The sequence below is a fragment of the Peromyscus leucopus genome, unplaced genomic scaffold (genome assembly GCF_004664715.2).
Source record: "Peromyscus leucopus breed LL Stock unplaced genomic scaffold, UCI_PerLeu_2.1 scaffold_1272, whole genome shotgun sequence".
NCBI lineage: Eukaryota > Metazoa > Chordata > Mammalia > Rodentia > Cricetidae > Peromyscus > Peromyscus leucopus.
Window position 1 is genome coordinate 1,610 of NW_023504416.1, and position 144,179 is coordinate 145,788.

At 40.1% G+C, this 144,179-nt stretch overlaps 2 protein-coding genes across 2 annotated transcripts in view; both read left to right on the forward strand.

Annotated features, from left to right (window-relative positions):
- The first annotated feature begins 50,717 nt into the window (after nt 1-50,717).
- Nucleotides 50,718-95,286, forward strand: LOC114687726 (cytochrome P450 3A11-like). Its single transcript, XM_028862361.2, has 13 exons — nt 50,718-50,895; nt 55,131-55,224; nt 57,137-57,189; nt 74,026-74,125; nt 84,199-84,312; nt 84,398-84,486; nt 84,779-84,927; nt 86,576-86,703; nt 87,592-87,661; nt 89,629-89,789; nt 90,549-90,775; nt 92,174-92,336; nt 95,084-95,286. The coding sequence occupies exons 1-13, from the start codon at nt 50,822-50,824 to the stop codon at nt 95,177-95,179; spliced, it is 1,518 nt and encodes a 505-aa protein (XP_028718194.1). The 5' UTR covers nt 50,718-50,821; the 3' UTR covers nt 95,180-95,286.
- Nucleotides 95,287-128,841: 33,555 nt separating this feature from the next.
- The window catches only part of LOC119087101 (cytochrome P450 3A11-like), a gene marked incomplete at its 5' end in the record, with an annotated part of 18,412 nt that continues 3,074 nt past the window's right edge, over nt 128,842-144,179 (forward strand). Inside the window, 5 exons of the mRNA XM_037201736.1 lie at nt 128,842-128,900; nt 140,922-141,021; nt 143,545-143,658; nt 143,744-143,832; nt 144,125-144,179. The exon at nt 144,125-144,179 is cut by the window's right edge and continues 94 nt beyond it. Of these exons, the coding sequence (XP_037057631.1) occupies nt 128,842-128,900; nt 140,922-141,021; nt 143,545-143,658; nt 143,744-143,832; nt 144,125-144,179 (417 nt within the window). The remainder of the gene's footprint in view (nt 128,901-140,921; nt 141,022-143,544; nt 143,659-143,743; nt 143,833-144,124) is intronic.

A 144,179-nucleotide genomic window follows, 5' to 3' on the forward strand; every position in this document is an offset into this window, starting at 1 on the left:
CAATGCCCATCATTTTCTCTGAAGTTGATTGGTACTGCCAGGAGTAGACAAGTCTCATAGTCATTAAAAAAAAAAAAGAAAAATCTATGTCATTAAAACATCTTAAGTGCCATATTCTGAAGATATCTGAAGGGTTTGAAGATGACCTGCCTATCTAAACTATATCTCTTCTTGACCTTCAAAACATACCTAATATGACTACAAGTTCAATTGTAATGACTAGCCATTAATTTTCTTTTTTTCATTTTTCTTTATTAAGAAATTTTCTACTCACTCTACATACCACCAAAGATCCTACTGCCTACCTCCTCCCACCCCCAGTGCTCTCTCCCAAGCCACCCCACATCCCTACATCCCCCAAATTAAGGTTTCCCATGGGAAGTCAGTCGAGGCCGGCATACTGAGCCTAGGCATGTCGGAGCCCCTTCCCACTGCACCAAGGCTGCACAAGGCATCAAACCACAGGCACCAGATTCCCAAAAGCCTGCCTATGAACCAGGTATGGATCCTTATCTCCCTGCCTGGGTGCCCCCCAAACTGTTCGAGCCAAACAACCATCTTCCGTATCCAGAGGGCCTAGTTCACTACAATCAGGGCTTCACAGTCACTAGTCTACAGTTCATGGGCTTCCACTAAGTTGCCTGGTCATCTCTGTATGTCTTCCCATCATGATCTCAATGTCCCCCACGTGTAGAATCCCTCCTCTCTCTCAACGATTGGATTCCTGGAGCTCAGCCTAGTGCCTGCCTGTGGATGTCTGCATCTGCCTCCATTAGTCACTGGACAAAGGCTCTATGATGACAGGTTATTCGTTAGACCAGTCACCAGAGTAGACCTTTCCAGGCACCCTCTGGACCACTGCCAGCAGTCCAAGGTGGGGTCATCCTTGTGAATTCCTGAGAATATCCCCAGCACCCTGCCTCTTCCTATTCCCGTGATGTCCTCATCTATCATGGTATCTCCCTCCCTACCCTCCCACTCTGTGCCTTTTCCAGCTTGACCATCCCATTTCCCTGTGTTCTCATCCCCTGCTCCTCGCCCTCTGCCACCTCCCCCATACCCAGTCTGTTCGTGTAGATCGCATCCATTTCCCTTTGCTGGGTCATCCATGTGTCCCTTCTAGGGTCTTTTCTTGTTATCTAGCCTCTCTGAAGATGTGGGTTGCAGTCTGGCCATCCCTTCCATCACATTTAGTATTCACTTATGAGTGTGTACATACTATGTCCTTCTGAGATTGGGTTACCTCACTCAGGTTGATATTTTCTAGTTCCATCCATTTGCCTGCAAATTTCATGATATCATTGTTTTTTACTGCTGAGTAGTACTCCATTGTGTGTATGTGCCCCATTTCTTTTATCCATTCTTCAGTTGAGGGGCATCTAGGTTGTTTCCAGGTTCTTGCTATTTATGAATAATGCTGATATGAACTTGAGCATGAGTCCTTGTGGTAAGTTTGAGCATTCCTTGGGTATATGCCCAAGAGTGCTAACCACTAATTTTCATTTCTTTATATCCTACTTAGTTAGTAACAATAACTTTCAAGGACTAGCAAATGGCATTACATTGTTAAATGAACTCTATAGGTACAATACCTTGAACAAGATTGGAAATATATGTACAATATATTCTAGCAAAATCAATCTCAAACTGGTATCAATATACATAATTTCTATACAATATACAAAAATTCAATCCAATGTAAAATATTTAAAACTATTAGATGCCTTTTAAAAGTAGATTTTATAATCTACCTTTTTATCTTTATCATATTTACATCCTCCCTTTTTGCTTTTCAGAGTAGATTCAATAGTCTACCTCTTATCTATATCCTCTTTTTTCTTTTTCTTTTTTTTTCAAACAAGAACCTTAAATCTATCTCCTTTGTTTAGCCTTTTCCCTGACCATTAATAATAACAACTTGTAACCAACCATCCTAAATAATGACAGTTATCCAAAACCCACAGAATGACCAAAAGCCACCAGCCCCAACTCTTGGGAATGTGGGCTGCATGTTCTTAATTACTTACTGATGTTTGGAGTTGAAGGCATCTTTAGGGGATGCTGGGAAGAAAATTTTTGGGTTAATTGTCAAGTCCTGGGAGAGGTAGCTGTATCATTTGATGTCCAATCTCTGCATATGCAAAAGTGCAGGGATTATCTCAAGTCCTCACTCGAATAGTCTGTGGGGCTAGATCATCTCAGCTAGCCATCTCAAAATTGGCAATAGAATACATCCTTAATTCTGTCCCATATCAGATGGCTCTTCTGACATTATACAGAGATTTTGGATTTTCATTTAACAAACGTGCTTGGGTTTACAGAAGGAGTAAGCCATTCTCCAACTCCAAAGCCAGCTTTAATTTTTAATTGAACTCAGACTACATAAAGACCATTTGTGTCAAGTGGCTGTAGAGAAGAGCAGAAACAAACATTTAGATTTTTATATGTCATATACCAATATACTAATTTATTCTTTCTTGGAACATATTTTCTTAATGATTTGTCTTTTTTCTTCAGATGTCTTATTTGTGTAGTATTCTTCAGATTCCTTAACCTTCATTCCCTGAAAGACAAAAACCCTTCCCTGTTGGGAACCAAAAAATGGATGACTGCGCCTTGACCTTTCTTGCTTGGATGATCTGGCATAACTACACACTTGACAACTGTTACTAACTTACAAAAACACCTGTTCCCGGGGAAAAAACCCACAAAATGTGCTTTTAGAATAACTTCCTTGAACATGTTCAGGTTGGTCGGTTGCACAAGTTTTGGACCAAAGAGACCTTGCCCTGATCCTATTCTTCAGAAGAGACCTCACCCTGATCCTATTCTTCTATTCTTCAGAAACTTTCCATCCCCCTCCCTTCCCCTATACACTTCTCCTATACATCAGTGTATATAAGCCTACTTCCCCTTGCAATAAACGATACCTTGATGTGACTCAGTTTGACTCTGTTTTTCTTTATGTACCTGGTCTCCTTTCTCTCCTGCCCCCATTGGTTTTTCAGGAGGTGCCGCCTCGGGTCCTACCTAATAACCTGGCCTGCTGGATGGGTCAAGTGGCTCCTGAATGTGGGGCTTGAGGCATGGTGACCTACCGAACGATGAATAACGACGGAGCTCCAGATCACACAGGGTAGAGATGCCCGGACCGCATCACTCGTGCAACACGGGAAGTCTTGAGGTAAGTACAGTCGTCCCATAAAACCATGGGCAAGAATTTGTCTAAAGAGGCTCTTTTTGTTAAAGAGATGAAAAGCAACCTTAGGGAGAGAGGAATAAGAGTTAAGAAAAAGGATCTGATAAAATTCTTCCAATTTGTGGAGGAGAAATGCCCCTGGTTGGTGATTAACGGCCCAGGGATTCACCCTCTGACTTGGAGCAAGTTTGGAAAAGATATTATAATGAGTCTGGAGCTGTGGCGGCCGCTCCACCAAAAAATGTAAGTAAAACAAGAACGGCCGCTTCTCCCCTGATGGTGACTCTTGTTCTTGGGAGCAGAGGAGCCCTTCTGTACAGAAGTTTAATAAATCCTCCTGCTATTGCATCAACTGGACTGGAGTCTGGGTTCTTTGGGCGCCCACTTGAGACCCTAAATTTTGGGGTCCAACATTGGAGGTTCCACCAAGATTGGGGTGCCCTCTGGACCCCCACTCTGCCAGTTGGAGGTAAACACGAGCTCGATCTATGTTTTATGTTATTGTGTCTTGTCTTTTGTCTGGTTGATTTGGCATTTGTATTTGGTGCCTGCAGAAGTGTGTAGGACTTGTGTCTGGACTTGTGTGGGAGAGCAGATGTGCTCAAGAGTCCCCGGGTCCCCCACTCTGGAGGTCTCCTCCGGAGTGATCTGAAGAATGAGATGAGTCTCTCCTTCCCTGGGGGAGCGAGGCTGTTTGCAGCCACTCCCATTTGAATTTGTGCTTTTGATTTTGTGTTTTTGTTTTGTAGCTGAATCAACTACCACGTGGACTGTGTCTGTCCTTGTCCTCTTTGTTTTTTTTTTTTTTTGGAGTCTGTCTTTTGCCTCTACCTTTCTTTCTCCATATGGGGCAACAACTAACTACCCCCCTAAGTTTGACTTTAGATAACCGGAAGGATGTGCTCAGTCGGGCTCACAATGCCTCTCTGGAAGTCAAGAAAAAAAAATGGATCACCATCTGTTCCTCTGAACGGCCAGCCTTTGAGGTTGGCTGGCTGGGGGACAGGACTTTTAATGTTGATTGATGTGATTTCACAGGTGCCTGGGTGAAGCTCTTCCTTACCACTTTGCTTGCCCAGCAACACTGGGGCTTGGACCCCCACCTCTTCTTTCTCAAACTCCTTTTACTCCCCTTGCCCCTTCAGCCCCGGCTGCCCTCTGACCATTTCCTCCCTTTATCCTCTTAAGGAAATCAAGTGTGAAAACCCCCTGTCCTTGCAGAGGACCCTAGAGACTAATGATGGAATCACCCCCCTTATGCAGATCCGCCCACTGGTGCAGGAAAAAAAATCCTCCAAAATGGCTCCAGAGGCCAACTCTCCCCACAGACAGAGACCACTCTCCCTGCTGGGATCCCTCCCTTCCCCCAAACAGCCACCTCAGCTCCTGACATGATGGGGCGGGTGAGGGAAGAGACTGGCTAGGCAGCCTGTGAGCACTGGAGCAGAGCGGAGCTGGCAGGAGCCAGCTGGAGCCTTGAGGAGCTCAGAATGTGGGGGCTGGTGGAGAACTAACTGCCCTTCCAGGATCACAGCTGACAGGTCTGTGGGCCCAGCCAGGACATGGAGTTACTTTTAGTCTGCCGCTCTCATATACATAAAAATCTATATTAATAGCAATCTTTTGCCCCCCCCCATGATGCTTGCCTGCGCAGTCTTCTTCTTCTTCATCTCCCATGCTGTTGGGTGGGACTCCCAAGACCTGCCCCAGGAGCTAAAACCTGATCAGGATCTGGCTCCAAGAATGGAAAGTCACTGCCTATAAGGCTGACCAACAGTTTCTTTTCTGAGGTACAGTACTGATGCAAATTTAGATTTCTAGATTACTGAGGGAAATCACAAGAAAGACTTTGATATAAAAGGTTGTAAAAGGTCAGTAAACTGTTATGGTTTCTTATACCTGCAAATACTGAGTTTAAAAGTTAATTCTGGTTTGTTTTCATCTTAAAAATGGCTAATGATTAAACAGGTATATGACTTGAAAATGTAAGCAAGCTTTAACTGTATGTATATATGTAACTTGGATCCAACTGTGTATATGTATGCAAGTAATTATTGCTTTTAAAAAATATATGTAACACCTATGTACTTGTGTCTTTACCAAATGTTCAACAAGTTTCTAGAAAATTTAAATAGATAACAACATATGTTTAATAAATAAGATATTTGATAAATATTAAAACTACACATCAATGCTTTTATACACAGAAATATACCTTGCTCTGGTAGCTAAACTTTGTAATTTAAGATTTACCTATGTAAAATAATAGTGATTTTAAAGACATAAAAGGATCATAAAAAACAGCTGAGGTTTACAAATATATGACAGGACTAAAGTTTCAAAAAGAGTCTGATGGACCTTGGCAGTTTTAAAAATTGCCAATGTCAGGTGATGATCACCAAAAGTACCCGCCATAATAAAATAGAACAGACAGGTTACGTATGTGCTGCCAAAGGTAGGGTCAAAGAAATCATCCAAGAATGAAGAACAAAAAAGATTATAAATGAGTCCCAGATATTATACTTTGAGATTGTTTATACTCTGGAGCTTGGTTTTACTTTATACAGATTATGCTCCCCTTTTAAGTAAAAAAAAGGTACTTTATTGTTATTACAAAAGACATTTGAGAAATCTTAATCCTTTAAGAACAGTTTTTATAGTTAAAAACCAATGACTTAAAAATGTTTCTCCTTACCCAAGGTACATTCAGGCTTAAGAATGTTGTCTAGCCTCCTTGTATTTGCTAAGTTTGTTAAACTTAAGTTATTTAGATAAGCTGATACATATACTGATATTTTGTTTTGGTTTCTTTACTGAACCTGTATTTGATGCTAAAAGAGCTTCAACTTAAAAGCATTGTTCTTAATAGTCAGTCATGAGTAATCAAGTTTCTTTTTAATTATAGTCAGGGTAAATAAGTAGTGATGTAATATTATAGGAATAAGTTTACTCATTTATTCAGTCCCTTGCATATGTTTTCAGGGTTGAGCTTAAAACAAGTAATTAGAAACAAAGTTTGTCTATTCAGACACCTAGACGGCCCTCATACTTCAGAGATCTGCAGAATATGGCATTTAAATGTTGATCTAAAAGTTTATTATATCAGACAGGCTTCCAGATCCTAGCAGTGACCCAAGGTCTCTGAAGAAGATTATGTGTGAGGCACCACAACATCTCTGCCTGGATTATGACAACGCTGACCACAGGGCAAGATGCCCCAGTGCAACGCCCGCCACCAGGACCCAGACCAGACTGTGGACAAGCAGTAGGACACTGAAATTGATTACACTCTTTTGCTTGGTTAAGGTCGGTCTCTCGTGTCCCTATTCCAGAGGAAAAATACTCTGCCTTATGAGCCTGATGGCAGAAGAAGATTGATGCTGTTCTGACTTGTGCCTCCAACGGTATGGAGACCTGGGTAGGGATTGATCCCTGTAATTTATAGGATTGGATGCTTCTTGGTCTGCACTCAGATATAGTTTATCCTTCTCGGATCTCTGACAGTACTGATGGCCAGGCTAGCTCTAACTTTGTCAGCGTGGCACCATCAGACAACCAGATCCTTCTGCAAGGCCATAGCTAGCTTGTCAGCTCACTTTAAAAAAATGTTCTAAGATATAAAAGTTTAAGTAAGTCATAAAGGTTCAGATATGAATCTAAAATAAGATATGTTTCAGATTACTCTCCTGTTCTATGGTTCAGAGCTTAACATTTAGGAGTCCTGATAAACTGGTAGAGTAATGACCACTTACTGTTCAGTCACAAGCTCAACATTTTAGATTTGTTTTAGATGTCATCTAGATATGTCTAAATATAAACCAGGCCAAAAATCTCTGTCCAATTTATACCTGGTTTTCTGGACAGAAGAAAAATGCCCAAATCTGTAGTTCTTGTTGGGACTCAAAGGTATGAGTCCACTTCTGCTGTTTTACAGACACCCATTACCTGCTTTGTCTACAATATGGATTTCAGTACAGATTGATAATACTAATGTATCTAAAACTTTTATGTCATTTTGTAAGTAGGCCTCAAATGATCAAAAGAGTCATAAAAACCTAGACCCACTTCACAGAGGTCAAAAGGACCTCAGATAAGTATTCCTAAAGATAGTATTTTTCCTCTCTCCTGGTCTTGGGACTACTGCTTTTCCTATTACTAAGGGTATGGACATAAGGTTCCAAATAAGTTCATAAATTTTAACTTCTGTTCCTAGTTTAAATTTGTCTCAACAGATTTCTACTTGGCTGGCAGACACCTCCAAGTTTCAGTTGCTGACTCCACCGCTCCAGACAACTGTGGGCTCCGGACGTGCTAAAGGCTAATGTGGACCAGCCCAGCTAACATGGTTCTTCTCTGTCCCTAGGGGGTCAGGCAGCTACACGCTACTGACAAATGCCCCCCTGCCCAGTCTTTGACCAGCTTTTCAGCCTTTTGGGGAGGGACCCTAACAACGGCGTCCCAGTGCCAGCTTGAAGCAGTTCCAGAAGAGAATATGTCGTCCCATATCCCTTGTTCAGAAGGCTGAAATGCTGGGTCAAAAGAAAACTCCCTGGCATAGAGACAAGATGGCTAACTATACATGGACTGTGTATGGCCATTACAGGCCATGAGTTACTAAAATAGGCCATGAGTTACTAAATATAATACCATAATTTTAAGATTAAAATTTGCCAAAAAGAAAATGGGGGAATGAAAGAGCCTAGCCCTTCACGCTTACACCCCCAAGCCTCAGGAAAGGAGAAACTTCAGGCACCAGGCAATGAGAAACTAAAAATCTAGTTGCAAGGACAACCTGACTTAGACATTTTTCAATCTGCCCTGCAACCATATAACAATGTAAAAAGATTTCTGTTAAGAGATGTGCTCAACTGTGACTGGAATAGTTGCAGGTGTTCCAGGAAGGCCCACTGTGACCTGTGTGTAAACTCCACTCCCGCCTTCATACCCCCTCTTGAGGTTTCAGGAAAAATGTACCTGTTGATGTAACTGTACCCCTCTGTGATCACTCTGTACCCAGACCATGATCTTGTGAAATGAAATTGTATGGGAATTGTAATCTTGTGAGTTTTGTGGGTTTTTCCTTTATAAGCCTTTATGGGGCTGCAGTAAGATGTAGCTCTTGCTCTTAGGAGCAGGGTTTGCCCTTCTATATATAAGCTTTAATAAATCCCCTTGGCTTTCTACCCTGATCCCCACCCTCCTACCCCCCTGATTATTTTCCTTCTGCTCCTCACCTTTCATCCTTGGGCTTTTCAACAACTAACACAATTCATAAAAAATCAGATCGATTCGATTTTATCAAAAACCGTTTCAGTACACTACCATCGGTTAGAAACTCGAGATCAAACTATTGAAACAAGTGAAAGGTTAAGGTTCAGCGTCCTATGAACCTAAAAACCCCTTACATCTAAAGGCTAGAGGGTACTCAATGATGTGATTAGTATGGGGCCTGTGCTGGGAGCACAACATACAGAGGTCGTCAGAGACAGGTTCAACATGGCATGTTGCCAGACACAGGATGCCCCCCATATAGCCTAAGACAGGGGCCCTTTCGATTTATGACCAAAGTCTGCTTTGGCCATTTTAAAGAAAGAAGGGGGGGATTGTTGGGAACCAAAAAATGGATGACTGTGCCTTGACCTTTCTTGCTTGGATGATCTGGCATAACAACTGTTACTAACTTACAAAAACACCTGTTCCTGGGAAAAAACCCACAAAATGTGCTTTTAGAATAACTTCCTTGAACATGTTCAGGTTGGTCGGTTGCACAAGCTTTGGACCAAAGAGACCTTGCCCTGATCCTATTCTTCAGAAGAGACCTCACCCTGATCCTATTCTTCTATTCTTCAGAAACTTTCCATCCCCCTCCCTTCCCCTATACACTTCTCCTATACATCAGTGTATACAAGCCTACTTCCCCTTGCAATAAACAAGACCTTGACACAACTCAGACTGACTCTGTTTTTCTTTACGTGCTCGGTCTCCTTTCTCTCTTGCCCCCATTGGTTTTTCAGGAGGTGCCTCCTCGGGTCCTACTTAATAACCTGGCCTGCTGGACGGGTCACTTCCCCAAGACTAACTTTAAGGAGGTTCTCTTTTGGCAAGTTATATCTGACAAATTGAAAAACATTTGTTAATGGTATGTTAGTTTAAATTGGTCTCTCTTGCTCAAATAGAACCTGTATCAATTTTGATGGTATTCATAGCTTTTCTTCTCCCATAGAAACAAAAACAAAACCTCATCCCAATGTAAGACATATATTGGTTTCCATTCTGAGGTTAGCACATCTTTAAAGTATATAGGCTGATTTAATTCTGTAGTTTTTTTCTATTATCCAATGTCTCTCTGAAGCTGCTGTTCCTTTTTCATTGGCATTGAGAAAATTCAAAGTTAATAAAGTATTAAGTAATCTGTTGTCTTGGGGTCTTGGATAGTTGTCAGTTTTAATTTGTACATGTATATCCATGATGCCATAACTTCTAGCAAACACATGGTGACTGAATCAGATTTCAAGAACTCAAAGCAGTTGCCCATTGAAATATTGAATAAGTATCAATACTGTGGTGTACATATTCAATTTTCCAAATTCTGCAAAGTGAAACACATCCATCTGCCAGATTTCATTCCTCTGAGTACCCTTTGGGTTATATCCTGCTGGTAGTGGAGTCTGATTATAAAAAGAACAAGTAGGACATTACTTTACAATTTCCTTGGCTTGTTGCCAGATTATGGAAAAATCCTTTTTTAAACCCTTACTATTGACATGATGTTTGTATGGAATTCTGAGGCCTCCAGCAAATTTCCTATGAATACTTTATCAGTCTTATCATTACCTTGTGCTTGAGGACCTGGAAGACCCATATGGGATCGGATGTGAGTTATGTATAAGAGATGCTTCCTATTCCTGATTATATCTTGTAACTGAATAAATAACAAAATTAATTCTGATTCATCAAGGATAAATATGTAAGTCTCAATATGTAAGACCATTCTTTCAGAATATGTGAGTCAGTAACTATGTTGAGAGGTTCTGAAACAGAATAGCTTATAATTCCAATTTTTGATAAAATTATAAGGACTGTGAACCACTTTACTTAAATTTTCTGATTTGTAACTTACCTTTCCTTGTTTTTTTGAACCTGTATAAAATGTACAGACTCCAGATATAGGTGTTTCCCTTACAATGACAGGCAGAATCCAATCAGCTCTCTTTATAAGTTCAATTCTATCACTTTTGGGATATTTGCAGTTAATCTCTCCCCAAAAATTACTGCAAGCTCTTTGCCAAAGTTTACTTTCTGCCCATAATTTGTCAATGTCCTCCTTAGTTAAAAGTACTATGATTTCTGCTGGGTCTATTCCTGCTAATTGATGACGTCTCAATTTTTCTTTAAAATCAAATCAGAGATCTTTTCCACATGAGTTTTTAATTTTACTGCATTTATTTGGCAGAAATATCCATTCCAATATAATATCTTCCCTCTGCATTAAAATTCCTGTGGGAGAATGCATAGAGTGTAAAATAACCAAAAACCAATCAAGCTCTGGATCCACACAATCCACATGTGCATCGTGTACTCTATTTTCCACCAAGGCCAATTCTCTCTCAACTTCAGCTGATAATTCTCTTGCACTCTTTAAGTCCTTGTCACCTTCTAAGGTTTTGAAAAAATTACTCAGTTCATCATTTTTTACCTCAACAACAGTCCATAGAATGGAAATGTCTCTGAATATTCTTTGAAAGTCATTAAGAGTTCATAATTGCCGGGCGGTGGTGGCGCACGCCTTTAATCCCAGCACACGGGAGGCAGAGGCAGGCGGATCTCTGTGAGTTAGAGGACAGCCTGGGCTACCAAGTGAGTTCCAGGAAAGGCGCAAAGCTACACAGAGAAACCCTGTCTCGAAAAACCAAAAAAAAAATAAAAAATAAAAGAGTTCATAATCAATCTCTCCTAATTTGCACCTTTGGGCATCTAACTTTTTTAAGACCTATTTTGTCTCCTAAATAATAAATAAAATCTCCTCTTTCTATCTTTTCAGGAGCAATTTGTAATCCCAACAAGGCAAAATTTGCCTTACTTCTTCAAACATTCTTTCTACATTCTCTGCATTTGAATCAGCTAGTAAAATATCATCCATGTAATATAAATTATAGATTTAGGAAATTGTTTGTGTATTGCTTCCAATGGCTGTTGTAAAAAATATTGGCACAGTGTTGGGTTATTTAACATTCCCTGTGGGAGAACCCTCCATTGATATGTCTTAACTGGTTGAGAATTATTATAAGTAGGCACCATGAAGGTAAATCTTTGTCTGTCTTTTTCTTGTAAGGGTATTGAGAAGAAACAGTCGTTTAAATTGATAACTATAAGAGGCCATCCTTTAGGTAAGAGTAGGCAAAGGAATTCCAGATTTTAGAGAGCCCATTAACTGCATTACTTTGTTAATTGCTCTTAGGTCTGTTAAGAACTCCATTTACTAAATTTCTTTTTAATAACAAATACAAGTTGATTCTTAAATATGGTGAGCATTTAACTGCTCTTGTACCAGCTCTTCTAAAGCCTGCAGTTTCTTTGTTGTTAAAGGCCATTGCTGAACCCATACAGGCTTGTCTGTTAACCATTTTAAAGGTAGAGCTGTTGGTGTCTTTGAAAGATCAGCAGTTGTTGTGCCCTATCCTTGTACAATCTGGGTGGGCAGTAACTGTTCTTTATAATTATATCTCATAATATTTCTCTCAGAAACATGTGTTAGTTTATGGTTTGTCTCTGAGGTTGGAGGGATGTTAATCTGAGTATTCTGTTGTTATAATAAATTATGGCACCACAAATTCATAGCTATATTAGCCACACATGGTATTAATTTTCCTCTCTGTCTGTCTGGCCCTATATATTCAACACATCTTGCACTCTGTTTCACTTGAGATAATGTTCCATTTCCTAACAGCTGTGAACATTTACCTCCTGAAGAGACCAATTTGGATGCCAAAATTCTGGTGCAATTATTGTAACATCCACACATGTGTCTACCAGACCTTCCAAGAGAACATCATTTATTCGTATTTTTAATTTTGGTCTTTGTTCATTTATAGAAGTTTGAAAAAATTTGCTTTATGGTTTCTCCTGCATTTCCTTTTCTCTGTGCTACAGCTGTTCTATTACCCTGAGCAGTATGTTTTTTTTTTTACAATAGGCATTTGATTATTTAATTGCCCTGAGAAAGGGTTTCTTCTATGATGGTAGGAAACAACTGAACTGAATTTGCCATGCAGGCCTGGGTTAGGTCCCTCGGGGAGTTTCCCAATAGTAAAGCCAAAGGATTATTTTGTCTGTCCCTTGTTGATCTACATTTATTAGTCCAATGCTTTACCTTTACCACACTTTCTGCATAATTCTGAAGGTAGGGGCATTCTGTTGCCATTGTTCCTTGAATAAACATTGTTTCTAGGAATACCCTGTTCACAGTCCCTCTTCAGATGACCTTGTTTACTGCAATGAATATATCTGACATTATTATTTTTCCTCAAAGCTTTTGATATCAACTCTCCTATCCACATATCATCATGGTCACAAGACTCAATATTAGTTGTATCCCTGATCCAATCCTCCAGGGGTGCTGATATGGTGTTTAATGGCCTGATCACTCTCTCTGGCATGCTACATTAGCATACTGAAAAGCCAAAGATTCAATTATTATCTGTCTAGCTTCTGAATTTGGTATCATTCTATGTACTGCTGAAGATGGTGTTTTTTTTTTAACAAATCCATAAAAACTTCTCTTGGTCTTCATATAACTTTTGTAAATGATTCAATTTTCTTCCCTGCTTCCTCAATTCTCTCCCATGCATTCAAGGCTGCCACATGGCATAGAGTTAGAGTTTGGTTATTATATAAAAATTGTCTTTATAAATCAACATAATAGCCTTCTCCAAGAAGTTGATCTTGGGTAACTTCCATACCTTATTATTATATAATTTAATTTTACATATCAGCCATGGATTCCCATGTCCTCCCCCTTCCTGCCACCCCCACTGCCTTCCCCCGACACCATCCCCATGCTCATCTCCTCCAGGTCAAAGACTCCCCTGGGAATTCAGTTCAACCTGGTAGATTCAGTCCAGGCAGATCCAGTCCCCTCCTCCCAGTCTGAGCGAAGTGTCCCTTCATAAGCCCCAGGTTCCAAACAGCCAGCTTATGCACTAAAGACAGGTCCCAGTCCAACTACCTGGATACCTCCCAAACAGTTCAAGCTAATCAACTATCTCATTTATCCAGGGTACCTAAGCCAGTTGGGGGCTCCTCAGCTAATGGTTCATAGTTCATGTGTTTCCATTAATTTGGCTATTTGTCCCTGTGCTTTTTCCAATCTTGGTCTCAACAATTCTCAATCATACAATCCCTCCTCTTTCTCACCAAGTGGACTCCTGGAGCTCGATCTGGGGCCTCACCATGGATCTCTGCAACTGGTTCCCTCAGTCACTGGATGAGGTTTCTAGCATGACAGTTAGGGTGTTTGACCATCCTATCACCAGAGTAAGTCAGTTTGGCCACTCTCTCAACCATTGCCAGTAGTCTATTGTGGAGACATCTTTGTGGATTTCTGTGGACCTCTCTATCACTTTTCTTCTTCCTATTCCCATGTGGTCTTCATTTATCGTGGTCTCTTATTCCTTGTTCTTTCTCTCTGTTCTTGATCCAGCTATGATCTCCCACTCCCATAAGCTCTCTTTCCCTTGAACCTTGCCCTTTATTACCCCCACTCACATCCACGTTGTTTATGTAGATCTCCTCCATTTCTCTGTCATTGGGCATTCCCGGTGTCTTTCTTAGGGTCCTGATTTCTAGGTAGCATCCCTGGAGTTGTAAGTAGCAGTCTAGTCATCTTTGTTTTACATCTAGCATTCTCCTATGAGAATACATACCATGTTTGTCTTTCTGAGTCTGGGTTACCTCATTCAGGATGATTTTTTCTAGATCCATCCATTTGCCTGCAAACCTCATGATGTCATTGTTTTTCTCTGCTCAGTAGTACTCCATTGTGTATATTTACCACATTTTATTTATCCATTCTTCAGCTGAGAGGCATCTTGGTTCTGGCTATTACAAACAATGCTGCTATGAACATAGCTGAGCAAGTGCCCTTGTGGTATGATTGAGCATTCCTTGTATATATGCCCAAGAGTGGCATAGCTGAGTCTTGAGGGAGATTGATTATCAATTTTCTAAGAAAGCACCATATTGATTTCCAAAGTGGATGTACAAGCTTGCATTCACACCAGCAGTAGGGAGAGTTCCCCTTGCTCCACGTTCTCTCCAGCATAAAGTGTCCTCAGTGTTTTTTATCTTAGCCATACTGACATGTGTAAGGTAGTATCTCAGAGTTGTTTTTATTTGCATTTCCCTGATGACTAAGGATGTTGAGCAATTCCTTAAGTGTCTTTTAGCTATTTGAGCTTCCTCTGTTGAGAATTCTCTGTTTAGTTCTATAGCCCATTTCTTAACTGGACTCTTGGGCATTTTGATGTCTAATTTCTTGAGTTCTTTATATATTCTGGATATCAGCCCTCTGTCAGATGTGGGGTTGGTGAAAATCTTTTCCCATTCTGTAGGCTGTCACTTTGTCTTGTTGACCATGACCTTTGCTCTACAAAAGCTTCTCAGTTTCACAAGGTCCCACTGATTGAATGTTTCTCTTAGTGTCTGTGTTACTGGTGTTATATTTAGGAAGTGATCTCCTATGCCAATGCATTCAAGGCTACTTCCTACTTTCTCTTCTATCAGGTTCAGTGTACCTGGATTTATGTAGAGGTCTTTGATTCACTTGGACTTAAGTTTTGTGCACAGTGACAGATATGGATCTATTTGCAGCCTTCTACACGTTGACATCCAGTTATGCTAGCACCATTTGTTGACGATGCTTTCTTTTTTCCATTTTACAGTTTTGGCTTCTTTGTCGAAAATTGTATGTTCATAGGTGTGTGGATTAATATAAGGGTCTTCAATTTGATTCCTTTGGACCATATGTTGGTTTTTATGCCAGTACCAAGCTGTTTTAATTACTGTAGCTCTATAGTAGTGCTTTAGGTCAGGGATCATGATGCTTCCAGAGGTTGTTTTATTGTACAGGATTTTTTGGCTAGACTGGGTTTTTTTTTTCTACATGAAGTTGAGTATTATTCTTTCCAGGTCTGTGATGAATTGTGTAGGTATTTCAATGGGGATTGCATTGAATCTGTAGATAGCTTTTTGTAAGATTGCCATTTTTACTATGTTAATCCTGCCTACCCATGAGCATGGGAGATCTTTCCATTTTCTGACATCTTCTTCAATTTCTTTTTTAGGGACTTAAAGTCCTTATCATATAGGTCCTTCACTTGCTTGGTTAGTGTTACCCCAAGGTATTTATATCATTTGTGGCTATTGTAAAGGGTGATGTATCTCTGATTTCCTTCTCAGCCTGTTTGTCAATTGTATATAGAAGGGCTACTGATTTTTTTAGTTTATCTTGTAACCTGCTATGTTGCTGAAAGTGTTTATAAGCTTTATCAGTACCTGGGGTCACTCAAGTATACTATCATTTCTTCTGCAAATAGGGTATCTTGACTTCTTCCTTTCCAATTTGCATCTCCTTAAACTCCTTTTGTTGTCTTATTGCTCTGGCTAGAACTTGAAGTACTATGTTGAGTAAGTATGTGGAGAGTGGACAGCCTTGCCTGTTCCTGATTTTAGTGGAATCACTTTGAGTTTCTCTCCATTTACTTTGATGTTGGCTGTTGGCTTGCTATAAATTGCCTTTATTATATTTAGGTATGTTCCCTGTATTCCTGATCACTCCAAGACCTTTATCATGAAGGGGTGTTGGATTTTGTTAAATGCCTTTTCTGCATCTAGTGAGATGATAATATGGTTTTTTTCTTTGAATTTGTTTATATGCTGTATTACATTGATGGACTTTCATATTTTGAACCACCCTTACATCCCTGGGATGAAGCCTACTTGCTCATGGTAGATAATTGTTTTGATGTGATCTTGGAGTCTGTTTGCCAGTATTTCATTTTTTGCATCAATGTTCATGAGGGAGATCAGTCTGTAGTTCTCTTTCTTTTTTGCATCTTTGTTTGGTTTAGGAATCAGGGTAATTGTGGCCCCATGTAGGAGTTTTGTAATGTTCCTTCTGCTTCTATTGTGTGGAACAATTTATGGAGTGTTGTTTTAGTTCTTTGAAGATCTGGTAGAATTCTGTGCTGAAACCATGTGGTCCTGGGCTTTTTTTGGTTGTGAAACTTTTAGTGACTGATTCTATTTCCTTAGGGGTTATTGGACTATTTAAATAGTTTATCTGGTCTTGATTTAACTTAGGTATGTGGTACCTATCCAGAAAATTGTCCATTTCTTTTAGATTTCCCAGTTTTGTGGAGTACAGGTTTTTGAAGTATAATTTCTAGACCTGATGATTCTCTGGATTTCTTCATTGTCAGTTGTCATGCCTCCCTTTTCATTTCTGCTTTTGTGAACTTGGATGCTCTCTCTCTGCCTTTTGGTTAGTCTGGATAAGGCTTGTCTATCTTGTTGATTTTCTCAAAGAACCAACTCTTGTTTCATTGATTCTTTGTAATGTTCTCTTTGTTTATATAATGTTGATTTCAGCTATCAATTTGATATTTTCCTGGCATCTATTCTTCCTGGGAGACTTTGCTTCTTCTTGTTCTAGAGCTTTCAGGTGTGCTGTTAAGTCAATAGTGTGAGATTTCTCCAAATTCTTTATCTGGGCATTTAGTGCTATGAATTTCCCTCTTAGCACTGCTTTCATAGTGTCCCATAAGTTTGGGTATGTGGTGTCTTCATTTTCATTGATCCCTAGGAAGTCTTTAATTCCTTTCTTTATTTCTTCCTTAACCCTTTGGTGATTCAGTTGAGCATTATTCAATTTCCATGAGATTGTAGGCTTTCTGTAGTTTTTGTTGTTGTTGAAATCTAACTTTAAACCATGGTGGTCTGATAGAAAACAGGACGTTATTTCAATTGTTTTTATATCTGTTGAGATTTGCTTTGTGGCCAAGTATGTGGTCAGTTTTAGAGGAGGTTCCATGGAGTGCTGAAAAGAAGGTATATTCTTTTTTGTTAGGATGAGTGTTCTGTAGATATTAAGTCCATTTGAGTCATAACATCAGTTAAGTCCTTTATTTCTCTGTTAAGTTTTGATTTGGCTGATCTGTCCAGTGGTAAAAGTGGGGTGTTGAAGTCTCCCACTATTAATGTGTGGGGTTTTATATGTGATTTAAGCTTTAGTAATGTTTCTTTTACATACGTGGGTGCCCTTGTGTTTGGGGCATAAATGTTCAGAATTGAAACTTCATCTTGGTGGATTTTTCCTCTGATGAGTATGTAATGCCCTTCCTGATCTCTTTTGATTGATTTTAGTTTGAAGTCTATTTTGTTGAATATTAGGATGGCTACACCAGCTTGCTTCTTAAGACCATTTGATTGGAAACTCTTTTCCCAGCCTTTTATTTTTAGGTTGTGTCTCTCTTTGAATTTGAGGTGTGTTTCTTGTATGCAGCAGAAAGATGGGTGCTGCTTTCATATCCATTCTGTTAGCCTGTGTCTTTTTATAGGTGAATTAAGTCCATTGATATTAAGGGATATTAATGACCAGTATTGTTAGTTCCTGTTATTTTTTGGTGGTAGTGTATGTGTACTTATCTTCTTTGGGGTTTACTGCTGTGATGTTATCTATTGCTTGTGTTTTCGAGGGTGTATCTGACTTCCTTAGGTTGGAATTTTCCTTCTAGTTCTTTCTTTAGGACTGGATTTGTGGATAGGTATTGTTTAAATCTGGCTTTGTCTCTGAATGTCTTGTTCACTCATCTGTGGTAATTAAAATTTTGCTGTGTATATTAGTCTATTCTGGCATCCGTGGTCTCTTAGTGTCTGCATTACATCTGTCCAGGTCCTTCTTGCTTTCAAAGTCTCCATTGAGAACTGGCTGTTATTCCGATGGGTTTGCCTTTATAAGTCATTTGGCCTTTTTCATTTGCTGCTCTTAATATTCTTTCTTTATTCTGTAGGTTTAGTGGTTTATTTTTATGTGGGGACGGGACTTTTTTGAAGTGTCTAGTCTTTTTGGTGTTCTATAGGCTTCTTGTATCTTCATAGGCATTTCATTCTTCAAGTTGGGAAAGTTTTCTTCTATGATCTTGTTGAATATATTTTCTGTGCCTTTGAGTTGGTATTCTTCTCCTTTCTCTATCCCTATTATTTGTAGGTTTGGTCTTTTTATGGTGTCCCAAATTTCTTGGACATTTTGAGTCATGACTTTGTTAGCTTTGTGTTTTCTTTGACAGATGAATCTATTTCTTCTACCGTATCTTCAATGCTAGAGATCCTCTCTTCCATCTCTTGCATTCTGTTGGTTATACTTGCATCTGAAGTTCCTGTTTGTTTACTCAGATTTTCTATTTCCAGCATTCCCTCTGTTTGTGTCTTCTTCATTTTTTCTATTTCCCCTTTCAGGTCTTGGACTGTTTCCCTCATCTGTTTCATTGCTTTTGCATGATTTTCTTTTGGGGATTTAATGTTTTCTTCTGCTTTGTCCTTTCCTCTAGTTTTTTTATAGCATTCTTCCCATTTTTTGTTTGTCTGTTGCTTAATTTCATTTTTGGTTTCTTCTTTATAAGCCTCTAGCCTCTTTATGATGTTATTCATAAGGTTGCTTTCTTCTGCTTCTTCCATTTTGTGAACTTCAGGTCTGGCTGTTGAAGGAAGGCTAGGTTCTGGTGATGCTGTATTGCTCTTTATTTTGTTGTATGTACTTCTGCCTTGACATCTGCCTATCTCCTCATAGATTTTTTTCTTCGTCTTATCAGTGTTCTTGGTCCAGACATCGTTGACAGATTCAGGAAGCCTCCCTCTGGTCCAGATGGAAGCTCTTGGCCAGATGGGAGCTGGGAGCTGGAAGCTGGTCTCTGAGTCTCAGGCAGTTACTGGGGTCTCCAGCAGATGGTTGTGGGTGCAGGGTATGGAGATTGCAGGGTCTGCATGGGGGGGCTTGGAGAAGAGAAACCTTGGGGGTTTCCCAATGGCCAGAACCTGGGGTGAGATTGGGAAGGTCTTTCCAGGAGTGGCTGGTGCCCAGGGATGGGACCTAGGGGTAGGCCTCTCAGGGTATGACCCTAGGCACTCACCTCTGGTCCAGATGGGAGTTCTGGGCAGGAAGGGAGCTGGGGGCTGGTCTCTAAGTCTCAGGAAGTGGCTGGGGTCTCTCTGTTCCAGATGAGAGTTCAGGACTCTGGTTCAGATGGGGACTCTGGGCAGGATGGGAGCTGGGCTCTGGTCTCTAAGTCTCAGGAAGTGGCTGGGGTCTCAAACAGATGGGTGTGCGGGCATGGTGTGGATATTTCAGGGTCTCCTGGGGGTCTTGGAAAAGGGGAACCTTCCCACAGGTCCTGCCTGATGGCCAGAATCTGGGGCCAAGTTGGGCAGGTCTTTCCAGGAATGGCTGGTGCCCAGGGATGGGACCTAGGGGCAGGCCTCCCAGGGTATAACCACAGGCACTCACCTTATAGATATGACATGGACATGACATGAAATCTCAACCATGAGGCTACCATAACAAGACCACAATATTGATAACATCAGCTAGCAGCCACTGTGAATGGGAGAAATTTTACAAAAGCTCACCCCTAGGTGAAGAGCTACAGGCAATCAATGGTGCTAAGAATCAGTCTTCTTCAGGTTGATAGGTCATACAATCTAAATTGGTCAGCCCTGAACACATATACAAACCAGCTACTCTCAATGGAATTAGGATGTGTGTGTGTGTGTGTGTGTGTGTGTGTGTGTGTGTGTGTGTGTGTGTATGGGTAAAACAATAATTATAGAGGAGTAGTTCATGAATGTTAGAGGGAGTGTTGGGGACATAGAGTTGCAAGTTAGAAGAGGGAGTGGAAATGATGTGAATACAGTACTCATGTATTAAAAATAAAAAATTAAGTGAAAAACACATGCATGTATAAATGTTAAATCAAATAAAATATTTTAAAAGTATCTATCCATACTTTATTCTTTGATAATTTCATTCATGGATATAATGAATTTTGGTCATCTCTCTCTCCAATTAATTACTTTCACCCTCTCCTACTAAAATTCTTCTTCCTCACTAGCTAATTCCCACTTTCATGGCTGTTTCTCTGAGTTTATTTAGAGATTCTTGCCTGAGTGTGGGTGGAATGCTATATGCTGGAGCATGGACAACTTAGTAGTCACTACAGTACTGAAGAAAAATCCTCCTCCTCCCTCAGCTATCTTTAGCCTTAGGGAATGGTGGACCCTCTGAAACCCACCCTCCATGATGAGATGTGGATGGGCACAGAAAGGGTTTCTTCAGGTATCGAGAGTTGCTGTGAGTTTGTGAATGCAACAGCTATGTCATGTCTGGAATATAGGGTCCATAGAATTCCTCTCCATTCTCTGGCTTTACATTCTTTGTACCCATTCTCTTTGATGTTCCTGAGTCTTAGAGGAGGTTGATGCAGATTTCCAATTGAGAGTCAGATAGGTTCTGTCTCTTAATGATCTCACTCCTTCTTAACATTGGGAAACTGGGAGCCAAGCTTAACACACTTAGGCTCATGGAAGAGGAAATGACAACCAAACCATGGAATCCTGTCCTTGGCCCTTATATTCATGTCGATAATTCATGAGTACATTTCATTTCATGCCAATTGGCCAAATTCTTGTCTTATTCAAACATTACTCAAAAGCCTAAGTTCAAATTCTACTCTGAGGGTCAGGGCAAATGGCCTGGCTGTCAGTCTGAAAACTGAAAAACAAGTTGTTACATACTTTAAGGTACAAGGAGAGGGCGGCAGGTAAAACCTACCAAGGCAAGCATTAAATCCTAAATCTCCCAGAATGATGTTCTGTGCACATTGCAGCAGGGTCACAAGGCCTTGGACAGCTCTTCCTTGGTGATGTTGCTTGTCAGAGGCTCTGCTGTTGCTGACTTGATTGAGCTGGCTTCCTACACCAGCTGCAGCTTTCCTAGGTGGGTACGCCACATTACAGGTTGCTCTGCCTCTCCTTGTGTACCACTTTCATCTTCATTTGGATGCCTCTATCAGGCATCACCCTTTTGGGGGACTTCTTTATTGTCTCCAATTCTGCAGCAAACAATTGGCTCACCTCCCAGACTTGAAATGTTGGTGGAGACCCCCATGACTCCACCATTGGTGAAATTATTAAGGCCACTGTACATAGTTAAAAGGATATTTATTTAATGGTGTAACTTACAAATTAAGGGATAGGTAGGTCGCGGGTTCTGGGGAAGGTGTATCGCAATCCAGCAGTGTTCTCTGGAGCTCTGCTTGGTCCACCTCCACCGATCAGGGTCCCAGAACAGAGAAAGCACTGGCCCCTCCAGATCTCAGGTCTCCAGGCACCTCCCCTGGCCCCGCCTCATTGGCGTGACTGTGCCAGAGTCTCAAAGGGGGTTGGAACTTCCAGATCAAAGCTGGAATGGCTACCCACTCCACTCCACTACACTTTTGTTTTTCACAAAGTTTATTAATAATTTTTAAAATTTATTTTATATACCAGCCACAGATTCCCCTCCTCTGTCTCCTCCCATGTCCTTCAAGCATTCCCCCACCCATTCCCCATTATTTTCTCTGATAAGATAAGGCCTCCTATGGGGAGTCAGTAGAGCCTGGTATTTTCATTTAAGGCAGGTTCAAGCCCCTACTCCTGCATCAAGACTTTGCTAGGTGTAACACCATAGGTAGTGGGTAACAAAAAGCCAGCTCATGAACCAGGGATAGGTCCTGATCCTACTGCCAGGGGGTCCCTTAAGCAGATCAAGCTGTACAACTGTCTTACTTATCCAGAGGGCCTAATCCAGGCCAATGGAGGCTCCACAGCTGCTGGTCTAAAGTTCAGGAGTTCTCACTAGCTTAGTTTGGTTGTATCTGTAGGTTTCCCAATCATGATCTTGATGACCCTTGCTCATAGAATCCCTCTTCTTTCTCTTCAACTGGACTCCTGGAGCTCAGCTTGGTGCTTGGCTGTGGATCTCTGCATCTGCTTCCATCAGTTACTGGATGAAGGATCTATGATGACAGTTAGGATATTCACCAATCTGATTACTAGGGTAAGTCAGTTCAGGCACCCTTTCCACTATTGCTAGTAGTCTAAGCTGTGGTCATCCTTGTAGATTCCTAGGAACTCATCTTGCACCAGGTTTTTCACTATACCCATGATGTCTCCCTCTATCATGGTATCTCTTTCATTGCTCTCCCACTCTATCCCTGTTCCATCATGACCATTCCACTCTCATATTCCATGACCTACTGTCTATTGCCTCCACTCACTCCCAATTTACTCATGGAGATCTCATTTATTTTTCCTTTCCAGGGAGATCCATGTGTCCTTCTTAGGGTCCTCCTTGTTAGCTAGTTCTCTGCTGGAACTCTGGGTTGTAGTCTGGTTATTCTTTGCTTTATATCTAGTATCCACTTATGAGTGAGTCCCTACCATATTTATCTTTTTGAGTCTGGGTAACCTCATTCAGGATATTTTTACTTCCATCCATTGCCTGCAAACCTCATGATGTCATTGTTTTCCACTGCTGAGTAATACTGCATTGTGTATATGTACCACATTTTTTTTAAATTTGTTCTTTGGTTGAAGGGCAACTAGGGTGTTTCCAGGTTCTGACTATTACAAATAATGCTGCTGTGAACATAGGTGAGCATGTGTCTTTGTGGTATGATTGAAAATTGTTGGGTATATGCCCAAGAGTGATATAGCTGGGTCTTGAGGAAGATTGATTCCCAATTTTCTGAGAAACCACCATATTGATTTCCAATGTGGCTGTACAGTTTGCACTTCTACCAACAGTGGAGGAATATTCCCTTTCTACACATCCTCTCCAACATAAGCTGTCTTCAGTGTTTTTGATCTTAGCCATTCTGACAGGTATAAGATGATATCTCAGAGTTGTTTTGATTTGCATTTCCCTGATATGTAAGGATGTTGAGCAATTCCTGAAATGTTTTTCAACCATTTGAGATTCTTCTGTTGAGAATTCTCTGTAGCCCATTTTTGATTGGATTGTTTGGTATTTTGATGTCTAGTTTCTTGAGTTCTTTGTATTTTTTGGATATTAGCCCTCTGCCAGATGTGGGGTTGGCAAATAAGACAAAAAGACAGCCTACAGAATGGGAAATGATCTTCACTGGATCTATTGAACTTGCATTGTATGATTCTGAAAGACCAAACAGCATGGAGATGGCTCCATCTCCCACCAAAATCAGCTATGCTTAAACCTATATGAACAATATTTACAGCTAAGCCTTGATCATTTGGGAAGCAGGGAGTTGAATTTCAAGGTCCCTTGGATAAGATAGGAAGCCAGACCTCAGTGATGCTCAGGAATGGTGTCTCCTTAGTCTCTACAACTTTCAAGGTCCCACTCTGTCTTAATATCATCAGACTTGTGTAGTAGGTAACTGTTCCAGCTTTGACTTGGAAGTACTACACCCAATGAGGCTTTGGTAACTGTCACACATACAAGGCAGGGCTGAGACAGGAGCCCTTAAGACCTGAGATTCCCGATGTGCTGGCTCTCTTGGTTCCTGGATCCTGGACTTTGGAGGTAGACTGAGCAGAGCTTTCCAGAGAATGCTGCTGTATTGTCTACACCTTTCCTAGACCATGTAACCTATCCCTTTACTTGTACGTTACCCCACAAAATAAACCTTCCTTTTAACTATGTGAAGTTGTCTTAATTCTACAACCAATAGACTTGGCACTGGAAATGGATGGCTCATATCTGAAACCTCTGTACTTAAGAGGCAGGAGAATTAAGAGTTCAAGCTCACCTTAAGCTACATAGCAAATTTGAGGGCAGGCTGGACTTCATGAGAACTTGTTCAAAACCAAAAACTAACAACCAAGAATTGGTACTCTGGTGGGTATAGTGTCCACTGATGTGTTGAGGGCCTTATCCAGACTCAAGCCTCCTGCTGACTATTCAGGGTCAGATTTTTAACATCAACAGCACAGAACCCATAGACTGGGATCTGGGGGAAGTGCATGTGGTAAAGTGCTTGCCTTGCATGTGTGAGTTAGATAACTCAAGTCCAGCAGAAAAATAATGGGCATGGTGGCTGACTTAGTCAGGGTTTTTACTGCTGTGATAAAACACTATAAACAAAAAGCAAGTTGTTGAGGAAAGGACTGAACTGGCTTACACTTCTGCTTTGTAGTCCATCACTGAACGAAGCCAGAGAAGGAACTCAAACAGGCAGGAGTCCTGAGGCAGGTTCTGATTTAGAGACCATGGAGGGGTGCTACTGCTGGATTGCTCCCCATGACTTGCTCACCTGCTTTCTTAAAGAACTCAGGACCAACAGCCCAGAGAGAGCATAATCCAGTTTTCCTCCATCAATGGCTAGTTCTGAAAATGCCTTACAGACTTGTCTACAACTCATTCTCATGGAGGTATTTTCTTAATTGAGGTTCCCTTCTTCAGATGGCTAACTTGTGTCAAGCTGACATAAAAGTATGCAGCACAGTGACATTTGCTTGTAATCTCAGATCGAGGAGATGGGACAGGAGATCTCTGGGACTCACTGGCTACCCGGTTCCACCTGCTTGTCCAGGTCAGTGAGAGACGTTATTGAAAAAATATCTGACATTGTCCTTTGGCCTTTGTACACACACTCTCTCATGTGCACATTCACCTGAATATGTTTGTTACATGTGTGCACTCACACACATAAGCTCTCTCTCTCTCTCTCTCTTCTCTCTCTCTCTCTCTCTCTCTCACACACACACACACACTACACATTGCCTATACACTAAAACATGGCTTGTTGTAATTAGGATATTGTCTTAAAATTAATAACTAAAATTAATGTTCAGAGACTGAAGCTTTCAACCATAAACTGACACGCATAATGAGAAATTGGAATTGCTGTGGTTTGTGTGTATCCCCCAAACTCAACTCTTAGAAAACGTAACTTTCTAGGGAAGATGGTGGAAACATTGAGAAGGTATGGTCCGTGTGGATTCTGTCCTCTGGAGTGAGATCTTGAAGCAGGAGAGATGAAGCAGAAAGTGGATAGGACTAAGATGCACTATATAAAAATTTTAAAAATTAATATTATTTCAAAAGCAGGAAACTGCAAGAAAATACTTGATGAAGTGCCTGGTGTTAGAACCTTGGCAAATGAAAAACAAACAAAGCCCCCAACACACCCATCCAGCCAAAAAGTGAATTAGTGTCACTGGATAAAATTAGATGTCACTTATGTGCAAACTTAAGGTCCAAAATTCAGGTTGCCAGAATCCCCCTAAAAAGGGTGTAGACATGACAACCTTTTGGTAGAGCCAGACAAGATTCCTAAGCCAAGCTTGGCTAATCAGACTAGTGAGCTCTGGGTTCATCCAGATACCCCAGATGGAGTGGGAAGCTGTGGAGAAAGACACCTGATAGCAACTCTGAACTCCACAGGCATGCAACTACACATATGTGACCATGTGAGGGTGTACCCCACATCTACATATGCAAAAACAAGATACCCCAATAATACAGTGGAACATAAAAAAACCAACAGAATATTTCCCCCAAACAAACCAAGTACAGAAATAAAATGGAGGGAACCAGCTTCTGCACCCATGGTGATGTTTTTCTTCATGACTGATGTTGAACTGTTCTCAAAATATTGGGGGATCCTTTATTTTCACTACAGAGGATTTCCTGTCTTCTCTTCTTCCTCCGTCAATCTCAAGAGGAACAGACAGCATTTTCTCCCATTAGCCACAGCGCGTACGCCCTTGTGTCATTATGCACAGATGTCTCCTTCCTTCTCCTTTCTCAGTCCCTCTTCTCCAGCGGAGGTTCAGCTATTTTCCCCAGGAGTGGCGACTTGAAAGTCCTTCCTTCATTTCCCACAGGTGTCCCTCTCCTTCTCCCTTTGTGGTCTGTCCCCTCCCTCTGTGCTCCACTGAGTGCCTGACCCTGTGTCAGCATCACATCTTGGTGACAGTCACCAATCCTGTCAGCTCCTTATAAATAAGTCACCAGTCTCAAATAACTTGTGACATCAACACAAAATGAACCAAGACAACAGTTGTCATTAAACTGGGCTGTTCTCATAGCCTTGGAGGCCATCTGTTTATCTTCTGGACTATTCCACAGCAGAGCATGTGGAGGGGCATATTGGTGACCCCTGACACTCTCAGGCCACTTCAGATACTCTGGTCTGTGCCTTCCCTAAGCTCCTGGTTCCTCTGAAGACATCTTGCAGTGAGTAACATATCCAGTGTCTCCCACCATGCCCCCTTTTGAGACAGGGTCTCGCTATGCAGTTCTGGTTGTCCTGGAACTCACTCTGTAGACAAGGCTGACCTCAAACTCAGAGAGATTCACTTGCTTCTGCCTTCTGAGTGCTGGAATTTAAATGTGTGCCATCATACCTGGCCCATTGTCTCTCTTTGTGCTGTTCTTGTTCACATGTCATCTTACTGTTTATCTCCCACAGATGCAACCAAGTTCAGGGCAAGTGAAGACTCAATTTGGAGAAACAGAAGAGGCTCAAGATTCTAGAGAGCACCACCTGATGAGACTAGAGTTCCAGGGTTTGATCTAGGCTAGGAAGAACCCCTGGAAAAATCACTTTGGATGGCAGGTACAATAGCCACTTGTTTCATTTGGTACCTTTCCAACTGAATGCAAAAGTGGATGTAAGCTGGGTGAGGTGACTATAGGCTATTATGCCATCACAGGAGAGGATGAGGGAAGAGGACCACAAGTTTGAGATTAGCCTGGACAACATAGTGAGTTGCTGTGGGATGTTCTGTATGTCCTGTGGGAGCCTGGTCTTGGGTTCCTCGTGGCTTTACCCAGCAAGTCTGCATAGAGAGTGATTAGGACCACAGGACTGAGTGCAGGTGTCTGAGATGGTCTGCACCTGGCTGTGCTGTGGGATGGTCTATATGTCAAGTTGCTCTGATTGGTCAATAAACAAAACCTGATTGGCCAGTGGCTAGGCAGGATGTATAGGCGGGACTAACAGAGGAGAAATAAAAGAACAGGAAGGCAGAAGGAGTCACTGTCAGCTGCCACCAGGACAAGAAGCAGGTGAAAATGCCGGTAAGCCACGAGCCACATGGCAAGGTATAGATTTGTTGAAATGGATTAATTTAAGCTATAAGAACAGTTAGCAAGAAGCCTGCCACAGCCATACAGTTTGTAACCAATATAAGCGTCTGTGTTTACTTGGTTGGGTCTGAGCGGCTGTGGGACTGGTGGGTGACAAAGATTTGTCCTGACTGAGGGCCAGGCAGAAAAACTCTAGCTTCAGTGAGTTTCATGCTATTCTGGGCTATCATCCTGGTTTCCTTTCTATTACTGTGATAAAACACAAAAGCCACTTCAGGAAGAAATGGTTTTTATTCTGTTTATAGTTTGTAACCTACCACTGAAAGAAGTCAGGCCAGGAACTTCAGGCAGAAACTATGGAGAAATGCTGCTTGCTGGAGTGCTCACACTCATGCTCATGGATAGGCAGGGTTAACATAGTAAAAATGGCAATCTTACCAAAAGCAATCTACAGATTCAATGCAATCCCCATCAAAATACCAACACAATTCTTCACAGACCTGGAAAGAATAATACTCAACTTCATATGGAAAAACAAAAAACCCAGAATAGCTAAAAGAAACCTGTACAATAAAACAACTTCTGGAGGTATCACAATCCCTAACTTCAAGCTCTACTATAGAGCTACAGTAATAAAAACAGCTTGGTATTGGCATAAAAACCGACATGTGGACCAATGGAATCGAACTGAAGACCCTGACATTAACCCACACACCTATGGACATATAATTTTTGACAAAGAAGCCAAAAGTGTACAATGGAAAAAAGAAAGCATCTTCAACAAATGGTGCTGGCATAACTGGATATCAACGTGTAAAAGGCTGCAAATAGATCCATATCTGTCACCGTGCACAAAACTTAAGTCCAAGTGGATCAAAGACCTCAACATAAATCCAGCTACTCTAAACCTGCTAGAAGAGAAAGTAGGAAGTAGTCTTGAACGCATTGGCATAGGAGATCACTTCCTAAATATAACACCAGTAGCGCAGACACTGAGACAAACAATCAATCAATGGGACCTCATGAAACTGACAAGCTTTTGTAGAGCAAAGGATATGGCGAACAAGGCAAAGCGACAGCCTACAGAATGGGAAAAGATCTTCACCAACCCCACAGGTGACAGAGGACTGATATCCAGAATATATAAGGAACTCAAGAAATTAGACATCAAAACGACCAACAGTCCAATTGAGAAATGGGCTTTAGAATTAAACAGAGAATTCTCAACAGAGGAAACTCAAATGGCTGAAAGACATTTAAGGAATTGCTCAACATCCCTAATCATCAGGGAAATGCAAATCAAAACAACTCTGAGATACCACCTTACTCCTGTCAGAATGGCTAAGATCAAAAACACTGAAGACACTTTATGCTGGAGAGGTTGTGGAAATAGAGGAACTCTCCTCCACTGCTGGTGGGAATGCAAGCTTGTACAACCACTTTGGAAATCAATATGGCGCTTTCTTAGAAAATTGGGAATCAATCTCCCCCAAGATCCAGCTATACCACTTTTGGGCATATACCCAAGAAATGCTCAATCATACCACAAGAGCACTTGCTCAGCTATGTTCATATCAGCATTGTTTGTAATAGCCAAATCCTGGAAACAACCTAGATGCCCTTCAACTGAAGAATGGATAAATAAATTGTGGCACATATACACAATGGAATACTACTCAGCAGAGAAAAACAATGACATCATACGGTTTGCAGACAAATGGATCGATCTAGAAAAAATCATCCTGAGTGAGGTGACCCAGACTCAGAAAGACAAATATGGTATGTACTCACTCATAGGAAGATGCTAGATGTGGAACAAGGATGACTGGACTGCTACTCACATCACCAGTGAGGCTACCTGGAAAACGGGACCCCAAAAGAGACACGGAGAAATGGATGAGATCTATATGAACAGCCTGGTCATGAGTGGGAACAATGAAGAGCGAAGGTCGAGGGAAAGAGAGTGGGAGATCCTAGCTGGATCAAGAAAAGAGAGGGAGAACAACGAATAGGAGACCATGGTAAATGAAGACCACATGAGAAGGGGAGGAAGCAGAGAGCTAGGGAGGCCCACGGAGATCCACAAAGATACCCCCACAAAAGACTGCTGGCAATGGTCGAGAGACGGCAGGAACTGACCTACTCTGGTGATGAGATGGCCAGACATACTGATAGTTGTGCCATAAACCCCATCCAAGGACTGAGGAATCTGGATGCAGACATCCACGGCTGGGCCCCTGGTGGAGCACTGGGAGTCTAATTAGTGAGAAAGAAGAGGGTTTATATGAGCGAGAATTGTTGAAGCCAGGGTTGGATAAAGCACAGGGACAAATAACCAAATGAATGGAAGCACAGGATCTATGAACCAAAGGCTGAGGGGCCCCCAACTGGATCAGGCCCCCTGAACGGGTGAGACAGTCATTTGGCTTGATCTGTTTGGGAGGCAGCTGTGTGTTGGTGCCGGGTCCTGGGCTTGTTGCATGAATTGGCTGTTTGAATCCTGGGACCTATGCAGGGACGCTTGGCTGGGTCTGGGAGGTGGGGACTGGACCTGGCTGGACTGAGTCTACCAGGTCGATCCTGGTCCTCGGGGGAGACCTTGATCTGGAGGAGGTGGAATGGGGGGTAGGGTGGGGGAGGGGGAGGGGGGCGAGGGTGGGAGAACAGGGGAATCTGTGGCTATTATGTTGAACTAAATGATGTTGTAAAATAAATTTACTAAAAAAAAAGAAAAAAAAAAGAATATAGGAAACCACCAAAAAAAAAAAAAAAAAGAAAAAGGATCTTAATTTTTTTTTTTTTTTTACTATACTGGGGACATTTGTCCTTGGTTTCCTCAAGAGGGAACTACAGATGAAAAAAGATGGAAACTAATAGGAGATTGTTTAAGAGATTATTATCAAACTTTTGGCCTTGAGAAGGTGCCTGTTTAGGCCTTTTCTTATTGGAACTTGATAAATGATATCCTAAAGATTTATTTTAAAAAAGTAAGGAAAGATATAGGAGACGCCTAAAAACAGCCAACCTTATGAAATTTATTTACTGTCAGACTATGTTAAGTGGCAGAGATTCTAACCCCTCCCTTCAGGGAGAAATCTGCTGTTACTTCATTCAGGGTCTTACAAGGAGGTAACACTATTATCACACTACAAGACCTCCTGAGAGTGTAAACTAGAACTAATGAAGTTCACTATGTTCTCCATAGTAGTAGCAGCGTCCTGCTACAAAGTCTTTTTTGCTAAAACTATTGGAATCTAAGGGCTAACTTGAGCCCTAAACTTGCCCTGCAGCTAACTAGGAGCTCTGCTCCAGCAGCCTTCATTTAAATTAATGCAAGCCTCACAAACAGTGCCGATTTAAAAACTAATGGCAACTCCCAGCTCTCCTAAAAAAAGTGTCCTTTTCTCTCTTTCCTCTTTTTGGGTTGACTTTTAACTTCTTGATAATTTACAAAAATCTTGGCCAAGTACAAGAACTTCAGTTAACCCATTCAAAAAAACAGGTACTGGTTAGGGGACGCCCTGTACAGATTCATCAGACCCTGAAGACATTTGGGGGTTGGAATCCTAAACCTCTGCCTTCTTCTCTCTGAACCTAACTATCTGCTATCTGCATCTCAGCTCACTTCCACCCTTCTCTCCCGGTGGCTGGCTGGCTTGATACAGACTGGGCAAATGGGCTGCAGCTGCTACAACAACAACAAATCCTCCTCTGTCTTAATATAAAACCTAAGTTCTAAGTTTACAGAGACAACTAACTTATAAATTGTTAAATAAGTTTACTTTAGTTAAAGATAATTAAGAAATAAAATTTATTGATTGATTGGCCAACGTAAATTGTAAACTGTTAAGGATAAGTTGTACTTAAGCTATAAGTTATTAGAGATAAGTATTAGGATACAAATTAAAGCTTGATTGTTTTATGATCAAATTCTCTACTGTATACAAAATCATATTTATATACATGCTAAGTATGCTAAATTTCATATAATCAATTTATTACTTAACCCCCTAGCATTTAAAATGTTTGAGCTTTGGACAAAACTGCCATACCCCTTATTGCCAGGGTTTTGTCCAAACTATGCTTTGAGATCATTTAGATTATATCCCCATTTACAAGGCCTAAAAGATAATTTGCCTTGCTATCCAAATTCATAGAAAAGATAGCTCATCAAACAGATTTCAAAATAATCTCTGTTCCTTTGTTTAAAGGAATTCACCACATTGGCTGCTCTCAGTAATCAATCACCTATATCTCCTGATGAATTAAATACAAAAATGCTTTTAGATATAAAGTTTTTATAGGATATGAAGGATTAGATATAAAAAATGTTTAAGAACATTAAAAAATAATTTATTATATATGTAATGCAAGTCATTGGGATAAAGAAATATAACATATAAACATCTAGATATGTTATAAATGATACATAAATCTCAATAAATAACCTAAAAATATTAAATATGTATGCCTAAGTTAGATCTATGAATAAAGTTTTTATTGAGGTCTGAGATGGATATATAGGCTTTAAAAGTAAAGTTATGTATACCTTAATACTAGAGTCTATGGACCTCCTCAGAAGGGACATTGGGGCTAATTATAGGCTGTAGCTCCTTGGCTGTACAAGGTTGCCCAGGGATGTACGATTCTGACTTTACTGGAGAGATTAAGATTATTGTGCAATCGGGGTGGTGGTGGCACACACCTTTAATCCCAGCACTCGGGAGGCAGAGCCAGGTGGATCTCTGTGAGTTCAAGGCCAGCCTGGGCAACCAAGTGAGTTCCAGAAAAGGCGCAAAGCTACACAGAGAAACCCTGTCTCAAAAAACCAAAAAAAAAAAAAAAGAAAAGAAAAGAAAAGAAAAAGATCACTGATCATTGTGCAATTCAGATTCATACAGGGCAGTGCCTAAGGGAGTTGCTGGTGTGGATTCTAGTGATATGGTCTTCTGGGTTCAAGAAATTAAATATTCCAAACCAACTAAACACTTAAAATACAGGGAAAACAGATAATTGGCTTACTAGTCATAAGCATGGATGTTTCTTATATTTCAGGAAAAGATTGGCCAAATATTTAAGATGACTATTACTCTTTCATCTCTTACAGGCCTAGGTCAAGCTAATAATGTATTCAAAAGGTCAGGAAAATCTAAAGCTCCTATCTAGATCAAACAATGGCTTTTAAATACTGAGAGAATTGTAACTGTAACCTGTCTGGTGGAGGAGAAACTTTAAAATAGGGCATATAAAGCCTCCCACCAGCCCTCAAATCACCCCAATATCTTTTTATTTAGGAAAATCAAGCTTATTCACTGTTACAACATTTTAAGAAATTAAAGCCAAGGAGAATCTCATAGCCTGGCTTGCCATCTCTTGTGTCATCCCTAGAAATCAAGATAACAATTGTTGTAAATTTTACAAGATTGCTTCTTTGCCATACCTTTTCACCCTAAAGATTGTCAGCATTTCACTTTTAGCTTGCCACTCACCCTGCCATGATGGAAGCCAAAGCTGCCATACAGAGCAGGAAATGCAAGTTCTGTTTATCCAGGACTCATTCATTGAACAGAGTTTCTCCTTTTATATATATAGATTAACTATCAGAAATAACTGTCAATTATAGCTTCCTCACAGCCCCCCAACCTATACATATGTATATATGTATATGTATATACATATATCTTACAATTCGTTTATTGTACAGATGATATTATATTTATATCAAACTATGAAACTTATGAGTCTATAGAATGGCAAATAGCTCTACAGGATATACTGGCACCTTTTCATATGTCTGTCCAACAATTATAAACTCTCTCCCTATGGAAGCTTACCCACAAGGCTTACATCCTTATGATTTATGGTTATGAAATAAAAAGTAATACACCATATCTTTCACTGCTTTTTAATTTTAGGAATGCCTTGAGCTCATATATAGACAACAGCCTTGTACTTCAAGAGCTCTTAAAAATTGGTGCTAAATTTTTCATATCCCCCATTACAGGTATTCCTCATCACCACCAGGTCAAGCCACAAAGTTACACCTAAGCCTCTATGATCCCCTCACTGGTATTTAAAAAGGTCCCGATGTTTTCATAATGTCAGGAGGAGGATACATGTCTTTATAGGACATTGACTTGCCTTTATAAATCCTGGATTGCCTGGTCACACCATATACTAGGCAGCTCCAAGACAAAGGCGCTCTAAAGCTGCCAGTCTAAATACAGGCTGATATTTACTTGTAGATTCTTAAATATTGAGCCTTGAATATGAATAAATTGATACAATTCCAGACCCTCTTGAAGAACTGTCATCAATGATATCAAAACTTATAGAAATATGATGAGAACTAATAATTCTTTTCTAAATGTATTTTATTAATTTTTGTCAAAAGACTTGAGAGATATATAAATGACACATTTCAGATTTCATTCTCTGGCTATCCTGATGTTTTGTTGAGGCTCCAAGGATTCATAATTTTGCTCTGATAAAGTTCACCACTGTTATACTGCTAACGTGCCTAAGATTTTGTCTATTAACAAGGTTCTTATAAGCTTCAGGAAATCATGCCAGTGGTGGTGGTGCGTGATCAAAATTTGCCAACACCCACAAGCTAAGAAGGACGGGAGGAATACAACCTGACTGCAGTTTATATCTCCCACTTACAAATTTTCTTTTTCTTCTCTGGGGGTGGGGTCAGACTGCCCACAATTGCAAAATTTATTGGAGGGAAGAAAGTGTAGGATGCCCCTATTCTTACTGCAAAATTCATGATGCCATTCCTCCTGCTAAGGGACAGGTAATTGGGAGAGAATGGAACAGCCCAAACAAAAAAGAGCTGTTTTCTTGCCCCTTGTGGCCAGGAATTTCCCTGGCCACCTCCCTGGTCTCTGCAGGCCTGGCGGGAGGCGCTGGGTCACTCCCTCATAAGAATGGCTCACCTATCCCAACAATTTCAGGTAGCAATTGAGGCTTTTGCAGCGTCCTTGTCCTTCCTTCAGAGGCAGTTAACTTCCCTTGCACAGGTTGCCCTACAAAACCAATGGGCCTTGGACCTGCTGACAGCAGAAAAGGGTGGGACGTGCCTTTTTCTGAGGGAAGAATGTTGTTATTATATTAATGAGTCTGGAATGGTAGAAACCAGATAAATAAGCTACATAAACTAAGCCCAGAGCTACACAAGCAGCAATTCTCTGCCGCGGCAGATGACTGGTGGAGATCATCCATGTTCTCCCTTTTGATTCCTCTCGTAGGACCATTAGTCAGCATCTTGTTATTTGTAACATTGAGTCCTTTTGTAATTGGCAGGCTAACCCGATTCATCGAAAAACAAATAGACTCCCTGGCATCCAAACCTATACAGGTCCATTATCATCGTCTTGATCTTTCCGATCAAGGCCACTCAGAGCCTTTGGGTGATGACTGTCCTTCGGGAACTGCATGAAAATCCAGAAACATGCAAGCTTGCCCCACTTGGGAAGAGCTTGGGTACCAATGAAGGTGTGAGGCCAAATGGCACTTCAGTGGGAGGACCAAGCTTTCTAACTCTGGGTCCCCTGAGGAATATCCCTGATTGCATAGGGGTTGGTGTCTAAGGATGAAAATACATCCAGGGCCCCTCCTCCAGCAAAAGACACCTATAATAAACTGGGAGGATCAGGGCAATGTTTCCCCTCCTTGGTTAAAGCCCATTGCCACCAGGTGAATTTGTACCGCCACCTTGGACCTTCATAAATAATTAAAAGGGAGGAGATGATGGGAGCCATAAGCCTAAGTGACCCTTGACACACATGCTGCCATATTTGGGCTTCTCTCCTCTTTTCTTAGATCTAGGCCTTGCTTAAGTCTCCATATCACCAGAACCTCTTCTCAGCTATCAGGTGAATGAGCTGCAGTTAAGCAATTAGGCAGTTAGACAAGGGTAGATAGATACCCTTCAGAGCAACATTTCCTGCTGGCCGAACAGCCCATAATTAAGTCCCTTCCTGCTTGCAACCCCCATTACTAAGTTCTTATCTGCTTGCAGCCCCCATAATTAAGTCCCTTCCTGCTCTCAACCCCCTTTGCCTACCTATATATGCCTTGAGAGTAAAATAAAATTTTGGAGCTTGATCAGACATCCTGTCTTGCTCTCATTCTTTGTGTCTCTTGTCCCTTTTATTTGCTGGCCCTCCCTTTAGGTCCCGGTTGAAGACCCTGCTGGTCGGGGCAAGCTCCTACTCCCTGCACCAAGGCTGAGCAAAAGTGTCTCAGCATAGGCTCTAGGTTCCAAAAAGCAAGCTCATGCACCAAGGACAGGTCCTGGTCCCATTGTCTGTTGGCCTCCTAAACAGTTCAATCTAAACAACTGTCTCACTTCTCAAGAGGGCCTGGTCCAGTTCCATGGGGGCTCCTCAGCTATTGGTTCATAGTTCATGTATTTCTGCTAGTTTGGCTATTTGTCCCTGTGCTCTTTAAAATCATGGTCTTGATATCTCATGCTCATATAATGCTTCCTCTCTCTCACTGATTGGACTCCTGGAGCTCCAACTGGGGTTTGGCTGTGGATCTGTGCATGTGCTTCTATCAGTCATTGGATGAGAGTTCTATCATGACAGTTAGGGTATTTGGTCCTCCAATCACCAGAGTAGGTCAGCTCAGGCACTCTCTCGACCATTGCCAGTAGTCTATAGTGGAGGTATCTTTGTGGATTTCTGGGGACCTCTCTAGCACCCTGCTTCTTCCTATTTCCATGGAGTTTTCATTTATTATGTTATCTCTTTCCTTGTTCTCCCACTCTTTTCCTGATCCAGCTGGGACCTCCCACTACCCTAAGCTCTCCTTTCCCCAACCATTGCCCACCATTACCCCACCTCACCCCAGTGCTCATGTAGATCTCATCCATTTCTCTGTCACTGGGTGGTCCCTATGTCTTTCTTAGGGTCCTCTTTATTAGGTAGCCTCCCTGGAGTAGTGTGGTGCAGTCTGGTTATCCTTTGCTTTACATGCAGTATCCACTTATGAGTGAGTACATACCATGTTGTCTTTCTGAGTCTGGGTTACCTCACTCAGGATATTTTCTAGTTCCATCCATTTGCCTGCAAACCTCATGATGTCATTGTTTTTCTCTGCTGAGTAGTTCTCCATTGTGTATATGTACTACATTTTATTCACCCATTCTTCAGTTGAAGGGCATGTAGGTTGTTTCCCAGTTCTGAGTATTACAAATTAATGCTGCTATGAACAGAGTTGGGCATGTGTCCTTGTGGTATAATTGAGCATTCCTTGGGTATATGCCCAAGAGTGGTATAGGTGGGCCTTGAGGGAGGTGGATTCCCAATTTTCTAAGAAAGTGCCATATTGATTTCCAAAGTGGCTGTACAAGTTTGCATTTCCACCAACAGTGGAGGAGTGTTTCCCTTGCTCCACATCCTCTCCAACATAAGTTGTCTTAAGTGTTTTTGATCTTAGCCATTCTGACAGGTGTAAGATGGTATCTCAGAGTTGTTTTGATTAGCATTTCCCTGATAACTAAGGATGTTGAGCAATTCCTTAAATGTTTTTCAGCCATTTGAGCTTCTTCTGTTGAGAATTCTCTATTTAGCTCTATAGCCCATTTTTTTTAAATTGGACTGTTGGTTATTTTGATGTCTCATTTCTTGAGTTCTTTAAATACTCTGGATATCAGCCCTCTGTCAGATGTGGGGTTGGTGAAGATTCTTTCCCATTCTGTAGGTTGTCATTTTGTCTTATTGACTATGTCCTTTGCCCTACAAAAGCTTCTGAGTTTCAAGAGGTCCCATTTATTAATTATTGCTCTCAGCGTTTGTGCTACTGGTATTATATTTATTAAGTGATTTCTGGTGTCAATGCATCCAAGACTACTTCCTACTTTCTCTTCTATCAGGTTCATAGCAACTGGATTTATGTATTTGAATCACTTGGTGTAGTGGGTACCCATTCCAGCTTGGATCTGGAAATTCCAACTCCCATTGAGACTCTGGCAACTGACACACCTATGAGGCGGGGCCAAGGGAGGCCTCTGGAGACCAGAGACCTGGATGGGCGAGCTTTCTCTTTGTTCCTGGACCCTAGATGGTCGAGGTTGACTGAGCAGAGCTCCAGAGAACACCGCTGGACTGCGATACACCTACCCCAGACCCCCACAATCTACCTATTCCTTTATTTGTAAGTCACTCACTAAATAAATCTTCCTTTTAACTACGTGGAGTGGCTTTAATAATTTCACCAGTATCTGGCACCCAACGTAGGGCTCAAACCCATGACCCTGAGATTAAGAGTCTCATGCTCTACTGACTGAGCTTGCTATGGATACTAACAAAATTAATAAAAATTTGATTCGAACAGGAAAAACCCATTGATAAAGAGAAGTAAAAGATCATCCACCAATGTGACATCTCTACAAGTTGTAAGAAAAATTTAACAATCAAAGGTTGGGGTAGGGTTCTGTTTTTGTCTTTGCAGGATAATGGAAATACCCATCTTCCAGAAATCATAAGGCCTTGGATATCTGGATGTTTACAGCAGAAAAAAAAATCTATTGGTACCAGTCTACACACAGAAAAATCTCACTGCCTAACATCTACATCTCTTTCAATCTAGTAAAGTTGTGGTTCCAATTCAATTATATGCCAAGCTGGCTTTAGATATGGAATTGGCTCACTCCTTCTCTAAACCCAAACATATTGCTAAAAGAAAAGTTTGAGAGATTCTTCAGTCCCATATCAAAAGAGCGCTCTGGTGTGGGACAGAAGGAAACCAATAAAAAGAATTCTAAATTCTAATTCTCTCCATGCTTACTCTTGATTTCTCAGAATCCTTTCTTACATGCTATGTCCTCTTTAAATCCAAACCTTCCATTTTTGATAACAAATAAGTTTTTCCAATAGCAATCTCAGAAGTCTCCAGAAGGAAGATGGGGCCCCAACAACAACTCTACCCAATCCAGAATGATGCCATGGTAATCATCATCATACTACACTTCTTGCCAGAATTTCAGACAATCATACCCATTACTCCAAGACTTGCTGCAGAACCTACAGTTGTTTAACTGAGATTTAACTATCTGAGCTTTCTCACACTACCCAACAGAGATAACATCACCCCCTAAACAGCAGGAAACAATTCTAAGAAAAACGATGCCCCTTCTCCCTTAGGTTTCATATTTCTCAGGGTTATGGATGATGGTTATAGGGTTGGGGGTGGAAGAAAATATTAAACTCAGTATTCTCCTTAAAAAAAAGGAAAAAGAAGAAATGGAATGAATAGGTATAAGATATTATGGTAGATCATTGTATATACTAGTAAACAAATTTAGTAAAATAGCAACCTTAGATAATTTTCACTGTAACTTGTACTGTTATGGATTCTTATATGTTGATACAAATGTAAACTATTTTTATATTCCTGTTTAAGATAATTTGTATATTGATACAAATACAGAACTATATTTGTTATAATGTACATATATTTCTACTCTTATTTGAAGTATTTTTATATTGATACAAATGTAAATTTATAATCTGTCATACTTTATGTATGTTCTACTTCTGTTTAGGATATTCGGTATATTGATATATAGTTAAGATTATTGTCATATTGCATATCGCACTATATATTCTTACCTCTGTTATAAATATCTTGTGTATTGTCACAATTTTGAAGTCATCATTCTTCACCATATATTTGTTTATAGACTGTTTACCTTGTTTACATGAAGCCTTAGTCCTTAGGTTATTTCAGTAGATAAGACTTATAGATTTATAGTCACCTATGCCTGTCATCTCTATAGTTACATTAGTTAGGTTATCCAGATTTACAGATACATAGGTCAGATGGACAGGTAATCTTCAAACACTTCATAGACCTAGAGAATATGGCATTTAAATAACTTAGAATTCTGTTGACATGAAACACAATTGCTCCTGGCTATGCCAATTTGATCCTGAGAGAATGTTGGGCTTCTAAGACATTTCCATTTGGAAGTTTGTCTTCTTGGCACAAAATGGCCTACTGGGCAAAGAACTGCCCTTGCCTTGACGGCTGACAGTACGAATGCAATGATGTCCTTCCTGGACAAGCGGAACACAAGGAAAGTGACCACTGTACTCTGCCAAGACAGGGTTAGATGGTCTTTCAGAATTCCTGCTTCTGAAAATGGTCTGTCAGATACTCTAGGCCTGTAGCCAATTTGAATACACCAACAATGCTGAGAAACATTAGGTGACTGTCTAGGCTGCCAGCTGTCTCTGTCTACTCTTGTAAGACTCCTTAAAGTTGCTTGAATCCATCTTCCATTTCTCAGGTACCATTATGCTCAATCTCAGGTCTTTGATGGGATTGAAGACTAGCAGTTATAGTTACAACTTAGTATATATAATATCTTAGATAAAACATATTAAGTATTAGATTCAGGTTCTTTAGGATAGGACACTTTTTGGAATGATCTTTATAAGATGCCATTTACCTATGCTCTATACTTCTGTGGATTTTAGTATGTGTTTCTTGCTTGATATTGTTTGTATTGGTTGTAGTTCCATCTTATCTAGGTCATTATCCCTCATTATTCCTGGACAATATTTGATAACCATTCCTTTGTATATAGTCTTGTATTAGTTTAGAACTTTCTTATTTAGACAAAAAGGGGGAGATGTAGTGTGTAGCCATTCCAGCTTGGATCTGGAAGTTCCAACCCCCATTGAGACTCTGGCAACTGTCATGCCTATGAGGCTGGGCCAAGGGAGGCATCTGGAGACCCAAGACCTGGATGGGTGAGCTTTCTCTTGGTTCCTGGACCCTAGATGGTAGAGGCTGACTGAGCAGAGCTCCAGAGAACACCACTGGATTGCGATACACCTTCCCCAGACCTCTGCAATCTACCTATTCCTTCATTTGTAAGTCATCCACTAAATAAATCTTCCTTTTAACTACGTGGAGTGGCCTTAATGATTTCACCAATAACTTGGACTTAAGTTTTGTGCATGGTGACAGATATGGATCTATTTGCAGTCTTCTACATGTTGACATATAGTTATGCCAGCACCATTTGTTGAAGATGCTTCCTTTATTCCATTGTACAGTTTTGGCTTCTTTGTCGAAAATTATATGTTCATAGGTGTGCGGATTAATGTCAGGGTCTTCAGTTAGGTTCCATTAGTCCACATGTTGGTTTTTATGCCAGTACCATGCAGTTTTTATTACTGTAGCTCTATAGTAGAGCTTGAAGTCAGGAAAGGTGATGCCTTCAGAGGTTGTATGATTGTACAGGATTTTTTGGCTATACTGGGTTTTTTGTTTTTCCACATGAAGTTGAGTATTGTTCTTTCCAGGTCTGTGAAGACTTGTGTTGGGATTTTGATGGTGATTGTATTGAATCTGTAGATTGCTTTTGGTAAGATTGCCATTTTTACTATGCTAATCCTACCTATCCATGAGCATGGGAGATATTTCCTTTTTTCTGACATATTCTTCAATTTATTTCTTGAGGGACTTAAAGTTCTGGTCATACAGGTCCTTCACTTGCTTAGTTAGAGTTACCTCAAGGTATTTTATATTATTTTGGCTATTATAAAGGGCGATGTTTCTTTGATTTCTTTCTCAGCCTGTTTGTCATTTGTATATACGAGAGGTACTGATTTTTTTTTGAGTTAATCTTGTATCCTGCTACGTTACTGAAGGTGTTAATAAGCTGTATGAGTTCTTTGGTTGTATTTTGGGGTCACTTATGTATACTATCATGTCAGGTACAAATAGTGAATGTTTGACTTCTTCCTTTCCAGTTTGTATCCCTTTGATCTCCTTTTGTTGTCTTATTGCTCTGGCTAGAACTTCTAGTACTAGATTGAATAAGTATGGGGAGATCAGAAAGCCTTGTCCTGTTTCTAATTTTAGTGGAATCACTTTGAGTTTCTCTCCATTTCATTTGATGTTGGCTCTTGGCTTGCTGTAAGTTGTCTTTATTACATTCTCTGTATTCCTGATCTCTCCAAGACCTTTATCATGAAGGAATGTTTCATTTTGTCAAAGGCCTTTTCAGCATCTAGAAATGATCATGAATTTTTTCGTTCAGTTTTTTTATGTAGTGTTTTACATTGACAGACTTTCATATGTTGAACCACCCTTGCATCTCTGGGATGAAACCTACTTTATCATGGTAGATAATTGTTTTGGTGTGTTCTTGGAGTCTGTTTGCCAATATTTTATTGAGTATTTTTGCATCAATGTGCATGATGGAGATTGGTCTGTAGTTCTCTTTCTTTGTTGCATCTTTGTTTGAATTGGGAATCAGGGTAATTGTAGCATCATAGAAGGAGTTTGGTAATATTCCTTCTATTTCTATTGTGTGGAACAAATTAAAGAGTATTGGTATTGGTATTATCTCTTTGAAGATCTGGTAGAAATTCTGCATTGAAACAATCTGGTCCTGTGCTTTTTTTTGGTTAGGAGACTTTTAATGATTGTTTCTATTTTCTTAGGGGACATTGGTACATTTAAATAGTTTATCTGGTCTTGATTTAACTTAGGTATGTGGTACCTATCCAGAAAATAGTCATTTCTTTTTGATTTTCCAATTTTGAGGAGTACAGGGTTTTGAAGTACGACCTGATGATTCTCTGGATTTCCTCATTGTTAGTTGTTATGTCTCCCTTTTCATTTCTGATATTGTTAATTTGGATGCTATCTCTCTCTGCCTTTTGGTTAGTTTGGATAAGGGCTTGTCTATCTTGTTGATTTTCTCAAAGAACCAACTCTTTGTTTCATTGATTCTTTGTATTTTTCATTTTGTTTCTAAAATGCTGATTTCAGCTCTCAATTTGATTATTTCCTGGCATCTATTCCTCCTGGATGACTTTGCTTCTTCTTGTTCTAGGGCTTTCAGGTGTGCTCTTAAGCCACTAGTGTGAGATTTCTCCAACTTCTTTATGTGGGCATTTAGTGCATTGCATTTTCCTCTTAGCACTGCTTTCATAGTGTCCTATAAGTTTGGCTATGTGGTATATTCATTTTCATTGATCTCTAGGAAGTGTTTAATTTTTTTCTTTATTTCTTTCTTGACCCATTGGTGATTCAGTTGAGCCTTATTCAGTTTCCATGAGATTGTAGCCTTTCTGTAATTTTTGTTGTTGTTGAAATCTAATTTTAAACCATGGTGGTCTGATAGAACACAGGAGGTTATTCCAATTGTTTGTATCTGTTGAGATTTGCTTCGTGGCTGAGTATATGGTTGATTTTAGAGAAGGTTCCATAGGGTGGTGATAAGAAGATATATTCTTTTGTGTTAGGGTGTAATGTTCTGTAGATATTGATTAAGTCCATTTGAGTCATAACATCAGTTAAGTCCCTTATTTCTCTGTTAATTTTCGATTTTGGAGATCTGTCCAGTGGTGAGAGTGGGATGTTGAAGTTTCCCACTATTATTGTGTGGGGTTTTATACGTGATCTATGCTTTTGTAATGTTTCTTTTACATATGTGGGTGCCCTTGTGTTTGGAGCATAAATGTTCAGAGTTGAAACTTTATCTTGGTGGATCTTTCCTGTGATGAGTATGTAATGTCCTTCTTGATGTCTTTTGACTGATTTTAGTTTGAAGTCTATTTTGCTGCATATTAGGATGGCTACACCAGCTTGCTTCTTAAGACCATTTGATTGGAAAGACTTTTCCCAGCCTTTTAATCTGAGGTAGTATCTATCTTTGAAATTGAGTTGTATTTCTTGTATGCAGCAGAAAGTAGGGTTCCGCTTTTGTATCCATTCTGTTAGCCTGTGTCTTTTTATAACTGAGTTAAGTTCATTGATATTAAGTGATATTAATGACCAGTGATTGTTAGTTCCTGTTATTTTTTGGTGGTAGTGTGTGTGTGTACTTCTCTTCTTTGGAATTTACTGCTGTGGGGTCATCTATTGCCTGTGTTTTCTTGGGTGTATCTGAATTCTTTAGGTTGGAATTTTCCTTCTAGTGCTTTCTGTAGGGCTGGATTTGTGGATAGGTATTGTTTAAGTCTGGTCTTGTCTTGGAATGTTTTGTTCACTCCATCTATGGTGAATGAAAGTTTTCCTAGGTATATTAGTCTATTCTGGCATACATGGTCTCTTAGTGTCTGTATTACATGTGTCTAGGTCCTTCTGGCTTTCAAAGTCTCCATTGAGAAATAGGGTGTTATTCTGATGGGTTTGTCTTTATTAGTCACTTGGCCTTTTTTCCTTAACTGCTCTTAATATTCTTTCTTTATTCTGTAGGTTTAGTTTTGTAATTATTATGTGACGAGGGGCCTTTTTGGGGGTCTAGTCTGTTTGGTGTTCTATAGGCTTCTTTTATCTCCATAGGTATTTCCTTCTTTAAGTTGAGAAAGTTTTCTTCTATGATCTTGTTGAATACATTTTTGTGCCTTTGAGTTGGTATTCTTCTCCTTCTTCTATCCCTATTATTCTTAGGTTTGGTCTTTTTATGGTGTCCCAGATTTCTTGGACTTTGTGTTATTACTTTTTTGGCTTCTGTATTTTCTTTGACTGGTGAATCTGTTTTCTCTGTTATATCCTCTACACCAGAGATTTTCTCTTCCATCTCTTGTATTCTGTTAGTTATGCTTGCATCTGTGTTTCCTGTTTGTTTACTCAGATTTTTATTGCCAGCATTCCCTCTGTTTGTGTCTTCTTCATTGTTTCTATTTCCTTTTCAGGTCTTGAATTGTTTCCCCGACATTTAATTGATTTTTTCATGGTTTTCTTTAAGGGATTTATTGATTTCTTCCCATTTTTTATCTTTTCCTCTATTTCTTTATAGATTTGTTCCAATTTTTTGCATGTCTTTTTCTCAATTTCTTTATTGATTTCTTCCACTTTTTGCTTATATTTTCCTCAATTTTATTTATTCTTGAAAGGCCTCTAGCATCTTCATAATTCTATTCTTTTTAAAGATTTATTTATTTATTATGTATACAGCATGTGTGACTGCAGGCCAAATCTCATTTCAGATGGTTGTGAGCCACCATGTGGTTGCTGGGAATTGAACTCAGGACCTCTGGAAGAGCAGCAGTCAGTGCTCTTAACCTCTGATCCATCTCTCCAGCCCCCATAATTGTATTCTTAAGGTCACTTTCTTCTGCTTCTTCTACTTTGTGATGTTCAGGTCTTGCTGTTAGAGGAGGGCTAGGTTCTGGTGATGATGTATTGCTCTTTATGTTGTTGTATGTACTTCTACTTGACATCTGCCCATCTCCTTCTCTAATGGGTATAAAAGGTACCTGTGTCTGAGTGAGTTCCTGTTGATCCCCTCTCTGGTTGTTGTATCTGTGTCTAAGGGGGCCCATCTGGGTCCTAACTTAGCTCTTGGTCTCATTGGAGCAGGCAGATTCTGTGTCTCAGGGAGCTTCTCTTGGGTCAACCCAAGCTAGCTGTTTCTGTGACTCACTGATACACTCTTGGTCTTATCAGGGCTCTTGGTCCAGTCAGAGCTGACAGATTCTGTGTTTCAGGAAGCCTCTCTTGGTCCAATGAGAGTTGTCAGATTCTACTTCTCAGAAAGCCACTCTTGGTCTAATGAGGGCTCTCAGAATCCCTGTCTCCTGAGGTTACACTTAGTCCAATGACAGCTCTGTGTCCAATGAGTCTGAATAGAGCTGGGGGTTGGTTTCCAAGCCTCAGGAAGTGGCTGGTGTCTTGGGCAGATGGGTATGGGGACAGGGTGTGTAGATTGCAGGGTCCACTGGGAAGGTGTTGGTGAAGGGGGGCCTTTCTGCAGGAGTTCTGCCTACTGGTCAGCAACTGCGGCCAAGTTGGGTGGATGTTTCCCGGGGGAATGGCTGGGGCCCAGGACTGGGTCCTAGGGGCAGGGTTCACTGGGTATGAACAGAGTCACTCATCTCTATGTCTAATGAGAGCTGGGGGTCACATTTGTACTCTTGTTCAAGTTATTGTACTTATACAACTCATTTAACAATGTAGTGTAAATTTTTAGTCCTTGAAAGTTTTTATTACACACTATTTAGGATAATGAGGAAATTCAGTTTAGTAGTTAGTCAACTATTACAATGGAACTTTGTAGTCATGTTAGATATGTTTTCAAGGTGAAACAGATATATTTTAGATAGACAAATAGTCTTCAAACACTTGAGAGATCTATAGATGGCATTTAAGATGTTTTAATAACATAGGTTCCTCTATTTTTCTTTTTGACAATGAGGCATGTCTGCTCCTGGCAGCAACAGTATACTTAATAGAAGATGGTGGGCATCAAAGAAACTCCATATGGAGTTTACTTTATTTGTGACCAAAGTTAGTCACTGGGCAAAAAAAAAATGCCCTTGCCTCTACTGCTGACAGTATTCTGTCCAAACGGAACAAGCAAGACACAAACAAAAGGATTGTCGAACTTTGCCAAGAAAAGGTAGGGCAGTCAGCTCTTCAGAAAATCTGCTTCACAGATAAGGCTGTCAGATATTCTAGGCCTGTAGGCTCAAACGTTTAATCCCAGCCCTAGAGAGGAGGAAACAGAAAATGATATGGTTATGTGGAGAAAGGACTGTAAGGTGGGTGGAGACAGCGCTCACTCCTCCTTTCAGGCTGAGGAGTTAGTGAGCTAAGAGGTTGCTGTGTCTTGAACCTTTGTCTCTCTGATCTTTCAGCATTTACTCTGACATCTGTCCCCAGGTTTTATTGTTAAGACCAATTAGAATTCACACCACATTCATCTGTGTTTGAATATGTGTGTGAGTATGTGTGAGTGCTTTGTGTGTGTGCATGAGTGGGAATGAGTTGTGTGTGAGTGAGTGTGTGTATAAGTGCTTGGTTTCTGTGAGTGTGTATGAATGTGTGTGTGTGTGTGATTGTGTGAGGAGTGTGGGTGTAGTGTGTGTCTGTGCATGTGTGTGTATGAGTCTGTGTGTGTGAGTGTTGTGTGTGTGTGTGTGTGTGTGTGTGTCTGTGAGCACTGCCTGCAGAGGCCTTTTTGATTCTCCTGGAACTGTGTTAAGTAGCTGTTAGCCACATGATGTAGGTGCTAAGAACCCAATTCAGGTCCTCTTTATCACCAGCAAGTGTTCTATGTGCTGAGCCATCTCTGTAGTTTCCTGTGTTCTTTACAAAAGTATTTACTTCATATTTACTTATTTATGTGTTATGTATGTATGTGTGTAGGCTGTGGAGATCAGGAGACAGCATGAGGGATTCCATTCTCCCATTCCATCCCATGGGTTCTAGGAATTGAACTCAGGTTGTCAAGCTTGCAGTCAGGTGACTTTACCCCCTGAGCAAACTTGCCATCCTGTAATATTTTCTTTTAATGTTTTTCAATGACAGCTGATAATCCTCATCTTTTTCTGTGCTAGGCCTTCTTTCATTTTGGTTGAATCCAGCTTGTCACAGAATGTCATCATTGGACCACTGTTACTGGATTTGGTTTGTTACTATTTAGCTTAGAATTTTGTGTGTGTGTCTGCCCATGCTGATTCTTGCATAAAAGGTACATACATTCCCTTTGGTAACGTCTTTTTTGTGGATTTGATTTGGAGCAAGTAAGAGAATGTGCTGGTCATGGTGTCCTACTTATGAAGTCTCTGGTTTAAGGTGACACTGTGAAATATTTTGGCTTTTGTCCTAAAAAAAATTCTACTTCTGTAACATGGGGATTAGTTATTTTAAAAAAATATGTGTATAAGTGTCTTGCCTGCATATTTATCTGTGCTCCACATACATGACTGATGCCTGTGGAAGCTAGAAGGTGGCAAAAAACAGGAAGTATGAGACCTTAGGCTCAATGGACATCTAACTGCCCTGCACATCACAGGACATGGCCAGAGTGCTTGGAATCCATGCTAACAGTCATCACTTGGTCAGTGTGTAAGATGTGTATATGTTCTAACCCATGTGCATGCCCTTTCTCTACAGGGGAAATAACAGAATACATGGTCTTAGGTTTATTTAAATTTTTTTATTAAATTACTTTGTGTGTGTGTGTGTATATGTGTGTGTGATTGTGCTATGGCACCCATGTGGATGTCAGAAGACGTACTGCAGGAATTGATTCTCTCCTTCTACTATGTGGGTCCCAGGGTTCAAACTTACCATCATCACATTTTGGCAACAAACACCTATACCAGTCAAGCCATTTCACCCATCCAAAGTATTACCAATGTAGCCTGAAGTTTGTTGTTTGGAGTCTTTCCCCTTTGCTCTAAGGAACTGGATCTAGACATCATGCATGCAGCTCAAATGCTCTAACACTGAGTTATATTTACCAGCAGCTTGTGTGCTCTTTACTTCCATAGAATGAAATTATATACAAAGAAAACATGGAGATGCCATATTGTGTGTTAAAGGAATATATCCAAAACCTGGAGTGTCTCATCTACTGACTTCCTTGTTGAAGTGACATGTCCTTTTTTAATACAGGGTTTCACACTGTAGCCCAGACTAGCTAACTTAAACTTGCCATGTAGACAACGTTGTCTTGAACTTCTGGTCTTCCAGTCTCTACCTCTGAAGTACAAGGATTAGAACAACCACCAGGCCCTGTTATGAGATGTTCATGATCCAGGCCCAGGCTTTGTATATACTAGGCAAGTACTCTCTCAACTGAGCTACATCCCCAACCCAGAGCACCATGCTGTACTTATTTTTAATTGATGCATTTTGTTGTCTAACAATGTTACATGTGTATCTGATGCACTCTGACTAATTTACCTCACACTCTCTCTCTCTTACTTCATCCCCATTGTCATTGTCAGCCTCACTTCTTCCCTGCTAATTGACGAAGTCTCAATTTTCCTTTCAAAATCAAGTCAGAGATTTTTTTCCACATAAGTTCTTAAATTTTTTCTCAATTTATTTGGTAAAAATATTCATTCCAATATAATATCTTCCTTCTACATTAATATTCCTATAGGAGAATGCTTAGAAGGAAAAATAAACAAAATGTAATCCAGCTTTGGATCAATACGATCCACGTGCCCTTCATGTACTTTCTTTTCTACCAAGGCCAATTCTTTTTCAGCTTCAGGTGATAATTCTCTTGGACTATTTAAGTCCTTGTCCCCTTCTAAGGTTTTGAACAAATTATTCAGTTCATCACTTTTTACCCCAACAACAGTTCGTAGATGAGAAATGTCTCCAAATAATCTTTGAAAGTCATTAAGAGTCCATAATTGATCTCTCCTAATTTGCACCTTTTGGGGTCTAATTTTTTGTAGACCTATTTTATATCCTAAATAATTAATAGAATCTACTCTTTGTATCTTTTTTAGGAGCAATTTATAATCCCCAGCAAGGCAAAATTTTCTTTACTTCTTTAAATATTCTTTCTAAAGTATCTGCATTTGAGTCAGCTGGTAAAATATCATCCATATAATGATAAATTATAAATTTAGGAAATTTTTTATGTATCACCTGCAATGGCTGTTGTACAAAATATTGGCACAGAGTTGGGCTATTCAACATTACCTGTGGGAGGACCCTCCACTGATATCTCTTAACTGGCTGAGAATTATTATAAGTAGACACTGTGAAGGCAAATCTTTCTCTGTCTTTTTCTTGTAAGGGTATTGAAAAGAAATAGTCTTTTAAATCAATAACTATAAGAGGCCATCCTTTGGTAACAGAATAGGTAAAGGAATTCTGGACTGTAGAGCATCCATCGACTGAATTACTTTGTTAATTGCTCTAAGATCTGTTACCATTCTTCATTTACCAGATTTCTTTTTAATAACAAATACAGGAGAATTCCAAGGGCTGGTTGATTCTTTGATATGCTGAGCATTTAACTGTTCTTCTACCAGCTTTTCTAAAGCCTGGAGTTTCTCTGTTGTTAAAGGCCATTGCTGAACCCATACAAACTTGTCTGCTAACCATTTTAAAGGTAGAGCTATTGGTGTCTTTGGAAGATCATCAGTTGTTGTGCTCTGTTCTTGTACAATCTGGATGGCTGGTGACCACTCATTAGAAAAATATCTACTAATATTTCTCTCAGAAACATGTGCTAGTTTATGATTTGTTTCTGAGGTTGGAGGGATCTGACTAAAATCTGAGTATTCCATTGTTATAACAGGTCTTGACCCCATAATTTCATAGCTATGTTAGCGGCATATGGTTTTAATTTTCCTCTGTGTCCTTCTGGACCTATACATTCAAGCCATCTTACACTCTGTTTCACTTGAGATAATGTTCTAATCCCTAAAAGCTGAACATTTTGTAGCTAGAGCTTTCCTGCCTGGCCCACAGTCAGGACAAATCTCTGTCACCCACCAGTCCCACAGTCGCTCAGACCCAACCAAGTAAACACAGAGACTTATATTGCTTACAAACTGTATGGCCGTGGCAGGCTTCTTGCTAACTGTTCTTATATCTTAAATTAATCCATTTCTATAAATCTATACCTTGGCACATGGCTCATGGCTTACTGGCATCTTCACATGCTGCTTGTCATGGTGGTGGCTGGCAGTGTCTTTCTCCTCAGCCTTCCACTTCCTAGAACTCTCCTCTCTCCTTGTCCTGCCTATACTTCCTTCCTGACCACTGGACAATCAGTGTTTTATTTATGCGGAACGATATCCACAGCAAATTTTACCTCTTGAAGAGACCAAGTTGGATGCCAAAATTCTGATGCAATTATGGTCATGTTAGCACCTGTGTTGACTAGACCAGACAACAAAACATTATTTATTCTTATTGTTAATTTTGGTCTTTGTTCATTTATAGAAGTTTGCCAAAATTTTTTCTTTATGGTTTCTCCTGACTTTGCTGTTCTCTCTGTCTCAACTGCCTGACTATATAAACCTCCAAGTCTCTATGGTTGGTACTTGGGTTAAAGGTGTGTGTCTCCAAGCTGGCTATGTCCTTGAACACACAGACTCTGCCTGCCATGTGATTTGATTAAGGGCATGTGCTACCACTGCCAGACTTCTGCTAAATGACTTGCTACTATCTCTGACCCGCAGGCAATTTTTTTATTAACATACAAACAAAATCACATTTCAGCACAAATAAAATATCACCACATTGTTTTGCTGGGTTAAGTTGTCAAAAATGACAAAATGTCTTCCAGAGAGGGACAAAGGCATTTTGTAAAGATCTGTATGCATATTGGACAATGTTTGCTTCAGTTTATTTATTTATGAATGAAGACCCCCTTTGTGAGAGAGCATTTTATGTCAATGAATTTGCTTGAACTTTTGATGAAAAGGAAGAACCTGTCATTTTCCTGAAATGACAACATTATTTATTGAATCTGCACAGAATATTAACACACATGAGGTCAAAACAGGCTGTGCACAAACTTTATGATCTGCCAAAATGAAGAGGATACCAAAGTCCAGGTGGCTGGAGCCCTGGCCCCACCATCTTCCCAGGGTATAAACACCACAGGCTGCGCACACTTCAGTACTGTTGGGCAGAAGGGAAGCCCTGCAGAGGGTAGCACACACAGTTGGAGGGAGAACACAGGGGGTTACACTGCTGACAGACAAGCCATGATGGACCTGACTTCAGTTCTCTCCCTGGAAACCTGGGTCCTCCTGGCAATCAGTTTGGTGCTCTTATACAGGTGAGTAACCACCAAAGATTCCCTCCCACTGTGTCCTCGGGATTGGGGTAATACTCAGACCTATATTCTGTCTGCAAGGTCAAAAGTTGGATTGTTCAGTATTTTGAAGTCTAGCTTTTTGAGTTCTTTATATATTTTTGGAGATCAGCCCTCTGTCAGAAGTGGGGTTGGTGAAGATCTTTTCCCTTTCTGTAAGGTTGTCTTATTGACCGTGTCCTTTGCTCTACAAAAGCTTCTCAGTTTCAGGAGATCCTATTTATTAATTGTTGCTCTGTGCTACTGCTGTTATATTTAGGATATGGTCTCCTGTGCCAATGCATTCAAGACTACTTCCTACTCTCTCTTCTATCAAGTTCAGTGTAACTGGTTTTATGATGAGGTCTTGAGTTTTGGACTTGAGTTTTGTGCATGGTGACAGATATGGATCTATTTGCAATCTTCTGCATGTTGATATTTAGTTATGCCAGCACCATTTGTTGAAGATACTTTCTTTTTTCCATTGTATAGTTTTGGCTTCTTTGTTGAAAATCATATGTTCATAAGTGTGTAGATTAATGTCAGGGTCTTGCATCTTTGGGTGGTTTGGGTATCTGGGTCACTGTAGCCTCATAAAAATAATTTTGTAATGTTCCTTCTGTTTCTATTGTGTGGAACAATTTGAAGAGTATTGGTATTAGTTCTTCTTTGAAAGTCTGGTGGAATTCTGCACTGAAACCATCTGGTTCTGGGCTTTTTTTGCTTGGGAGACTTTTAATGACTGTTTCTATTTCTTTAGGGGTTATTGGTCTATTTAAGTAGTTTATCTGGTCTTGATTTAACTTTGGTATGGGGTACCTATTCAGAAAATCGTCTATTTCTTTCAGATTTTCCAATTTTGTGGAGTACAGGTTTTTGAAGTATGACCTGATGATTTTCTGGATTTCCTCATTATCTGTTGTTATGTCTCCCTTTTCATTTCTGATTTTGTTAATTTGGATGCTCTTTCTCTGCTTTTTGGTTGATTTGAATAAGGGGTTGTCTATCTTGTTGATTTTCTCAAAGAACTAACTCTTTGTTTTATTGATTCTTTGTGTTGTTCTCTTTGTTTCTATTTTATTGATTTCAGCCCTTAATTTGATTATTTCCTGGCATCTGTTTCTCCTGGGTGAGTTTGCTTCTTCTTGTTCTAGAGCTTTCAGTTGTGCTGTTGAGTCACTACTGTGAGATATCTCCAACTTCTTTATATGGGAATTTAGGGCATTGCTTTCTTCTTAGCACTGCTTTCATAGTGTCCCATAAGTTTGGGTATGTTGTACTTTCATTTTCTTTGAATTCTAGGAAATATTTAATTTCTTTCTTGACCCATTGGTGATACAATTGGGCATTATTCAGTTTCCATAAGTTTGTAGGCTTTCTGTAATTTTTGTTGTTGTTGAAATCTAACTTTAAGCCATAGTGATCCAATAAATTACAGGAGGTTATTTTAAATTTTTTGTATCTGTTGAGATTTGCTTCATGACAAAGCATGTGGTTGATTTTGGATACGGTTCCTTGGGGTGCTGAAAAGAAGGTATATTGTTTTGTGTTAGGGTGGAATGTTCTGTAGATATCTATTTCGTTCAATTGAGTCATAACGTCTGTTAGTTCTCTTATTTCTCTGTTAAGTTTGTGTCTGGTAAACCTGTCCATTGATGAGAGTAGGGTGTTGAAGTCTCCACTACTAGTGTATCGTGTTTGATGTGCGATTTAAGCTTTAGTAATGTTTCTTTTACGAATGTAGGTGCCTTTGTATTTGGGGCATAAATTGTCAGAATTGAGATTTCATCTTGTCTGATTTTCTCTGTGATAAATATGTAATGTCTTTCCTGATCTCTTTTGATTGATTTTAGTTTTAAGTCTATTTCATCAGATATTAGGATAGCTACACCAGCTTGCTTCTTAAATCCATTTGATTGGAAAGTCTTTCCTCAGCCTTTTATTTTGAGGTAGTGTCTGTCTTTGAAGTTGAGGTATGTTTCTTGTATGCAGCAAATGGATAGATCTTGTTTTCATATCCATTCTGTTAGCCTGTGTCTTTTTATAGGTGAATTGAGACCATTGATATTAATGACCAGTTATTGTTAATTCCTGTTATTTTTTGGTGGTAGTGTTGTATGTTTTCCTTCTTTGGTATTTGTTGGTTTGGGACTATCTATTGCCTGTGTTTTCATGGGTATATCTAACTTTCTTAGGTTGGATTTTTTCTTCAAGTGCTTTCTGTATGGCTGGAGAGATATTGTTTAAATCTGGATTTATCATGGAATATTTTGTTTACTCTATCCATGTTGATTGAGAGTTTTGTTGGGTATAATAATCTGGGTTGGCATCTATGGTCTATTAGTGTCTGCATAATGTCTGTCCAGGATGTTCTGGCTTTTAGAGTCTCCATTGAGAAGTCAGGTGTTATTCTGATGGGTCTGCCTTTATATGTTACTTGGTCTTTTTCCTTTGCACCTCTTAATATTTTTTCTTTATTCTGTATGTTTAGTGGTTTGATTATTATGTGGTGAAGGGATTTTTTTTTGATCCTGTCTGTTTGGTGTTCTGTAACTTTCTTGTATCTTTATGGGGATTTTCTTCTTTAGGTTGGGAAAGTTTCCTTCTATGATTTTGTTGAATATATTTCCTGTACCTTTGAGTTGGTATTCTTCTCCTTCTTCTATTGCTATTATTCTTAAGTTTGGTTTTTTCATGGTGTACCAAATTTCCTGGACATTTTGAGTCATGATTTTGCTGGCTTTAGTGTTTTCTTTGACTAATGAATCTATTTCCTCTATCATATCTTCAATGGCAGAGATCTGCTGTTCCATCTCTTGCAATTATGCTTGTGCCTGTAGTTCCTGTTTGTTTACTCAGATTTTCCACTTCCAGCATTCCCTCAGTTGTGTCTTCTTTATTGTCTCAATTTCAGTTTTCAAATCTTGAACTGTTTCCCTCACTTGTTTAATTGCTTTTTCTTGGCTTTATTATTACTAATTTCTTCCCCTTTTTTGTTTGACTTTTCCTCAAATTCTTTAAGGGAATTTTTTCATTTCCTCTTTAAAGATCTCTATCATCTTATTAAGGTCATTTTACGCTCAATTTCTTCTGTTTCTTCTGTGTTGGAATGTTCAGGTCTTGCTGATGTAGGTTCTGATGGAACCATATTAGTTTTTTTGTTGTTGACTGTATTTTTTTCACTGGTGTCTACCCATCTCTTTCTCCACTTGTAAGCAGGGTCTGTGTCTGAGTGAGGCTCTCTTGGTCTGATCAATACTCTTGGTCCAGTGGGAGCTCTTTGTCTAGTTGGTGCTGATGGACTCTTTGTCTCAGGGAGCAGCTCTTAGTCCAATTGGTGCTTGTGGACTCTGTCTCAGGGAGTAGCTGCAATCTAGGCACATGGGTGGGTTGGGAGGGGTGGGGCTTGTGGTTTACAGGGTCTGGTGGGGGATGGTGGTAGTCTGACATGTCTGAAGTAGGTCTGCCAGCTGACTGGCCTGAAACTGGGACTGCAATGGGTAGTGGTGTAGGGGTGCAGGGTTGTGCTCCTGGGCCCAAAGCCCAGGGGCTGGAGTGTTCAGGTATGAGGATAAAGACTCACCTCTTAGTCCAGTTGAGTGCTGGCAGCCTCTGCCTCAGGGAACAGTTGCAGTCTCAGAGGGTGGGTGGGATTTGTGAGAGGTGGGGCTTGGGTTACAGGGTCTGATGGGGTATGGTGGTAGTCTGATCTGTCTGCAGGAGGTCTGCCTGTGACTGGCCTGAAACTGGTACTACAATGGGTGGTAGTGTAGAGGAAAATTGCTGTACCCCTGGGCCCAGAGCCTAGGGGCTGGGGTGTTTGGGTATGAGGATAAAGACTCACCTCTTAGTCCAATTGGGTGCTGGCAGGCTCCCCAGTTATACTAACTATTAAAGTTCATATTGACAGTGTGTAAATCTGCTGGGCACACCCACATGTACTTTCAACTCCCTCTTTCTGAGGTCAGGAGGTTTCCTGATAAGATTTACTCTTGCTATGACCTGATTGACTTTCAGATTACCCGCAGATCCACCAGAACTCAGTAGAAACAGATATGATCAGTGGGCTGCCATGCACGCTGAACCCCTCAGCCTTTCCCCAAGTTCCTGGGAACTGGAGGAACAGCCAAGTCATTGGTTGCTTCATTTTGGTGTTTTGGTCATGTTTATCTCCTCTCTTATGTGTGTGTGGTCACAAGGCTTTCTGTTTGACTTTACAGATATGGGACCCATAAACATGATGTCTTTAAGAAACAGGGAATTCCTGGGCCCAAACCTCTGCCATTTTTAGGAACTCTGCTGAATTACTACAAGGTGAGTGTTGATTGAACTCCCCCATATGGCTTCCTTAACTGGCCAATAATGGTTTAGTTATATTAAGTGGTCCTTGGGAGGAAATTCTGAGACCTCAGGCCCTTATACTGTGTGTTCTCATGATATTAGAGAATGTCTATTGGTTCCTTTGGGGCTCTGTTGCCAACTTAAAACTATTAAATGTGTGTGTGTGTGTGTGTGTGTGTGTGTGTGTGTGTGTATTCCTAGTTTGTATGCATGTATTTTCATGTGTGTGAGTACTCATATGTGTGCAGGTACATATGCATGGATTTGTGTGTGCCTGGAGGGGCCAGAGGTTGATATTGGTTGTCTTCTTGATTGCTCTTCATTTTATACTTTTATACAGGGTCTCTCACTTGAACCAAGCTCTCTCTGACTTTAGGGGTTTTGCTAGCCAGCTTGTTCCAGGAAGCCAGTGTTTCTGTCTCTGGCAAGTTGGGACTACTGGAGGGCTTTAACCTACTACCTAGCATTTGCAATGATACTGGATATCCAAGCTGTGATATTTAGGGTGTTATTTTTCCCACTGACCTACCTTCACAACTCCCATTGTCAACTTTCCTCCATATTTATTAATTTTGGTTGAGTGTATGTATGTACCATGGCATGCATACATAGATCAAAGGATAATGTGTCGGTAAGTTTTCTCCTTTTTCCACCATATGAATCCTAGGGAAGAAACTCGGGTTATCAGGGTTGGTGACAAGTGTCTTTTTATCCGCAGCCATCTGACTGGCCCTAATGTCAGTTTATTCAATGTCAAGTTTGCCTTGGGTGAAACACCCAGATCTCCAGCCCATTTCATTTTGATATTCAGGACATGATGCTCAAACTTTGTGAGCAAAAAGAAGTTTGTTTCTTACCCAGTGCAGATTCTGGAAAGGCACTGCTGTACTTATTGAGAAAAATCTTGAAGGTGTTCCCAGCTTCAAGGACATCAAGCTTAATGCACTAGATTAAAATTCTCCTCTTTGTACCTGGGTTCACAAGCAACATTTTTTCTTTTTACTAAATATTTCTGAATCATCAGCATATCACAGACCCACATAGACACCATTGGCAGACTTTTCATATACTTGGGTTCTCTACAATCACTGAACCCCTGAGGTTATTTCCATGGCTCTATTCCCAACATTCACCCTTCATGATATGTCTGGGTTCTTGAGAACTAGCGTATTTTGCTTCACTCTCTTCCTGTAGGAATGGAGGTCCAGGTTAACAATTGATTCTTTTAGAAAGAAGATTTCATGCATATAAGTGTGGGTTTGTGCACATGAGTGCAGTACCTACACAGGCCAGAAGAGGGCAAGGGATTATCTGGAGACAGAGTTACAGATGGTTGTGAGGTGTTGGATATGGGTGCTGGGGATGGAACTTGGACCCTCAGGAAGATCAGCAAGTGCTCTTAATTGCTGAATCACATCTCCAAGCCTAATGACAAATTTTCTATTCTCTTTTGTTTTTGTGGTACTGAGAATGGGATCCAGGGTCTTCTTCATGTCAGGCAAGTGTTCTAACACTGAAATGTCTGCTCAGGTTTTTCTTCCTAAAGGTTCTATGCTTACTTTGCACATTCTTTAACACAATTTATTATTATTTTTATGATGATAATGATTATTCCTGTACACATGCTTGTATCTGGTGGTATGTATAGGTACATGTCTATGAGGGTGAATGCAGAAGCTACAGGAAGATAATCATTTGTCCTGCTATATCAGTTTCCCTTATTCCACTGAGCCATCTGGCTGGTGCAACTCAATGTTACTGAAGAACTTTTCTCTGTCAGAAACAATAAACCTACTTTCATGGGATTTTAGGCTTTGGTTCCCTGGCTACAGAAGGGTTGGTACATACAGGCCAATAATAGATTTCGTGCTATTTCTCTTTCCAGGGTGTATGGAAATTTGACGTTGAGTGCTATAAAAAGTATGGAAAAATATGGGGGTGAGTATTCTGGAAAGCTCTGTGGAGCTGATCTTTTTAGGAAGATGTACTCTACATGTGCAAGGACAATGCCAGCCCAGGACTGTAGTCATGCACCTCTCTGTTGTAAGGGTGATGCCATGTGACATTAAGTACTTTGGTTCCCAGGTCTAATTATCTTCAGAACATTGTACATTGTGGCTTTTTGATAGGCTTTGATGTTCCATGGACTCTGGGCCTTGTGTTTTGCTGCTTTGTTTTGGTTTTTAGACATGGTTTCTCTGTGAAACAGCTCTGGATGTCCTGGAATTCACTCTGTATACCAGACAGGCCTTGAACTCACAGGGATACACCTGCCTCTATCTCCTGAGTTTTGGAATTAAAGGCCTAAGCCAACATCACCCCCATCCAAGACTTTTGATAGTGGAGTATATCATTGTGTCCTGTCTAATTGAATTGACTTTGTACTTAAAAAAAGTCAATTTGTACTTAAAAATCAAAGTGTTCTTCCTTGGATCTACATCCTTAATGGTTCTATAAATCAGTAGCAGAAAGTGTTCCCTGTCATTGATGTTGGAGTTTGGGGACATCTTTGGAGTGGGTGTCATCATATGCTAGGAGACACAAACAAGTGGGAGGAGGCTCTGGCTCTTCCTGCCTTTTCATTTCTTCTCCATCCTTAGGGACCACAGGCCTGAACACAGGGGTATGCTGAGTTGACATAGCCCATAAAGACCATGTCATTCAATGCCAGTAGCAGGCTGTGCTGTCTGTCCAATGGCCCTGTGAATGTCTCCTAGCAACATTATTGCTTATCAACACTTGATAGTGTTTTCTCAACTTTTCACTGACTAATATTTATTTATTTGTTTGTTTATCCACTCATTGCTATTTGTTTGTTTGTTTGTTTATTTGGGACATGATCTCTTTAAGTAGCCCTAACTGTCCAGGTACTGGATATGTAGACCAGTCTTGCCTTGAACTCAAATATATGATTGTTTCTGCCTTCCAAGTACTGGGATTAAAGGCATTTTCCACCATGCCTGGCCCTAATATTGTTTTTATATGAAATATTTTGCTTACATTTTTCATTAGGTTTTTTTTGTGTCTGTGTGTACCAGTGAATTTAATTGGACTTACTTACAGAAGCATAAGTGAGCAAGAGCTTATCTGAGCCTTGGAGAATTTGGTATATGCACCTCATTTAAAATCTGTATTTTCATTGTATCAAAAACAGTGTCTGGTGTACTCTAGGCAGTCTTTCTACCACTAAGCTACATTCCCTAGCCCAGAGACTGAAATAATTTATTATTTTTAAGATTAATTTAATTTAGTTTTTAAATTTTTAAATAATTTTTTACTTTAAATTATGTAATATTGATACTAATACTTTATTTTAAGGGTTTAAATATTAATTTTACTTTAATATTTTATTTATTTAATTTTAATTTCTTTTATTTTATATTCTTTGGTGTTTTGCCTGCATGTACATCTGTGTGAGGATGTCAGAATCACTGGAGCTGAAGTTACAGACAGGTGTGAGCTGCCATATGGGTGCCAGGAACTGACCCTGGTTCCTCTGGAAGAGCAGTCAGTGCTCTTAACTACTGAGCCATCTCTCCAGTCCCAATATTTTATTTTTAAACACCTATTACTGTTATTACTTTTAATTATGTGAATGTGCATGTTTACTTGGTTTGTGTGTCTCTTCACATGAATGCTGATGATCACGGAGGCCAGGGGCATTGGAGCTGGAGTTACAGGTGGTTGTGAGCCATCAAAGGTGGGTGCTAGGAACCAAACTCAGGTCATCTGAATGAACAATATATGCTATTAACTCTGGTGCCATCTCCCCAGCCCCTTGCAATATTGTAAATAAGCAAACATTACAGAAAATGGTATAAGCAACTCTCACATAACGCATCTAGACTTAAAAATTCAAATCATACTTGCTTTCAGTAAACTTAAAGATGAAATACAATAAGATATAACATTCTAATTACATTTTAATTTAATTTGCTCTCTCACTGTCTCTATCTGATCTCCCATTAAGATTACAACTTGTCTCAAATCAGTTATTTCACAGTCTATCTTATTATCTATTCTATTTTGCCAAGCACAAAGTTCTGCAACATGTTTAGGCCAGTCTTTAATAAATTCAGCAGTCTGATTTTCCTTAAAATCAGAAGGGTGAGTCCAGCTGATGAATCAATAGCAGTCAATGCAATAATTCCCATAACCACAGCAACAATCAATCCAATCATCCTGTGAGTTCTTCTTAATAGTCTTTCAGAGAGTTTCTTTACTAGAATCATCACAGGTTAGCATGCCATGGCCTCGGCAACTTCATCAGCATCCAAACTGTTAGCCTTGCTCCAAGAATATATAAACATTCAGGGGTGACATCTAATGGCACTAACATTAACATACTAGCCTTAGCGTAGGTATGAAGGGTACACTGTTCCAAGTGACGCTATAGTGATTAGGGTGCCATTGTTTAGGCCATTTCAGTAATACATAAGGTAATGGTACACATGCTGCAAAGTGATGATTTTGATTTAATCTAAAGGACAAAGTATATGTCCATCATTAATGCTTAATCTTCCTTTCAATACTTTAAGAGGATGTAAGGTACTTGCCAATTTCTACAAATTAGTTTGAACGGAATTGTCAAATTGCAACATAAGAGCTGACATCCCAACACCATTCCATTGCATAGGTTCATCAAGAGTACAGCTAATTTCTCTAATTCCATTCAAACCATACCTTTGCCATCTCAATTCTGAGTGAGAGTATTTTCCCCATGGGAATTCATAAGGGCTTAGATCAATGACTTTTCCTTGGGGATATTAATAAGTATCTGATAGTTCTCACTTTTACATAGCTACCCATGTATACAGTCATATTCCTTATTACTAACCCACATCTCACAAAATGTCAGATTTATGGAACTAGTAGAATTAATCTCCTGTCCTCTAAACCCAAATACATGAAGCATAAAAAATTTATTTTGAATCTCCTGGGTAGTATTAATTATAGATAGCCAAATTTGAAAAGTTATATTTAGACAATGAGTTCCATTACCTATACAAATAGGGATTCCTTGCACTCCCACAGTATAGGTTATAATTTTCTTACCCTATTCCTCAGGCCTTGCAGGTTCTCTCTGGTCATAAGTACCAGGTAGCCAAGATGATTCCATTGACCACAACAGGAATATCTGTATCTCCCCAATTGGTCCCTTTGTTAATGGGAGGATTAGGAAAATAAACCCAGTATGATTGGTCGCCGTTACCTATACAGTTACCACAGACAGCATAGCATGGAACAATGTTGTAGCATTCAAAGGCTTCCTAGCCAGCTGAACTATTGCTTCCCTCTTTTCAGTCAATTTCTTAGCCATCCCCATGTAGGAAGATCAGCTGATTGTTGCAAGGGCTTTCTGTATCTCTGTCTTTCCAGAGTTGTGTTATCGATGTCAGCAGCCAAGGCAGCCAGGAGAGTTCTTATGCTTGTGTCAAAATTTTATTAATTTAGATGGTTTCCACAACTTGTTGTCTCCTGAAGAAGCATAAGCATGACCTCAAGTGCAAAATAACAGCTTCCCTGAGTTTCATTCTGATGTTAAAACATCCTTGTAGTGCACATGATAACCCAATTCAGCATCTTTTCCCACAGTCCAATGTCTTTCAGCAGATGTTGCCCTGTTTCATTAACATTTAAAAATATAAAGTTAGTAAAGCATGATGTAATCAATCTCTGGGAGTCCTCATATCACCCTTTTGTTTTTTAAGCATCTCTTTTAAAGTATGATTAGATCTTTCAACAATTGCTTGTCCTGTAGAGTTATGTGATATCCCTGTAATGTGTTTTATGTCATAATTTGCAAAAGAGATGTTTTACTTTACTGGAAACATAAGCGGGAGCATTATCAGTTTTAATTTGTATTAATATACCCATTACCGCCATTGTTTCTAATAAATGTTTAATTACAGATTCAGCCTTTTCAGAACTTAAGGTAGATAGCTATTGAAATCCACAGTATGCATCAATGGTATGATGTACATATTTTATTTTTTTCAAATTCTGCTAAGTGAAATACATCCATTTTCCAAATTGCATTTTTTGGCAACCCTTAAGATTACTTCCTGCTGGTAAAGGAATTTGAGTAATATAAACAAGTGGAACAATTTTCTTTAGCTTGTCACCAGGTATTGGAAAATTTTTTACTTTAAGCCTTAATGGTAAACATGATTTTTATGAAAATTTGAAGCTTCTAATACATTTTAATAAATTAGTAGTTGATCAATTTCTTCATTTTCTTTTGCTAATGGCCCATGGATCTTCTATGAGACCAAATGATGATACATAGTGGATAATTTCTGTCCCAGATTGCTGGTTGCTCTTGTATGAATAACAAAGTTAATTCTGACTTAGGAATAAGTTTAGCAGTTTCTATATACAATAAAACTCTTTTGGCATATTGAGAATTGGTAAGTATATTAAGAAACTCATTAAAATCTATTAATATCATTGAAAGGCATATAATTCTGATTTTTGTACTGAAGCATATGGACTTTGTACTACTTTTTTATGTTTCCTGCTTTCCAACCTAATTTCTTTCCATCAGGATAAAATGTAAGAGTCCCAGAAATAGAAGTTCTTTTTACAACATGGGGAATAATCTATTCAGTTATTTTTATAAATTGAAGTTCTTTACATTTGGCATATTTATTGTTGATTTATATTAAATAATTGCTACAGGTTCTTTGTCAGTCATCATTAATTACCCATAATTGCATAATTTCAACATTAGTGTAAGGTACTACAATCACAGCTGGACCCATTTCTCACAATTGATAAACTCTTATTCCTTTTATAATTAATCCAGGAACCTTTCGATAAACTTTTCGTTCGTTTTATGAGCTAAAAAATATCCATTCTAAAACATTATCTTCCCTTTTTTAGTCCAGTAGTGAAATAAGTAGAAGGTAAAATTACTAAAATACATTCAATTTGTGAGATCTAATAGATTTAAAAAGACATCTTGCAATTTCTGTTCTACTTGGGCCAACTCCTTTTCTGCTTCAGTTGTTCAATGCCTGAAACTGTTTCAATCTGAGTCACTTTGTAAAATTTGAAATGAACTACTTAATTTTCGAGTAGTCAGTCCAATTGTAGGCCACAACAATTAATAGCTCCCAATAAATTTTGAAAATCATAAAGTGTATGTAATTCATGTCTTCTAATCTGTCCTATTTGTGGCTGGATTCTGTTTACTTAGTTTAAATTCGAAATGATTAAGAGAGTCTCCTCTTGGAATTTTTTCAGGAGCAATTTGCAATCCCCATTGAGGTAAAATCTGGTGCGCCTCAGCAAACACCTTTTCAAGGCTATTGACATCAGAAGCAGCTTTTAAGATATTATCTATATAATGATGTTGTTTTTAAATTAAATCTCAATCTAATGATTTTACCAATAAAGACTTGGGAGTCAGATGCTGGGGTGAAAACCTGTAAAATCAGAAAGGCAGAGGAGCAACGAGCTGACCTTCCTCCTTAGCTGAGTCACAGAAAGAGAGCTTTCCTTTCCAGTCCCAATCCAAATAGGACCACGAAACTCCACGTCCCCCCTCACTACTTCCTGTGCCTTTCTCTATCTATGTTCTGGACTCCCTATAACTTTCTATGGCTACTTCCTGTCAACTAATTGCTGGCTCCTTCCCTTGACCCAAGGTTGATTTTATTTAATTAATGCAATCTCAGTGTTCACTATGTGATCAAGTATCCTGAATCACAATGATAAATAATGGATTGAGTAAATTGTTTATGAAGTACTTCCAGTGGTTTATTTATAAACTATTGACACAAAGTTGGACTATTTAACATTCCCTGGGGAAGGGCTTTCTGTTTAGGTAACTTTTTAACAGGCTGGGGATTATTATAAGTAGGAACTGTAAAAGCAAACTTGTCTCTATCCTGTTCTTGCAAGGAAATAGTATGAAAGCAATGTTTTAAATGAGCAACTATACAAGCCAAACCTTTGACAATAAAGAAGGTAATGGAATTCTAGGTTCTAAATGAACCATAGGTTGAATTACATGGATTACAGTTTTTAAATCAGTCAATACCTGCCATTTTTTTTAGTTTTTTTTTTAAATTGCAAGTACAGAAGAATGTCAAAGATTTGTAGTTTTTCAATGTGTTTAGCATCTGTTTGTACTAGTTGCTCAAACACCTGTAATTTTTTTTCATTATGGGCCACCTCTCCACCCACACAGGCTTATTAGTTAACCATATTAAAGGTAGAGCAGTTGAGCTTCCAGTTGTTGCCCCTAATCCAAATTTGGGTAGCTAACTTCTGTCTTGTGCTGTTTCTGGGCAACCTGTATAGCCTGTGTTTTTCATTGACAATTTTTTTTTCAAAACCTATTTTAGGAATGTATCAAATTTTAAAATCATTTCATGAGTTGTTTCTGAAATTGTAGGAATATTATTTTGAGCTGTATAGTATAGAGTGGGTAATCTCTTTTGTGAAGCCTGTGAAATTTATGTGTAAACATTCTCATTGTTCTTTTTAAAAAGCCATTTATAAAAGCATTAAAAACAATCTCTACATAATTTTAAGAGGTAAGTTTAGGCAATACCCATGGGGTATTTTTTATAAAATAGTAAAAAGATGATCCTTTTTTATAGATCCCAAGTAATATGTTAATGCAGCTCCTAATTATTAACAGTGTAGAACAAAAAATTTACTTGAAAAATAATTTTTGTAGGCTCTTTGTCAGTAAGATGTTATTTCTATGAGTTATTATTAGTAGTCATATTATTTAATGAACTAATAACCTGCTCTGTTTCAGATGTTACATTTTATAGAATTTAACCAAGAGTTGCCACAAAGCAACTCAAAGAGCAGAGCCAAATCCTCAGTAGCAATAAACAGACAAGAGTATAGCCAATGATTTAGTTCAAAATTATAAATTTTTCTCTTTTAGTTTGTTTATCATGTAAATTAAACATTCATTCAAGCTTTAATCAGATGATCAAGAGAAGAGAATATCCTCCATATAATGAGTGGCTAATACCTCTGGAGATTCAAACAGCATTGGCTTAGTACTTTACATCCTGATTGCAACTGTTTTCTGTACTACAGTTGGGCTTGTTTTAATTTTTCCTCCCATGAAGAGATCATTGATAATGACTTATTTCTGTTATTGGGAGGAAAAAAAAACATTTCCCATGAAGGGACATTTAATATGAACTTATTCCCACTCGGAGTGAAATACAAAAACACTTAAATCAAAATTAAGTGGACAAACAAACAAGAAAATTGCAAGTCCTGGGCCAGCTGCCCCTGCTCAGGCTGCAGCAGTGGAGCTCCACCCACCATCCTCTGGAGTTCAGGCCTTGCCTCACTGTGCTCTGTGTGGTCCTTGAGAGAAAGCACCTGCAGCATCACACAGCAGAGAACTCTGAGATCCTGCTGACATGAACCCCTTTTTTCTATGGGAAAGGGGTTTCTCCTTCCTCTATTTCTACTGGGAAGAGGGTTTTTCTCCCTTTATTTTTCTTCATACCTTCCTATTTGTAGGCCTTTATTAAATAATTTCTTTTATTCTACCAGGAAAAGTCTTTTTTTTTTTTAAACGGAAAATTTCTTCTTAAATTTTCTTTTCTTTCCCCTTTTCTACCAGGAAGATTCCTTTTTTCAAATTTCTCTTATTCTTTGTCTCCAGATTTATCCATTTGTATCCTTAATTCTTGAAACGGTGCAGCTAGCATTTCAACCTTTCAAGTCTCTATGTCCCTCTCATCTGAAGAAGGAAGGGGAGATTCATCTCTATTATCTTCACCCTCCTCACATTCTTCTTCCACTGAAACAACATTCCTGTCTTCCAGTGAGAAAACATTCTCCTCTGCTGACTGACAATTTCTGCCCCAAATGTTTTCCTTTTTGCTCCCCTTTTCTACTTCAGGTGGAGCTTTCTGTGATTTCTCACTCTGTGTGGGATCCTGAGCATTTGAGATCAAATTACATAAAGACCAAATCTTGACAGATATGGGCTCCTCTCTTGGATGAGTACTGAATAAACCCTCAATGCTTGCTTCCACACTGTCAGTTGCAATTGAACCTGGGGAGTTGCATGAAACCAATAACAATGCCTTTTCACTAACACCAAAGGCTCTGTAAGCTATTTTTCTTCCTCATTCACTCCATTTCCTTTTTTTGGGGGTGTGGTGGTCTGAATTATTTGTCTTTATTCATCTGTTGGTTGCTTTTCACTCATGTAACTCCAGAGCTATAATCCATAGTAGAAGGATTTGCAAAAAATTAACAAAAATATAAAGTAAAATTTCAGGGTTACAAACAGCATTTATTCAAGGAGTGATATTTTACCATAGTAAATAGTAATTAACTTTAATGAAAGTCCTCAAAGATGGTTGGTAAGGTTGATGATCTTATCTACAGCCAAATACAGGCCATATTTGAAGAGAACCTTGCTTGCAGGTGGGAGGTGCAGGTGGTGGGTGGGGATGGCAGGGAGGTGGGGTTCCAAGGACAGCCTGATGTCTATGAACTATCATTTTTTTTTAACTTAGGTAGGAGCAGGTTGTATGGTGGACTGTCTTCCTTGTGTCCCACAGTTGATTCACCAGGGAGTCTAAGTCCTTTGTGGTACCTATTCCCTGATCACCAGAAACAACCTTTCATATTGCACACCTAACTGGGTTCAAAGTAAGAAAGGATGTGGCTAGATAGGAGTTGATAGATGGTTAAAGAAGATGTTTCTGATATCATGGGAGAAATGATTCTTCCTGAGTCTAGTGGGATTTTTTGTTTTGTTTTACTTTGTGTTGTTTTTGAAAACTTAAAGAAGAGAGGAAGAAAAGAGCATTAACCAAAAGAGAAAAAAATGATTCTTTAAGTAATTTTTTTGAAGTCTTTTTCTGGGGCTTGAGAGGAAGCTCAGTGGGTAAGAGTCTGTACTACTCTTGTAGAGCCCTTTCACTTGGTTTCTAGCAACCATGTCAATCAGCTCATAACCGTCTCTAACTGTGTGCCCAGAGAATCTGTGACACTCTTCTGGCATCTGTGGACACCTGTACTCATATACACATTACTATATCCAAGCCCCTATACACACAAAATAAAACTGTTAAAAAGAAAAACAATTTTTGCCAAGTAAATGTGTGTACAAATGTCAACAAATAACTCAAATTACTCTAAGAAGATGAGATTTTAGATCTGGAAGTTTTTATGTGGAGATGAAGCTCTTGGGAGGGAAAGATTAGCTGATGCTTCTGGTCCCTGGGGAAGAGATGTGGCCTCTCAGATGTGGCTCTGGGGAGTATCCCACAAACAAGAATATTTGAGGGTCATATCTGCTAATCACACCTTTGTTTTCTGTTAGTCATGTCTCACATATAAGCAGTGTCCACATCTTCCTTCTTTTCTTCCTGAATCCCTGCTATGGGTCTCTTAGAGAATTTTCCAATAACCCCTGCTGAAGAAAAACTATCAAAGAAGATGCATAGAAGTAAATCCCACAGTTCTTGAAAAAGCTGTCTTCCTAGAGGTCATCTTCTCACAGCCATGATACCTCTTGGCAAATACCAATAACTTTGTGTGTGGAAGGGTGTATAAACATTTTGGGTCAAAGCCAGGTCCATCTGTGATTCTTTTTTTCTTTTTCTCATTATTAATTGATTTTCTATTCATTTTACATACTAACCACAGATTCCCTTCACCTCCCTCCTCTCACCCCTCAGCCTCCCCCCAATTCCCCTCATTCACACCTCCTCCAAGGCATGGGGAGTCAGCAGAGCCTGGTACATTCAGTTGAGGCAGGTCCAAGCCCCTCCTCCCTGCACCAAGGAAGTACAAAGTGTCCCACCATAGGCACTGGGCTCCAAAAAGCCAGCTCATGCACTAGGAAGGGTCCCAGTCCCACATCCTGCCTGGGGGGCACTAAACAGTTCAAGCTAAACAACTGTCTTGCCTATCCAGAGTATCTAGTTCAAGTCCAATGGGGACTCCACAGCTATTCATCCACACTTCATGTGTTTCCACTAGTTTGGCCAGTTGTCTCTGTACATTTTCCCATCATGATCTTGATGTCCCTTGCTTGTAGAATCCCTCCTCTGTCTTATTGATTGAACTCCTGGAGCTCGGCCTGGCACCCAGCTATGGATCTCTGCATCTGCTTCCATCAGTCATTGGATGAGGGCTTTATGATGACAGGGTTTTCAGCCATCTGATCACCTGAGTAGGCCAGTTTAGGCATGCTCTGGACTATTGCCAGTAGACTAAGGTGGGGTCATCCTTGTGGATTTACCTGGGAACTTCCCTAGCACTCTGTTTCTCCCTATTACCATGATGTCTTCATTTATCATGGTATCTCTTTCCTTGTTCTCCTACTGTGTCCCTATTCTAACTCGAACCTCCCATTCCCCTATGTTCTCATCCCCCATTGGCCGCCCTCCCTTACCACACCTCACCCCAGTTTGCTCATGAAGATCTCATCTATTTCTCCTTTGTTGGGCTATCATTGTGTCCCTCTTAGGGTCCTCCTTGTTAGCTAGCCTCACTGGAACTGTGGGTTGCAGTCTGGTTATCCTTTGCTTTACATCTAGTATCCACTTATGAGTGAGTACATACCATGTTTGTCCTGAGACTGGGTTACCTCACTCAGGTTGATATTTTCTAGTTCTATCCATTGGCCTACAAACCTCATGATGTCATTGTTTTCCTCTGCTGATTAGTATTAGTACTCCACTGTGTATATATACCACATTTTCTTAATCCATTCTTCAGTTGAGGGGCATCTAGGTTTTTTCCAGGTTCTGGCTATTACAAATAATGCTTCTATGAACATAGTTAAGCATGTATCCTTGTGTTATAATTGAGCATTCCTTGTGCCCAAGAGTGGTATAGCTGGGTCTTGAGGAAGACTGATTCCCAATTTTTTGAGAAATTGCCATACTGATTTCCAAACTGGCTGTACAAGTTTGCACTCCCACCAACAATGGAGGAGTGTTCCCCTAGCTCCATATCCTCTCCAGCATAAACTGTCTTCAGTGGGTTTTTTTTTAATCTTAGCCATTCTGACAGGTGTAAGATGGTACCTCAGAGTTGTTTTGATTTGCATTTCCCTGATGAATAAGGATGTTGAGAAATTCCTCAACTGTTTCTCAGCCATCTGAGATAATTCTCTGTTTAGCTCTGTAGCCCATTTTCTAATTGGATTGTTAAGTATTTTGATGTCTAGTTTCTTGAGTTCTTTATATATTTTGGAGATCAGCCTTCTGTCAGATGTGGATTTGGTGAAGATCTTTTCCTGTTCTGTAAGTTATCATTTTGTCTTATTGACTGTGTCCTTTGCCCTACAAAAGCTTCTCAGTTTCAAGAGGTTCTATTTATTAATTGTTGCTCTCAGTGTCTGTGCTACTGTTGTTATAATTAGGAAGTGGTCTCCTGTTGCATTCAAGACTACTTCCTACTTTCTCTTCTATCAAGTTCAGTGTAACTATATTTATGTTGAGGTCTTTGATCCACTTGGACTTGAGTTTTGAGCATGGTGACAGATATGGATCTATTTGCAATCTTTTACATGTTGACATCCAGTTATGCCAGCACCATTTGTTGAAGATGTTTTCTTTTTTCCACTGTACAGTTTTGGCTTCTTTGTCAAAAATCAGGTGTTCATAGGTGTGCAGATTAATGTTGGGATCTTCAATTTGATTGATCCACATGTTGGTTTTTATGCCAATACCAAGCTGTTTTTGTTACTATAGCTCTGTAGTAGAGCTTGAAGTCAGGGATCGTGATGCCTCCAGAGGTTGCTTTATTATACCGGATTCTTTTAGCTATCCTGGGTTTTTTGTTTTTCCATATGAAGTGAGTATTGTTCTTTCCAAATCTGTGAAGACTTGTTTTGGGATTTTGATGGGGATTGCATTGAATCTGTAGATTGATTTTGGTATGATTGCCATTTTTACTATGTTAATCCCATGAGCATGGGAGATCTTTCCATTTTATGATATCCTCTTCAATTTTTTTCTTCAGAGACTTAAAGTTCTTATCATACAAGTCCTTCACTTGTTTAGTTAGAGTTACCCCCAGGTATTTTATATTATTTGCAGCTATTGTAAAGGGTGATGTTTCTCTAATTTCTTTCTCAGTATGTTTATCATTTGTATATTGGAGGGCTACTGATTTTTTTTGAGTTAATCTTGTATCCTGCCACATTACTGAAGCAGTTTCTCAACTGTAAGAGTTCCCTGGTAGAATTTTGGGGTCCCTTATGTATACTATCATGGCATCTGCAAATAGTGAAAATTTGACTTCTTCCTTTCCAATTTCTATCCCTTTGATCTCCTTTTGTTGTCTTATTGCTCTAGCTAGAACTTCAAGTACTATATTGAATAAGTATGGGGAGAGTGGACAGCTTTGTCTTGTTCTTGATTTTAGTGGAATTGCTTTGAGTTTCTCTCCATTTAATTTGATGTTGGCTCTCGGCTTGCTGTAAATTGCCTTTATTATGTTTAGGTATGTTCCTTGCATTTTTGATCTCTCTAGAACCTTTTTCATGAAGGTTTTGGATTTTGTCAGAGGCTTTTTCAGCATCCAATGAGATGATCCTGTGTTTTTTTTCAGTTTGTTTATATGGTGTATTATATTGACTAATTTTCATATGTTGAATCATCCTTGCATTTTTGAGATGAAGCCTACTTGGTCATGATGGATAATTTTTTTGATGTGTTCTTGATTCGGAAGTTTTCAGCTTTTGCTCTGAATCATTTACTTATCACGAGATGTTGTTGTATTCTGTCATTTGCATATTTTATCGAGTATTTTTTTTTGCATCATTGTTCATGAGGGAGATTGGTCTGTAATTCTCTTTCTTTGTTGCATCTTTGTGTGGTTTGGGTATCAGAGTAACTGTAGCCTCATAAGAAGAGTTTGGTAATGTTCCTTTTGTTTCTATTGTGTGGAACAATTTGAAGAGTATTGGAATTAGCTCTTCTTTGAAAATCTGGTAGAATTCTGCACTGAAAGCATCTGTTCTTTGGCTTTTTTTTTGGTTGGGAGACTTTCAATGTCTGTTTCTATTTACTTAGGGATTATTGGTCTACTTAAATAGTTTATCTGATCTTGATTTAATTTTGGTGTGTGGTACCTATCCAGAAAATTGTCCATTTTTTTAGATTATCCAATTTTGTGGAGTACAGGTGTTTGAAATATGACCTGAGATTTTCTGGATTTCCTCGTTGTCTGTTGTTATATCTCCCTTTTCATTTCTGATTTTGTTAATTTGCATGATCTCTCTCTGCCTTTTGGTTAAGTTGGATAAGGGTTTGTCTATCTTGTTGATTTTCTCAAAGAACCAACTCTTTGTTTCATTGATTCTTTGTATTGTTCTCTTTGTTTCTATTTTATTGATTTCAGCCCTCAATTTAATTATTTCCTGACATCTATTTCTCCTGGGTGAGTTTGCTTGTTTTTGTTCTGGAGCTGTTAACTCACTAGTGTGAGATTTCTCTATCTTCTCTATGTGGGCATTAGTGTTATGAATTTTCCTCTTAGCACTGCTTTCATAGTGTCCCATAAGTTTGGATATGTTGTACTTTCATTTTCATTGACTTCTAGGAAATCTTTGATTTCTTTCTTTATTTCTTCCTTGAACAATTGGTGATGCAACTGGGCATTATTCAGTTTCCATGAGATTGTAGTCTTTCTGTAATTTTTTGTTGTTGTTGAAATCTAACTTTAAGCCATGGTAGTTTGACAAAATACAGGAGGTTATTCCGTTTTATTTTCTGTTGAGATTTGCTTTGTGACAGCATGTGGTCAATTTTAGAGAAGGTTCCATGGGGTACTGAGAAGAAGGTATATTCTTTTGTGTTAGAGTGTATCTAATTTCCTTAGGTTGTATTTTTCCTTCAAGTGCTTTCTGTAGGGCTGAATTTGTGGATAGGTATTGTTTAAATCTGTTTTTTTTTCATGGAATAGTTTGTTTATTATGTCTATGGCAATTGAGAGTTTTGCTGGATATAATAGTCTGGGTTGGCATCCATGGTCTTTTAGTGTCTGCATAACATCTGTCCAGGACCTTCCAGCTTTCAGGGTCTCCATTGAGAAGTCAGGTGTTATTCTGATGGGTCTGCCTTTATATACTACTTGGCGTTTTTTACCTTTGCAGCTCTTAGTACCTTTTCTTTATTCGGTATGTTTACAGGTTTGATTATTATGTGGTCAGGGGACTTTTTTTTTTGGATCCAGTCTACTTGGTGTTCTGTAAGCTTCTTGTATCATTATAGGCATTTGTAGCAGGAATCTTAACCAGTCTTATTAATAAAAACAAACCTGGGGCCAGTTATTGGGGTGAATGCTGGAAGATCAGAGAAGCAGAACAAGCCACAGCTACCTTACCTTGCCAGTTCCTCAGCTGTTCCTGTTTCCTCAGACTGGAAGCCTCTGAGTCCTCATCCAGAATGAATCTCAGCTGAACTGCTACTCACAGCCTGAAAGCTTAACCAGCCAAAAGCTTCTAGTTTCTGGTCCTCATGCCTTATATATCTTCCTGCTTTATGCCTCACTCCGTGGGATTAAAGGCTCATTTTCTGGGATTAAACGCGTGAATCACCATGCCTGACTGTTTCCAATGTGGCCTTTAACTCACAGAGATCCAGACGGATTTCTGCCTCTGGAATGGTAGGATTAAAGGCGTGTGCTACCACTGCCTTCCCTCTGTGTTTAATATTGTGGCGATTCTCTTCTCTGACCCCAGATAAGTTTATTAGAGTGCACAATATTTTGGGGAACACAATACTGCCACAGGCATTTCCTTCTTTAGGTTGGGAAAGTTTTTTTCTGTAATTTTTATTGAATATATTTTCTGTGCCTTTGAGTTGGTATTCTTCTCCTTCTTCTATCCATATTATTTTTAGGTTTGGTCTTTTCAGGCGTCCAAAATTTCCTGGACGTTCTGTGTTATGATTTTTTTGGCTTTAGTGTTTTCTTTGACTGATGAATCTATTTTTTCTGTTGTATCTTCTATCTCTTGCATTCTGTTGGTGATGCTTGCATCTGTAGTTCCTGGTTGTTTACTCAGATTTTTCATTTCCAGCATTCCCTCAGTTTATTTCTTCTTTATTGCCTCTATTTCAGTTTTCAAATCTTGGACTCTTTCCTTCACCTGTTTAAATTTTGTTGGCCTTCTTTAAGGAATTTACTGATTTCTTCCAATTATTTGTTTGCCTTTTCCTCAATTTCTTTATTGATTTCTTCCAATTTATTGTTTGTCTTTCTTCCATTTCTTTAAGGGAATTTCTAATTTCCTCTTTACAGGCCTCTATCATCTTCTTAAAGTCATGTTTAAGGTCGATTTCTTCTGTTTCTTCTGTGTTGGGATGTTCAGGTCTTGCTGATGTAGAACCACTAGGTTCTAATGGGGCTATATTCATCTTAATGTTGTTGACTGTATTTTTGCACTGGCATCTACCTATCTCTTCCTCCACTCAGTGCAAGTGGTGTCTGTGTCTTGGGATCCTCTCTTAGTGCGGTCTGATTGGTACTTTTGGTCCAATGGGATCTCTTGTTCCCATCAATGCTTATGGATGGATTTTGTGTCTTAGGGAGCAGCTCTTAGTCCAATCAGTGCGGGCAGCCTCTGCCTCAGGGAGCAGTTTCAGTCTCTGAGGTAGGGTGGGGTTTGTGGGAGGTGGGGCTTGAGGGTTACAGGCTCTGATGGGGAATGGTAGTAGTCAGATCTGTCTGCAGGAGACCTGCCTACTGGCCTGAAACTGGGACTGCAATGGGTGGTGGTGTCAGGGGCTCAGGATTGGGCCCCTAGGCCTAAAGCCTTGAGGCTGGGAAGTTTGGCTATGAGGACAAAGACTCACCTCAGTCCATTCAGTGCTGGCAGGTTCCCCATTCACTCCATTTCCTTTTAACAAACACTTTAGTAACCACACATACTGCTGCTCCCCAGATGTGGAAATCCCCATGTCCTTATCACATCCTGGAGTATTGCCTCTTCTGCACAAACTTTACCTCCAGTCCTGGAGTGCCGGATCTCTCTCATCTCTGAGCCCACAATGTTGGTTGCCAAATGTCTGGTGTTTCCTGTTGTACTGGATGTTCAAAGAAGGAAAGACCCTTCAGAATTTAATTTTAGACTCTTTGCAAGCATGAAGGAACAGTTTCTGTGAACTGAACCTTGAATCTCTGTTCAGAAGCTTACTTACTGAGCGTACAGAAAAGTTGTGTTTGGGATACTTTGAGTTCCTCCTCCCACCAAAGTCTATTCTAGATGTTCTCTGAAGGAAGTCATCGTGCCCCTGCCACGTCAGCCCTTACTGTGCACTGTTTGCAGTACCCAATAATCCAAGACCTCCAAGCATGCCTGGATATTCTTGTGACTAAAGTCATGAAATGGAAGAAAAACCTCTTCAGAAAAACAACTCTATAAATCATAGAATACAGTCACTGTTCTCTACTGTGATTTCTTCAAGGTCTAGATAGTATCAAAAAACAACTAATACATTCTGCCATTAGCCAAGATAGAGTGAGAAGCAACTTTTTCATTCTTATGTTTACCCTGGATACAACGACTCTACCAGATATCCACTATAAACTGCTTTGTCTTTAAGTGACTTGTAGTGTCCTGATTGGCATTACCTATCACTTTACAAAGACTCCACTGGTCCCTGGGTCAGACTCCCTAAGTTAGACCTCCTGTGACAATATGTTGTATAACCAGAGTGAGGGTCACATAACATGAGAATCAAAGTCTGGATTTGGGGTTCTGGCTTCAGCAGCTGGCTTGGGTAAATCAACTGTTTCCCCACACAGGTTGTTTGATGGTCACATACCTGTATTAGCTATCACGGACACAGAGATGATAAAGAATGTACTAGTGAAGGAATGCTATTCTGTCTTCACAAACAGACGGGTAGGTAACTTTGTTTATTAACATAAAATATAAAGATTTGTGTTTGTTATTTGTATCTATGTGTATATATGTGTGTCTATATGAGTGAATACCATATGTGTGTAGGTTATTGTGAAGGTCAGAAGAGTGTGTGGGTGTTCCAGACAGTTGTGAGTGTCCTGACATGGGTGCTGGGAACTGAACCTGGCTCATCCAGAAGAGCAGCAAGTGCCCTTAATTGTTGAGCCATCTCTCCAGTCTCTCCCTTTTGCTGATGCAAAGCTTTATATTTTACTTATTCAATTAATTTTGTTTGGATGGTTTGCTTATTTAGAGTATACACTCTGTAGACCAGGCTTAACTCAGAGATGTGCCTACCTCTACCTGCCTATGCCTCCCAAATTCTAGGATTAAAGGCATGTGCCACCCCCCATCCCCTCCCAGCTCTACTGGATATTTATTTTTATTTTTTATTATTTATTTTGGGGTTTTCAAGACAGAATTTCTCATGTGTCTGGGCTGTACTAGAACTCACTCAGTGGACCAGATTGTCCTTGAAATCACAGATATCTACCTGCCTCTGCCTCCTGAGTGCTGGGATTAAGGGTATCCACTGCAACCTCATGGCTACTTACTGAATTTTTAAAAAGTGAAATAAATATAGATTCACAGTGGCTACCACAATAATATACAAGCAGGATCTGGGCATTCATTTTGCTAATAGGAAGTGTAAATATACTATATTATTGTCATGTAGTTGCAGATGAACACTGTTGTTATCTAGATTGTGTTTGTATTTCCTGTCTCACAGGACCTTTCTCATGTCTGTGTGGTGAAGTACTTAACCACAGGTCTAGATTTGTGTGATGACAAGCACTGAGAATACAGAGCTGCTCCTTGATCAGGCAATCCCCTCTTGCCTGCCCATTAGCTACCATTTTCAGCCTGTTGTCTTACTTCACCTTGTATATCCAATTTCCTTCTCCATGGATTGTGGGGTCAGTGTCAAGTATGTTGACTATTTACCTGGTCCATCTGTGTATGTTTGCTTGAATACAAATTATGCACTTTTGAGATTTGCTCTTAAACCTATGGCTTTATTTATTTATTTTGTGTAAGGTATGATGCTAAGTTCAATGTTCTCTCTCTTTTCTAAACCATGCCTATCCCACTGATCTATCTGGGAAAATCTATTGGTTCTCTCATTCTACCCTGTGGGTTGTGGGGATTGAACTCAGGTTGATGGGATTGGCAGCAAGCCCCTTTACCTGCTAGCCATCTCTCTGGCCTCATTCAGCCTTGGGTCATTTGGTGAAGTTGGCAGAAGATCTAGTTTGCAGCTGCCCTTCATCAAGTGGAAGCCATTTCCATTTCTTCCTGTTGTGCTGAGCACTTTCATACAAGGGTGTGTTGGGAGACTCCACAGCAGTATAAATTATACATATGGAAGGTAGAAGGAAGTTCCCACCAGGGAAATAGAATTATGTTTTCCCATTTATCACTGTATAAAGAAGTAAGGGAAATGGATTTCTACAGCATTATTCCTAAACAAGCAAACAGCTCCAGAACAAAACAAACTAGGACTAGAGAGGTGGCTTAGTGTCTGAAAGCTCTGAAAAAGGATGGGGAGTTGGTTACCTACATCAATATCCAGCGGCTCAAAACCTGTGTGAGCCCATTCTCGGGTTCCTTGTGGCTTTACCCAGCAGGTCCAAATAGAGGATAATCAGGACCATGGGCCTGAGTGCAGGTGTCTGAGATGGTGTGCACTTGGCTCTGCTGGGGGAGGAGGTCTTTTGCTCCACCCCTTGGTGTCTCTATAAAAACCCTGGGCCAGAGACAGTCCAGGCCTGTTGGAATAGGTTCCAGGCCCTCTCGAGGCTATCCTTTATTTTCTATCTGTTTATCTCCGTGATATTCTCCACAATAAATCCTTCTATCTAATATTTCCTGCTGATCTCACTCAAGAAAACTCTTGGAAGCTGTGGGGGTGGTGAGTAAACGCCCCACAGAATGGCACCATGAACAGGGACTAAAGAAAAAAGAAAAAAAAGGGACTAAAGAAAAAGGGGGGAACAAAAAGGGGGATTAAAGACAAATGAACAGTGACTAAAGACAAAGTAATAGAGACTAAAGATAAAGGAAAATAGTTTTATTACAGAGTTTTTGGTGAAAGTCCTGAGTCAGCCCTGCCAGTGGAAAGGCATGCAGGTGTTATGAATATATATATACATTTTTTGGGGAGGCAGGGGTTTTATCCTCGAGAGAAAAGGAAAGCAGACTGGAAGGATGTCCGATGCTGCAGCGAAATTCTCTTCTGTCAAAATTTTCTATCTTCTATCCCTTTCTTAATTTCTATCTGTGAAATAAGTATAAGGTATAGGGTAGTAATATAGTTTAGGAAAAACTTAGAAGTGTAAGATTGTGTAGGAAGAAGTAAGGCAACTAGACAGAAAAACTCTTTAATTTTCTCACTTTGGGAGCTATAAATGCAAACTGGGGAAAAAATCTTTCTTTGGGCTTTATGGGTAGTAAAGCTCTTCTTTGAGCTTATGGGGAAGAAAAAGTTTCCTCTGGAAGCTTTTGACCTGGGGACAGCTGAAATGCTAAGTCCAAGCGGCAGGAGAAAGTAATTTCTCCCTGAGGCAAAAATGGGGGTGTAAGAAGTCCAAGTTTAAAGTTGGGAAGTTTTGGGAAAAGTTGGTCTTTCTCCTGGGGAAAAAAATCTTTCTCTTAAACTATAAAGCGTTTCTTGGAAAATGTGGGGGGAAAAATCTCTCTAAAAAGCCTTAATCTTTCTTAAGAAACTTAAAAACTAAAGACTCTAACCTTCTCTCTCAGAAAGACGAGAGTAGAATCCCCTGAAGATATTAGTATGGGGACCATCTGTGATTAACTCTAAGGGAAAACAACAAACTTAAGACAGCAAAACCTCTAAGCTCTCTTTCAAGCTTTAACAATCCTCCCTGCAATGCAGGAGGCAGGACCAAGTTTCTAAAAACCCCTTCTAAGCTCTGTCTCTTCAAGCTAGTAAAAGACAGTGGGTCAGAGTACCCTGAGGGAAACGCTTGGGGAGAGTAAGGGTGAAGAGCTACAGGGTGCCCAAAAGGGCCAGAAACTTTACCTGAGAAAAGCAAAAATGCCAAGCTTTTCAGTTACAGCCAAGCTGAGGCATCAAGGGTTTTGTGTTGCCAGAGACTTCCTGCCTTGCCCACAGTCAGGACAAATCCTTGTCACCCGCCAGTCCCACAGCCGCTCAGACCCATCCAAGCAAACACAGAGACTTATATTGCATACAAACTGTATGGCCGTGGCAGGCTTCTTGCTAACTTTTCTTATATCTTAAAGTAACCCATTTCTAGAAATCTATACCTTGCCACGTGGCTCGTGGCTTACCAGCATCTTCACATGCTTCTTGTGCTGGCGGCATCTGGCCGCCAGTCCTTCTGCCTTCCTGTCCTTTTATTTCTCCTCTCTGTTAGTCCCGCCTATCCTTCCTGCCTAGCCACAGCCGATCAGGTTTTATTTATTGATCAATCAGAACAACTTGACATACAGACCATCCCCCAGCACAGCCAAGTGCAGACCATCTCAGACACCTGCACTCAGGCCCATGGTCCTAATCATCCTCTATGCGGACCTGCTGGGTAACGCCACAAAGAACCCAAGAAGGGCTCCCACAGGACATACAGAACATCCCACAGCAGTTTTGTTTCTGAGTGAGTGATTCAGAATGAAAAGGTGCTCCTAATCATCCTAATGAATGCAAAGATCCCCTGAAGCAATGCAAACTCTGTTAGCATTGTATCCTCGCTTTTGACCAAAAACCCAGGGGCGACTGGCCAGTGTCTCTGAGTTGGAGTGCATTTTGGGGATACTAGGGTTCCTGCAGTTGTAAACTTCCTGGAGCACAGAGCTGAGGCAGGAAAGTGCAGGACCTGGGGGAAAACTGCTAATAAAGCTAAAGCTGGTGGGAACGGCACAGTTGTGCACTTTCCTACAAGTCCTGGGTTGATAGGTCCACAGCTGCAAAAAGAAATCTGAGAAAAAGCTTTCCTATCAGAGTAAGGACCTTTCTGGGAAAACAGTAAAGCTGAACTGTGTCTGAAGCAGTTGTGCTGCCGAGTCAGAACGCTGTCTGGGGAAAGAGCCCAGCCAGGGCAGAACAGAACTATCCAGGAGTAAAGCTTTCTTTTCTGTCAGAGAAAGCACCTCTTTGAGAAAGCTTTGTTTCAACTGACTCCCTTTGAGATGAGGGAGTGTAGCCCTGAGGGGTGATTGCCTCTGGCATAAGCTCTGTCTTGAGCACCCAGACAAGCAAAAGCAACCCACTGGGGGACTGGGCCAGGTGAAGGCCTGATGAGGCAAAACACACGTCCTAATGGGAGTTTAGAAATGGCAAAAACCTCCCTTGTTAAATTTTTCAGTTTGTATGCAAACCACGCAGACCCCGAAAACAGAAACAGACAAAAAGCCCCTACCTTCAGTAGCAGGGAAACCACTGCTCTAGTGTCGGAAACCGTTTCTGGGGTAGAGGGGATAAATTGAGACCAAACTGGGAACTGTCTGAGAGAAAGACTGAAGAAACAGAAGGGACAGATACCTCCCCAGAAAATGCATGACCTGAAAAAGCTGCTAGAGTTTGAGGCAGATTCGGGGGGAGAAAAAAAAGCCCCTACCTCCAAAGGCAGCTAGCAGAGAAACAGAGCCACAGACAGATACCTGAAGCTCTGCACTTGGGGGGGGGGGAGGAACAAGCAAAATGAGATAAATCAGTGGGCGAAAATCTCTGAAGGAGCTATGGAAAAGCTGTTGTAAATGATCTTCTTTTTCACTGACTGGCTAAAACAAACACAAGCCCCGAGGAAAGTTGCTATCAGAAATGCCAGCCTCAATGCGCTAACGAGGCAGGTGCGGTTCTGATTCGGGGGCCAGTGTCTAATGAAGGAGAGACACCTGTTGAAGCCAGCTGAGAGACCAGAAACCTCCCAATGTCCCATAGCTGAAAATGTAAGATGCTTGTTCAAATCTCCCGTTGCAAAAGCAAAAAACTTTGTTCAAACCTCCCGGGCAAGAATTTGTAAGCAAGTCTGGTAAAAGAGAACCAGTTGACTCTCAAACATGATAAGAAGTATGGGAAATGATATAAGGGACTGATATGGAACTGATATTATTAGGGACTGATATAAGGGAAATGCATTCTGGGAAAGGTAGTTTTTCCGCTAAAGATGGCGACATTGCCCTGAAACACTTTTGTCAGCTCTAAACTTAAAATACAGCTTTTAAAAATAAGGAGGAAAATTGTCTAAGGGTTTAAGTGTCAGTTCCGATGAAAAATTGAAAGGATACGGAACTAGGTGCTTCACGGTTTGGGGCTCTGTTGGTAAAATGCCTTATTTACCCTAATAGCTGTGCAAAATGTTTACTGTAGTTGGATGACAAAAGCTACCTTTAAGAGCAAACAAGCCACTTTAAAATCCTTAAAACAAGGGAAAGCAGTTTATACACTGAACTTTGTCTTAGATATGAAAAAACTTGTTGAAATTAAAAAAGTTTTTTGCCTTTTGAACAAACTGCCTGCAATGAGTAATTCCATTGCAAATCTAATAAGGAGACAAGGAAACAGGCATTCAGAAAAGAGATGACTGCTTTATAGATGGGAAACAAACTTCAGAAAATCTAGCTGTCTTACAAAAGAGTTGCTTTACCTGAAAGTTCCTAATAAGAAATCAATGTTAAAAATCACAACTGCTAATAACATCAGGAGTTAAAGCTAATGAAGTGAAAATACTAAATCCTGAAACTCAAATGAAATGGAAAGATCCCTGCTTGGGATTATGGAAGGGTCCTGATCCTGTGTTAATGGGGTCGAGGACATGTTTTTTCACAAGAGAATGAAGCTCAGTGGTTACCGGAGCTTCTGGTAAGGAGCGTAGAACTAAGAAAAGTCAGCTCCAATGACATTTCCTATAAAGAAACCAGAATGAAAGTGGCTCGATTAGTGTTTCTGAGGTTTTGTCACTGGTTAATGCAAACAGTGAGGAAATAAGAGTTCAGAGCTGTGCTGCTTTTGGCTTTACTAGCGCCTTTAGAAAAATACCTTATATCACCTAATAGCTGTGCGGTATTGGCGAAGAGCTAAATGCTGTAATTTCACCCTCAGCATGAAGTTTTTCAGTAGAGCAAACCAAAAGTACTGCTGTGAAAGAAACGTTTGTTTGAATTGAAGTTATTAGGGGAGCTATTATGAATTTGGGTGAAGGGACAGCCTCTAGTTAAAAACTGTTTACCGCTGACAGTGCATCTCTGCCAGTTCAAAAAGGCCAACTCCCAACTTTGGGGTATGGCTTCGTCCTGAGAATGTTACAATCCCCTAGCAACAAGTATCACAACTCTATAATGACAACACTCACTAAATCTCAGCGCTTTATAACAAAGCTAATTATAAACTGTAAACTTTAGAAATGATATACGTATTTCCTGTCTAGTTAAGAGAATCTTTCTGATAGAGATGGTGATAATAATTAAGAGTAAGAAGTAGAAAGACAAATATAAGATACGTGAGTTTGTAAAAATTCTGTCTTGTTAGATCTGTGTTAAGAAATCTTTAGGTGTTTGCTAAGTTAGATATATGCTAATGGTAGCCCTATATAAGTTTGTAAAATAGATCTATAGAGTTCCTTTAAGAATATAAGCTTGTAAGAAGTATCTAAGGTAGTCTTAAGACATGTAGTAATAAGCTTGTAAGATGCTAGTTGTAAATGTAAGTTTAAATAAGAAATAAGATGGAATGAATATAAGTATATAAGAATTAATAAGAAATATATTTGCTAAAGTAGTTCTATAGTTTCATTAAAGTATAAATAAGTAGATATTAATATGTGAGTTTGTAAAAATGTGTAAATGTTGAGTGAGTTTATGCTTAAGCACATGTTATGTGAGTTTGTGAAAAAGTGTAAATGTTAAGTGTGAACCTATTAATGTATATGGTGAAAACACCTGAGACACAGGATATAGTGTCCTAGTAGACTGCAAGGTAGGCAGTCTGAATGGTTTCAAAAGCTCCAGAAGGCGCTAAGAAGCTAAGAATGGCAGACGCCAGAACCAGCACAAGGCATCCGCAGCTGAGATCTGTGGAATATCAACGCAGCACAGAAAAACCTGAGCTAACAGCAAAAAAGGTGCGGTTTAAAATATTATTATAACTAAAAAGGTCTGTCTGTGAGAACAAAAGTTGCAGAGATGCTTGTTTGAACAAAAATTATTAACTGCAAAAAGTTTTGGTTGAAAAACGTCTCTTCATATTTGGAAGTGAAAGCCTGATACCAGAATTTATTTCTTGTTTGAACTTTTTGAACTTAAAATGAGATAAAATTACAAAAACATTTTGGTTATGGATTTCTTCAAATTTGGAAGGCTAGTACCAATATTTATCATTTGAATTTTGGTACTTAAATGAAATGAACAATAGAGATTTCATTGCAAAGGGACAATTTTGAGCTTACTTATAGTAATGACCTAGGAACATTATTCTGGAATTGGGTTAAAAATGGAACTGTTTAAATGAAGAAATTTATTTCTACCTAGAATCAAGATGCAATTTTGTGTATGCATATATGCTTCATTAACTGGTGATTTATGAATTGTTTTGTGGAACTGTTTATGTAAAAATGGAATTACTTATGGAACTGGTTTTGTGTTACAAATGCAACTGTTTAAACAGAAAAGTTTGGGTTTTCTAACTAGGCTTGAGATTTTGCTTAAAATTATAAAGAAAAGGGAGAGTTAATATTCCTTAGTCTATTTAATTTAAATTGTTGTTTGAGTGGATTAATGTCATGTTTTGTTAGTAAGAAATGCAAATGGGGTATACTAAGAGACTACTTTTAAAGTGTGTAAAGAGTTTTATTAAGAAACTGCTTTTGCCGGGCGGTGGTGGCGCAAGCCTTTAATCCCAGCACTTGGGAGGCAGAGCCAGGTGGATCTCTGTGAGTTCGAGGCCAGCCTGGGCTACCAAGTGAGTTCCAGGAGAGGCGCAAAGCTACACAGAGAAACCCTGTCTCGAAAAACCAAAAAAAAAAAAAAAAAAAAAAAAAAAAAAAAAAAAAAAAAAAAAGAAACTGCTTTTGGATGTTTTGCTAAGTTTTCAAAGTGTTAATGGTTAGATTGAAAATATTGCCTTTCAATATGGGTTTGTAGGAATTGTATAAGTTTGGGTTCCTCTAACTAGGTTTGAGTTTTTATTTAAAAATTATAAAGAAAAGGAGGAGCTATGAGATTGAATTATGTTCGCAGAAACCTATTGATATTAATGCACCCTGGTTTTGTGGAGTTGAGTAAATGTTTAAGGTGATGTGAATACATCGAAGTTTTTCCTATGTTCTGTTAACAAGAAAATTCAAATGACTGAGTTAAAGTTGTAAGACGGAGAAAATTGTTAACTATATATAGCACCATATATGCTAATTCAAATGGTTCTGTTAAGAGTTTGCTTTGAGTTGTAAGATTGAGAGAATTGTGACTATGTATAGCGATATTTATGTTAACCTGTTAATGGTAATGATGAACCTAAGGGATTTTTTAGGTTTGTAGTAGCCTTAAGAGTTTTTACTTTAGAAAGGGCTTGAGGCAGCTAAGACTGCTGTAGTCACCTTGGACCTAATTCAAAAGAGAAATGCCATCTATATCATCCTCTACTCCCATACTGGGAGGTGTAACAGCTATGGAAATTGCTGTAAGCCATTAATAGTTTTTTTTTATATATATATTAAGAAGGGGAGACCTGTGGGAGCCCGTTCTCAGGTTCCTCATGGCCTTACCCAGCAGGTCCGAATAGAGAATGATCAGGACCACGGGCCTGAGTGCAGGTGTCTGAGATGGTCTGCACTTGGCTGTGCTGGTGGAGGAGATCTTTTGCTCCACCCCTTAGCATCTCTATAAAAACCCTGGGCCAGAGACAGTCCGGGCCCGTTGGAATAGGTTCCAGGCCCTCTTGAGGCTATCCTTTATTTTCTATTTGTTTATCTCCGCGATATTCTCCGCAATAAATCCTTCTATCTAATATTTCCTGCTGATCGCACTCAAGAAAACTCTGGGAAGCTGTGGGGGGGGGGTAAACACACCACAAAAACCACCTCTAACTCCTGCTTTAGGATTTCCAACTCTCTCCTCTGAATACACTGAGCACACATGTGCAAATGTTCATACACACATATACACATACATACATACTTATCATACATACATATCATATCATACATACATACATACATACATACATACATACATACATACAATAAATCTTAAAAAACCCAAGGATCAAATCCTTTAAGTGTCTCAGGGCTAGGGAGATGGCTCAGGAGTAAAGGACCTGAGTTTGGATCCCCAGAATCTATATAAAAGCTGGGCATAGCAGCATGCATGTGTTACTTCAGAGCTCTGTTTGGAAATAGGTAGATCCTAGGGGCTTTCTGGCTAGCTTTTTAGACAAACCAAGACCTACTACATTCAGTGAAAGACTCTGTCTCAGAAAATGTAGTAGAGAGTTATAGAGGAAGATGCCACACCTCTGCTCTCCAAATGAGCAAGCACAAAGACACTGTAGTCTAAACACACACACACACACAACACACACACACACACACACACAATCATGCACACACACCCCATATGAAGACATACATTTTCACATTGCTAATGTTGTCAATAAAGAGCTGCAGAACTTGTTTGTTGCAAAGATAACTTTCTATCTTTCCACAAGCTTTTGCCATCTGTATAGTTCTAGAGAATCTGGTATATCTTGTTGCCATCTTCTCCCCAATCCTGGAACTAATTTTCCAACACAGAGAGATTTACATTTAGAAGGATCCTGGAATATAAAGGTTTGAAAACTCAATAGGCCACCCAGTGAGCACCTGAATTATTATTATGGATTGTGAGGAAATTCTGACTATTTTTTGCATCTGGCATGAGGGTTGATCCATAGTAAACAGTCAGTAACTAACTGTTATACACTGATATCAACTTAGGACTTTTGCAACCATGGAAAATTCTGGACTTACAGAAAGCCAAATTTGTAATTTTTTGAACTCTAGGATTTTACCCCCATGGGGATTATGAGAAAAGCTGTCTCCATGTCTAAGGATGAGGAATGGAAGAGAATTCGAGCCTTGCTGTCTCCTGCCTTCACCAGTGGAAAACTCAAAGAGGTGACTCAAAGGACATTTAGGTGAAACGTTTGTGTGACTTGAGTCCCCACACTTAACTATGGATGCCTTTGTGTTTTGTATTTAGATGTTCCCCATCATTGAACAGTATGGAGATATTTTGGTAAAATACTTGAGAAGAGAGGCAGAGAAAGGCAAGCCTATCCCCATGAAAGAGTAAGTAGTGATCCATGTACTGCGGTTCTGGGAGAGGAAGGGCAACTGGGGCAGAAGGGTCATCATCTGTGTGTCTCACATGGTCCAGCTGCTCCTTCTTCCCTTTACACACTAGATGACAAAATATTCAATTAGAAAAGAAACATGGTCATACCAAGGTCATGAGGTAGGGGGAGGGTAGGAGGGGAAGATGCTTGGTTAATACTGAGGTGATTTCACCTGTCCTGCCCAAGAATATGAAATTTTCAGGCTTCTTGGTGCATGTGTTAAATTCCCATGTCTCTCTCCTCAGAGTGTTTGGGGCCTACGGCATAGATGTGATCACAAGCACGTCATTTGGTGTGAATGTTGATTCCCTCAACAACCCAAAGGACCCTTTTGTGGAAAAGGCCAGGAAGCTCATAAGATTTGATTTTTTAGACCCATTATTCATGTCAGTAGGTATGTATGATGGTTCTTCTGCCTTTTGACCCACTGCTTTTGTTTGTGGCCATGTTTGTCAGTTCTGCCTTTCTCTTCCACACTTACCAACAGCTCTACTGGTGTATAATTCACCCCCTTAAAGACACAATCCAATATTTTTAGTGTATTCAAATGTATATAGCCCTTACTTTTGTTTTAAAACTTCATTTTTCTTTCAGACTGTGTTGCTATAGCTGGCCTGGAAGTTGCTGTGTAGACCAGGCTGATCTTGAACTCACAGTGATCCCCTTACCTCAGCCTTCTCTGTGCAGGGAGTAATGCGTATGCCACCAGTCCTGGCTTTGATTTAGAATTCTTTTATTTATTCTTTGACAGTATCATATAGGTATACAATCTATCTTGATTATACCTACCCCTAACCCTCACCTCCCTCTTCCCTCAGACACCCCAACACATCTTCCTCCCAATTTATGTCCCTTCCCTTTTGAGTCCAATGTGTGCTTCCTCCCAGGATGCTGACCATTATTATTGGTGTGATCTCATGCAGGTGGTCAGAAAATGAGTGGGTTTGATGATATTGTGTTCCCCAATATATTGTGCACCCTAATAAACTTATCTGGTCAGAGAACAGAACAGCCACTAGATATAGAGGCCAGAAAATTGTGGCACACACACCTTTATTCCTAGCATTCCAGAGGCAGAAATCTGTCTTGATCTCTGTGAGTTCAAAGCCACACTGGAAACAGCCAGGCATGGTGACACATGCCTAGGAAGTGATGGCAGGAATCAGAAAGGTATATAAGGCATGAGGACTAGGAACTAGAGCCTGGTGATCTTTTAGGCTTTTAGCAGTAGTTCAGCTGATATCCGTTTGGATGAGGACACAGAGGCTTCCAGTTTGAGGAAAGAGATCAGCTGAGGAACTGCCAAGGTGAGGCTGTGTTCTGTTTCTCTGATCTTCCAGCATTCACCCCAGTACCTGGCTCTGGGTTTGTTTTTATTAATAAGACCTTTTAAGATTCATTCTACAAGTGGGCCATGCCATGTCCATGATATGGCATCTCACACCACCACTCCTGGATTTTACTTTATTCCCACACCCTCTTTTATAATGTTCTTTGAGCCTTGAGTGGTGGGGGTGTTGGTGTAGATGCTCCATGTAGGGCCCAGCACTCAATAGTCATTTATTCTCAGCACTTTAATTACGTAGGAGTCTGCATTGACTGATGCTCCACAAGGCCCATTACCAATGTCAACTGGAAAGCAGGAACACCTGCTTTGATGTTTTTGTGGCATGTGGAAATCAGAGAATAGCTTACAGTAGTTGGTTCTCTCCTTCCACAGTATGGGATGCAGGGATGAAATCAGGTTGTTAGGCTTGTGTGCAGGACTCTTTAGCTGTTGAACCATGCCAAAAGCCCCTGTCTGTACTTTCTGGATACCACACAAACTACAGGAACAGAGTTAAACCCAAGAGTCAGATTTGTTCCCTTGGCTACTCCAAAGTACAGAAGGAGCATTATGGTGGTGACCCAGTGTGAGCAAGGCCACATAGAGAATGGTTTCTGGTGGAGACTTGGTGACTTATTGTTTAAATTGCTTCATGATTTCTCTAAATGACACTTGCATTTCCACTAAAACTTATTTTTCTATCTATCCTTTCCAGCACTCTTTCCATTTCTCACCCCAATATATGAGAAGTTAAATGTCTCCATATTCCCAAAGGATTCAATAGCATTTTTCAAAAAGTTTGTGAACAGAATGAAGGAAAATCGCCTGGATTCTAACCATAAGGTAAAAATCTTAGAGGTAGTTCCCTTAGAGTTCCATGGTTTAATAATGTGTTGGGCTGTGAACATGGGAGCTGTGTAGTGCCCTTCATGTATCACTAAAGGTAGATAGAGAAGGCTAGATTGAGAGAGAGAAACAGGGAGAATATTAATATTTCTGGGAAGGAGAAATTAGTTTTGAAAAATTGATTGAAAATAAGACAAGAATTAAACCTTTAGCAATAGAAATGAAAACTAGATCTTGAATAAGGATTGAAATTTTAAAAAATGACAAGGCACAATACCTACACAAGACAAAGGCCACCAAATTTCCAGCACAGATGAGAGAGGACCTCACAAAGCCTCACACCTTACTGAAGAACTATTGGTAGTTGATGGCTGCAGAAGGAGGGTGTGGCAACCAGCACGTTTCCCCTGTACCAGTGGATGGCCCCACAGCCAGACACATGTGGGCAGCACCACTTGGACTCAGTGGGTTATTAAAAAAGAAGAGGTCATGAAGTTTGAGGAAGAAATGTTATAAGGGATAGAGAAGGGATCGAATGGAGGAAATGGTGGGGTGGATATAAACATATCTCATTGTATACATGTAGGAAATTCTATAAAAATACATAAAAATAATTTAAAAGGGGGAAAATACTATTATCATCTCCTTCAAAAACATTCTCAAAAATGAAGGCTATTGTTTAAATTTGTATCTCTTGTAATTTATTGTAAATGTGGTTGATGTGGTAGCTGCATGGCTTCCTGGTTTAGCCACTGGTACTTTTGTTCTATGATGACTCCAGCAACACTAACTTGAGTAATCAAAGCTTCTGCATGGCTGATCCACCTCTGACCTCTGACCTCACCATTAACCTTCTATTTTCGCTACTTCTCTTTCTACTTCCAGCACCGAGTGGATTTTCTTCAGCTGATGATGAATGCTCATAATAATTGCAAAGACAAAGAGTCTCATAAAGGTAAACAAGGACTCTCAGGACTATGGACAAGGAAGCTCTCAAGCAGTGGTCAGGCCACTCAGAAAATGTATGGGAAGGTTTTCTAGCAGAAGAATACCTCTGTGGAGTTAATCAAAGAAGGACAAGCGTATTGTTTCCAGGGAATTTTCTAGAAGCACAGGGGCACAAGTGTGTTCCAAACATGAAAGTTAGCTATGATGAATTTTCAGTGGTCTCTGTGTGTTACCCAGGTCTTTCCCAGCACACTGACTAGGAACTCTGCCTAGACATCTGACTCCAAACATCCAGTCAGGAGGCATGTACCCAAATGGTGCTGGTGTTTTCTTGCAGCCCCTGCTGTACATGTGTTCTCTACCTTAATCTGTGCTAAAGATTTACTTTTCTTTGTGTGATGAATAAGTGACATCTGAGGAAAGTCTCTTTGTACAAACACACTGGTTCTTTTGATTTTTTTTTACACACAAAAATCACTTATACATTTTTATCTTCTTCAGGTAGCATATGCACGTATGTGCACATGTATACACCCCATGCCTGTGTGAATGCCAGAGGAAGGCACCAAGTGTCTTCCTCAACCACTCCCTGCCCTATTTCTTCCACACAGTGTCTCCTGTTAGACCTGGAGATGGTTGGCAGTCAGAAGGTGCCGGTAATCCATAGGGTTAGTGTTACAAGTGTGTGTTAGCACACTTGCCTTTTTACATGGCGACTGAGGATTCAAACTCAGGTCCTCATGCTTATGCAACACATGTTCTTATCCATTGAGATATCTCTAGAGCCTCATAGGTATGATTATATTTTAATTTAAAACCATTATTACTATCATGGTTGCTAATTTTCAGACTTTAATCTCCATGTGTGCATTAGTAGCTAATGTAAAGGGATTTTTCGTCCTTATATATTTGCTTATTTCTAGTCCATACAATTGCTTATATAAAACAATATGATCTTCTAGGTCCCAATATTTGCTTTTTAAAGTCATCATATATTTTATGTTTCAAATTTTCTCCAGTTTGTCCACTTGAAACCCTTTCATGTGATCAGCTAACTTCAAATTCTTATATACCACTTCATCCCTTTTAGGTTAGATCTCACATAGCCCAGGTTGACCTCACATCATGGAGTATCTAAGAATTACCTTTTAACATCTATACTATCATGCCTAGTTTATACAGTCCTGGGGATTGAACCTATGGCTTCAAGCATGCTAGGCAAGCTTTCCACCTACTGAACTTAATTTTGATTTGTAAATAGATATTAATTTTAAAAATGCCCACTGATTGTGGGTTTATACTCCAGTTTCAATTTAGTAGCAAGCACTTAAACTAATTGGAAGAAAATAATTGCCAACAACAGAATCACAACACTCATGGAAAATGTTTACAACTGCCTGTAACTGTAGCTCTATGGGCTTCAATGCCATCTTTGCCCTCCGTGGGCACGTGTACACATGCGCGAGCACACACACATAAAAGAAATTTAAGCTCTAGCAAAGGACTGGAGTTCAGTTCCCAGAACTACCTCTGAAAGCTCAAAAGTTTCTAAATCTCCATGTCTAGGGATCAGATGCCCTCCTCTGGACTCCATGGGCAACACACACATCACACACACACACACACACACACACACACACACACACACACACACACGGGACCCCTCTAGTCACACACAAGTACACACAAATAAAAATAAAAGCAAATCTTAAAACAGAATAAATTATATGTCTTGAAGTTGCCCACTGATGATGATGAGGACCAGAGCATAAACCAGGGGACATCCTGGCTGAAGCAATCTTCCCCTTCTCTGGCTGTGTCACATGGATGTGAGAGTGATAACAGTCCCAGGGAGACTGAACAGCTACTCCATATTTATCTCTAGGGAAATAGGAGCCTCATTTGATTGTCTCCTCATCTCATCTGTGATGGTCCTCCCTGACCTGTTTTCCTGAAATATTTTCTTACTTTCAGCTCTGTCTGACATGGAGATTACAGCCCAGTCAATTATCTTTATTTTGGGTGGCTATGAATCCACCAGCAGCACGATTTCCTTCGCCCTGTATTTACTGGCCACTCACCCTGATATCCAGAAGACACTGCAGGAGGAGATCGATGAGACTCTGCCCAATAAGGTGAATGGATGGTGCTTGGAGGAGGAGGAAAAGGAGACACTGATCACCCTTAGTGGTGTGTGTGTGTGTGTGTGTGTGTGTGTGTGTGTGTGTGTGTGTGTGTGTGTGCTGCGTATCACTAGACCTACACTAGGTATTTTTCTAAATCACTCTCCACTATGTTTTAAGACAGGCTTTCTCACAGAACCTCAAGCACATCAATTTTTTAGGAATTCTCCCCAATGATCACCAGCCAGGCCTGTACACAGTGTCTCCCATCCCAATGCTGGGATTATAGATGTTTGCCACTGTGCCTGACTTTATGAATGATGTGTATCTGACTCAGGCTTGCGTAGTAGACACTTCACAATTTGAGACATCTTTAAGCCCCAAGTAATAGTTATTCTAACCACTTTGTAAAGGGCTAGATAGATGGCTCAATGGTTAAGAGCACTGGCTTCTCTTTCAGAAGATCCATCCAGGTTTGATTCCCAACCCCAAATTTTAGTTCTCAGCCATCTGTAATTCCAGTTCCAAGGGATGTGAAACCCTCCTGTGACTTCTGTAGGTACTGCACTCATGTGATGCTCAAAACACATATTTTGGCAAAACATAAACATAAAATAAAATAATTATAGCCCTTTTGAAATGTATTGTAAGTGCATAGGACCTTTTCAATGCTGAATTCAGCTTTGGAGCTACTGAGAACTCAACAGTACAATTCATACCTATTAAAAGTTAATGTAAAATCCCAGCACAAATCTTTTTCTTTCTTCCCAGGAATCTCCCACCTATGATAAAGTGATGGAGATGGAGTACCTCGACATGGTGTTGAGTGAAACCCTCAGATTATACCCAATTACTAACAGAATTTTTCGGACTGGTAAACAAGATGTTGAAATTGGTGGTGTGCTTATTCCCAAAGGGTCCTTAGTGATGGTACCAATTTATGCTCTTCACCATGACCCAGAGTACTGGCCAGAGCCTGAGGAATTCCACCCTGAAAGGTAATAGAATCCCAGGAGTGTTATACCACCCTGAACCATGTATGCCTGTATATGCTATGATGTCTCTTATGGGAAGATGATCTAAATGTGATTTTGCATCCATTTGCATTCTGTGATGAGAATGTTCAGAGAAAAGGAAGGAAATGGAGAGGGGATGAGAGACAGGGAAGAAAATATGAGAATTTAAATAAAGAGTGTTTTTCTTCCTTTACCTCAAGTAGCAAATGACCAACTTAAGTGTGAGGCAGGACCCATTTTCCTTCAGTCTAACTGGCACATGCTATTCAGAGATGAACCCAGCATTATCCTGAATGGACTTTTAGAATTTAGAGATCTATCCCCCCTTTTTTCTCACATTACCCTGTCTCCTCTCAATCCTACAATGTTGATTCCCTAATTGTCCTCCTCCTGTTTTCATGTCTTCTATTTTCTTGTGGCTCATGAGTTTAATTAGTGTTGATTGCATAAGTGTAGTAGGTAAAGGAGTTATTTACTGGAGAATGAACAACTCACCAATAGCTACATCATGGAAGAGAAACTACCCCCTACTCCAAAAATGATTGTCAATAGCTCTTCAGGGAGGTAGCACCTCATGATCTCCCTCCCCCATCCATGACACAGTGTATCAACATGGGTCCTGTCTTGTGTAAGCAACCAGAGCTGCTGGGAGTGTATGAGTACAATGGCTGTGTCATGTCCAGATGATAGTGTTTCACAGCACCTCTTTCATTCCCTTACTCTTATGTTATTCTGCCCCCTCTTCTGAGATGTTCTCTGAACCTTGTTGGGAATGATATTGATGTCCCATTAAGTGCTGAGCACTCATACATCACTGTTTTTCAGCAATTTGACCAGTTATGAGTCTCAGTGTTAACTGTCTCCCTCAGCAATCAGAAGTTCTCTGATCAAGGCTGAGAGCAGCACTAATTTTTTGTATATCAACATAAGTATTTGGCAGACAGTTTGATATGATGTCTACTTAGCAAAACAACAGTAGTATATTCGCCTTAGAGCCTATGACCTCCATAGCCATTAGATTTTGAGCAGATTTGCAGTACCAGGCATTAATTCCCTTTGTAAATTGGAACTGCAATCTAACCAGACAGTGGTTGGTTACCCCTATCCCATAACACCATAATTACACTAGAGAACACAGAGGATAAATAGTCTGTCAAACAGCAGTTGCCTTATCTACCATCTGGAAACTCTTACAGGGTAAGGGAGATGGAAAGGACCTTTAGTGTACAATTTCTTACAGCCAACTACCTGGATGCTGAAGTTCAATGATCCTTTCCCCAAATACCTGTATGTTACCATTTAGATGTCTAATAGCAAACACATGTATGCAGCTCTTATGTTTCCACCCTTTGTTGACTTATCATTACTCTGTGTCTCCAGGTTCAGCAAGGAGAACAAGGGCAACATCAATCCTTATGTATACCTGCCCTTTGGTAACGGACCCAGGAACTGCCTTGGCATGAGGTTTGCTCTCATGAACTTGAAACTTGCTCTCACTAAAGTGCTGCAGAACTTCTCCTTCCAGCCTTGTAAAGAAACACAGGTGAGGGGAAAACTATCTCTGTAAATGATGTTTTATGGGAGACAGTTTTTTTCAACTGAAGGTTCTGTGTATAAAAACAAATCTGTGTGTTTGATGTTTGCTAATGAGTTATTTGTATCCAGGCAAGAGCTGAGTTGCCTTTGGTTCTGGCTCAATATAGAACACAAGTGTAGCATTATGAAGAGTTAGTGTAGGCCAGTATGACAGGATTACATGCATTGTGTTTGAAGTTGCAGTCATGTCCACTGGAGATTAGATTTGTCACATGCCATCAAGAGGTGCAATGATCATGTCTTCATGTTTCTTGAGTGGTGTATTCTTCTTTAGGAACTCACAGAAGCTCTCCTCTGACAGTCTTGTCAACCACTGGCTATACAGTAACAACTCATATATGGGGTCAGAGATGTTTGTCTGTTGGAAAAGTACTTACTTGGCATGCAAAAAGCTCTGGTTCCAATCCTCAGGACAGCATGAAGTAGCAGTGGTGATGCATACCTGGAATCCCTGCACTCACTGGGTGGAGGCAAGAGGGTCAGAAATTCAAGTCATCCATAGCCACTTTGTGAATTTTGAAGCCAGCATGGCCTACATGACATCCTGTATAAAAAACAAAAGTACAAATTCATGATGCCTTATCCTTTCCGCAATCCTAAAATAATTTACCCAGAGCGTGGCTTTAAAAGATCATCTCTGACTTCCCATGTGATGCTAAGTTGAGTATCATTATTTTAAAACACAATTGCTGGGACTCAAGAGATGGCTCAGTGGTTAGTGCACTAGCTGCTCTTACAAAGAACCTGAATTCAGTTCCCAACACTCACATGGTGACTCACAACCATTTGTACCTCCAGTTCCAGGGCCAATGATGTCCTTCTCTGACTTCTGTTGAGACCTCATACATGTGGTATATACACATGTGTAGGAATAACACTCCTATACATAAAATAAAATAAAAATCTTGAAAAGATTGCTAGATAGGATGAACATCAAACTTATGAGGCATCTTGATGGTTCTGCCTCACTTCTCAGGAGCTCTGCTCCAGAAAAGAGGTAGCTGTCATATTTCCATAAATCATATATCCTCTCCTTCATATGCTGTTCTTATACTTCAAGTTCTTGTTCATTCCCCAATGAATCTTCCTCTTGGGTTTATTTCCTCATTTCTTTATACTCTACTTTGGGCTACTGGAGCTTGTTTTTCTATCACCTGTGCCAATACTTTGTAAATAATGCCTCCAGCTTAGTTGTGTTTTTTTTCTCTCACTATTGAAGGATATCCCTGTCTTTTCTATATCACCTCATATTAATCTTTCCACAATCTCCAAAACGTTATTGTGAAGAGTTTCTGCATTGAAAGCCATTGGTAAATGTTTTGAAGCATACCTTTTAATTCTAATATTCTTCCATAAAAATACTGAGCTAATTTAAAAATTAATAGATAACACTTATGTATATACTTTATGCACATCTTTTTATGCATTCAAGAAAAGCACATATATACTACTTAAATTTTAAAAGAAGTAGATGGTACATTTGGAGAAAGCATTTCCATTTTCCTGAACAACTTGTTCTTGTTTCATGCAAAGGGATGGGTAAAATTTATGGGATGTGTATATTTAGAATGTGTCTTCTCTGTGACAATTAGTTTTATGTCTGGATGAATAGAGGGATGACAGTGTTTATTCTGTGATTTCTGATTTAAGGCAGTTGTATAGCTTTACCTACACACAACCTCATTTAGGTTAGTACTTTATCATGAAAGCATTTAAAACATAAGCATGAATAAGGTTTTGATAGACAAAGCAAAGTTCCTATTTTGAGAGCCAATGGCACACCTGTCATGTGACAGATGATCTGGCAAGTTCCACTCATTTTAAATTTGGCAATTCTCTATCTCCATATCAACTTTGTTCCCCTCTTTCTCCTGTGACCAGAAGACTACTTGATTGGAAGCTTTCCCCCTCCATCACTGAGTAGCATGAGCCTAAAACATCATTAAAAACACTGTAGGACTCAAAATTCTTCATTCATCTCATTTGTGAAAGCCAAGAATAGATACTGGAAAAGCAAGCAAATATCTGTCCTCCTAAAGACTTGACCTGAATGGGCTCAACTGTACTGGTGACATAAGATCTAGGAGCTGAGGGCTGTTCACAGAGGTGAAATTCACCTTCTCAGTGTTCAACTTGCAAGTTTCATCTAAACAAAAATTACTTTTCAGAACTTAAACAAAGTCTTACGACATATTAACTAAGAATCAGGCTCAAATATGTTAAACTCACTGGGCTTAGTGGTGCATGCATTTAATACCAGCACTCAGGAGGAAGAGGCAGTTGGGTCTCTGTGAGTTCAAGTCCAGTCTGGTCCACATAGTGAGTTGAAGAACAGCCACAGCTACAGAGTGAGACCCTGTCTTGAAAAAGCAAAGCAAAACAAAACAAAACAGAAATTAAATTCATCTGTTTTACTCTTAGCTCAGAACAGAAATAACATAAGCCAACATGACTTCATTTGAGGCCCTGTCTACAGTAGAGTCTCAGCAAATATTTTACCTTATCCAAATATGGAAGCATGCTTTCAACATCTAATTGACACAGCTTAGAGAATAACGTAGTCAAAGCATATGACCTTAAATAAAGCTTATATGTATCAGTAAAGCATCATCATCCTGGAAGGTTTTTTACATTTCTTTACAGTTTGCTGTTGGTTCACTCATTGATTCTCAATATTTTCTTCCACTGTTGCAGATACCAATGAAATTAGACAGACAACTACTTCTTCAACCAGCAAAACCCGTTGTTCTGAAGGTTATACCACGGGATGCGATTGTAATTGGAGTGTGAGTTTTCCCTCAAAGACTTCCACTGTGTTCTTGAAGAAGGTGATATGTAAGAACACTGGAATCTTTAATTTACTTCATGAATAAAACCCAGTTGAAAATGTGGCTTAATTGACTGGCCTTGATCCATGGTTAAGGATCCAGTACATCCATTCACCTTTCTGAGTGTCAATACAGAGTACCATAGAATGTAAAGGAATTGACTAAATCAGTTGACAGAATAAGAAATTTACCTCCTCTGGTCCTCATGGGACCATGTTGATCCACATCTGGTTGTCTCCATCAATTTCCTTTAAGTTCTTTTAAAAGTAAACATGTCTCTTTAATTTGATCAGTAAATTTTTAACGAAAATGTAAACTATTGTAGCAACTCTAATTGTAAAATTGGTATCCTGTATTTTAGCTCCAATATTCTACAATATCGTTACATTGAAAATATAAATTAATATCTCTTTTAAAAACCCAACAAAGTATATTTTTACATTCTGTGAGAGCTTCATACAATGTATTTTGATCATATTAATTCCTCTCCTCCAAATCCTCCCAGATTTCCATAACATGAATCTTAATAGGTCTCATTAATAAAAAACCTGGAGGCAGAAATTGGAGTGAAAAACTCGGGGGCAGAGAAAAGCCAGACACATACTTACCTAATTGGAGATCCTCCACCAAAGAGACCTACTTCCTCTATACCCACACCTATATGCCTTTCTGTTCTGCCATCTCATTTCCTCTCCACTCAGCTACATCACTTCCTGTCTCTCTGTATAGACCCCCAGTCATTTATGGTTAGTTTTGGGAATTTAAGGTGTGTGCCACCATCCTGTCTCTGTTCTTAGTATAGTCTTGAACTCATAGAGATCCAGTCTGATCTGTGCCTCCTGAGGGATAGGATTAAAGGTGTGGGTTACCACTGCCTGACCTCTATGTTTACTTTAGTGGCTGGCATTTTCACTGATCCTCAGATAATCTTTATTAGGAGATACAGATAAAATATCAACACATTTCCCCTTTTCTTGTCCAAATAATAAAAAAGCTATAACTAATAAGAAAAACTATATTCAATAAGTACAATAACTATATACAATATATACAAGCAATAAATACATCAATAATGTTAGTCCATTTGCATTTGACAAATTCAGAGAAAAGATTCCATTATCATTCGTATTTTGGTGAGTTCAAAATGTACCTAATTCACTTTCTATTCTAACTTATGTTAACCACCAAAATTTATCTTTTGATGTCTTTCAAACTTAAACACTTAACACCTCTCAATGAGTTTCTTTTCTGAATTGTTGACAAGGAAAACTGTAACTACAATTATCCAATTTTCAACTCCCTCAGATACCCGAGAAGGGAATAATATTGCCTAGTAAAACAGGAGGTACAAACAAGCAATTTCCAAAAAATGTGAAAGAAACAGCCAGCTGCCTGGACAGTCATGTGAGGTTTCTCTGCAACTTTCAGGTATCATCTTCATCCTATAGGCTTAGCATATCTGACAGACTCATTTGTGAAGCAGGATTTTCTAAAGAACCTTCCTGCCTTGTCTTGGCAAGGATCAGCAGTCATTTGTTTTGTGTCCTGCTTTTCCATTTTGGATAGCATGCTGTCAGCAGTCAAATTGAGGGCACTTTCTTGCCTAGTGGCTAACTTTTGCCACAGTGAAAATTAACTTCATATGGAATTTCTTCAATGCCCATCATTTTCTCTGAAGTTGATTGGTGCTGCCAGGAGTAGACAAGTCTCATAGTCATTAAAAAAAAATCTATGTCATTAAAACAGCTTAAATGCCATATTCTGAATATATCTGAAGGGTTTGAAGATGACCTGCCTATCTAAACTATATCTCTTCTTGACCTTGAAAACATACCTAATATGACCACAAGTTCAATTGTAATGACTAACCACTAATTTTCTTTTTTTTCATTTTTCTTTATTAAGAAATTTTCTACTCACTCTACATAGCACCCACAGATCCTACCGCCTACTTCCTCCCACCCACCAGTGCTCTCTCCCAAGCCACCCCACCTCCCTACATCCCTCAAATCAAGGTCTCCCATGAGGAGTCAGTAGAGCCTGGCACACTGAGCCTAGGCAGGTCCGAGCCCCTTCCCACTGTGCCAAGACTGCACAAGGCATCAAACAACAGGCACCAGATTCCCAAAAGCCTGCCCATGCACCAGGTATGGATCCTGATCCCCCTGCCTGGGTGCCCCCCAAACAGTTCGAGCCAAACATCCATCTTCCGTATCCAGAGTGCCTAGTTCATTACCATCGGGGCTCCACAGTCACTAGTCTACAATTCATAGACTTCCACTAGGTTGTCTGGTCATCTCTGCATGTCTTCCCATCATGATCTCAATGTCCCCCACCTGTAGAATTCCTCCTCTCTCTCAACGATTGGATTCCTGGAGTTCAGCCTAGTGCCTGCCTGTGGATGTCTGCATCTGCCTCCATTAGTCACTGGACAAAGGCTCTATGATGACAGGTTATTCACTAGACCAGTCACCAGAGTAGACCAATCCAGGCACCCTCTGGACCACTGCCAGCAGTCCAAGATGGGGTCATCCTTGTGAATTCCTGAGAGTATCCCCAGCACCCTGCCTCTTGCTATTCCCATGATGTCCTCATCTATCATGGTATCTCCCTCTCTGCCCTCCCACTCTGTCCCTGTTCCAGCTTGACAATCCCATTTCCCTGTGTTCTCATCCCCCACTATCACCCTCTGCCACCTCCCCCATACCAAGTCTGTTCATGTAGATCTCATCCATTTATCCTTTGCTGGGTCATCCGTAGTCCCTTCTAGGGTCTTTTCTTGTTAGCTAGCCTCTCTGAAGCTGTGGGTTGCAGTCTGGCCATCCCTTCCATCACATTTAGTATTCACTTATGAGTGTGTACATACTATGCTTGTCCTTCTGAGACTGGGTTACCTCACTCAGGTTGATATTTTCTAGTTCCATCCATTTGCCTGCAAATTTCATATATCATTGTTTTTTACTGCTGAGTAGTATTCCATTGTGTGTATGTGCCACATTTTCTTTATCCATTCTTCAGTTGAGGGGCATCTAGGTTGTTTCCAGGTTCTTGCTATTTATGAATAATGCTGATATGAACATACTTGAGCATGAGCCCTTGTGGTAAGTTTGAGCATTCCTTGGGTATATGCCCAAGAGTGTTAACCACTAATTTTCATTTCTTTATTTCCTACTTAGTTAGTAACAATAACTTTCAAGGACTAGCAAATGGCATTACATTGTTAAATGAACTGTATATGTACAATACCTTGAACAAGATTGGAAATATATGTACAATATATTCTAAAAAAATCAATCTCAAACTGCTATCAATATACATAATTTCTATACAATATACAAAAATCCAATCCAATGCAAAATATTTAAAACTATTAGATGCCTATTAAAAGTAGATTTATTAATCTACCTTTTTATCTGTATCATATTTACATCCTCCCATTTTGTTTTTCAGAGTAGATTCAATAATCTACCTCTTATCTACATCCTCTTTTTTCTTTTTTTTCAAACAAGAACCTTAAATCTATCTCCTTTGTTTAGTCTTTTTCCTGACCATTAATAATAACAACTTGTAACCAACCATCCTAAATAATGACAGTTATCTAAAACCCACAGAATGACCAAAACCACCAGCCCCACCTCTTGGGAATGTGGGCTGCATGTTCTTAATTACTTACTGATGTTTGGAGTTGAAGGCATCTTTAGGGGATGCTGTAAAGAAAATTTTTGGGTTAATTGTCAAGTCCTGGGAGAGGTAGCTGTATCATTTGATGTCCAGTCTTTGCATATGCAAAAGTGCAGGGCTTATCTCAAGTCTTCACTCGAATAGTAAGTGGGGCTAGATCATCTCAGCTAGCCATCTTGAAACTGTTCTGAGCAGTTTGTAGTCCAAAACTGATCTTTGGGTGATGTTTGTCAGGTTAGTGGTATTTATTATCATCCATATGGAATCATCATTGTGGGGACCTATTATTATTTTTTGGAGACTTCAAATTTGCTTTTAGGTGTGGTCATGATTCCCTACAGGAAACTGATAGAGACTCCAACACAAAAAAATGTAGAGGCAGGTAGATGAAGCCTTTTTCCTAAAAATAATTAGTACTCTAAATGACCATTAATATTATGACAAACGTTAATATACATATATTATAAATTCTGATATAAAATTTATACCTTAACAAAAGTTTTAAAGATTCAAAAATAGAATGAAAGAATTATTGGCTTAGTGGCAATAGAATACACCCTTAATTTTGATTTACATCTGTCCTCATATTAGATGGATCTTCTGACATGATACAGAGATTTTGTATTTTCATTTAACAAACATGCTTGGGTTTACAGAAGGTGTAAGCCATTCTCCAACTCCAAAGCCAGCTTTAATTTTTAATTGAACTCAGACTACATAAAGACCATTTGTGTCATGTGTCTGTAGAGAAGAGTAGAAACAAACATTTAGGAAAACTTATGAAATTTTATATGTGATATACCAACACACTAATTTATTCTTTCTTGGAACATTTTTTCTTAATGATTTGTCCTTTTTCTTCTGATGTCTCATTTGTGTAGTATTCTTCAGATTCCTTAGCCTTCATTCCCTGAAAGACAAAAACCCTTCCCCAAGACTAACTTTAGGGAGGTTCCCTTTTGGCAATTATATCTGAAAAATTAAAAAGTATTTGTTAATGGTATAAGTTAGTTTAAATTGGATGTTCATGCTGGTTGATGAACTATCACCTCCTCTAATTAAGAAGTCTCTCTTGTTCAAATTGAACCTGTATCAATTTTGTTGGTATCCATAGCTTTTCTTCTTCCATAGAAACAAAAGCAGAACCTCATTACAATGTAACACATATCCTGTTTTCCATTCTGAGGTCAGCACATCTTTAAAGTATATAGGCTGATTTAATTCTGTAGTTTTTTTTTCTATTATCCAATGTCTCTCTGAAGCTGCTGTTCCTTTCTCATTAGCATTGAGAAAATTCAAAATTAATAAAGTATTAAGTAATCTATTGTCTGGGGGTCTTGGAGAATTGTCAGTTTTAATTTGTACATGTATACCCTTGATGCCATAAATTCTAGCAAACACATGGTGACTGAATCAGCATTTTGGGGACTCAAAGCAGTTGCCCATTGAAATATTGAATAAGTATTACTACTGTGGTGTACATATTCAATTTTCCAAATTCTACAAAGTGAAACACATCCATCTGTCAGATTTCATTCCTCTGACTACCCTTTGGGTTATATTCTGCTAGTAGTGGAGTCTGAGTATAAAAAGAACAAGTAGGACATTACTTTACAATTTCCTTGGCTTGTTGCCAGATTATGGAAAAATCCTTTTTTAAACCCTTACTATTGGCATGATGTTTGTATGGAATTCTGAGTTCTCCAGCAAATTTCCTATGAATACTGTATTAATACTTTATTTGTTAAATACTCATTAACATTGATGCAAAAATACTCAACAAAATATTGGCAAACAGAATCCAAGAATATATAAAAAAAATTATCCATCACGACCAAGTAGGATTCATCCCAGGGATGCAAGGATGGTTGAGCATATGAAAATCAATCAGTGTAATACACCATAGCAACAAACTGAAAGGAAAAAACCACATCATCATCTCATTAGATGCTGAAAAAGCCTTTGTCAAAATCCAACACCCCTTCATGATAAAGGTCTTAGAAAGATCAGGAATACAAGGAACATTTCTAAACATAATAAAGGCAATTTATAGCAAGCCAACAGCAAACATCTAATTAAATGGAGAGAAACTCAAAGCGATACCACTAAAATCAGGAACAAGACAAGGCTGTCCACTCTCCCGATATTTATTCAATATAATACTAGAAGTCTAGCTAGAACAATAAGACAACAAAAGGAGATCAAAGGGATACAAATTGGAAAGGAAGAAGTCAAATTTTCACTATTTGCAGATGATATGATAGTATACATGAGTGATCCTAAAAACTCTACCAAGGAACTCCTACAGCTGATAAACTCCTTCAGTAAAGTGGCAGGATACAAAATCAACTCAAAAAAATCAGTAGCCCTCCTATACACAAATGATAAAAGGGCTAAGAAAGAAGTCAGTGAAACATCACCTTTTACAATAGCCACAAATTAATATAAATACCTTGGGATAACACTAACTAAACAAGTGAAGGATCTTTTTGATAAGAGTTTTAAATCTCTAAAGAAAGAAATTGAAGAAGATATCAGAAAATGGAAGGATCTCCTATGCTCATGGATAGTAGGATTACCATAGTAAAAATTACCAAAAGCAATCTACACATTCAATGCAATCACCATCAAAATCCCAACACAATTCTTCACAGACTTAGAGAGAAAAATACTCAACTTCATATAGAAAAACAAAAGACCCAGGATAGCTAAAAGAATCCTATATGATAAAGCAACCTTTGGAGGCATCAACATCCCTGACCTCAAAATCTACTATAGAGCTATAGTAATAAAAACAGCTTGGTATTGGTGTAAAAACTGACATACAGACCAATGGAATCAAATTGAAGACCCTGACATTAATCCATGCCCATATGAACACCTGGTTTTTGACAAAGAAGTCAAAACTGTACAATGAAAGTATCTTCAACAAATGGTGCTGGCATAACTGGATGTCAATATGTAAAAGATTACAAATAGATCCATATCTGTCACCATGCACAAAACTCAAGTCCAAGAGGATCAAAGACCTGAACATAAATCCAGTTACACTAAACTTAATAGAAAAGAAAGTAGGAAGCACTCTTGAACGCATTGGCACTGGAGACCACTTCCTAATAAAACACCAACAGCACAGACCCTGAGCACAACAATTAATAAATGGGACCTCTTGAAATTGAGATGCTTTTGCAGGGCAAAAGACACTGTCAATAAGACAAAAAGACAGCCAACAGAATGGGAAAAGATCTTCACCAACCCCACATCTGACAGAGGATTGATCTCCACAATATATAAAGAACTCAAGAAACTAGACATCAAAATACTAAACAGTCCAATTAAAAAATGAGCTAAAGAGTTAAACAGAGAATTCACAAAACAAGAATCACAAATGACTGAAATCCATTTAAAGAAATGCTCAACATCCTTAATCATCAGAGAAACACAAATCAAAACAACTCTGAGATACCACCTTACACCTGTCAGAATGGCTACGATCAAAAACACCAATGACAGTCAGTGTTGGAGAGGATGTGGAGCAAAGGGAACACTCCTCCAATGTTGGTGGGAATGTAAGCTTGTACAACCACTGTGGAAATCAGTAGGCGGTTTCTCAGAAAATTAGGAATCGAACTACCTCAAGACCCAGCCATCCCACTCTTGGGCATCTACCCAAGGAATGCTGATTCATACCATAAAGATACATGCTCAGCTATGTTCATAGCAGCACTATTTGTAATAGCCAGAACCTGGAAACAACCTAGATGCCCATCAACAGAAGAATGGATGGAAAAAATGTGGTACATATACACAATGGAGTAGTACTCAGCAGAGAAAAACAATGAAAGCATGAAATTTTCAGGCAAATGGATGGAACTAGAAAAAATCATCCTGAGTGAGGTAACCCAAACACAGAAAGACAGTCATGCTATGTACTCACTCATAAGTGGATTCTAGATATAAAATAAAGAACAATCAGACCACAACCCATAGAACCATAGAGGCTATATATATAGTATGGAGGTCCCTAGGACGACTGTGGCTTATAATAAATTTCAATTTTACTCAATTCCTGAGCAAGCCTCAAGGAAACATCTCACTATTAAGATAAGAATACATACTGTATCAAGATGATAATAGAAAAATAAATTAATAAATTTATTTTAAACAATTAAAAAATAAAAGAAAAATTTGAAATATTAAACAAACAAACAAACATTTTACTAAAGTAAAAAATATGAGAACTAGGGACTCATTCCTCTCCACATTCTATTATTTCCCTTGTTTTATATATTTAAAATTTTTTATTGGTGGATTCTGCTGGAATTTATCGGTGGATTCTGCTGGATTATCCATACAGATAAGCACTGGATTGCCCCTGTTGCAAATCACCCTCTGGAGCGATGGAAGGATCTTTCTACTAGTACATGGAGGAGACCTGATCTAGTGTTGGTGTGGCCTATGCTAATTCCCTGCCAGGTTCTACCCTCCTGAGTGCTTAAGGGAAGTTCCTTGTCTGTGTATCCTGAATAATGGGCATTAACAGCTTTGATGCAAGATTGTAAAGCATCAGTAGTGAACTTCTGCCCTCCGGGGTTCTCCCATTGTGCTATAAGCCTGTATTTAAAACCTCCCCCTCCTTCAATAAATGACATTTGGTATATATTGTGAATGTAATCTCTAAATACCACAAATGTGATTAATATCATGAGTGTAATTAATGAATATCATGAGTGTAACTTAAAAAATAAAAATAAAACAAAAAATATTTTTAAAATATTGTCTATCCATACTTATCCTTTGATATTTAATATATGCATATAATTAAATTTGGTCATTTCACTCTCCAATTAACCTCCTTTGCCCTCTCCTGCTAAACCTCTTCTTCCTCGCTCGCCCCTTCTCACTTTCATAGCTACTTTTGTGTGTGAGACTCACTGAGTTTATTTGGAGTTTCTTGCCAGAGTGTGGGTGGAATGAGATATGCTGGAGCATGGACAACTTAGTAGTCACTACAGCACTGAAGAAAATCTTCCTCCTCTTCCCTTAGCCATCTTTAGCCTTAGGGAATGGTGGACCCTCCGAGACTCACCCACCCCATGATGAGATGTGGATGGGCCCAGAAAGGGTTTCTTCAGGTATCGACAATTGCTGTGAGTTTGTGAATGCAACAGCTAAGTGATATCTGGAACATAGGATCCATAGCATTCCTCTCCATTCTCTGGCTTTACATTCTTTGTACCTATCCTCTTTGATGTTCCTGAGTCTTAAGAGGAGGTTGATGCAGATGTCCAATTTAGTACCAATAGGCTCTGTCTCTTAATGGTCCCACTACTGCTTAACATTGAAATACTGGCAGCCAGAATTTCCACATGTGGGTTCATGAAAGAAGAAACTACAACCAAACCATTGCATTCTGCCCTTGGCCCTTATACTCATGCCAATATCAGATCATGAGTGCATTCATTTCATGCCAATAGTGCAAAAGTCTTGTTTTATTCCACATTGCTCAAAAGCCTAAGTTCAAAGTCTCCTCTGAGGCTCAAGGTAAATGGCTTGGCTCAGCCTGAAAACTCAAAAACAAGTTGTTGCATAATTTCAGGTACAAGGAGAGGGCAGGCAAAGCCTACAACTGCAAGCATTAAATCCTAAATCTCCCAGAATGATGTTCTCTGAACATTGCAGCAGGGTCACAAGGCCTTGGACAGCTCTTCCTTGGTGATGTTGCTTGTCAGAGGTTCTACTGTTGCCTACTTGGTTGAGCTGGCTTCCTATACCACCTGTAGCTTTTCTGGGTAGATACACCACATTACAGGTTGCTCTGCCTCTTTTTGGATACAGCTCTCAGCTCCATTTGCACACCTCTAACAGGCATCACTGATTTGGGGCCTTCTTAACACACTCCAATTCTGCACCAAACATCTGTCTGACCTCCCAGCCTTTGCTTGAAATGTCGATGGAAGACCCCATGACTTCATTGCTCTTGTATTCTGTGATTCTGAAAGGCCAAACACCATGGAGATGCGTCCATCTGCCACCTGAATCAACTATGCTTAAGCCAATATGAACCATGGTTGCAGCAGAGGATAGATCAGCTGGGAAGTGGCAAGGTGAATCTCAAGGTAAGACAGGAAGCCAGAATGCAGGGACATCTTAGGCTCTACTTCATTCAAGGTCTCACTCTCTCATAATATCATCAGACTTGGCACTGGAGCTGGTTGGCTCATGTCTGTACCTAGAAGGCAGGAGAATCAGGAGTTCAAACTCACCCTCAACTATATACCAAATTTAAGGGCAGGCTGGAAAACACAAAACCTTGTCTTCAAAACCAAAAACAAACAAAAAAGACTTTATACTCTGGTACCTGTAGAATCCACTGATGTTCTGAGAGCCCTACCCAGACTCAAGCTTTCTGCTGAATATTCAGTGTCAGATTTTTATTGTCAATAGCACAAACTCATCTGGTAAAGTGCTTGCCTTATGTGTGTGAGTTAGATAACCCAAATCCACCAGGAAAAAATAGGCACAGTGACTGACTTAGTCAGGGTATCGATTGCTGTGATGAATCAACATGACAAAAAGCAAGTTGTGGAGGAAAGGGTATATCTGACTTATACTTCTGCATTGTAGTCCATCACAGAAGGAAGCCAGAGCATCAACTCAAACAGGGCAAGAATCTGGAGGCAGGAGCTGATGCAGAGGCCATGGAGAGGAGCTGCTTAATGGCTTGCTCCCCACAGCATGATCACCCTGCTTTCTTAAAGAACTCAGGTCCACAGCCCTAGAATGGCACAATCCACACTCCTCTCCCATCGATGACTAGTTATGAAAATACATTACAGACTTGCCTACAATCCAATCTCATGGAGGTATTTTCTTAATTGAGGTTCCCTCCTTCAGATAAATTTTAGCATGGGGCAAGCTGACATAAAAGTAGACAGCACAGTGACATTTGCTTGTAATCACACAACTGGGAGATGGAGACAGGAGATATCTGGGAATTCCTGACTACCCAGACCCACCTATTTTATGAAGTCCAGGTCTGTGAGAAACCATCTTAATAAAATATCTGCTGTTGTCCTCTGACCTCCATACACACACTGTCTTGTGCACATACACCTGAATATGTTTTTTTTTCATATGTGCTCTCACAAATATGAACTCACACACAAATATGAACTCTCACACACACTCTTTCTATACACTGAAACCAGGCTTCTTGCAACTAGGTTATTTTATTATAATCCATAATTAAAATTAAACTTTAGGCACTGTAGCTTGGAACCATGAAGTGACACACATAATGAATAACTGGAATTGCTGTGGTGTGTGTGTGTGTGTGTGTGTGTGTGTGTGTGTGTGTGTGTGTATCCCCCAAACTCAAATATTAGAAACCTTAACTTTTCAAACAACAGGGTAGAAATTTTGAGAGGGAATGGGCCATCTGGGCTCTGTTCTCTGGAGTGAGATCTTAAAGGGAACTGGAGGGATGAAGTGGGAAGTGGATATGATCAAGATGCACTATATAAAATTTTCAAAGGGAAAATATTATTTTATAAACTGGAAACTCCAAGAAGATACTTGATGAAGTGCCTGGTGTTAGAACCTTGGCAAATGAAAAACAAACACCCCAACCCATGCAGCCAGCCAAAGGGGAATTAGAGTCAGTGAATAAAGCACTTGTGTGCAAATGTGGATTCCAAAATTCAGATTCCAAGAATCATCCTAAAAGTGTGCAAACTTGACAGCCATTTGGTAGAGCCAGACAGCATCCCTGATCCAGCTTGTCTAGCAAGACTAGTTAGACTAGTGAGCTCCAAGTTCATCCACAGACTGCAGATGAAGTGAGGCGGTATGGAGAAAGACACCTGATAGCAACACTGAACTTCACAGGCATGCACCCAAACATATATGACCCTGTGTGAGCATGCACCACATATTCACATATGTAAAAACATCTCAACAATGCAATGGAACATAACAAAACATAATATTCTCCCAGCCAAACAAACCAAGAAAAGAGATAAAATGGAGGGAGCCAGCTTCTGAACCCAGGTGATGTTTCCCTTCATGCCTGATGTTGAACTGTTCTCATAATATTGGGGGATCATTTGTTTTCACTACAGAGGTTTTTCTTGTCTTCTCTTCTTCCTCCGTCAACCTCAAGAGGAACAGACAGCATTTTCTCCCATGAGCCACAGCGCGTATGCCCTTGTGTCATTATGCACAGATGTCTCCTTCCTTCTCCTTTCTCAGTCCCTCTTCTCCAGCGGAGGTTCAGCTATTTTCCCCAGGAATGGTGACTTGAAAGTCCTTCCGTCATTTCCCACAGGTGTCCCTCTCCTTCTCCCTTTGCAGTCTGTCCCCTCCCTCTGTGCTCCACTGAGTGCCTGACCCTGTGTCAGCATCACATCTTGGTGACAGTCACCAATCCTGTCAGCTCCTTATAAATAAGTCACCAGTCTCAAATAACTTGTGACATCAACACAAAATGAACCAAGACAACAGTTGTCATTAAACTGGGCTGTTCTCATAGTCTTGGAATGCCATCTGTTTATCTTCTGAACTATTCCATGGTAGGACATGTGGAGGGACATGCTGGTGACCCCTGACACTCTCAGTCCACTTCAAATACTCTGGTCTGTGCCTTCCCTAAGTTCCTGGTACCACTAAAGACATCTTACAGTGGGTTACACATCCAGTGTCTTCCACCATGCCCCCTTTTGAGAGAGGATCTCTTTATGTACTTCTGATTGTCCTGGAACTTGCTCTGTAGACAAGACTGGCCTCAAACTCAAAGAGATTCCCCTTGCCTCTGCCTCCTGAGTACTGGGACTAAACTGTGCACCACAATGTCTGGTTCAGTATCTCTCTTGGTGCTGGACTTGTTCATGTGTCATCTTATTGTGGATGCTCCACAGATCCATCCAAGATCAGGGAAGTGAAGACTCAATTTGGAGAAACAGAAGAGGTTCAAGATTCTAGAGAGAACCAAGAGATAAGAGTGAGTACCAGGGTCCCATCTAGGTAGGGAAGAACCCTGTAAAAAATCACTGTGGATGGCAGGCACAATAATCACTTGTTTCCTTAGGTACTCATTCCAACTGAATGCAAAAGTGGATGCAAGCTGGGTGAGGTGACTATAGGCTATAATGCCATCACAGGAGAGGATGAGGGAAGATGACCTCAAGTTTCAGACCAGTGGACAACATAGTGATTCTCATGCTAATCTGGACCAACATCCTAGTTTCATTTCTGTCACTGTTGTGAAACACAAAAGTAACTTTGGGAACAAATGCCCTTTATTTCTGCTTATAGGTTATAGTCCATCTCTGAAAGAAGTCAGGCCAGGAATTCAAGCAAGAATTTCAGGTAGAAACCATAGAGGGATGCTGCTTGCTGGAGTGCTCAGACTCATGCTTTGCTACAAGCTTTCTCCTACTGCCCAAGACCATCTGCCGAGTGAGTGTGCTGCCCAAAGCTGTCTGAAATCTACTACATTAATTAATAATCAAGACAATCCTCCCAAGACATACCCACAGGCCAACAACCTCTGGACAATCCCTTTACTGAGATTCCTTCCTCAGATGATTCTAGGCTGTGCTAAATGGACACTTACAGCTACTTTGGTAGTTTGAATGTAATTGGCCCACACTATATCAAAGAGAGTGACACTATTAGTAGGTGTGGCCTTGTTGAAGTACTTGTGATATTTTGGAGGAAGTAAGTCACAGAGGAGGTGAGGTATAGAGTCGTAGATATGTTCAAGCCACAGTCAGTGAGACAGACCTTTTCCTTGCCTGTAGGTTGAGATGTAGGAATCTCAGGTTTATCTCCAGCACCTTGTCTACCAGCACACCACCACGTTGAACCATGATGATAATAGACTAAACCTCTGAAAATGTAAGCCACCCCAGTTAAATGATTTTCCATTCCAATAGTTGCCATAGTCATGGTATCTCTTCTCAGCAATAGACACCCCAACTATGAGAGCTACCTAGGAGAACTATGTTATAGCATAATTTTGTCATATTAAAAATGGTGTAGATGGAGAAGGAGGAATGGTGATATTTTGTACTAAAATGTTATTTGTATGTTAATAAATAAAGTTGCATGGGGGTCAGAACTATTAGCAAGCCATAGGAAAGCTGGATGGTGATGGTGCATGCATTTGGGTCCAGCACTTGGTAGGCAGAGCTAGGTAGATATCTGTGTGTTCAGGGATACAGCCAGCATTGGAGACACATGCCTTTAATCTCAAAACCAACCATAGAAAACCTGGGGTCTGTACAGAAAGGCAGTGACGAGATGGTCATGTGGTTGGGTTTACAACCAATGAGAAGGCAGAACAGAAACACTATTAAAAGACAGACACACAGGAAGTAGCTCTGGTTTGGAGAGGTAGGACCACCGCAGGAGGAAGGGTGAGGTTTTAGCTCTTAGCTCTCACCTCTTGGCTTTCTTCTTTGCAATGGTTCTGTGTTTCTTATTTAATAAGATGGTTGGTTACATCTACATTTGGTACCCAATGTGACAAGAATCCATTAAAAACCGCTTGGCTTGGTGGCAGGTCCCGTTTCTGGCCTGGGTGGCCTAGCTCCCTAGCTCCCTAGACCCGCAGCTGTTGCTACTTGCTTAAAGTTGGTGTTACAAACAACCCAGGCCTGCCCTGCTGAACAGGGCCACTGCCTGTACAGCCAAGGCTTGACTCGGCTCAAGTGGCTATGCTTCTTTGCTCTCTCTCTCTCTTTCTGGATTCATGCCTCGACTCCAGGTGGCTGTTTTGAAATTCCCTCAGGTTTCTACTGTTCTACTCAGTATTGGTAAGTCAATTAACATATCTATTTAAAAGAGAATTTTTTTCTACATTAAAAAAATGGCTTTATGTGTACATTAGAAGAATATTGGGCTTTGTTTGAAATTTTAGGCACTCTGACAATGGAACAAATATATGAGAAGATTAATATTGATCGAATTATTCAGATTATTATTCTTCTTATCATCATTTTACTATTTAAAAAGATAGTCAATTTAAGTGCCAGGATAACAGTCTTACAAAAACTTGTTAAACCTGTAAAAATGAATTATAGAGAAATTCAAATTCAGACAGAGGAAATTAACAGTGAAGTTGTTTCAAAATTGGATCATAAGGTTATAGAAAGAAAGCCAGTTTTCACAAAATCAACCTTAATTTATCCGGTAGCCATATAGCAGCTACCTGATGAAGAGAATGAACAAAATACTTGGATTTCAGTTGAAATGTTAGAGTTACAAAGATTTAAGGAGGCAGTAGCATCTTATGGCATGCATTCCCCATATGTAAAGCAGATGTTAAACACCTGATCAACTTGTAATAGGATTTTACCAAAGGACTGGCAGGATTTGGCACAGGCTTTTCTTGAACACGGACAAAATCTCCAGTGGAAAATGTGGTTCAATAATGAAGCTACAAATATAGAAAAACAATGGAGGGATAAAGAAATACAAGTCTGCCAGGATCAGCTTATTGGAGAAGGCCAATATGCTTCAGTACAAACACAATATTTATATGATATCTAAACCCTTTTTCTATGTTGAACGGCAGCCTTGAATGCATGGGACAGAGTTGAGGAACCAGGAAAAAAACTGAGTCATTTACAAAGGTTATACAGGGCCCCAAAGAATCTTTCACAGATTTCTTACAAAGATTGACTTCAGCAGTACAGAGAATGGTCCGGGATTCAGAAGCTAGTCAGATAATAATTGAATCTTTGGCCTTTGAGAATGCAAATGCAGCATGCAAAAGAATAATCAGGCCGTTAAAGGCAAGATCTGCACCTTTGCAAGAGTGGATTAGAGATACAGTTAATGTAAAGAAGGGAGAATCGAGAAGGAAAAAGAGGGAAAAGAGGAAATAGGAGGAAAAGAAGAAGAAGAAGGAGGAGGAGAAGGGAGAGGAGGAGAAGGAGGAGAAGGAGAAGAAGAAGAAGAACTGGAAGAAGAAGAAGAAGAAAAAGAAGGAGAAGGAGAAGGAGAAGACGAAGACGAAGACGAAGAAGAAGAAGAAGAAGAAGAAGAAGAAGAAGAAGAAGAAGAAGAAGAAGAAGGGAGAAGTAGAAAGACCAAGGGGGAGAAAAAAGGAGGAGAAAGAAGAAAAAGAAATAGAAGAAGGAGGATGAGGAAGAGCAGGAGGAGAAGGAGACTGAGAAGGAAAAGGAAAAGGAGAAGGAAGAAGAAGGAGAAGGAAGAAGAGAAATATGGAGAAAGAAGAATAGGAGGAAGAAGAAAGGAGGAAAAGGAAAAAAGGTGAAAGGAGAAAGAAGAGGATGAAGAGGAAAGAGAAGAAATGAGAAAAAGAAGGGAGATGAAGAAGGAAAAGAAGCACAAGAAGAAGAACAAGAAGGAAAAGAAGGGAGAAGGAAAATGACAGAAAAAAGAATTTCATGCATATATACAATTTATTGTGTTCATATACATCTACTCCTCCTCCACTCATATTCCCTTGCATGTCTCCCAAATCCTCCTCCCAACTTGATATTTTCTTTTCTGTTTATAACCTGCTAAGTTGGCTGAGTGGTGGTGGGACATGCTTTTAATCCCAGAACTTGGATGCAGAGGCCCGTGTATCTCTGTGTTCAAGGTCAGCCTTACGGATAGAGTGAGTTCCAGGACAGCAATGGCCAGAAAAACACTCATACACATCAAATTAGATTTTTAAATCTAAAAGAGTTTTTAAAATTACATTTATTTCTCTTTTCTCCCTATGAATGTACACAAATAACATGGGGTGCCTGTGGAGGTTAGGGTACAGCTTGTGGGCATCAGTTCTAATCTTCCCTCTATGTGGGTTATCAGGTATCAAACTCAGGTCATCAGACTTAGCAGAAAGCTCCTTTACCCACTGATCCATCTCTCTGGCCCATACACTAGATATTTGAGATCTAAGAAGGAGAGACTATTTTCATATAAAATAAGATATTCTGCTTTCAGTTTCTGTGTCAGGTGTCCCTGTTCCCTAAATCATTTAGATGGCAGCATTAGGGAATAGGAGGGACACGGGAAAAGCTGCCAAATGCAAGATCTTGTTCCTTCGAGATGTCTCGTTTCCCACCTCCCTTCCTTAGTTTCGCTCATGTCATCCATGAGTCATCTGACCTATGCTTGCTCCACCCCCACCTCCACACATACCCCTAAGCTTGTGTGTTCACAACATTGGCTTCTCTTGAGCTGAGAAGCCAGAGTCTCAGAGCTGTGGTTGCCTCACAGCTTAACCAAAGCAGGAAGTTCAGCAGGTGGCCCAGGGAAATGGAAGTTCTCTGTCCTCCCAATTTTTTCACTTCACAGCACAGTTGATGATCTAAAGCTGGCATTACAAATTACATGAAATGATATCAATTAGTGCTGGAGAGAGGCTCATGGGTTAAGAGTACTCATACCCACAGCTAAGTATAGCTCTCAGCCCTCATCAAAGATGATTCTTTCTGCAGCATATGGAAGCTTCTACAGAGATCCACAACATGTCAAAATGCCGAGTAAGTGACCACAGGGTGTACAGCCCTAGTTGTTTTTATATTCTATATCCATTTAACATTTATTTGCAATCTCAACCTAAGGATCAGGAGCCACAGAATGTAAGAGCCAGAGGACCAGAACAACTGATGCTACACAGTGATATCTAGATGTGGCAGAGATGCTGTGCCTATGAAATCTCCACCATGATACTGCCAAAACCAGACCACACTACTAACAACACCAGCTAACATTCATTGTGGATGAGGAAATTGTATAAAGCCTCACACCTACATGAAGAGCTATAGGCAAACAATGGATGTTGAGAGGGGGAATCAGTCTTCTTCTGGGTTGATCCCCTGATAAATCATTCAATCGGAATTGGTCAGCATTAAACACATATACTAATCAGGACTCTAAATGGGCTTACTAGGATATCTATACATATGTGTACGTTTGTGGTGTGTGTGTGTGTGTGTGTGTGTGTGTGTGTGTGTGTGAGAGAGAGAGAGAGAGAGAGAGAGAGAGAGAGAGAGAGAGAGAGAGAGAGAGAAGAATAATAATTATAGAGCTACAGGTCATCAGGGTAAGAGGGAGTGTTGGGGCCCAGAGTTGAATTGTAGAAGAGGGGGTAGAAATGATCTGAATATAGTACTCATGTATGTGATTACTAAATTAAAAAAATAAGAGAAAACATATGCATGTGTAAAAATTAAATCAAAGAAAATATTCTAAAAATATTATCTATCCATATTTATTCTTTGTGATTTCATACATGCATATAATGAATTTGGTCATTTATCTCTCAGATTAACCTGTTTCATCCTCTCCTGCTAAGACTCTTCTTCCTCACTTGTCAATTCCCACTTTCCTGGCTGTTTCTCTGTGTGTGACTCACTGAGTTTATTTTGAGATTCTTGCCAGAGTGTGGGTGGAATGCGATATGCTGGAACATGGACAACTTAGTAGTCACTACAGCACTGAAGAAAATCCTCCCCCTCCTTCAGCCATCTTTAGCCTTAGTGAATGGGTGGCCCTCTGAGACCCACCCTCCCTGATAGATGTGGATGAGCCCAGAAACGGTTTCTTCAGGTATCCACAATTGCTGTGATCATGAATGCAACAGCTATGTCATGTCTGGAATAAAGATTTCCATTGCACTCCTCTCCATTCTCTGGCTTTTTCATTCTTTGTACCCATCCTCTTTGATGTTCCTGAATTTTAGAGGAGGTTGATGCAGATGTCCAATTTAGAGTCAATAGGTTCTGTCTCTAATGGTCCCACTGCTGCTTAACACTGGGACACTGGGAGCCAGGATTCCCACATGTGGGTTCATGAAGGGTCAAACTACAACCAAACCATGACATTCTGCTCTTGGCCCTTATACTCATGCCAATATCAGAACATGAGTGCATTCATTTCATGCCAAATGTCTTGTCTTATTCCAACATTGCTGAAAAGCCTAAGTTCAAAGTCTCCTCTGAGTGTTAGGGCAAATGACCTGGCTGTCAGTCTGAAAACTGAAAAACAAGCTGTTGCATACTTTAAGTTACAAGGAGAGGGCAGCCGGCAAAACATACCAAGGCAAGCATTAAATCCTAAATCTCCCAGAATGATGTTCTGTGCACATTGCAGCAGGGTTACAAGGCCTTGGACAGCTCTTCCTCAGTGATGTTGCTTGTCAAAGGCTCTGCTTTTACTAACTTGATTGAGCTGGCTTCCTACATCAGCTGCAGCTTTCCTAGGTGGGTATACCACATTACAGGTTGCTCTGCCTCTCCCTGGGTGCCTGTTTCAGTTTGATTTGTACACCTCTAACAGGCGTCACCCATTTGGGGATCTTCTTAACACATTCCAATTCTGCAGCAAACATCTGTCTGCCCTCCCAGGCTTTGCTTGACATGTCAGTGGAAGCCCCCATGAATTTATCACTCTTATATTTTGTGATTCTGAAAGACCAAACACAGGAGATGCCTCTACCTGCCACCCGAATCAACTATGCTTAAGACAATATGAACCATGGTTGCAGCTGAGGATTGATCAGTTGGGAAGTTGGGAACTGAAACTCAAGGAATCCTTTGGGTAAGACAGGAAGCCAGAGCTCAGGGACACCCAAGGAAGGCCTCTCTTTAGGCTCTACCTCTTTCAAGGTCTCACTCCCTCTTAATATCACCAGACTTAGCCCTCGAGCGCGATGGGTCATGTCTGTAACCTCTGTACCTACAAGGCTGGAGAATCAGGAGTTCAAGCTCACCCTCAGCTGCATAGCAAATTTGAGGGCAGGCTGGAATACACAAGAACTTGTCTTCAAAACCAAAAACAAACAGAGAAAGAATTCATACTCTGGTACCTGAAGAATCCACTAATGTGTTGAGGGCCCTACCCAGCCTGGAGCCTCCTGCTGACTACTCAGGTTCAGATTTTTAACATCAATGACACAAGACCCATAGACTGGGAGCTGGGGAAAATTTCATTTGGTAACATGCTTGCCTTGCATGTGAGTTAGATAATCTATATCCACCAGAAAAAAAAATGAGCATGGTGGCTGACTTAGTTAGTGTTTTATTGCTGTGATAAAACATATGACCAAAAAGCAAGTTGTGGAGTAAAAGGTTTATCCAGGTTACACTTCTGCACTGTAGTCCAATGATAAGATAAAAAGGTAGATAATTGAACCAATGTTTAGAAGGTAACTACTAGTTTTAAATGTTTTACATTAGATTGGATTTTTGTATTTTATATACGAATTATGTATATTGATACAAATTTGACATTGATTTTGTTAGAAAGTACTGTACATATATTTCTAATCTTGTTCAAGGTATTGAACCTGAACAATTCATTTAACAATGTAATGCAATTTGCTAGTCCTTGAAAGTTATTTTTACCAACTATTTAGGATAATAAAGAAATGCAGGTTAGTAGTTAGTCATTACAATCAAACTTGTAGTCATATTAGGTATGTTTTCAATGTGAAACAGAGATATACTTTAGATTGACAGGTCATTTTCAAACACTTCAGAAATTTACAGAATATGGCACATAAGATGTTTTAATAACATGGATTTTTTTATGACAATGAGGCATGTCTGCTCCTGGCAGCACCAATCAACTTCAAAGAAAATGATGAGCATCGAAGAAACTCCATATAAAGTTTACTCTCATTGTGGCAAAAGTTAGCCACTGTGCAAGAAAGTGCTCTTACATCGACTGCTAACAGTATGCTGTGCAAAATGGACAAGCAGGACACAAAAGAAAGAACTGCTGATCCTTGTCAAGACAAGGTAGGAAAGCTCTTTAGTAAATCCTGCTTCACAGATGAGTCAGATCTGCTAAGCCTGTAGGTTGAAGAATGAATGCCCCAATGTTGCAGAGGAACCTCGGACGATTGTCTAGGAAGCTAGCTGTTTCTGTCATAACTCACATTTTTTGGAAGTCACTTGTTTGTACTTCCTCCTTACTCAGTTAATATTATTTCCTTCTTGGGTCTCTGAGGGACTTGAAGATTATATAGTTACAGTTTTCCTTGTTAAGAAATTCAGAAAAGAAACTCACTAAGAGGTGTAAAGTGTGTAAATTTGAAAGACATCAAAAGATAGTTTTCAGTTCGTAATACAAGTTAGGATAGAAAGTGAATTAGATACGTTTAGGACTCATCAAAATAGGATAGATAATGGCATATTTTTGCTGAATTTGTCAAATGCAAATGGACTAGACAACATTGATGTATTTATTGCCTGTATATATTGTATATAGTTATTGTAATTATTGTATATAGTTTTTCTTATATTAGTTATAACTTTCTTATTTTAGTCAAAAATGGGAAATGTGGTGATATTTTATTTGTGTACCCCAATAAAGCTTATCTGAGGACCAGAGGAAAAATCCAGTCACTATATTAAACATAGAAGACTGGCAATGGTAGCACACAATTTAATCCTAGCATTCAAAGGGCAGAGATTCATCCAGATCTCTGTGAGTCCAAGGCCACACTGGGAACAGAGCCAGGATTGAGAAAGAGATGTAGCTGGGCAGAGAGAGGAAGTGAGATGGCAGGGGCAGAAAGGATATAGGCACTAGTATACAGGAAGTAGCTCTATCTGGAGGCTGAGGAGTTGGTAAGGTGAGGTTGGCTGTGGTCTGTCCTATTCCTCTGATTTCTGTTTTCACCCCAATATATGGCCCTGAGTTTATTTATTAACAAGACACTTTGGCAGTCACTGTAGGGAACCAGTGCAAGAACTCAAACAGGGCAGGAATCAGGAGGCAGGAGCTGATGCAGAGGCCATAGAGGGGAGCTGCTCACTGTTTTTCTCCCCATGGCTTGCTCACTTTCCTTTCTCAAAGAACTCAGGACCATCAGCCCAGGAATGGCACAATCCACACTACTTTCCCATCGATGACTAGTTCTGAAAATGCATTACAGGTATACCAACAAGCCAATCTTATGGAGGTATTTTCTTAATTGAGGTTCCCACCTTCAGATGACTTTAGCTTGTGTCAAACTGACATAAAACTAGCCACCACAGTGACAGTTGTTTGTAATCCCAGAACCAAGAGACAGAGATAAGAGATCTCTGGGATTCACTGGCTGCTCAGTCCAACCTACTTGATGAAGTCCAGGTCAGTGAGAGACTGTCTTAAAAAAGTCTGATGTTGTCCTCTGGCCTCCATACACACACTCTCTCATGTGCACATGCACCGGAACATGTTTGTTTTATGTGTGCACTCACACACATTAACTCACAAACTTTCTTCACTAAAACCTGGCTATTGTTGAAATTATTAAGGCCACTCCACTTATTTAGAAGGAAGATTTATTTCGTGGGTAACTTACAAAAAGGGAAAGGTAGGTAGTAGGGTCTGATCAAGGTGTATCTCAATCCAGTGGTGTTCTCTGGAGCTCTGCTCAGTCCACCTCCACTGTTCAGGGTCCCAGAACAGAGAGAGCACGTGCCCATCCAGATCTTGGGGGTCTCCAGGTGCCTCCCCTGGCCCCGCCTCATAGGCGTGACAGTTGCCAGAGTCTCAATGGGGCTTGGAAGTTTTAGATCCTAGCCGGAATAGCTACCCACTACATCTCCCCTTTTTGTCTAAATAAGAAGGTTCTAAACTAATACAAGACTATATACAAAGGAATGGTTATCAAATATTGTCCAGGAATAATGAGGGATAATGACCTAGATAAGATGGAACTACAACAAATGCAAACAATATCAAGTAAGAAACACATACTAAAATCCAGAGAAGTATAGATCATAGGTAAATGGCATGTTATAAAGTTCATTCCAAAAGGTGACCTATCCTAAAGAACCTGAATCTAATACTTAATATGTTCTATCTAAGATATTATATACACTAAGTTGTAACTATAACTGCTAGTCTTCAATCCCATCAAAGACCTGAGAAGGACCATAATGGTACCTGAGAAATGGTAGATGGATGCAAGCAACTTTCAGGAATCTTGCAAGAGTAGAACAAGACAGCTGTCAGCCAGGACAGTCCCCTAATGTTTCTCAGCATTGTTGGTGTATTCAAATTGGCTACAGGTCTAGAGTATCTGACAGACCATTTTCAGAAGCAGGAATTCTGAAAGACCATCTTACCCTGTCTTGGCAGAGTACAGTGGTCTCTTTCCTTGTGTTCTGCTTGTCCAGGAAGGACAGCATTGCATTCGTACTGTCAGCCGTCAAGGCAAGGGCAGTTCTTTGCCCAGTAGGCCATTTTGTGCCAAGAAGACAAACTTCCAAATGGAAATGTCTTAGAAGCCCAACATTCTCTCAGGATCAAATTGGCGCAGCCAGGAGCAATTGTGTCTCATGTCAACAGAATTCTAAGTTATTTAAATGCCATATTCTCTAGGTCTATGAAATGTTTGAAGATTAACTGTCCATCTGACCTATGTATCTGTAAATCTGGATAACCTAACTAATGTAACTATAGAGATGACAGGCATAGGTGACTATAAATCTATAAGTCTTATCTACTGAAATAACCTAAGGACTAAGGCTTCATATAAACAAGGTAAACAGTCTATAAACAAATATATGGTGAAGAATGATGACTTCAAAATTGTGACAATACACAAGATATTTATAACAGGGGTAAGAATATATAGTGCGATATGCAATATGACAATAATCTTAAATGTATATCAATGTACCGAATATCCTAAACAGAAGTAGAACATACATAAAGTATGACAGATATAAATTTACATTTGTATCAATATAAAAATTTTTCAAATAAGAGTAGAAATATATGTACATTATAACAAATATAGTTCTGTATTTGTATCAATATACAAATTATCTTAAACAGGAATATAAAACTAATTTACATTTGTATCTATTGATGTAACCGACCGTCTTATTAAATAAGAAACACAGAAACAATGTAAAAGAGAAACCCGAGAGGTCAGAGCTCAGAGCTAAAATCTCACCCTTCCGCCTGCGGTGTCCCAGCTTCCCGAAAGAGGGCTACTTCCTGTCTGTATGTCTTCTTTATAGTATTATTGTTCTGCCTTCTCATTGGTTGTAAACCAAAACACGTGACTGCCTCGTCACTGTCTGAATGTATAGCCCCCTAGGTCTTAAAGGCATATGTCTCCAATGCTGGCTGTATCCCTGAACACACAGAGATCTATGGGATTAAAGGCGTGTGCCACCACCGCCACACTCTGTCTATGGCTCTAATAGCTCTGACCCCCAGGCAACTTTATTTATTAACATACAATCAAAATCACATTTCAGTACAATTAGAATACCACCACATGTATCAACATATAAGAATCCATAACAGTACAAATTACAGTGCAAATTATCTAAGGTTGCTATTTTACTAAATTTGTTTACTAGTATATACAATTATATACCATCATATCTTATATCTATCCATTCTATTTCTTCTTTCCCCCCTTTTTTTAGAATACTGAGTCTAATATTTTCTTCCACCCCAACCATATAACTGTCATCCATAACCCTGAGAATTATGAAACCTAAGGGAGAAGGGGCGTCGTTTTCTTAGCATTGCTTCCTGCCATTTAGAGGGTGATGTTATTTCTGTTGGGTACTGTGAGAAAGCTCAGATAGTTAAATTCAGTTACTCTAACTGTAGGTTTTGCAGCAAGTTTTAGAGTAATGGGTAAGATTGTCTGAAATTCTGGCAATAAGTGTAGTATGATGATGATTACCATGGCATCATTCTGGATTGGGTAGAGTTGTTGTTGGGGACCCATCTTCCTTCTGGAGACTTCTGAGATTGCTATTGGAAAAACTTATTTGTTATCAAAAATGGGAGGTTTGGCTTTAAAGAGGACATAGCAGGTAAGAAAGGATTCTGAGAAATCAAGAGTAAGCATGGAGAATTTAGAAGACAATGGTTCCTTTTTATTGGTTTCCTTCTGTCTCACACCAGAGGGCTCTTCTGATCAGGGACGGAAGACTCTCTCAACCTTTTCTTTTAGCAATATCCTTGGGTTTAGAGAAGGACTGAGTCAATTCCATCTCCAAAGCCAGCTTGGCTTATAACTGAATTGGAACCACAACTTTATTAGATTGATAGAGAGATAGATGTTAGACAGTGAGATTTTACCATGTGTAGATTGGTACCAATAAATTCTTTCTTTCTGCTGTAAATATCCAGATATCCAAGGCCTTATGATTTTTGGAAGATGGGTATTTCCATTATCCTGGAAAGACAAAAACAGAACCTTACCCAACCCTTTGATTGTTAAATTTTTCTTACAACTTGTAGAGATGTCACATTGGTGGATGATCATTTACTTCTCTTCTTCAAGGGGTTTTTCCTGTTCGAATCGAATTTTTATTAATTTTTTTGGTATCCATAGCTTTTCTTCTCCTGCAGAAACAAAGGCAAAACCCCTTCCTCAACATAAAACATATCCAGGTTTCCATTCTGAGGTCAGCACATCCTTGAAATAAACCGGTTGGTTTAGCTCAGGAGTTTTGTCTGTCGTCCAATGTCTCTCTGCAGCTATTGTTCCTTTCTCATCAGCATTGAGAAAATTCAAGGTTAATAAAGCACTATTTAATAAAGCAGTCTATTTCTAGGAGTCATTGTTACCTGTTGCTGTTTATATAGCATATCTTTTAAGGTTCGATTGGATCTTTCTATGACTGCTTGGCCTGTGGGATTGTGTGGTATACCTGTAACGTGCTTTATATTGTAATAAGCAAAGAATTTTCTCATTTTATTGGAGACATATGCTGGGGCATTGTCTGTCTTAATTTGTACAGGTATTCCCATGATGGCCATAACTTCTAATAGGTGTGTGATCACAGAATCAGCCTTTTCAGAACTCATAGGAGTTGTCCATTGAAATCCTGAATAGGTGTCAATGGTGTGATGTACATACTTTAATCTTCCAAATTCTGCAAAATGAAACACATCCATCTGCCAAATTTCATTTCTTTGTATACCTTTTGGATTACTCCCTGCAGGTAATGGAGTTTGGTTATAGATGGAACAAGTAGGACATTTTTTCACAATATCCTTAGCCTGTTTCCAAGTGATGGAGAAATCCTTCTTGAAACCTTTGCTAATTACATGGTGTTTCTTATGAAATTCTGTGGCTTCTAGCACATTACCTATTAGTAACTGATCAGTCTCATCGTTACCTTGTCCTAGAGGTACTGGCAGACCTGTATGGGATCTGATATGTGTTATATATATAGGATGTTCCCTTTTTCTGATGATTTCCTGCAATTGTATGAATAATGATGTTAATTCTGTATTTTCAGGAATAAATTCAGCAGTTTCAATATGTAAAACAACTCTCTCTGCATATTGAGAGTCAGTGACTATATTGACGGGTTCTGTGAAGTCCACCAGTACCATAAGAATGGCATACAGTTCTGCCTTTTGTACAGAGTTGTATGGACTTTGTACCACTTTACTTAAGTCTCCTGATTGATATCCTGCTTTCCCTGATTTATTTGCATCAGTATAAAATGTGAGGACTCCAGAAATTGGCTTTTGTCGTACAATGTGAGGAAGGACCCATTCAGTCATCTGAATTCTATCTTTATGAATTCTTTTCTCTTGCTTTGGGGATAATGGTTATTAATCTCTCCCAAAAAGTTACTGCAGGCTCTCTGCCATTATCCATTATCTTTCCATAGTGATGAAATTTCCTCATTAGTTAATGGTACTACAATTTCTGCTGGGTCCATTCCTGTCAACTGGCGAAGTCTTAATTTACCTTTTTGAATCAAATCAGAGATCTTTTCTATATGTCTTTAATTTCTTATTTGGTTTACGTGGTACGAATATCCATTCCAATATAATATCTTCCCTCTGCATCAAAATACCTGTTGGGGAATGTCTGGAGGGGAATATGACAAGAATGCATTTAAGTTCTGGATCCACATGATCCACATGTGCTTCTCGAATTGTCTTTTCTACTAGAGCCAATTCCTTCTCAGCTTCAGCTGACAATTCTCTTGAACTATTTAATTCTTTGTCTCCTTCTAGAGTATTAGCCAAATTTTGTAGTCCATCTTTGGGTATTCCCATGATACCCAGTAAGTTGGAAATGCTTCCTAATAACTTTTGAAAATCATTAAGAGTCTTTAATCGATCTCCCCTTAGTTGTACCTTTTGGGATCTAATTTTTTGTAGCTCTATCTTTTTTTTTTTTTTTGGTTTTTCGAGACAGGGTTTCTCTGTGTAGCTTTGCGCCTTTCCTGGAGCTCACTTGGTAGCCCAGGCTGGCCGCGAACTCACAGAGATCCTAAGTAATTAATAGAATCTCCTCTTTGTATTTTTTTCAGGAGCAATTTGCAGTCCCCAGCGAGGCAAAACTGTTTTTACTTCTTCAAACATGCTTTCTAATGTATCTAACTTTGGATCAGCTAATAGGATATCATCCATATATGGATTGTGGAAACTTTATACAAATTATCTCCAATGGTTTCTGTACAAAGTATTGGCACAAAGTAGGACTGTTTAACATTCCCTGTGGGAGGACCTTCCATTGATATCTCTTGACTGGCTGAGAATTATTATAATTAAGTACTGTGAATGCAAATTTTTCTCTATCATTTTCTTGTAAGGGTATGGTAAAGAAGCAGTCTTTTAAGTCAATAACTATTATAGGCCATTCTTTGGGTAGCAGAGAGGGCAAGGGCATCCCAGTCTGTAGAGAGCCCATTGGCTGAATTACTTTATTAATAGCTCTCAGATCTGTCAGCATTCTCCAATTACCAGATTTTTTTTTAAATAACAAATACAGGAGAATTCCAAGGGCTGGTAGATTCTTCAATGTGTTGAGCATTTAACTGCTCTTGAACCAGCTGTTCTAAAGCTTATAGCTTCTCTTTTGTCAAGGGCCATTGTCCAACCCAGACAGGTTTTTTAGTTAGCCATTTTAAAGGTAAGGCAGTTGGTACTTCTGAGAGTTCAGCAGCAGTTGTGCTCTGTTTGTATACAGCCTGAATGGTTGGTGACTGTTTTTTATAGCATGCTATGATATTATTCCTAGGAACATTCATTGGTCTGTATTCCTTTTCTGAGAGTGTAGGAATTTTAATCTGGGTATTCCACTGTTGTAACAGATCTCGGCCCCAAAGATTTACTGCTACATTTGCTACATATGGCTTCAACCTTCCTCTCTGTCCTTCTGTCCCTATGCATTCAACCCATCTGGAACTCTGTTTTATTTGAGATAGGGTGCCAATCCCTAACAGTTGGACATCTACTTCTTGAAGAGGCCAATTCGGATGCCATGATTTTGGTGTAATTATTGTCACATCTGCACCTGTGTCTACCAGGCCCTCCAGAACCAGGCCATTAATTCAAATTCTAAGCTTTGGTCTTTGTTCATTTATGGAAGTTTGCCAAAATATTTGTTTTATAGTGTTCTTTGTAAACTGTGATCCGTCTATCAGAGCTATTTTATCATCCATTGCAGTATAGGTTTTTACCTTAGGCTTTGGTTTATTCAGTTGTCCTGGAGAGGAATTTCTTCCACAGTGGCTGGGAATGTTCATACTACATTTGATTTGAGGGCCTGCAAGAGGCCCCCTGAGGCATTTCCCTCCAGTAAAGGGTTGCCTCGTATATCTATTTTTGATCTGCACTCATTGGTCCAATGTTGGCCTTTGCCACACCTTCTACATAATCCAGGAGGTGGTTGGGGTCTCCTGTTTAGGCTATTCCTAAAAGGAGTATTACTTCTAGGAGTACCCCACATACAGTTTTTACTTATATGACCTGGTGTGCCACACTTAAAACATTTGGTAACACGGGGCCTTCTTTCACCTCTGGGATTTGTCTCTCCTATCCAAGCCTCATTACTGTAGTTAAGAGACTCAACACCATTAGTGTACTGAATCCATTCTTCCAAAGGAGCTGATCTGATCTTTAGTGGTGTAAGTATTCTTCTGCACTCTGCATTATCATTGTCGAATGACAAGGACTCAGGTAATCCTTTTCTTAATTCTTTATCTGATACATCTTTTGTTATAGCTGTGTTCAGCCTTTGTAAAAAATCAGTGAAGGATTTGTGTGGTCCCTGAAATATCTTTGTGTATACTTCAGTTGGTTTTCCAGGTTCTGGAATTTTTTCCCAAGCATTTAGAGCTGCTGTATGGCATAGGGATATTGTATGCTCATCATAAGTGGCTTGTACATTCCTGTCAGCAAAACATCCCTCACCAAGTTATTTGATCTTGTGAGATCACAAAACCTCTGAGTTTACCTTGTTGTTCTAAATTTTTTGCCTCTTCTTTTAACCAGCTTTTCCACTGTAGCTGCTGGCTATATTCTAGAACAGCTGAAATTAACTGATGCCAGTCATCTGGGATCATTCTATGTGAGGTAGACCATGAATTTAACATCTGTCTTACGTATGTGGAATGTATCCCATACGTAACTATTGCTTCCTTTATATGTTTAAAGTCCCATGTTGAAATTGGTTGTAATGTATATGTCATATACGGCTCGGGGTGTGTGTCATCTGCTGGCTTCTCATGGACGATAACAGGATAAGCCATTGTATGAGAGCTGTTTGGAGATGTTACAACCTCTATGGTCTTGACCTTCTGCTTATTAGTTCCCTTGTCATATTTACTGAGAGTTTCTTCTAGGGCTTGCAAACGAGCACCTAGGGTTTGTTCTAGGGAGTGAACCTCCTCTCTTGCAAGGGACTCCAGATTTCTCATGGAATCATAGACATTTTTATTTTCCTCAGAAGCACATGATTCCATGGACCTTATCTTATCAATTAATGATAATCTTTCTTCCTTATGTAGTGTCTGATTAATCATAACTTCACTCTGGAGAGTTAGTGTTCTATCCATTAGATATTCATATTTATTATCAATAAAATCAATTTTGGGTACAAGCCTGTTTTGTAAATCATGATTAGCAGATTCTAGAGAAAGAATCTTTTCCTTTAAGCCTTCATTACTATCATTTAAAGCAGATTCTAGATAGAGAATCTTTTTTCTGTAAGCCTTCATTGCTATCTTTGAAAGCAGATTCCAGAAAGAGATTCTTTCTCTGTAAGTCTTCATTGCTATCTCTTAAATCAGATTCCAGAAAGAGAATCTTTTTCTGTAAGCCTTCATTGCTATCTTTGAAGGCAGATTCCAGAAAGAGATTCCTCTTCTGTAAGTCTTCATTGCTATCTTTGAAAGCAGATTCCAGAAAGAGATTCTTTTTCTGTAAGCCTTCATTGCTATATTTTAAAGCCTGTATCAGTCCCAATAATGACTCATCTTCATTCTTATTATTAAAACAGTGTTTGAACACTGTGTGAATTATTACAATGAATGCCAAAATGGTACAGGCCAAATATGCCTGAGGAAGGTCATATATTTCCAGGAGAATGTCATTCATCATACAGGCAAAAAGGTTTTTAAATTCTTGTGAGGTAATGTTGTCAGCCATATTATAAGAATTACTCAAAATTTGTTAGTCAATTTTAAGATGTAAAATTATCAAGTACTTTTACTTGAAATAAAACACTGGTTTGCTTATCTTACCTTTCCATGGTGTGTGTGTGGGGGTGTAGTAGCGCTTTTCAACCAGCAGGCGGCGCTAGTACAGCTCCAAAGCAGGACCTGCTGGCGACCTTGGCTGGCGGCAGCTGGAGGCAGATGGCAGGATGGCCGGATACTTCACTCGCAGTGGTTTTACACTGGTCTTGGGGCTAAGCTAGGGAGCTGAGACCAGACTAGCTGCTCCCCTTTTCGGGAATGGAACCATGTAGGCGTTCCCTGGTTATATGGAACTTTGCAGGTGGGTTTAGGTACCCGCCAGCCGGGGAGGAGGCTGCGGGCAAGAGCCACCCAGGCCTTTGGAATTTGACCCATGTGGGCGCCAGATATTGGGGAAATTATAAAGGCCACTCCATATAGTTAAAAGGAAGATTTATTTAGTGGGTGACTTACAAATGAAGGAATAGATAGGTTTGCAGGGTCTGGGGAAGGTGTATTGCAGTCCAGCGGTGTTCTCTCCACCGTCCAGGGTCCAGGAACAGAGAGAGTGCTTGCTCATCCAGGTCTCTGGTCTCCAGATGCCTCCCTTGGCCCCGCCTCGTAGTCGTGACAGTTGCCAGAGTCTCAATGGGGGTTGGAACTTCCAGATCCAAGCTGGAATAGCTACCCACTACACCCCACTTCATATTAGCTTTCTTAACTATAGATGCACAGGATCTGATTCTTTCCATGGGTGCTAGAATAAAACCTTAGAAAGAGAGCAGAGTTGAAATTAGCTTCTGTAAAAACTTTTAAAATTACATGTTTTTATTTATTAGGGTTGGGGGCAGTACAGTGTGTGTTCGTGTGTGTTTGTGTGTCTAAATGAGTATCAGAAGATTACTTTGGGGGAATCAGTTCTCTCTTATTGTGTTCTCCTGGGGTCAAACTCAGATTATCAACATTGGCAGCCAGTGCCTTTACCTGTGGAGTCATCTTGCAGGCCCCAAATGAAGTGACAACTGAGTTCATTTTGCATTTTTTCAGCATAAAATGGGATCAAAACATAGCCTGTATGTGCTAGCCAAGTACTCTACTACTGAACTACAGCCCAGTTATACCAACTCTTAACATTCATATCGATGTTATGCAGGTCTGCCTAGCGCGCGCGCGCACACACACACACACACACACACACACACACACACACACACAACACACACACACACACACTTTAAAACTCCCTCTCTGCTGAGGTGAGGTGGTTTTTCTGATAAGATTTACTCTGGCTATGATGTAATTGACTTTTCAGGTTACCCCTAGATCCACCAGAACTCAGTAGAAACAGTTACAAATAGTGGGGTTCCATGCACACTGAACCCCCAGCCTTTCCCCAAGTTCTCTGGGACCTGCAGGAGCAGCCAAGTCATTGTTTTGCTTCATTTGGGGGTTTTGGTCACATTTATCTCCTCTCCTCTGTGTGTTGTCACAAGGCTTTCTGTTTTACTTTACAGATATGGGACCCATAAACATGACATCTTTAAGAAACAGGGAATTCCTGGGCCCAAACCTCTGCCATTTGTAGGATCTCTGCTGAATTACTACAAGGTGAGTGTTGATTGAACTCTCCATATGGCTTCTCCTGGTAGCCAATAATGGTTTAGTTCTATTAAATGCTCTTTGGGAGGAAACTCTGAGACTTCAGGCCCTCATACTGTGTGTTCTCATGATATTAGAAAATGTCTAGTGGTTTCTTAAGGCTTTATTTCCAACTTAAAACTATCAAATATTTGTGTGTGTGTGTGTGTGTGTGTGTGTTGTGTGTTTATGGTGTATATGCATGTATTTGCATGTGTGTGAGTGCCCATATGTGTGCAGGTGTATATGCATGGATTTGTGTGTGCATGGAGAAACCAGAGGTTGATATTGGGTGTCTTCTTGATTACTCTTCACTTGATACTTGGAGGCAGTCTCTCACTTGAACCCAGCTCTCTCTGACTTGACTGGTTTTGCTAGCCAGCTTGCTCCAGGGAGCTCATGTCTCTGCCTCTGGCAAGTGGGGACTACTGGAGGGCTTTAAACACTGCCTGGCATTTTCACAGATACTGGGGATTTAAATTCTGCTTTTTAGGGTGTGATTTTTCCACTGAACCATCTCCACAGCTTCCACTGTCAACTTTCCCCGATATTTCTTAAGTGTGTGTGTGTGTGTGTGTGTGTGTGTGTGTGTGTGTGTGTGCGTGCGCGCGTGCGCGCCATGGCCTGCATATGTAGGTGAAATGACAACTTGTTGCTCAGTTTCCTCTTTCCACCACATGAGTCCTAGGGATAAAACTTTGGTTAGCAGGATTGGTAGCAAATGTCTTTTCATCTGCAGCCATCTCCCTGGCTCCAATGTCAGTTTATTCAACGTCAAGTTACCTTGGGTGAAACACCCAGATCTCCAGCCCATTTCATCTTGATATTTGGGACATGATGCTCTAAATTTGTGAGCAAAAAGAAGTTTGTTTTTTACCCAGTGCAGAGTTTGGAAAGGCATTGTTGTACTTATTTGAAAAAAATCTTGAAGGGGTTTCCAGCTTCAAGGACATCAAGGTGCATGCACTAGTTTAAAATTCTCCTCTTTGTAACCAGGCTCATGAGCAACATTTTTTCTTTTTACCGAATATTTCTAAAGCATCAGCATATCACAGACTCACATAGACACCTTTGGGAGACTTTTCATATACTTGGGTTCTCTGCATAATCATTGAACCCCTGAGTCACTATCCTCAACATTCACCCTTCATAGCATGTCTGGGTTCTTAAGAAGTAGAGTGTTTTGCTTCACTCTCTTCCTTTAGGAATGGAGGTCCTGGTTAACAATTGATTTTTTTTTTAGAAAGATTTCATGCATATACTGGTGGGTTTGTGCACATGAGTGTAGTATCTACATAGGCCAGAAGATGGCACTGGATTCCTTAGAGCCAGAGTCACAGATGCAGGTGAGGTGTTGGATGTGTGGATGGAACTTGGACCCTTGGGAAGTTCAGTAAGTGCTCTTAACTGCTGAGTCACATCTCCAGCTCAAATACACAGTTTCCATTCTCTTTGGTTTTTCGGGTACTGATAATGGGATCCAGGACCTTCTAACTGCCAGGCAAGTGCTCTAATACTGAAATGTAAGCTCAGGTTTTCTTCCTAAAGGGTTTATGGTTACTTTGCACATTCTTTAAAACAATTACTTTATTATTATTATTACTAAGACTGTATGCATTATTGTATCTGGTGATATGTGTATGTACATGTCTATGAGGGTGAATGCAGAGGCCACAGGAAGGTATCAGATGTCTTACCCTATCACTCTCCGTTTTCCCATTGAGCCAGCCATCTTGCTGGTTCCTCTAAATGTTACTGAAGAACTTTTCTCTGTCAGAAGCAATAAACCTACTTTCATGGGATTTTAGGCTTTGGTTACCTGGCTACAGAAGGGTTGATACATACAGGGCAATAATGGATTTCATGCTATTTCTCTTTCCACGGTGTATGGAAATTTGACACTGAGTGCTATAAAAAGTATGGAAAAATATGGGGGTGAGTATTCTGGAAAGTTCCATGGAGTTGATCCTTTAGTTGATCAACTCTATATGTGCAAGGACAATGCCAGCCCAGGACTGTAGTCATGCACCTCTCTGTTGTAAGGGTGATGTGATGTGCCATTAAGTGCCATGGCTCCCAGGTCTAATTATCTTCAGAACATTGAACACTGTGGCTTTTTTGACAGGCTTTGGTGTTCCATGGACTCTGAGTCTTGGGTTTTGCTGCTTTGCTTTGTTTATGAGACATGGTTTCTCTGTATAAGCAGCTCTGGTTGTCCTGGAACTCACTCTGTAGACCAGATTGACCTGGAACTCACAGAACTCCACCTGTCTCTGCATCCTGAGTTCTGGAATTAAATGTGTGAGCCACCACCATCCCCAAGTAAGACTTTTGACAGAAGAGTATATCATTGTGTCCTGTGTAATTGAACAGACTTTGGAGATCCAATGTATTTAAAAGCCAGTGTTCTTCCTTGGATCTACATCCTCAATGGTTCTGTAAAGCAGCTGAGTCGGCAGCAGGAACTGTTCCCTATCATTGATGCTGGAGATTGGGGACATCTTTGGAGTGGGTGTCATCATTGCTAGGAGACACAAACAAGTGGGAGGAGGCTCTGGCTCTTCCTGCCTCTTCATCTCTTCTTCTCCATCCTTAGGGACCACAGGCCTGAACACAGGGTCTGCTGAGTTGACATAGCCCATAAAGACCATGTCATTCAATTCCATTAGCAGGCTTTGCTGTCTGTCCAATGGCCCTGTGTGAATGTCTCCTGGAAATATTATTGCTTGTCAACACTTGATAGTGTTTTCTCAACTTTTACTGACTAATATTTATTTATTTGTTTTTTATCCACTTATTGTTATTTGTTTGTTTGTTTGTTTGTTTGGGACAGGGTATCTTTAAGTAGCTCTAACTGTCCAGGTACTGGATATGTAGACCTGTTTTTCCTTGAACTCAAAGATATGATTGCTTCTGCCTTCCAAGTGCTGGGATTAAAAGTGTGTGCCACCATGCCTGGCATTAATATCGTTTTTATATGAAACATTTTGATTATATTTTCCATTAGTTTTGTGTTTCTGTGTCTGTACCAATGAATTTAATTGGACTTACAGAAGCATGAGCAAGTGAGAGGTTATTTACAGGAGTGCTAGGTTCACCACTAACATAGACTTCTTGCCCTCCCCAGCAATTGTTTCCTTTTTCCTTTTTTGTTATACTTGTTTATTTATCAGAGAGGGGATGTGTTCCCTGGTGCACATGTAAATGTCAGAGGACACCATGTGGCAGCCAGTTCTCCATTCCACCGTGTAGACCCCAGGGGCTGATCTGGTGTTCATAGGGCCATTTTCCTCCCCATTCCAGGGTTAGCTGTGTGTAAATCCTCAGGCAGGCTCAGGCCCCTGAGCTTCCTGCTGCAGTGTTGACAGTCAAATCACCCACAGGGCCTGTGGAGGTCATCCCAGTTGTAGTGAGTTCCAGACCAGGGAAGACAGCACTTTGCAACTCTCCTCTCCCTGCCTGGCTCTCATGTTCTTTCTGCCCTGCCTGCCACACTTTCTGAGTCTAGGGGAAGTTGGTAATGGCGCCTCATTGAAATTCTGTGTTTTCACTGTATCAAAGCCAAAGCCTGGTGCATTCTAGGCAGTCATTCTACCACCAAGCTGTAGCCCAGGCCCAGAGAATGAGATATTTTATTATTATTAAAATTAATTTTTAATTTAATTATTTAATTTTAAAGGATATTTTACTTTCAAATTATTTAATATTGATACTAATATTTATTTAAGAGTTTAATTATTAATATTTACTATAATATTTTATTTAATTACATTTAATTTCTTTATATTTTATATTCTTTGGTGTTTTGCCTGCATGTATGTCTGTTTGAGGGTGTCAGAAGCCCTGAAACAGAGTTAGATACATTTGAGAGCTCCCATGTGTGTGCTGCGAACTGATCCCAGGTCTTCTAGAAGAGCAGTCAGTGCTCTTAACCACTGATCCATCTCTCCAGTTGCAATATTTTAATTTTAAACATTAAAAAATCCATTTCTATTTCTTTTAATTATGTGTATGTGCATGTGTGTGTGTGTCTCTGCACATGAGTGCTGATGATCATGGAAGCCAGAGGTATTGGATTCCCCTGGAGCTGCAGTTACAGCTGTTGTGAGCCGTCCAAGTGGGTTCTAGGAAACAAACTCAAGTCTTCTGCAGGAATACTATGTGCTATTAACTATGGTGCCATTTCTCCTGCCCCTCACAATATTTAAAACATGCAAATATCAGAAAATGATATAAGCAACTCTCACATATTCACATCTAGACTTAAAAATTCTATTTGTTGTTTCTAATTATGATGTCATTTGGAACTGTTGTTGGGTGTTTCATATTGCTCCAGAAACTTAAATAATGAGAGTTACTCCAAAGTTTAATCTAGGCTCCCTGGCAGCAGGGAGGAACGGTGGCTGTGAACTGAACCTTGAACCTCTGTTCAGAAGCACCTTTACTGAGAGTACAGGAAAGTTGTGTTTGGGGTACAAAAAGTTCCTCATACCAGAGTGCATTTGATCTATTCTACATGTTCTCTGAAGGAAGTCATCACATCCCTGCAACCTCAGTCCTTATTGTGCACTGTTTGCAGTATCCAATAATTCAAGATCTCCAAGCATGCCTGAATAGTCTTGGGACTAAAGCCATGCAACAGATGGAAAACTCTCTCAGAAAAACAACTCTATAAATCACAGAAAACAGTCATTGTTCTCTACTATGTTTTCCTCAAGGTCTAGATACATTCAAAAACCAACTAATACATTCTGCTATTACCCTAGAGACACTGAGAATCAAATTTTTCATTATAATGGTTATCCAGGATACAATGGCTCTACTAGATACCCAGTATATTTACCCCTTTTGTTTAAGTTGTTTTAGTTACCTTCAAGATTATACAGCCACACAGTGAAGATACCCCTTTATGTATCATATTACTCACAGTCTTAGGTAGATTAGCCAGAATACATTTTCCATCCAGTAAAATTACTACAGTGAAAACAAGTATAACAAATGTTAGGATAAGAATTCTATTAAAATGAAGTACAGGAATGAATGAAGCTAAGGGATCTGCAATGCTTTCCATGACTTCCATTCTGGACACATCAGATACCTCAATTGAAAAAGTTTCCTTCCTTTCTTGTTGTAAATCATCAATCATTTCAGAAGAATTAGGGTGATCCAACAAATGCATTTTAACCCTTTCTAATCATACTTGCTTTCAGTAACCTTAAAGATGTAATGCAATGAGATGACACATTCTAATCACATTTTAATTTAATTTGCTCCCCCAGTGTCTCTAACTGATCTCCAATTAGGATTACAACTTATCTCAGATCAGCTATTTCATTGACTACCTAACTGTCTATTCTATTTTGCTGAGCCCAAAGTTCTGCACATGTTTATGCCAGTCTTTAATAAATTCAGCAGTCTGAATTTCCTTATGAAGATCCAGTCCAGCTGACACAGTCAGTTAATGCAATACTTCCCATAACCACAGCAACAATCAGTCCAATCATCCTATAAGTTTTTATATTCTCTCAGAGATTTTCTGGACTAGAATCATTACAGGTTACATGTCATGGCCTCAAAAACTTCACCTGCATCCAAACTGTTGGCCTTGCTCCAAGACTATATAAACATTCAGAGGTTACATCTAATGACATACTAGCATTAATGCAAGTATGAAAAGTACGATGTTCCAAGTGATGCTATAGTGATTAGGGTGCCATTGTTTAGACCCTTTCAGTGATACATAAGGTAATGGTACACATGCTACAAAGTGGTGACTTTGACTTCATCTAAAGGACAAAGTATATGTGCCATCATTAATGTTTAACCTTCCTTTCCATAGTTTAAGAGAATGTAAGGCTCTTGCTCATTTCTCCAAATTAGTCTGAACTGAATTGCCAAAATGCCACATAGAAACTGACATACCAACACCATTCCATTGCATAGGTTCATGAAGAGTACAACTAATTTTTCTAATTCCATTCAAACCATTCCTTTGCCATCTCAATTCTGAGTGAGAAACTCCTCATGGGGAGCCATAAGGGTTTTGATCAATGACTTTTCCTTGGGAGATACTAATATGCTGCCTGATGATTCCCACTTTTACATTGATGACAATGTATCCAGTCAGATGCCATGTTGCTAATCCACATCTCACAAAATGGCAGACTTACAGAATTAGTAGAAATAATCTGTTTTCTTAACCCAAATGCAAGAAGCCAAAAAAATTTAATTCTGCTGCAAATGGCATTGAGAAGGGTGGTCAGATTTAGTGTATTTCACCATGACAGTTATTCCCTCAGAGTAGGGGGGGTTAGTGTCAAGGCATAACCAGCAAGAATGGGTCACGTTTGGTTTAGAGGTATTGAGGACTTGGTATGTAGCCTCTAGTAGTTTCAAGAGGGGTTCCAGCTCTGGTATGGTAAGTTAGGTACTGTAAGAGATATACCAACCTGGTAAAGGGCCTGAAATGGCATGGGACTAGCTGGTGTTTTCTCTGGGGGAAAAGCTGGTTCAGGTGGAGCCAGCACTCTATTGGGCCCTATCCTTTAAGGATCCCCCTACCCTCCTGGAGGACTAGGGACTGTGGCTTTTAGCTAAAGAGTAGATAGGACCCCTGGATCATATCCAAACTCATATAGCCTAATGCCCCATGTTTCACCCATATACCAATCCTTAGTCTTTTTAACTTGTTCTGTGAAGGTTATTGTTACAGGGTTGCAACAGTGGGTGACCAGAACCTAGGTGGACTATGCTACATGGGTATAGGACTGTGGGATCATTGGGGACTCTAGTGGGCTTTTGGTGGACTGTAATGAGGTCTCTTGTAACCTCGGGCTTCCACCATATGTGCCCAGTGGACTCACAGTTACAAAACGCACAGTAGTAGTCAGATATGCCCCTATATTTGTCAGCCCTTGATTGTTCCCAACCTGGGCAGACATAAAATGTGCCCTTCTTAGACAATCATATGACCATGCAGTAGTATATCCAATATCTCTGGCTTTACTTTTCTAGTCAGGGCCTGTTATTCCACAAAGGTCAAAGTCAATGTCAAGGAACCAGATCCCTAGTGGGGAGATTTTAGAGACCTGCTTTCCAGGTTTCCATCAGTGTTTAAAAGCTGTCATGTGAGATTTAGGGGTTAATATGGGCTACTGATGGCCCTGCCTGATGTCAGAAGGGCAAGGAATAAGGCAGGCATCAGCCTGGCCATCAGGAGATATGACCTTCAGTTTAAGTCTCAGTGGGTTTTTGGGGTCAAATTTTGCAGTCCAATTCTGGCAGGATTTTCCTGGTGCTTGTCTCAGCAGCTCAGTCAACTCTGGATCAGCTGCATGGGTGTAGGAGTGGTGGATCTAACTGGCAATTCTGTCAACCTTGATGACAGTGGGCATGATCAGGATCATGATGAAAGAATCCCTTCCACTGAGGTTCTGGTGTCTTGTGTTGATATCTGTGGACATAGACCCAATCTCCAGGCTGAAACTGGTGTGGGGTGTGGGGAGCTTTTTCATACACCTCCCATAATCTCGGCCAGATATCCTTGACTACTGGGGCTGCTGCAAGTTAACATCATTGAATTCAGTGAGCAGTTCTGACTGTAAATTGGGGAGTATGGGAGGGAGGTCAACCAAACATAATCTCAAATGGCATGAGTCTGAGTGTATATGAAGAGTTTCACACTCGATACAGCGAGAAAGGAAGGAGAGCCACTTAATCTCCACCAATCTCCATGGTTAATTTGGTGAGTGCCTCTTTTAGTGTCTGATTCATGCACTCCACTTGTCCAGAACTTTGGTGTTGTAAGCACAATGCAATTTCCAATCCAACCCCAAAACCTTAGCTAAGATTTGAGTTACCTGAGTAGCAAATGCAGTTCCCATTATCTGAGCCTAGCAATGCAGGTGTTCCATACCTGGGGATGATGTCCTTCAGTAGTTTTTACACCACCATCTGGGCCATCTTGTGCTTGGTGTGAAATGCTTCTACCCATCCTGAGAGGTATCAATGAAAACTAATAGATATTTGTCACCAAATTTTCCTGACTTTACCTCAGTGAAGTCAGTCTCCCAATGAGACCTTGGCTGGTCTCCTCTCAGCTGCACTCAGTGCTGTCCTATGGTGGGTTTGGGATCATATAGTCAGCAGGCCAAGAATCTAGAGGCTATGTGCTGCACCTTGTCTCAGAGACTGAATGACGAGCATTCTTCATCTGAGCAATTCTTCTTGGATTTTGGGACCCAGGTGGGTATCTCAGTAAATATGGCTTTGTAAGTCTGTTGCCATTTTAACAGACAGGATTAGTTTCCTACTTCCTGTCAGATACCATCCTTCTGGCTTCTGGGGCTGCCAGGCATGGGGTAAGCTGTGAATGATGGCCAAATCTTCTGCAATGTATGCCAGGTTATCAGTTATTTCATGGGGGCCCCTGTATGACAACTTTAGGGTTAATACAGAGGCTGCCCGCTCTTCCACTGCTTTAGTAGCCCTGTCTTCCTGCTGGTTTCCCAGGCAACCAGGGAGTCTCCCTTTTGATTTCATGGGCAGTGAATGATGGCTAGCTTTTCCAGGAGCTTCCAGAAGGTTTAGAATTTCCTGTTTATTTTTGATAATCTTCCCTTCAGCTGTTAAATGTCCCCATACAGCACCATGTATATGTGCTGTAGCAAAGGCATGGTGTCTGTCTGTATAGACATTGAGTTTTTTTATTTTTGGCTAGTTTGTCAGTCCTTGGTTAAGGCAATCAGTTCTGCCTTCTGTGATGATGTCCCTGGGGGCAGAGACTCAGCTCAAATATCCTCTCCCTCAATGACCACTCCAGCACCTGCATACGTTTTTCCATCCTTGGGGAAACTGTTCCCATTGGTGTGCCAAGTAAGCTTAGCATCTGACGTTGGCTGACCATGTCTCATGAACTTGTCTGAGTGTCTCAGAGCAGTCATTAATTGGTTGTTCCAGATCCCGGGCAGGAACAACGGTAGCCAGATTTAGGGTCGTTGATGAGGCAAAGTCTATGCATGAAGGGTTGAGGAGGAGGGTCGGGTAGTGAGTCATTGCTAAACCTGTGTGTGGGAGGTTGCTTGAGGACCCCTTCTGCAGCATGAGGCACTGTCACAGTTAGTTCCTGCCACATGGAGAGCTTGTCAGCAACTTGACAAGCAAAGGAATGGCCACTGTGATCCTCAGGCATGAAGGCTATGCTGAGGCCACAAGCATCTGGGATAGGACTCCCTTTGCTACTCCTTTGTTTTCATCTACATATAGGCAGAAGGGCTTTGTGATATCTGGAAGCCCAAGTGTGGGGACTGATAACAAGGCTGCCTTGACCTGTGTAGAAGTCTTCTCCTGTTTGGCCATCCACTCAAATGTCTGGTGTGCTGAGTGGCCTCATCCAGGGGTTTAAGCATCTCAGCAAACTCTGGAATCCATAGGCATCAGAAAACCGAGGAATTCTCTAACCTGCCTTCTGACATTTGGGGTGGGCATCTTTAACACAGTCTCTGTGGGCTTCTGACAGCCAGTGTTGCCTTCCTTTGAGAATATAGCCTAGATATGTCACTTTTTCTCAACAGATCTGTGTCTTTTGGGCTGAAACCCAATACCCCAGAGTTCCTAGAGTCTGAAGCAAGTCCCTTGTCCCTACCTTGCAGTTGTCTTTGGTGGCAGCTGCAATTAGGATATCATCCACAAACTGTAGGAGAATAATTCTGGGATGCTCAGTCTGGTAGGCACCCAGGTCTTCATGGAGGGCCTCATCAAATATAGTGGGTGATTTCTTGAACCTCTGGGGCAGCCGAGTCTAAATCTGCTGCCAGCTGAATCCTTTTCCCTGGTGATGCCATTCAAAGGCAAAGTAAACCTGGCTCTGGGGGGACAGTGACAGGCTGAAGAAAGCATTCTTAAATCTAGGACAGGATACCTTTATAGACTATGTGACAATGAACTCAGAAGAGTATACCAATTCAGGACAGTGGGGTGAATGTCAATGACCCATTTATTAACCTTTCTCAAGTCCTGAACTGGGCAGTAGTCATCAGAGTTTGACTTCTTGATCAGGAGTAGGGGGTGCTCCAGGATGACTGACAAGGTTTTAAAATCTTTTGGTCAAGCAGGCAATGGATGTGAGGGGAGATACCCATCCATACTGCTGCTGACATGGGTATTGATAGACCCATACCTTGGGAGCCCACAGTTTTAATTCCACCAAGATGGGGGGTCAGTGTTGAGCCAGTTCAGGCCCCCCTGTCTCCACAAATGCCTCTGGGTATAATTTCAGCCAAGGGAACCAATTCATGGCATGGGGATGGCTGTTCATATACTCTATATTCATCTTCCAATTGTACTGTCAGGACTTATTTTGATTTTCCTTTTAAGTCTGTTACTGCCACCCCATCCTGTTCAAATGTTGTTTGATCTCCAATTTTAGTTATCAAGTCTCTTCCTAGAAGGGGGTATGGACAGTCAGGCATGACCAGAAAAGAATGTGATACCCAGCACAAGCCAAGATCTAACTCTCTTTGGGTAGTCCATGGGTTCATGCCAGTGGCTCGCTGTACCCATAACTTTTTCTTGGTTATAGGGCCCACAGTTTCTGTCAGAGCTGAATGCTGTGTGCGTGTATCCACCATGAATTGGACAGGCCTCCCCTCCAATTTTAATATTACCCTAGGTTCGGGGTGGGGACTCAAACCCCATCCCCTTCAATCACTTTCTTCCTCATGTTTTGTTGTTATCACCTGGGGAGGCAGCTTTTTATGTCCTTCTTTATAGGGGAAATTCCTTGCCCAATAGTCCATTTCTTTAGAGTAGGCACATTGGTTTCTCTGCACAGGGGGCATATCTCTCTGGCAGGAAGAATTATCTTGGTTCCCACCAAGACATCATAGTTGCTTCTGTCTTTCCTCTGGGTCTGAAACCATGACTGCTAAGAATAAGCATGCCATGTCATGTGATCACCTATTGCTTCAGCTGTCTCTACCTTTCATTCTCTGAAGCCTTTATTCTGTCCCCACCCCCAGCCCGTTCATTTTCTTCAGCCCTTGACCTGGCCTGTTTTTCCTCTGGGGTCTCTGTTGCTGTACACCTTAGTCGCCACCTCTAGCAGTTCAGATAAAGATTTCCCTGCTAGATTATCATTTTCTGTAGATTCTTTATAATGACTGGGGTGGCCTGATTAACAAAGGCTAGGATCACAGCCAATTTGTTATTTGCTGCCTCAGGATCCATTAGAGAGCAGGTCATGAATGCCTCCATTTGCTGCTCTAAAAAGGCTATTGGGATTCGGTTGGTTCCTGTGATATGCTATTAATTTTGGCCAAATTAGTGGGTCGCCCCTCTGTGGCCTGGGGGACCCCTGTTAGGGTCTGGCAATAGATTTTAAGAGTCTCCCTACCTTCAGATATATTGAAATTCCATTCAATACTGGTCAATGTTAACCCTGCATTGATCATAGATTGGTCAGTGGTATGGAGGCCTTCAGACTGAAAACTGACCTCCCAGCTTCTACCACAATTAGTCCCCTCTCCTCTGTTGTGAACAAAATCTGCAATATCTGCTGGCAATCATCCCAGGTTGGGAAGTGTGTAAATATCACTGAATCTAACAGGTTAATAAGCCCTTTCGGTTTTCTGAGAAAAGGGGGCATTAGTTTTTCCATTTGCATAGATCAACCATTGCAAAGGGCCAGTATTGATCAATCTCAATTCACTGTTTGTTCCAGGGCCTGAGCACCTGAAGAGGTAAAGCAGTGGACTCTGGCTGAGGCCCTGAGGAGTCTTAAAAGGGGATACATCTATAGGTGTAGGTGGGCTGGCCAGCTGCAAGACCACAGGCTGAGCCATTCCATCGGCCTCTCCCTGGAGATATAGGGAACCTGTGGAGGGTTCAGAAGGGAAGGAGCTAGTGATAGGGCAGAGGTGTGAGGAAGAACTCTTCCTCCATTCTACCTTGCAAGACAGTGGGGAGGGGAGCAGCAGGGGTAGCTTTCTTGGGTTGGCCCTCTTTCTCAGTGTAAAAATCTGCAACTCTATTGGTGGCTGAGTTGAAACCAGGGACCTAAGCCAGGGTGGAGGTAGTAGACCACATCTTCCCACATGGAAATGTATGGGAGCTGGTCATGATGTTCTTTCTGAATGACATCATTGGTCTTTCCTATAATAGATAAATGAAAAGTGCCCTCTTGTGGCCAGGTAGTGTAAATGGCATGCCATTTCTGCTCACACAGGTCCCCCAGGTTCACAGGTTTCAGATCTTCTAACCCAACGCTGTGTCCATGGTCCCTGAAATCCTTCAAGTTGTTAAGAAACAGACCTAATGGAGTAGTGTGACTATTAGTTTGACCCATGTTCTTAGGGTATTCAATTTGCTCCAACCATCACACAAGGGAATAAACACAGCAACAAACACTCAGATAGTGACAGACAAGACATACAGCCATGCACAAATCTCAAAATGAGTCAGTGGACTCTCAGCTTGAAGTTGCCACCTGCTTAGCCTCTCCAGAAAAACCAGGGAATCGTCTTCCCTTCAGACAGGTCTCCTTACCACTCAGAGTAGCCCTGGGACGTGTGACAGGACCCCAACCCACGACCTGCCACTGAATCCACCATAGATTTTATGCGGGCTTCACAGACAGAGCTCCTACTGCCATAAATAGCCAGAAACAGAAACCAAAAAAGCTTGTAAAACAAATTTGATGTTACCAGATAATAGGCACTGTAAGACTCAATGGAGAGTGGTAGTGGTGGGATTGGGAATCTTGGTGGAACCTTCAAATGTTGAACCTAGGGTAACTCCAAAATACACCAAGAGACTGAATCTAATGCCAAAGCAAAGAGTCTTTGTAGTGTTACAAGTTAACTAGTGACTGTCCAGTCATCTGACACAGCAGCACAGCAGGAGAGACCCCGAGTAGCAATTGAGAAGGGTATTTATAGGGAGTAAAGCAAAGGGGTGAAGCAAGTGGGGGTTCGGGTTTTCAGGCTACACAGGAGCAGACTCAGGATTGATGCACCTCCGTCTGGAGGTGCTGTCCTTGGTTACTTTGCAGCTGCAAGAAAACTATTATTTCTTTTAGCAGTCGTACCTACTACATTTTTTTCTTTATTATGACCCTGCTTTGCTGTAACTTGTTTTTTGAGACAGGGTTTCTCTGTGTAGCTTTGTGCCTTTCCTGGAACTCACTTGGTAGCCCAGGCTGGCCTCGAACTCACAGAGATCTGCCTGCCTCAGCCTCCCAAGTGCTGGGATTAAAGGTGTGTGCCACCACTTCCCGGCATGCTGTAACTTTTAATTGGCTTCTTTTACTGTATGAGAATATCTGGTGGGGTTTTCCTGTAACTAAAGCTGGGCTAAAAGGTTGTGTTTGGGATACAATGAGATTCTTATACCAAAGTCCTTTATTCTAGATGTTCTCTGAAGGAAGTCATCACACCCCAGAAACTTCAGTCCTTACTCTGCACTGTTTGTAGTACTCAATAATTCAAGACCTCCAAGCATGCCTGGGTAGTCTTGTTTCTAAAGTCATGCAACAGAGGGAAAACCCCTTCAAAAAAACAACCCTACAAATCATAGAAAATAGTCACTGTTCTCTATTATGATTTCTTCAAGGTCTAGGTACCTTCAACAAAGAACTAATACATTCTGTCATTGCTCTAAATAGAGTGAAAAGCAACTTTTTCATTCTAGTGCTTATTCTAGATGCAATGACTCTACTAGATTCCCACTACAAAGTTTTTTGTCTTTAAGTGACTCGTAGTGTCCTAATTGACATTACCTATCACTTTACAAAGACTCCACTGGATCTGTGGTCAGACTCCCTAAGTTGGACTGGGACCTCCTGTGACAATGTGTTGTATAACCAGAGTGAGGGTCACATAACATGAGAATCAAAGTCCTGGATTTGGGGTTCTGGCTTCAGAACCTGGCTTGGGTTAATCAGCTGTTTTCCCCACACAGGTTGTTTGATGGTCATACACCTGTGTTAGCTATCACAGACACAGAGATGATCAAGAATGTACTAGTGAAAGAATGCTATTCTGTCTTCACAAACAGATGGGTAGGTAACTTTGTTTTAATTAAAAAAGTTGCTTCATGTTTTTTTATTTGTATTATATATGTATGTCCATATGAGTGAATATTATATGTGTGTAGGTTCTTGTGAATGCCAGAAGAGCATGTTGTGTTCTAGGCAGTTGTGAGTGGACTGACATAGATTCTGGGAACCTAACCTGGTTCATCCAGAAGAGCAACAAGTCCCCTTAATTGTTGTGCCATATCTCCAGCTTCCCCCATTTAATAATGCACAACTTTATAGTTTACATATTGAATTTATTTTGATTGATTGGTTTGGTTTATTAGAGAACTCACTCTGTAGGCCATGCTTGCCAATACTCAGAGATCTACCTGCCTCTGCCTCCCAAATTATAGGATTAAAGGCATATGCCAGCACCACCCAGTTATACCAGGTATTTGTTTTATTTTTTATTTTGAGTTTTTCAAGACAAGGTTTCTCCTGTGTCCTGGCTGTACTAGAACTCACTCTGTAGACCCGATTGTTCTTGAAATCACAGAGATTTGCCTGCCTCTGCCTCCTCAGTGATGGGATTAAGGGCATTCACCACCACCTCCTGGCTACTTAATGATTTTAAAAAATGAAATAAATATAAATTTACAGTGGCTTCCACAATAATATACAAGCAGGGTCTGGGCATTCATTTTACTAATAGGAAGTATAAATATACCACATTATTGTAATCTAGTTGCAGATGAACACTGTTATCATCTAGATTGTGTTTGTATTTCCTGTCTCACAGGACCTTTCTCATGTTTGTGTGGTGAAGTACTTAACCACAGGTCAAGATTTGTGTGGTGACAAGCACTGAGAATACAGAGCTGCTCCTTGACCATGCAGTTCCCTCTTGCTAGCCCATTAGCTACCTTGTTCAACCTGCCATCTCATATCACTTTTCTACATCCATTTTCCTTCTCAATAGATTTTGGGGTCACTGTCAAGTCTGATGACTATTTACCTGGTCCTTCTGTGTGTGTTTGCTTGAGTACAAATTATACACTTTTGAGATTTGCTCTTAAACCTATGTCTTTATTTATTTTGTGTAAGGTATGATGCTAAGTTCAATGTTCTCTCTTTCTCTTTTTTTAACCCATCTGTATTCCACAAACCTATCTGGGGAAACTTATTGGCTCTCTCTTTCTACCCTGTGGGTCCTGGGGTTTGAACTCAGGTTGATGGGATTGGCAGCAAGCACCTTTACCTGCTAGCCATCTCTCTGGGCCTCATTCAGCCTTGGGTCATTTGGTGAAGTTGGGTGAAGGCCAAGTTTGCAGCTGCCCTTTATCAAGTGGAAGCCATTTCCATTTCTTCCTGTTGTGCTGAGCACTTTCATATTAGGGCATGTTGGGAGATGCCACAGCAGTATAAATTATATTTATGGAAGGTAGAAGAAAGTTCCCACCAGAGAAATAGAATTATGTTTTCCCTTTTATCACTGTATAAAGAATTAAGGAAAAGAGATTTCTACAGCATTATTCCTAAACAAGCAAACAGCTCCTGGACCAAACAAACCAGGAGTAGAGAGGTGGCTTAGTGTTTGAAAGCTCTGAAAGAGGATGGGGTTTTGTTTGCCTACATCCACATCCAGCGATTCACAACCACTTATAACTCCTGCTTTAGGAGTACCAACTCCTTCCTCAAGCCTCTGAATACACTGAACACATGTGCATTTATTCATACACACACACATACACACACACTAACACACATGCACACACATATACACACACAAACACACACACACACACATACATACAATACTAAAATAAATCTTAAAAAAACCAACCGTCAAATCCTTTAAATGTTGCACAGTTAGGGAGATTGCTCAGTGTTTGGATCCCCAGCATGTGTATAAAAGCTGGGCATAGCAGCATGCTGTGTTTGGAAATAGGTAGATCCTTGGGACTTGCTGGCTAGCTTTTCTAGCCAAACCAGAGCCTTCTAGATTCAGGGAGAGACCCAGCCTCAAAAAATGCACAAGATATTTATACAGGAAGTTACCAGGCCTCTGGTCTCTAAATCAACATATACACAGGAACTCTAGTCTAAACACACACACACACACACACACACACACACACACACACACCATATCAAAACATGACTTTTCATTTTGCTAATGTAAATGCAGAGCTGCACAACTTGTCTGTTGCAAAGATAACTTTCTATCTGTCCCCAAGCCTTTTGCCATCTGCATAGCTCTGGAGAATCTGCTATATATTGTTCCCATCTTCTCTCCAATTCTGGAACTAATTTTCCAACCAAAGAGAGGCTTACATTTAGAAGGATCCTGAAATATAGAGATTTGAAATCTCAACAGGCAGCCCAGTGAGCACCTGATTTATGGACTGTGAGGAAATTTTGACATTTTTGCATCTGGCATGAGGGTTGATCCATAGTAAACAGTCGGTAACTAAGTTTTATACAGCGATATCCACTTAGCACTTTTGCAACCATGGAAAATTCTGGAATTACAGAAAGCCAAATTTGTATTTTTTTTGACTCTAGGATTTTGGCCCAGTGTGGATTATGAATAAGGCCATCTCCATGTCTAAGGATGGGGATTGGAAGAGAATGCGAGCCTTGCTGTCTCCTGCCTTCATGAGTGGAAAACTCAAAGAGGTGACTGGAAGAACTTTTAGGTGAAACGTTTGTGTGACTTGAGTTCCCACACTTAACTATGGATGCCTTTGTATTTTGTATTTAGATGTTCCCCATCATTGAACAGTATGGAGATATTTTGGTAAAGTACTTGAGAAGAGAGGCAGAGAAAGGCAAGCCTATCACCATAAAAGAGTAAGTAGTGATCCATGTACTGCGGTTCTGGGAGAGGAAGGGCAACTGGGGCAGAAGGGTCATGACCTGTGTGTTTCACATGGTCCAGCTGTTCCTTCTTCCCTGTAGACACTAGATGACAAAATATTCAGTTGCAAAGAAACATGATCATGCCAAGGTCACAGGGGTAGTGGTAGGGTAGGAGGGAAAGATGCTTAGTCAGCACTGAGGTGATTTCACCTGTCCTGACCAAGATTATGAAATTTTCAGACTTCTTGGTGCATGTGTTAAATTCCCATGTCTCTCTCCTCAGAGTGTTTGGGGCCTACAGCATAGATGTGATCACAAGCACGTCATTTGGTGTGAAT

Coding starts and splice junctions, on each gene's coding strand:
- LOC114687726 (XM_028862361.2), top strand. CDS start 50,822: ATGATGGACCTGACTTCAGTTCTCTCCCTGGAAACCTGGGTCCTCCTG. Junction 57,190..74,025: donor AAGTATGGAAAAATATGGGG/GTGAGTATTCTG, acceptor TTCCCCACACAG/GTTGTTTGATGGTCACATAC. Junction 90,776..92,173: donor GAGGAATTCCACCCTGAAAG/GTAATAGAATCC, acceptor CTGTGTCTCCAG/GTTCAGCAAGGAGAACAAGG.